Source organism: Entelurus aequoreus, linkage group LG06 (assembly GCF_033978785.1).
Source record: "Entelurus aequoreus isolate RoL-2023_Sb linkage group LG06, RoL_Eaeq_v1.1, whole genome shotgun sequence".
Lineage (NCBI taxonomy): Eukaryota > Metazoa > Chordata > Actinopteri > Syngnathiformes > Syngnathidae > Entelurus > Entelurus aequoreus.
In genome coordinates this window covers 83,512,839-83,642,838 of record NC_084736.1, presented here as the reverse complement: position 1 = coordinate 83,642,838, position 130,000 = coordinate 83,512,839, and the positions used below count along the sequence as shown (strand labels likewise).

Sequence of the window (130,000 nt, the reverse complement as noted above, 5' to 3'; positions counted from 1 at the left end):
TTAAGACACTGTTAAACAGCAAGTTATAAACAACCATTTACACAACCTGTACACATTTTTTTTTTCCTGAAAATGTTTTTTCAATTCAAATAACTTAAATAGGTATCTATGTAAAAGTGCAAATCCTTCTGCATGGGATGTATTTGCAAAGACGGTGAGAGCAGGATGCTTTGATGAGTTCACTGGCTATCATCACAAGCATGTTTCAACGCTAAGATAGTCGATCATACATAATGCTTTCCATGTACAGCATCCATATGTGTGTGCTATTACCAGGTTTGACATTGCAACCAAGCTGTGTTACTGAGCATACTCGAACACAGGGGTCACCAACGCGGTGTTCGCGGGCACCAGGTAGCCCGTAAGGACCAGATGAGTAGCCCGCTGGCCTGTTCTAAAAATAGCTCAAATAGCAGCACTTACCAGTGAGCTGCCTCTATTTTTTTAAAATTTTATTTATTTACTAGCAAGCTGGTCTCGCTTTGCTCGACATTTTTAATTGTAAGAGAGACAAAACTCAAATAGAATTTGAAAATCCAAGAAAATATTTGAAAGACTTGGTCTTCACTTGTTTAAATAAATTCATTATTTTTTTACTTTGCTTCTTATAACTTTCAGAAAGACAATTTTAGAGAAAAAATACAACCTTAAAATGATTTTAGGATTTTTAAACACATATACCTTTTTAGCTTTTAAATTCCTTCCTCTTCTTTCCTGACAATTTAAACCAATGTTCAAGTAAATTAATTTTTTATTGTAAAGAATAATAAATAAATTTTAATTTAATTCTTCATTTTAGCTTCTGTTTTTTCGACGAAGAATATTTGTGAAATATTTCTTCAAACTTATGATTAAAATTCAAAAAATATTATTCTGGCAAATCTAGAAAATCTGTAGAATCAAATTTAAATCTTATTTCAAAGTCTTTTGAATTTCTTTGAAAAAGTTTTGTTCTGGAAAATCTAGAAGAAATAATGATTTGTCTTTGTTAGAAATATAGCTTGGTCCAATTTGTTTTATATTCTAACAAAGTGCAGATTGGATTTTAACCTATTTAAAACATGTCATCAAAATTCTAAAATTAATCTTAATCAGGAAAAATTACTAATGATGTTCTATAAATTATTATTTTTTAATTTTTTCAAAAAGATTCGAATTAGCTAGTTTTTCTCTTCTTTTTTTCGGTTGAATTTTGAATTTTAAAGAGTCGAAATTGAAGATAAACTATGTTTTAAAATGTAATTGTCATTTTTTTGTGTTTCCTCCTCTTTTAAACCATTCAATTAAGTGTAAATATCATTAATTATTAATAATAACATAGAGTTAAAGGTAAATTGAGCAAATTGGCTATTTCTGGCAATTTATTGAAGTGTGTATCAAACTGGTAGCCCTCCGCATTAATCACTACCCAAGAAGTAGCTCTTGCTTTCAAAAAGGTTGGTGACCCCTGCTCTAACAGGACTATATTGTAATGCCATAACAAAAGTATCTCCGCCTTCCATACAGCACATGCAACAGAACCAAAAGCACTGAAAACTGTCAGCAGTGTTGTCCTTAAAATTCAGTCAATATTACAGAATGAGCTTTTTGATAGTGTTCACCTTGAATCCTCTGTACAGTACGAGCACAGATATGGCTGCATTCATAGTCCACATATTTAAAACAGTACGTGTAAATATATGAGAGGTTGGTCATTCTCCATAGTCTTTATGCGTGGTAAACTACCAATATACCGTATTTTTCGGACTATAAGTCGCAGTTTTTTTTTCATAGTTTGGCCGGGGGTGCGACTTATACTCGGAAAAATAGGGTAAGTCACCCACTCACCCTACTGGGCCTCACATGCTCGTGTGTTAGCATGCGGCTAAATGCACAAGGATGGGAGAGAGACGAGTAGAAGAGAATTATACAGCATATCTGCTCACAAAGCACTGGTCACCATGGAGTCCACCGGGGGGGAAACTGGAAAAATACCAATACGCCTCCTTATGCATGGTCTATACAAAGGACAAAATGATAGCATTTAGTTGTGGTGAGTGACTAGGACTTCTGTTCAGCGGCTGCAGCAGACTGGGCCACACTCTCTGGTTTTAAGATCTGGTATGTTATGATGTACTCTGGGTAGGCCTGAGGGAATCACAGAGGAAAAACATCAATTGGGATATTGTTCATTTTCTGTGCTTGTAATTAGGGATGTCCGATAATGGCTTTTTTGCCGATATTCCGATATTGTCCAACTCTTAATTACCGATACCAATATATACAGTCGTGGAATTAACACTGGAATTAAAATGATGCCTAATTTTGTTGTGATGCCCCGCTTTTTCCAAAATAAATCAACTCAAGTTATGGAAAAAAGTGCCAACATGGCACTGCCATATTTATTATTGAAGTCACAAAGTGCTTTTTTTTTTTTAAAAACATGCCTCAAAACAACAGCTACAAAAACAATTAAAGCTGCAAGCAGCGTTGGTTGGGCCCGCATATTTGGCTGGTGCTAGTCCTAAGTGTCCAAAAACTTTTGTCTACTGTGGTAGTCCTTAGTGTCCCAATACTTTTGTCCAGTGTTAGTCCTTAGTGTCCCAATACTTTTGTCCAGTGGTAGTCCTTAGTGTCCCAATACTTTTGTCCAGTGTTAGTCCTTACTGTCCCAATACTTTTGTCCAGTGTTAGTACTTAGTATCCCAATACTTTTGTCCAGTGTTAGTCCTTAGTGTCCCAATACTTTTGTCCAGTGTTAGTCCTTATTGTCCCAATACTTTTGTCCAGTGTTAGTCCTTAGTGTCCCAATACTTTTGTCCAGTGGTAGTCCTTAGTGTCCCAATACTTTTGTCCAGTGGTAGTCCTTAGCGTCCCAATACTTTTGTCCAGTGTTAGTCCTTAGTGCCCCAATACTTTTGTCCAGTGGTAGTCCTTACTGTCCCAATACTTTTGTCCAGTGGTAGTCCTTACTGTCCCAATACTTTTGTCCAGTGTTAGTCCTTAGTGTCCCAATACTTTTGTCCAGTGTTAGTCCATAGTGTCCCAATACTTTTGTCCAGTGGTAGTCCTTTAGTGTCCCAATACTTTTGTCCAGTGTTAGTCCTTAGTGTCCCAATACTTTTGTCCAGTGGTAGTCCTTAGTGTCCCAATACTTTTGTCCAGTGTTAGTCCTTAGAGTCCCAATACTTTTGTCCAGTGTTAGTCCTTAGTGTCCTATGAAATGTAGGTCTAAGTGAGACCTACATAGAGGTTTTTGTTTCATGTCTCTAAGACGTTCCTACCGGAAGTTACAACCAGTTTTCTCTGTGTTTTCCTCCGAGGAGCAGTTTTGTCTGTGTTTTATTCCTAGGGGGCGCTAGAGCGCAATTTTGAGGTTCGGTTTTTTTTATTAGATCGCAATTTCCACCAGTCCTGATGTGTGTGTAAAGTTTGGTGAGTTTTGAAGTATTTCAAGGGGGTCAAATTACAGCTCAAGGAGGCAAAAATGAGTGTTTTTATGAAACTTTTGTTTTGAAGGGGTGATTTCCAACTTCCTGTTGATTTTTGCTGAAAGATGTCAGTGTATGAAATCTAGGTCTAAGTCAGACCTACATAGAGGTTTTTGTTTCATGTCTCTCCGACCTTCCTAGTGGAAGTTACAGGCAGTTTTGTCTGTGTTTTTTCCTAGGGGGGCGCTAGAGCACAATTTTGAGTTTTGGGGCTAGGTTTTTTCGCAGGTCCTGATGTGTGTCAAATATGGTGAGTTTTGAAGCATGTTAAAGGGGTCAAATTACACCTCAAAGAGGCGGCGGAAGAATAAAGAATAATAATAATAATAATAATAATAATAAAACCTCACAATTTCAATAGGGTCCTTCTGTCCCATTGTAAAAGGACTCCCACAGGGATTCCTTTTACAATGGGCCATGCGGGCCCTAATGAAGGCACACAGCTTCAGTCCATAGTATACTAGAAACTGGGCTCAACCTGCTCTGTTCTTAACGTATTCGTATGAGTAACAAAAATGTGCAAATAAAAACAAAAAAGGCACAAAAATAAAAAATTGCTTCAGTCTAGACTAGTAGATAACCCAGCCATCCTTTTAAAGTGCATGAACATTAATAAAACTGCTTCAGTCTAGACTAGTAGATAACACAGCCATCCTTTAAAGTGCATGAACATTAATACAACTGCTTCAGTCTAGACTAGTAGATAACCCAGCCATCCTTTAAAGTGCATGAACATTAATACAACTGCTTCAGTCTAGACTAGTAGAAAACACAGCCATCCTTTAAAGTGCATGGGGAAAAAAGGCTCAAAACGTAAATAAAACAGCTTCACTCAGTCCAGACTATTAGTCTATTTGTGCAACAGATGAAGCTCAAAGAGTGGGCTAATTCTTTTTCTCCTTGTCATCCCGCGAGAGAGGTAGATTTTTCTGAATGAAAACAAGCATCTGCAAGGGATTCTGGGTATTTGTTCTGTTGTGTTTATGTTGTGTTACGGTGCGGATGTTCTTCCGAAATGTGTTTGTCATTCTTGTTTGGTGTGGGTTCACAGTGTGGCGCATATTTGTAACAGTGTTAAAGTTGTTTATACGGCCACCCTCAGTGTGACCTGTATGGCTGTTGACCAAGTATGCCTTGCATTAATTCGTGATGAGAACAGCCGGTAGATATGTGATTGGACCGGCACGTAAAGGAAATGCCTTTAAGGTTTATTGGCACTCTGTACCTCTCCCTACGTCCGTGTACACAGCGGCGTTTTAAAACGTCATACATTATACTTTTAGAAACCGATAATTTCCGATATTACATTTTAAAGCATTTATCGGCCGCCCGATATTATCGGACATCCCTACTTGTAATTTGTGAGTAGAAAATGTACCTGCTCTCCTCGGTAGATGACATACTCGGCGTAGGCCAAGCCGTTCACGCTGGGTCGCCCGATCACGGAGTGGTGTCCTGGCGGAGCGTGGGCCATCTTCATAGCGCTGAACTGTAAGAAGGACTTTCCCAGGGTCACCCTGCAAAACAACATCTGCCTGCAAATAACAAGAAAAGAGTTGGACGACAGAACCTTTCCATTGATATTTTTAAAGCGCTTCAAGAGTAGTCGAGCTCACCTGTGGCACAGGTAGCAGGACCGGTCTTTGTGTGTCGGACAGCCTGTGCCTCCGCCGATGCCATAGACGTACTGGTTGCTCTTGGAGGAGTTCTCCGCGAAGTAGATACCTGCCCCGAACATTCCTCCTATGTAGGCGTGACGCTCGTCAAAGCCCTTGTGTATGATGGCGTTGATGAATGGGGAACCTGAGGGTGGAAACATTACCAGCTGATACACAATAGATATTTAGATGACAACTCATTTCTTTGCGCTGTCCTCCAAATCTACACATCAGACATGGAATTGATTAGCTTGACTCTCGACTCAATTGACAAAATCTTTTGGACAGGGAAAAAAGGTTCTGGGGAGCCTGGCTGCCCTGATGGAACCATTGCTGCGGGGGTACGTGAGAGATTCCTGGGACAAATGGAGAATCATGTGCCTCCCAGTCCTTTCCATCGAGGACGTGGAAGACATCTACCTATTTGGAACCGTGATCGCGGGGCACCTGCTGATTGGGCTGGGCATTGCTCTGGTGTATTGTCAAATTCGTAAGACGATGGCAGCCACTCAAGGAGCCCAAAGGCTGTTCGTCGCAATGGAAGGAGTGGGCCGGGCTGTGGGATCACAGTCTGGGGCGATTTCTGAACTGAATTGCAAGATGGATCACATCATGGAGACGCTTGTTGAAAGGGAAAAATTGGATATGAGAGCCAACATGGACGAATAGAACAGACAAGCCATTGTAATGTCTGCTCGCGGAAAAACTAAAATCCTAATCTACGATTCCACTCCCTCGAATGGCCTTGACGCTGCAACAACAGGAGCAGGCTGTTCTGTAAACATACCCCGAGGACTCTCAAAGATGGACGCTTTTGACCTCCCTCCCTCCTCAACGACAGCTGGAAGTCGAACTTTGCTTGCATTGCATGCAGAACGGCCCCAGAACTATGGACACAACACCACTACACTCAAGACAATGGGCATATACACAAACACACACACCTCAGTCCTGTTCTTGTCTCCCTATAACGCAGGGGTGTCCAAAGTGCGGCCCGGGGGCCATTTGCGGCCTGCAGGTAATTTTTTAACGACCCCACGGCACATTTTAAAAATACGATTGAAAAAAATTAAAAACATAAAAAGTGTTATAAAAGAGCAAACAGGTGAAATGTAACAAGAAAATGTTGCAATGTTTACTCTAATAAAACAAAGCTGCCATGCAGGCTGTTTATTTCTTTAAAAAATAATAATGAATCAAAATCAATGTCATTATGAATTATTGACCTATTCAAGGCTCCAATTACGTCACATTAGATAATCCACTTTCAGATATTTTTTGGGGAAAATGTTGCATATTTGTGTTTGCCATATAAAAAACTGAGCTATTTTTTTTTAAAGAAGGGTCTCAAACGAACAAACAAAAAACATAAACAACAATAAAACTTATAATTGACGGATAGATCTGAAGTGGATCTCGAAATTATTGTGTTAAAAGTAAACAGTAAAAAAAATTATCATTTATTTTTTAACACTTTAATGAGTAGGACCCTTTTGGATCCCCAATAATTTTAGTGTGATTTGTTTTTAAGTGTCATTGCTTAAAAAATAATAATGAATTAAAATCAATGGTGTTAGGAGTTATTGACCTTTTTAAGGCTCCAATTATTATATAATCTCAAATATTCCACTTAAAAATTTTATTGGGTGAAAATATTGCATATTTTGTATTTTTTCCATTTAAAAAAATGGGTTTCCTTTGACAAAAAGAGCATACAACTTTAATCTTTAAAAACGTTATATTGACAGATAGACCTAATGTTGACTTGAATAATAATAAAAATAATAATACTGAATAATGACACATTTTTTATATTTTTTTGACCAAAACCCTGTGGGGTCCCCAGGATCAAGCCTGAGTGGAGGCCTAAATGTATATTTTTTATACATATATTGTATTGGTTTTTGAAATAAAAAATATCAAAATGGCCCCCGCTTGCTTTGATTTGTCAGTGTGCGGCCCTCAGTGGAAAAAGTTTGGACACCCCTGCTGTAACGTATGTCTGCTCTTAGTGGGACTGTGCCCGAAATGTAATTTCAGTTCTTACATGTCTTGCACATGTTAAGAATGGACAATAATAAAGCATCCTGAATTCTGATAAGGAAAGGATGGCGGACAGGCTATTTTTTAAAGGTTTCTTGTGAAACTCAAGGCCGGGCATGATTGCTGTATGAATCTGCAGCACACAAGTTCAACATACTTTGGATTGAATGTAAAAAAGCAAAGGACAAGAAGAGATTTTAAGGGCAAGTGTGCGTACCGTGAAACAGCATGCGCTCATTGTGGTGGTTATGGTTTTCATCTGCGATCTCCTTCTGCCTGTGCGTGTAACGTTCCCGCAACTTCTTGTTCACGATTTTTTGGATCTGCGAGTCAAAAAAATGACATTTAAAATGACCATGAATGATATCTTGCATTGAGCTCAATCAGTCCATAGTGGAGGTTCAACACAACTGTTGGTTGAAAGGTTTAAAACAGGGGTCAGCAACCTTTTTGAAACAAAGAGCTACTTCTTGGGTAGTGATTAATGCGAAGGGCTACCAGTTTGATACACACTTAAATAAAATGCCAGAAATAGCCAATTTGCTCAATTTACCTTTAACTCTATGTTATTATTAATAATGAATGATATTTACACTTAATTGAACAGTTTAAAAGAGGAGAAAACACGAAAAAAATTACAATTACATTTTGAAACATAGTTCATCTTCAATTTAACTCTTTAAAATTCAAAATTCAACCGAAAAAAAGAAGAGAAAAACTTAAAAAAAGAATTTATGGAACATCATGAGTAATTTTTCCTGATTAAGATTAATTTTAGAATTTTGATGACATGTTTTAAATAGGTTAAAATCCAGTCTACACTTTGTTAGAATATATAACAAATTGGACCACGCTATATTTCTAACAAAGACAAATCATTATTTCTTCTAGATTTTCCAGAACAAAAATTTTAAAATAAATTCAAAAGACTTTGAAATAAGATTTCAATTTGATTCTACAGATTTTCTAGATTTGCCAGAATAATTTTTTTGAATTTTAATCATAATAAGTTTGAGAAATATTTCACAAATACTCTTCGTCGAAAAAACAGAAGCTAAAATGAAGGATTAAATTAAAATGTATTTATTATTCTTTACAATTAAAAAAAAAAAAAATACTTGAACATTGATTTAAATTGTCAGGAAAGAAGAGGAAGGAATTTAAAAGGTAAAAAGGTATATGTGTTTAAAAATCCTAAAATCATTTTTAAGGTTGTATTTTTTCTCTAAAATTGTCTTTCTGAAAGTTATAAGAAGCAAAGTAAAAAAATTAATGAATTTATTTAAACAAGTGAAGACCAAGTCTTTAAAATATTTTCTTGGATTTTCAAATTCTATTTGAGTTTTGTCTCTCTTAGAATTAAAAATGTCGGGCAAAGCGAGACCAGCTTGCTAGTAAATAAATACATTTAAAAAATAGAGGCAGCTCACTGGTAAGTGCTGCTATTTGAGCTATTTTTAGAACAGGCCGGCGGGCTACTCATCTGGTCCTTACGGGCGACCTGGTGCTCGCGGGCACCGCGTTGGTGACCCCTGGTTTAAAAAATGATTCAGACCTTGATGATGTTGTATCTGCTGAAGACCCCGCCTGCATTGCCTCCATCTCTGTGCTCTCTGATGGTGCTCTGCATCTAGGAGACAGACACAAAGAATGAAAACATGTTTCAGTTGGTTTAAACAGCCAAACAGACCTATCTATCTATCTATCTATCTAATAAAGTGTATTTTCAATGTGTATTAGTGTAGCACACAGTGACTTACCTCCTCTTCCACAGACTGATACTCCTTGTCATCTGGAGCGAGGTCTATGAGGATGGTGCCCTGGTTGGCACAGTGGAATGTAAGGTATGGGTTGCCACCTGGGGAAAAACAACCAGAAAAAACATGGTAAATAGCTCAAGAAAAACATTTACAAACAACCTTTTTGAACCTGCCTTCTTACCTTGCTGGCCACCCAGCAGCCTCTCTACACCCTTGATAAGTTTGTGTCGGTGACCGTAGGCATTGATCCCGATTTCTTTCAGCTCCTCGTGGCCCATGTCAGCAAGGACATCCAAAGTTATCTATAATGAAATGAAGTGAAGACAGCTTCGTCTTTTGCTGAAACGATGACTTTTTGCCAGTTTAAAAAAGTTTGTTTAAACAATGCAGTGTTTCCCATAAACTGCCAAGATACCTGTGGCGGTGGGGGCGTGGCTATGGGCGTGGTCACCATGACATCATAGAGTAATTTGCATAATTTACTACAATGATTTGATTTTCTCTAAAAAGGCTCAAAAAATTTATACTTACTAATTAATAATAACAGTTTTGTTTTAAACGTCCATCCATCCATCCATTTTACAATATAATTACAACACTTTATGTACATATTTATATACAGATTTGAACAATAAGTAATTCACTGAAATATATTTATTAATTGTGGTTCTTACAAAAAGTATATCTTATAAAATATAAGAGCTAAAATGTCTCAAAGCTCTGCCCCTTTAATTAGAGCATACTAAATAATTTAACTTTAGCCGACTACTACAAGCATATTATTTACCAGCAACATAAAGTGAAACAGAGGCAGAGGTGTCCTGCCACAGTCAGTAACAAATAAACAGAAAACAGTAGTGGTGGTAGATAGACACAGAGCTTCATCAAACATCTGGGGCCGTACTTATCAAGCTTCTTAGAATTACTCCTAAGAAGTCTGCTAAGAGTTGACTTAAGAGTAAATAAATTCTTCGCTGAAAGCTGCACTTAAAAGTTAGTTATCAAGCGCCTTACTCACACTTTCAGCAAAGTGTAGGACTGAATCTTAAGTGTCACACTCAGAGCTGAATTACGACATTACTATGTGCCGTAAACAGAATTTTAGGTGACGTCATTTCTGTGTCCATAGAAATGACCAATTACGGAATGGAATCCGTTGTCTAAGAATAAAGAAATATCTTGGAAATATTTAAGTGGACAATGGGAGTGTATATTTTGACAATAAACTACAAAATAATACAAAACAAACTAGTCCCCGCCGGCACTCACGCTACCGCTCCCTCTCTTCTGTCGCCCACACACTCACTGACGTCACTCACCTCACGGCCACACACATACGCTACTGTCATAACATTTTCTTTCCAATTCATTAATCAGGCAACTAATTTGAAACTGGTGTGGGTGGCTCTATATATACTAGCCCACTGCAGCCACATGCAGAAATCAACATGGAATCGAAAAGTATTAAATCTGTGACAAAAATAATACCCGCTCTGTCTAAACGATACCGTTTGATCAGCTGCTCGTCATCAAACAAATCCAGAACATCGTTCCGCTCCCTGAATGTTCGCGCACGTCTCTCGCCTCAGTGCCATCCCCTGCTGGCAACTCCTAACCACTTAAGACACCTCTGAAGGTCTCTTAAATATTGTGGAGAGTAGGAGTGATTCTTAGACTTAAGAACGTTGATAAAAAGCTTTTATTCTTAAGTTTGAGAGTAGGACTAAATTTCGCAAATTCTCAGGACTTAAGTGTAAAATGGCACTCTAAGAAGCTTGATAAGTACGGCCCATGATCCACTGAACAAAGAGCTCCAAAAATCTTGAACTTTAGACTGCCATCAGTTTTACTCCCTCCACTTAACCATGTGTTTCCTACTGCCTGCAGACTTTGCACCCTTTGTTATATACACATGTTGTGTTTCTAATATAAATACATTTAATAAAGTCAAATACAAATAAGGCAACAAGAGAAGTATCCTACACTTCTCTTTTGTAAAGTAAATCTGAACAGCCGATATGGGCATCTACATCAACTATATGATTTGCCTGAGAAGCTAGAGGACAAAAAAAAAATAAAATAAAAATAAATATATATATATATATTTATTTGTGGCGGACGTAATTCTTTCGTGGCGGGCCGCCACAAATAAATGAATGTGTGGGAAACCCTGCAATGGGGAGTTAGAGTGTGTTGAATACAATCATTGGTGGTTATAGCAATCCACCCATCTATTTTCTATTCTTGTCATAATTAGGGTCATGGTTGAGCTGAAGCCTATCCCAGCTGAATCTGGGTGAGAGGCAGGTTACACCCTGGACTGGTCACCAGCCAATCGCATGGCATACAAAGACAAGCAACCATTCACACTCACACCAATTACTCTAACATGCATGTTTTCGAAATGTAAAAAGGTTGCCGTAGAAATACCACACAAGCACAGAGAGTACATCCAAACAGAAATGCCTAACCGGAGATTAGAAGCCTCAGTCTCCTCACTGTGAGGTCAGCATACTAAAGCCATTGTGTGATGTACATTACTCACCTGCTCTCTTTCAAAAATATCCCTTAAGTGCTCCAGACCAAGACTCTTCATGAACTGACTTATGTTCATGTCCAGCATTGTCACTGGTCAGGAAAAACATTCAAAATTAGTGTTTACAAAAAAACATTTGTGCATATTTGTGAATTTTGCCAACTAAAACTGAAGCTAATGTGTCAAAACTCATACATTCTCCTTCCTTGCGGTCAGTGCCCGTTGCTCCATCTGCTACTCCTGAGTTGCCAGCAGCAGCAGCAGCAGCAGCAGCACCGCTCGCCAGCTCAGTCAGAGGCCCGGCCAGGTTGTCTATGCTGCTGGCAGCTGATAAGCAGGACGGTGTGGAGGCCGGGGAGATGACAGAGGCGCTAACCACTGTGGCCTGTGGCTTGAAGCAGCTGGGAAGAGAGTCCGGGGGCATGGCGTCCATCAGGAGGGCTCTGATGTCATCAGCCTAAACGGGCAGCACCAGAAAGTATTGCAGGGGAGTCAAAACAGCATGACACATAGGAGCTTCATAGTAAAAGAGTGCGGGTACTAGACTGGCCTGCCTGTAGTCCAGACCTGTCTCCCATTGAAAATGTGTGGCGCATTATGAAGCCTAAAATAGCACAAGGGAGACCCCCGGACTGTTGAACAACTTAAGCTGTACATCAAGCAAGAATGGGAAAGAATTCCACCTGAGAAGCTTCAAAAATGTGTCTCCTCAGTTCCCAAACCTTTACTGAGTGTTGTTAAAGGCCTACTGAAATGATTTTTTAAAATTTAAACAGGAATAGCAGATCCATTCTATGTGTCATACTTGATCATTTCGCGATATTGCCATATTTTTGCTGAAAGGATTTAGTAGAGAAAATCGACGATAAAGTTCGCAACTTTTGCTCGCTGATAAAAAAAAGCCTTGCCTGTAGCGGAAGTAGCGTGACGTCACAGGAGCTAGTATTCCTCACAATTCCCCATTGTTTACAATGGAGCGAGAGAGAGATTCGGACCGAGAAAGTGACGATTACCCCATTAATTTGAGCGAGGATGAAAGATTCGTAGATGAGGAACGTTACAGTGAAGGACTTGAGAGGCAGTGATGGACGTATCTTTTTTCGCTCTGACCGTAACTTAGGTACAAGCTGGCTCATTGGATTCCACACTCTCTCCTTTTTCTATTGTAGATCACAGATTTGTATTTTAAACCACCTGGGATACTATATCCTCTTGAAAATGAGAGTCGAGCACGCGAAATGGACATTTAAAGTGACTTTTATCTCCAAGACAATACATCGGTGACACACTTAGCTACTGAGCTAACGTGCTAGCATCGTTCTCAAATGAAGATAGAAACAAAATAAATAAACCCCTGACTGGAAGGATAGACAGAAGAGCAACAATGCTATTAAACCATGTACATGTAACTACACGGTTAAAAATTCTCAGCCTGGTAAGGCTTAACAATGCTGTTGCTAACGACGCTAAGGCTAATTTAGCAACTTAGCAGCCGGAACTCACAGAACTATGATAAAACATTAGCGCTCCACCTATGCCAGCCAGCCCTCATCTTCCCATCAACACCCGTGCTCACCTGCGTTCCAGCGATCAACGGCGCGACGAAGGACTTCATCCGTGGGTTTGGCGGCAAGCATCGGCTAGGCGTCTGCTATCAGGGTAAGTAGTCCTTGTTGTGTTGCTGTAAGTATTGTACTTAGCCGCTAAGACACCGATCGATCCCACCTACAACGTTCTTCTTTGCAGCCTCCATTGTTCATTAAACAAATTGCAAAAGATTCACCAACACCGATGTCCAGAATACTGTGGAATTTTGTCGAAGAAAACAGAGCTTTGTGTATTGTGTCCAATAGGGCCCAAACACTTCCGTGCATTTTATGACGTCACGCGCATAAATCATATCCAAAGGAGATTTTCAACCGGAAGTGTGGCGGGAATTTTGAAATTGCACTTTATAAGTTAACCCGGCCGTATTGGCATGTGTTGCAATGTTAAGATTTCATCAGTGATATATAAACTATCAGACTGCGTGGTCGCTAGTAGTGGCTTTCAGTAGGCCTTTAAAAGGAAAGGCCATGTAATACAGTGGTGAACATGCCCTTTCCCAACTACTTTGGCACGTGTTGCAGCCATGAAATTCTAAGTTATTATTTGCAAAAAAAAAAAAAAAAGTTTATCAGTTTGAACATCAAATATCTTGTCTTTGTAGTGCATTCAACTGAATATGGGTTGAAAAGGATTTGCAAATCATTGTATTCCGTTTATATTTACATCTAACACCATTTCCCAACTCATATGGAAACGGGGTTTGCACATGTGGGAGAGTACCGTATTTCCTTGAATAGCCGCAGGGGCGTTAATTAATTTAAAACCTCCTGTCACTCCGGCGTTTACCGGAAGCCGGCGGGATGGCCGTGCATGCGCTAATTATTTTAAAACCTCTTCTCACTCCGGCGTTTACCAAAAGGAATCCGGTAAATTTAGGCGTGCGCTTTGAGTGTGATGTAAGCATACCATCATGAAAAGCACATTTAATAAAAAAAACGTTATTATGGTCTTACCTGTACTTATAAATGGAGTCCATTTGCAGCTCCTTCTGACCAAAAGCATCGATAACTTGTTTATAGAAGTCTTCATTATTTTCTTTCTTCCGTTTTAAAAGTCTCTCTGTCTCGATGGAGATATTCCTTTAATTATTACCTCCTGCTTCCATTGAAAGTCCAGTTTAGAAAACTGTTTTATTTTAGATACCGGTATGTAATCCTCCTTGTTAAACGCAGAGGAAAAAAAAAAAAAAATCTCTTGCTGCGTGTGTTCACTTCTTCTGCAGTACCGGAAGTCGCAAGAAGGATCACTAGCGCGGCAGCGCCCTCTACCACCAGGAGGCGGGAGTCATTTGATGACTCATACAGTATTTAACACACGCAGCTACGGTATATTAATAAAACATAGCTGCTTACTGTTCTTTTTAGCATACTGTACCGGTGTTCAATAGCTTGGACCTTAAAGCCTACTGAATAGCTCTTTATCTTTTTTCCTTTGTGCGATTGCAAACTACTGAAAGCAGCTTCCTCCATTTTGAAAATGAGGACAGTTAAGCGCCACTCGTGACGTAACGAATTCGACCCGGTGGAAGTTCTAGCCATATGCTAAATATTTTGCGAAACGAGTTTGACCCGGCGAAAATTATAGACATGCGATAATAAAATAATATTTTGCGAAACGAATTTGATCCGGCGTCAATAATGAACCGGCGATAAGGCCAAGCATGCGTTAATTATTTTGAGAAACGAGTTTGACCCGGCAGTAATTCTAGACGTGCGGATACTATATTCCCTGCGCCAATTCAAGGAAATACGGTAAGTGATATATGCTGTTACCGTGGCCAGGTCCAGGGCTGTCTGGCCCTCTTGGTTCTTCATTGTTGGATCAGCCCCATGAGCGAGCAGGAGGGCACAGAGCTGTGTGCGACCCTTCTGGGCTGCCTCGTGAAGGGGAGTGAAAGCCCATTTGTCTGTGGCATTCACACATGTATTGTACTTTATGAGCAGAGCTGCTATATCCACATGCTGTCAGAGAGGGGAAACAATACAAATAAGCAAATTCAGATTTTTAAAATGTACAAAATGATGCAAATATTTGAAGCTGTGCGTTTGAGATTTGGGAGTAGACACTCACGCCATAGGAGGCAGCATTGTGGAGAGGTATAAGGCCTCCCTTGTCCTGCGCGTTGACATCAGCCCCGTGCTCCAGCAGATACTCAGCCACTTCCAGATTGTTGTAACCAGCTGAAGAGAAAACAATCATCTTAATTTGGTTCACCCGCACTATAAACAGGTATTGAATATCCTGCTATAACAAAGATAATACTCAATTTTGATTGACACGGTCAGATGTGTAGTAGTTAAATGAGGCCACCAACATTTTTAATATATACTGTCTTTATAGAATGTCATTGGACACTTTTACCAACAGTTGTAGCTGTGGAGAAACATGCTATGAATATATTTTAATTTATGGAATATCAGCTAAGACGAACAGACAATTAATAGGTAGCATGTGGGAGTCAGCAGTCAAACATGACCCTTTCATATCATAGGACTTCCAGCTCAGGTGGCAGTAAAGTACATTTTTAAACAGGACAATGTGCAAAACAATTGGTTTTTGCCTCAGATATTTTTTAATTCTATTTTCATAGCTGTGTTTTTTATTCTATTTGATTGGTTATTTCATGTATTTTATTTGTAAACATGATGTACTCTGTGTGCTGGGCTGCTATAGCAGGGCTATTCAACTACATGATGATGAGGGCCGCAGTTTCAAGAGTCCAAGGGCCACTTCAAAATTTTGATTTTTAGTCAGAAAGTGCCTGTGCAGGTTATATTTATTTGAAACTGTGTTTACTTAATTGCAAAGTAAACACATCGGCTTTCACACTGCACTGTCAATAAATTCTTTATTCTGCCCTTGCTACTCATTTCCAGAAGTTTTGTTGAGAATTGATGTTGAGACTTGTTTGGAAATATTTTCCTTCCTCAGTTTTTTGTTGTTGCATTTCTTCCTTCATTTAAGACTGTAAATATAAACATAAAATAAACATTACAAAAGTAGAACGTCCATTGTGTATTTTACATAAAAATTGTCCATTGTATATTCTACATAAATTAAATAGAAGGTTTAGTGTTTATATTCACACAATAAACTACAAATGTTTAAACATATAGAAATTACATAACATTCACACACCAAACACTGCACACAATGTATGCGACTTATCACAAGAATTAAACCTAAGGTTTAGCGTCATCGCCCTTTATTGGTATATGTATTAAACGAGCTCTGGTTGCCCAGTTACTCTTAGACAAACAACACGAATACAAAAGACATCACAAATTCAGCAATTTCAACACAAAACAAACTACCGTATTTTTCGGACTATAAGTCACAGTTTTTTTCATAGTGCGACTTATACTCGGGAGCGACTTATGTGTGAAATGATTAACACATTAGCGTAAAATATCAAATAATATTATTGATGTCATTCACGTAAGAGACTAGACGTATAAGATTTCATGGGATTTAGCGATTAGGAGTGACAGATTGTTTGGTAAACGTATAGCATGTTCTATATGTTATAGTTATTTGAATGACTCTTACCATAATATGTTACGTTAACATACCAGTTGGTTATTTATGCCTCATATAACGTACACTTATTCAGCCTGTTGTTCACTATTCTTTAGACATTTTAAATTGCCTTTCAAATGTCTATTCTTGGTGTTGGATTTTATCAAATACATTTTCCCCAAAAATGCGACTTATACTCCAGTGCGACTTATATATGTTTTTTTCCTTCTTTATTATGCATTTTCGGCCGGTGCGACTTATACTCCGAAGCGACTTATACCCCGAAAAATACTTTTATGCACAATATCTACTTACAAATGTTTGACAAAGGTTTGTGATTAAGCTAACACGCTGGGATTTCTACCATTGTTGCTGCTTGTCTGGATCAACGTGTCCGACAGGAAGCAATGACTCAAGCACTTGCTTGGGGCCGAACATTCAAACTTTGTTGTCCCGTTGCTAAAAGTCAAGATTTTTGCAATTTATTTTGATTTTTTTTTCAGCGTTTAATAAGTACCAGTAGTCTTTTACTCACCCCACTGCTGCTTCATTGTGCTTTGCTGTTTCCCCCTGCTGGGTGGCGGGAGTATTGCAGACATGATCAACCCTAGTTTTAATGGTTTCATTAGGCCTATTTGGGCCATGTTCGGTGGGTCAAATGAAAAGCTTTGGCGGGCCGTATGTGGCCTGCGGACCATCAGCTGAATAGCTCTGTGCTACAGCTACTACAGTCTTGTATACTGAATACTGTGTTACTGCTATTGGAACCTTATTTCCCTGAGGGTATTTACCCAAAAGATCAATTAAGTTGTATCTAACTGAGATAGTGTGACAGCGGGTATACCTGCAAGGTGGAGTGGTGTGGAGTTGCGGCCTTGAGTGTCTCTGCAGTTGATGTTCTCTGGGGAGCAAAGTTTCTGGACGCGGGCCAGGCAACCTTTTTTGGCAGCATCCAGCAGGGCAGCATCACCCCTAAGCAGATCCTGGATGTCAGTGTCTCCATCTTTCACCATGTCCAGTGGCATGTTGCCGTCTCGGTTCTTCTTAGACGGATCCGCTCCATGCTGCATAGAGAAAGGTTATGTTAAAAAATACAACTTTTGCAAGAAATCGACAATCCCTTCTCCATAATTAACTGAAAGTCTCTCACTTTGAGCAGTAGCTTGCAAATCTCATATTTGCCCTTGGCTGCCGCTTCGTGAAGCGGGGTGAACTTCCACAGGTCGGCGACATTTACTGAGGCTCCATGCCTGACCAGCAACTCTGCAACCTCATAGTGGCCGTAGGAGCATGCGTTGTGCAGAGGAACCAGTCCGCTGGTGGTAGAAGAAACAAACATAAGCACTGATCGTGTATTGAAAATTTTTGAAGACAGTTGCAAAAAAACAAACACACCCCTTGTCCTTGGCATGTACATCAGCTCCGTGGTGAAGCAGGTATTCCACAACAGCCACTCGGTTGTAACCAGCAGCAAAGTGGAGTGGAGTTGAGTGGCGGCCCTCCAAATCGCGACAGTTTACATTTTGAGGGGTGCAGAGTTGCTGCAGCAGAGAGATAACAATGAATTGAATATTGTAATGAGCCTTGAAGGCCTACTGAAAGCCACTACTAGCGACCCCGCAGTCTGATACTTTATATATCAATGATGAAATCTTAACATTGCAACACATGCCAATACGGCCGGGTTAGATTAGTAAAGTGCAATTTTAAATTTCCCGCGAAATATCCTGCTGAAAATGACTCGGTATGATGACGTTTGCGCGTGACGTCACAGATTGTAGCGGACACTTTGGGACAGCATTGTGGCCGGCTATTAAGTCGTCTGTTCTCATCGCAAAATTCCACAGTATTCTGGACATCTGTGTTGGTGAATCTTTTACAATTTGTTTAATGAACAATGGAGATAGCAAAGAAGAAAGCTGTAGGTGGGAAGCGGTGTATTAGCGGCTGGCTGCAGCAACACAACCAGGAGGACTTTGACATGGATAGCAGACGCGCTATCCGACGCTAGCCGCCGACCGCATCAAACACGTAGCGGCTACGTTGTAGCCGGTGTTTCATTGTTTACATTCCCGAACGATGACAGTCAAGCTTTACCATTGGCCTGTGGAGAACTGGGACAACAGAGACTCTTACCAGGAGGACTTTGAGTTGGATACGCGCTACCGTGAGTACGCAGCTGCGGCTTCCAAACATTTGATCGCTTGCCCGTACGTGCGTGCCGCTATGTGCATGTCACGTACGTAACTTTGGGGAAATATATGTGCTGTATGAACTTTGGGGAAGTGAACGGTACTTTGGGCTGTGGGATTGAGTGTGTTGTGCGGGTGTTTGATTTGTATTGGCGGGTTATATGGACGGGAGGGGGGACGAGTTTGTTATGCAGGATTAATTTGTGGCATATTAAATATAAGCCTGGTTGTGTTGTGGCTAATAGAGTATATATATGTCTTGTGTTTATTTACTGTTTTAGTCATTCCCAGCTGAATATCAGGTCCCACCCGCCTCTCACAGCATCTTCCCTATCTGAATCGCTTCCACTGCCCTCTAGTCCTTCACTCTCACTTTCCTCATCCACGAATCTTTCATCCTCGCTCAAATTAATGGGGAAATCGTCGCTTTCTCGGTCCGAATCGCTCTCGCTGCTTGTGGCCATGATTGTAAACAATGTGCAGATGTGAGGAGCTCCACAACCTGTGACGTCACGCTACTTCCGCTACAGGCAAGGCTTTTTTATCTGCGACCAAAAGTTGCGAACTTTATCGTCGATGTTCTCTACTAAATCCTTTCAGCAAAAATATGTCAATATCGCAAAATGATCAAGTATGAAACATACAATGGATCTGCTATCCCCGTTTAAATAAGAACATCTCATTTCAGTAGGCCTTTAAGGGATATTTTAGGAGGGAAAATGTGAGTTCTAACAGACTTCCGTTCTATACTGAGTGTGAGGATGACAAACCTATTTGTTACATTTTTGCAGGAATAAAACAAAAGAGAAATAGGTGTACCAACTCACCTGCACGGTCTCAAGATCTCCTGCTTTGGCTGCTTCAAGAAATCTGTAGTCCACGTCAGAGTTACGTGTGGGAACATTATCTGAAAGAAAATCAATTAGCCGATTAAAATTCTGTTGTTTTTTTTAACTACATTTATGCAAAAGACCATTATCTTGACATGGAAGAATAAAAAGCCTGATCACCATTGAGAATCTGTTGAACAGCTTCGTTACCCATCTGTGCAGCAGTGAAACCCTGCAGGGACACGATGGACGGGTCGCCCCCGTAGCCTAGCAACAGCTTGCAGGTTTGAATGTGACCGGCCAGTGCAGCCCTGTGCAGAGCGGTCTGTCCGAGTGTGTCCACAGCATTTATCTGAGGTCAGAGGTGGTGAGGGGATGACAAACATGCTTCGTGTCTAAAACAAAATCTTTCAGAAAAAGATGCCGGGAGAGGGTTGACTCAAACCTTGGCTCCGTGTTTCTGTAGCACCTCCAGAATGTCATTGTGAGCTCTCTCTGCAGCAACGTGCAAAGGAGTCATAAAGCTACGACACACAAGAAGTAGGAAGTGTTTTAATGTTTGTCATATTAGCAGTTAAAAATAATCGAATCAAAATGTAAAATGTGTAGACCTACTCCTTGTTCTTCTCATTAATGTTGGCACCTTTACGCAGCAGCAATTCAGTTACTTGCTTCCTCTTCGGGTGTGGAGAAGCCACAGCACAATGCTGAAATGAAAACTAGGAATTAAGTTTGGCCATATGTCTTAAAAAGAGGGGTGTAACGGTACGTGTATTTGTATTGAACCGTTTCGGTACGGGGGTTTCGGTTCGGTTCGGAGGTGTACCGAACGAGTTTCCACACGAACATATTAAGTAGGCTTCTAAGCTAAAGTCTTAACAAGCTGCTCTGCTTCTTCTGCCTCTGTCTGTCAGTCCTCTACACAGCACCCAGCATTGTCCCACCCACACAACCATCTGATTGGTTACAAACAGAGCGGTAACAGCCAATCAGCAGTGCGTATTCAGAGCGCATGTAGTCAGTGCTTAGCGTTTAGCAGGTAAGCATCAGGCAGCGGAATCTCCCCAAATGATAATAAACACCTCCCAGTCAACTACTAGTAACATCACTATGAGCCCGTTGACCTTCTAGAAATATAAAAGGCAGCTCAGCTTGCTCGCAGTCCTGGCTTGAGGTGAAGGCTAATTAGCTTTTAGCGTAACGTTAGCTCATTTTGCGGTGTGTGTTACGGACAGCAAAGCCCTGTCTGTTATCTCACTTGACCTTTTTCTGTGTTGATTGAGCTGTACTGAAGCAGCAAAAAAGGACATTATGTTAAATGAAGAGTTTCTGTCTCTGATAGTTGATATAATAATGTAACTGCATCATTAAGCCTGCATGAACTACATGGTGTTCAGGGATGAATAGTCTCTCCTATTGTACTATTTTTTCAGCTATAGTTACATGAATCATTAGTAATGCAGCAGCCTAGTTTTGAATGGCAGGGTCCCTGCTATCACATGTTGATACAAATATAACATTTACATAATAAAAATCAACTACAGGCTTCCCAAATGCTGTAATAAATTAAGCATGATGAGTTGACTTGAAACTGTTTAATATTGCACTTTTTATATGTAGAAGAAAAGTTTTGTCATTTTATTTAATCTGAGCAACAACTTGAGGCAGAATTATTATAGTGTTCCCAATGTTAAAAGGATAAAGCCATTGTTTACAAATTTGGTAAATAAATAACCCAAAAATGTATATTTTGTTGTTTTCTTACTGTACCGAAAATGAACTGAACTGTGACCTCTAAACCGAGGTACGTACCGAACCGAATTTTTTGTGTACCGTTACACCCCTACTTAAAAAGCATACATGTCAGCACTAAATTGAGTGCCTTCTTAGGAACATTTTGGTAAAGTTTGATGCCATCATTTTAGCGTGTGTACGGTAAAAAAATAAGGCAAAAAACACTGTGGTTGTAGATATGGATCTGATTTGGTTCTGACCAGAGCTGTCTCATTGGTTTGAGGATGTTTGAAGCTGATGATTTCCAAAGCCAGCGTCTTCTTCACTTTGGCCATGTCTGCTTCCCGTGCTGCCTGCAGCAGTGAATGACCTTTGAACTCATCTACAAGGAGAGGGAAAGACAATGATAAGAGACCAACAACTACAAAAAACACTTTAAATGACAAACATGTACCGTATTTTTCGGACTATAAGTCGCAGTTTTTTTCATAGTTTGGCCGGCGGTGCGACTTATACTCAGGAGCGACTTATGTGTGAAATGATGAACACATTAGCGTAAAATATCAAATAATATTATTTATCTCATTCACGTAAGAGACTAGACGTATAAGATTTCATGGGATTTAGCGATTAGGAGTGACAGACTGTTTGGTAAACATATAGCATGTTCTATATCAGGGGTCACCAACGCGGTGCCCGCGGGCACCAGGTAGCCCGTAAGGACCAGATGAGTAGCCCGCTGGCCTGTTCTAAAAATAGCTCAAATAGCAGCACTTACCAGTGAGCTGCCTCTATTTTTTAAATTGTATTTATTTACTAGCAAGCTGGTCTCGCTTTGCCCGACATTTTTAATTCTAAGAGAGACAAAACTCAAATAGAATTTAAAAATTCAAGAAAATATTTTAAAGACTTGGTCTTCACTTGTTTAAATAAATTCATTATTTTTTTTTACTTTGCTTCTTATAACTTTCAGAAAGACAATTTTAGAGAAAAAAATACAACCTTAAAAATGATTTTAGGATTTTTAAACACATATACCTTTTTACCTTTTAAATTCCTTACTCTTCTTTCCTGACAATTTAAATCAATGTTAAAGTATTTTTTTTTTGTGTGTGTAAAGAATAATAAATACATTTTAATTTAATTCTTCATTTTAGCTTCTGTTTTTTCGACGAAGAATATTTGTGAAATATTTCTACAAACTTATTACGATTAAAACTCAAAAAAATTATCCTGGCAAATCTAGAAAGTCTGTAGAATCAAATTAAAATCTTATTTAAAAGTCTTTTGAATTTCTTTTAAAATTTTTGTTCTGGAAAATCTAGAAGAAATAATGATTTGTCTTTGTTAGAAATATAGCTTGGTCCAATTTGTTATATATTCTAACAAAGTGTAGATTGGATTTTAACCTATTTAAAACATGTCATCAAAATTCTAAAATTAATCTTAATCAGGAAAAATTACTAATGATGTTCCATAAATTCTTTTTTTTAAGTTTTTCTCTTCTTTTTTTTGTTTGAATTTTAAAGAGTCGAAATTGAAGATGAACTATGTTTCAAAATTTAATTGTCATTTTTTTCGTGTTTTCTCCTCTTTTAAACCGTTCAATTAAGTGTAAATATCATTAATTATTAATAACAACATAGAGTTAAAGGTAAATTGAGCAAATTGGCTATTTCTGGCCATTTATTTAAGTGTGTATCAAACTGGTAGCCCTTCGCATTAATCAGTACCCAAGAAGTACCTCTTGGTTTCAAAAAGGTTGGTGACCCCTGTTCTATATGTTATAGTTATTTCAATGACTCTTACCATAATATGTTACGTTAACATACCAGTTGGTTATTTATGCCTCATATAACGTACACTTATTCAGCCTGTTGTTCACTATTCTTTAGACATTTTAAATTGCCTTTCAAATGTCTATTCTTGCTGTTGGCTTTTATCAAATAAATTTCCCCCAAAAATGCGATTTATCCTCCAGTGCGACTTATATATGTTTTTTTCCTTCTTTATTATGCATTTTCGGCCGGTGCGCCTTATACTCCGGAGCGACTTATACTCCGAAAAATACGGTATTTGTGGTTTTGTGCTTAATAGGACTCACAGGTCAGTCTCTCCTTTAACTCTGGGGTGGGGGCCATGTCCACAGCACTCTTGCTGTGGCAGTTGAGCAGGGTGGGATCAGCACCGTGGCTCAGCAGCAAGGAGCAAACCTCCACACGGTTCTTGGATGCTGCCTCATGGAGAGGAGTGAACTGCCACAAGTCCATGGCGTTGACACAGGCGCCATGCTGAAGCAGGGAAAAGGTTGACTCAATAGAATCACACGAGCTAGTCTTTACACATTGAGATATTTTGAAGGCAGGTGCATCCATGAAATTAAATATACCTTAAGCAGAAGCTCAGTAACCTCAAAGTGACCGTAGGAACAAGCATTGTGTAGAGGAACCAGGCCGCTGAAGTAACAAGGTTAGGGGTTAAGCGCGCCTGGAATTATGAATACAGATGTTCAAGAAGGTCTGCATTGTAGCCCTCACCCCTTGTCCTTAGCGTGAACATCAGCTCCATGCTGAAGAAGGAGTTGTACAATGCGCACTCGGTTGTAGCCGGCAGCCAGGTGGAGAGGAGTTGACTGTAAGAGAGCACACCTTGTTAACGCACCTGCAGGAAAACATGGCTGGTTGGCTACTTGACTGTGTGCTGCCTTCGATGGCCAAAAGAGCAAGCAGCTGATTAGGGCCAGAGCCAATGAGATTGGGCTAGGTGAGCTCTGAGCTGCAGATGAATGGTGAACGGCGCAAAGTCAACATAGGAGTGGACAAAACAAACATCAAACCTAATCTGCTGTCAATATTTCGTCAGAAATGAGTGAGGACTAATCTCATTATTGATTTGTAATAACTGTCCTACATGAAGCTGAACAATTGGTAGTGAGCTGGCAAGAAAGAGCATACCTGTGTCAAATCCTAAAAATGGACTGATTGATGTTACGGTTGGGGAAGAGTGACTGCTTCCTGTCTGCTATGCAGAACCATGAATAAAAGCATCAATTACTTCACTACCTTCTCATTATATCCTATCTAAAGTTAAAGTACTTGATCACGCTATCAATTAACTAATTCTAGGGGTGTAGCGGTACGTGTATTTGTATTGAACCGTTTCGGTACGGGGGTTCCGGTTCGGTTCGGAGGTGTACCGAACGAGTTTCCACGCGGACATATTAAGTAGCGTAACGCACGTTGTGTAAACAATGCACACCGAGGCACAACACACGGCATGCTAGCAGCTAACGGGCTAGGATAGACTGACCATACGTCCTCTTTTGCGGAGCTGTCAGGGCGGACTTTCTTAAATGTCCTCAAATGTCCGGCATTTTGAGTTAGGGTTGCGTGTATTTTCAATGTACGTTCAGGGTTAAGAAGGGGTTGAAAACAAAACAAATTGTGCGCGCAGCAGCATTGGTGAGGGAGGGGCAGAGACAGTGAGAGAGAGAGAGTTATGATAAACGCGCATGCGTCGCCAGGCTCTGCTTTTTATCCATAGATTTATCACATTTAATTTTTTATTATCTATAGCAGGGGTGTCAAAAGTGTGCCCCGGAGGCCATTTGCGGCCCACAGCTAATGTTTTAAAGGCCCACGGCACATTCTAAAAATACTATTCAAGTAAACAAAAACATAACAAAAGTGAAATAAAAAAGCTTAAAGGTTAAATGTAATTTAGACTAATAAAATAAAGCTGTTTTTTTTACTTTCAAACTGTCATTGTTCAAAACATAATATTGAATCAAATTCAATGTTATTATGAATTATTGACCTATCCAAGGTTCCCATTACTTCACATCAAATATTACACTAAGAAAAATATTTTTGGTGGAAGATTTTGCAAATTTGGTAAATAAATAACCCAAAAATGTATATTTTGTTGTTTTCTTACTGTACCGAAAATGAACCGAACCGTGACCTCTAAACCGAGGTACGTACCGAACCGAAATTTTTGTGTAACGTTACACCCCTAGCTAATTCTAATCTGGATTTGATCAAATCCCCAGTGTAAAAGCATTTACATAAAGAACACCCATTATCAGCCAAGAAAATAAAATGTTAGTCAAAGCAAGTGAAATTGTCATTCTTTTTTAAATGTTGCAAAAATAAGTCATTTTAAATACACATTCCATGCAGGGATATTAAGGGGAAAAAAGAAAATCAAATCAAACTGCATCTCCTAGGTGACAGAGTCTGCTGTGCAATGGCATTGTTGAGTGCAGGATGGCAAGCAGTCAGAAATCATTGACAAGAAGGAAAGCATAGCACTCAAGAAAGTCATTCCTGCATACCGACCAACTTATCAGGGGATGGGGAATAACACACAAATTTCACCAGACATAATTGCTTGACAAAATGCAGAGAGGGGCGAGCCTTTGGTCATGCATGAGTAATCATCAGAAATCATGTCAATAAGACAAAATCAAAAGGTCAGATACTGTGTGAAAACTGACTGAATAAAAGTGTGGGTGAGTGTAAAAAAAAAAAAAAAAAAAAGAGAAGACAGACGCTTAAGAAAGCAGGCAGTGGAAAAACTGAGCTCCTCTCCAAATGTAAAAAGATGGGTTTTTTTAATCTTTGACACAAAGAAAAGTCACTCACATGCCACTCGCGCACACTAACCCGCACGCGCACACACACAGAGGAGCATCAGGGTGGCATACATGAGTGACCCACACACCCGTGATGTGCAATTAAACGAGTGACAGCCATCTTATTGGTCAAATAAAACAATGGATTAAAAAGGAAAAAAAAGATCACAACAGTGCATCAATCAAGTGGCTGTTATCAAGGTCAACTTACCAGCATTTTTTGAGATGTTGACTGATCGACAAATGTTGCCAGAGTCACACGGAAAACAAAACGAAAAAAAATAATTACAAAATGACAGCATCGGGTCACAGATAAATCTATTCTCCCCTCTAAAGTATGACTAAACACAACTTCAAGGCCTAGTCATAACCACTGATTAGTCAAAAAATTCGGGCTAAACAGCTTTAGGGTGAGAAAGTTCTCCACAGTTTTTAGCTTTAGTATTTTCAACGGTGCTTAAATCCCACAACAAACATAAATTGGAGAAAGACAAGGCAGAGTAAACAAAATAAAAATATGACAAGGCGTGAATGAAAGCAGCTTGTGATGATTATACAGTGTCGCTGCTCTCTTTCTTTGGCACCCATTTATTTTATAGCACAAAAAATTCACTATTTGTCACAGATAATTTGCACCTGCTGCAAGGAATAACACGTCTCTTAAGTTTTTAGTGGAAAAAGATGTGGATGCTGAAGAGGGACCCCCTGCCAAGTTGTAAATGTTCTATTTTGCAGTTGATCTTTTTTATTTATTTACATGAAACAGTGCGCTTTAATGAAAAAAATCTGCTCTACTAACAGATTATAGCATAGCTGCCCATTTCCACAGGTAGTCCCCCATACCAGTGTGGGTGGCACTTGGGAGAAAGGTGCTCCTGGATTCGTACCAGAAACCTTCAAGTTTCTGGACGACCGCTCGCTCATCTGAGCCACGACATGCTTGCTGTGCATTACCGTATTTTTCGGAGTATAAGTCGCACCGGCCGAAAAGGCATAATAAAGAAGGAAAAAAACATATATAAGTCGCACTGGAGTATTAGTCGCATTTTTGGGGGAAATGTATTTGATAAAAGCCAACACCAAGAATAGACATTTGAAAGGCAATTTAAAATGAAAGCTGCAAGCAGCGATGGACGGGACCGACTTTGAGGGCTCATCAAATCCAAACCGGAGCAGTAATTAAAACTCTTTCATCAACTTTTAATCAGAAGGGTTCAATCTCTCTCCTGTGCTAATTGGAAGCGGACACGACAAACGCGCTCAGAGGAGATAATGTTTGAAAAAAGGTGACTGTTTTTACTCAACTTTTGTTTTGAAGGGGGAATTGCAAACTTCCTGTTGATTTTTGCTGGGGGTTGTCAGTGTATGAAATCTAGGTCTAAGTGAGACCTACATAGAGGTTTTTGTTTCATGTCTCTACGACATTCCTACTGGGAGTTAGAGGCAGTTTTCTTCCTAGGGGGGGCTAGAGCGCAATTTTGAGTTTTGGGGTTAGGTTTTTTGATTAGATCGCAATTTTCGCCAGTCCTGATGTGTGTGTCCAATTTGGTGAGTTTTGAAGCATGTTAAGGGGGTCAAATTACAGCTCAAAGAGGCGGCGGTATAATAATAAAACGCTAGATATACAATAGGGTACTCTGTCCCAAAGGGACATCGGTCCCTAATAAATAAAGAATAGTGAACAACAGGCTAAATAAGTGTACGTTATATGAGGCATAAATAACCAACTGAGAACGTACCTGGTATGTTAACGTAACATATTATGGTAAGAGTCATTCAAATAACTATAACATATAGAACATGCTATACGTTTACCAAACAATCTGTCACTCCTAATCGCTAAATCCCATGAAATCTTATACGTCTAGTCTCTTACGCGAATGAGATCAATAATATTATTTGATATTTTACGCTAATGTGTTAATAATTTCACACATAAGTCGCTCCTGAGTATAAGTCGCACCCCCGGCCAAACTATCAAAAAAACTGCGATTTATAGTCCGAAAAATACGGTACTTTATCATCATTGTCATCTACCGTATTTTTCGGACTATAAATCGCAGTTTTTTTGATAGTTTGGCCGGGGTTGCGACTTATACTCAGGAGCGACTTATGTGTGAAATTATTAACACATTAGCGTAAAATATCAAATAATATTATTTAGCTCATTCACGTAAGAGACTAGACGTATTTATATTTCATGGGATTTAGCGATTAGGAGTGACAGATTGTTTGGTAAACGTATAGCATGTTCTATATGTTATAGTTATTTGAATGACTCTTACCATAATATGTTACGTTAACATACCAGTTGGTTATTTATGCCTCATATAACGTACACTTATTCAGCCCGTTCACTATTCTTTAGACATTTTAAACTGCCTTTCAAATGTCTATTCTTGCTGTTGGATTTTATCAAATACATTTCCCCAAAAAATGCGACTTATACTCCAGTGCGACTTATATATGTTTTTTCCCTTCTTTATTATGCATTTTCGGCCGGTGCGACTTATACTCCGAAAAATACGGTACTTCATCACTTACATACTTCATTGGTGTTGAACAATTGATTTATCATCGTCATCATAACTAATTAACATATTGTAACGACCTCCCTGTATTGTAATGTTGTGGTTTACAATTTAGATTCTTTTACACTCATGTAAATCAAGTTTGGTCTTCCACAAATATTTGGTGGATTAAAATGGGATTGTTTGTGTTCGTCAATCCAATTCAATCATAGCAGATAAACAGCGGCGTCTACATCCATCCATCCATTTTCTACCGCTTATTCCTTTCGGGGTCGCGGGACGGCGTCTACATAATCTTTCAAATCAGCGCAAGATGTCAGTCATGACATTAAAAGGTTAAGAAATATAAGATAATGTGGCACATTTCTACACAAACTAGAAAGTGACACATACACTGAGTTTTGCATGATGGCCAATCACACAAAGTAGTTGATGACTTTTAACCCTGCCCCAGGTACATCATGACCGTATGGGAAACACTGATTGTGGTGTTTGTGAACATCCATTGGCTTGAGTGTGATTGGTCTATAATGAGGAAGTGTCGCTGCTGGTGTAGAGAGCCACAGAAAAACGTGTGGAAACTTGCGCTCACAAGGTGGAACTGAGCATTGCTGTTGGCATGTTATGGTTGGCAATAAAAAACCATGCCTCTGTGCCTCTGCCTGGATGCTACAATATTTTTACTGGCGAGTGCCCATACTGGCTTTACTTTATTGTTAAACACGATGTTCCCTTGCCATGTCACAGTTCACTGTGGTATCAACTGTATCATAGATTTTAAAAGTACCATTGACTACATAAAGATTTGAGTAACCATTTTAACTTTTCCTGTTAAAATGACATTGGTCATAGGATGTATTACCGTATTTTTCGGACTATACGTCACTGTTTTTTTCATAGTTTGGCCGGGGGTGCGACTTATATACTCAGGAGCGACTTATGTGTGAAATGATTAACACATTAGCGTAAAATATCAAATAATATTATTTATCTCATTCACAAAAGAGACTAGATGTATAAGATTTCATGGGATTTAGCGATTAGGAGTGACAGATTGTTTGGTAAACGTATAGCATGTTCTATATGTTATAGTTATTTGAATGACTCTTACCATAATATGTTACGTTAACATACCAGTTGGTTATTTATGCCTCATATAACGTACACTTATTCAGCCTGTTGTTCACTATTCTTTAGACATTTTAAATTGCCTTTCAAATGTCTATTCTTGGTGTTGGCTTTTATCAAATACATTTCCCCAAAAAATGCGACTTATACTCCAGTGCGACTTATATATGTTTTTTTCCTTCTTTATTATGCATTTTCGGCCGGTGCGACTTATACTCCGGAGCGACTTATACTCCGAAAAATACGGTACATATATACTTAAATCATGTATATAAAACCCTAATGGAGGTGTTTGGATGTTTTAGAGCAGGCCTGGGCAATTATTTTGCCTCGGGGGCCACATTTAGAGAAAAAAATGTGCCTGGGGGCCGGTATATCTATTTTTAGGAACACTAATACAAAACCTCACAATAATAGATAGATAGTACCGTAATTTCCGGACTATAAGCCACTACTTTTTCCCCTCGTTCTGGTCCCTGCGGCTTATACAAGGGTGCGGCTTATATACAGCCTGTTCTTCTCCGACACCGACAAAGAGGATTTGGGTGGTTTTAGTACGCAGGAGGAAGACGATGACACAATGATTAAAGACTGACTTTTCATATACCGGTAGGCTGGTTATTTTGATAACGTACAGGCGAGCACTTTGTATTACTTTGCACCGTTGTATTATTTGTACTCTGCACGAATGCTGTTCGCCATGTCAAAGATGTGAAAGTTTGATTGAATGATTGAAAGATTTATTGTTAATAAATGGGACGCTTTGCGTTCCCAAACAGTCATCTCTGTCCCGACAATCCCCTCCGTGGTAGCAGGAACCCCTATATACTACGCTAATTACACATCAAAACCCTGCGGCTTATAGTCGGGTGCGGCTTATATATGGAGCAATCTGTATTTTACCCTAAATTTAGCTGGTGCGGCTTATAGTCAGGTGCGGCTTATAGTCCGGAAATTACGGTATGTTTTTTTCCTTCTTTATTATGCATTTTCGGCCGGTGCGACTTATACTCCGGAGCGACTTATACTCCGAAAAATACGGTACATATATACTTAAATAATGTATATAAAACTCTAATGGAGGTGTTTGGATGTTTTAGAGCAGGCCTGGGCAATTATTTTGCCCCGGGGGGCCACATTTAGAGAAAAAAATGTGCCTGGGGGCCGGTATATCTATTTTTAGGAACACTAATACAAAACCTCACAATAATGTCTGATTGAATGCTAAAAACATTATGGCAGACCGCCTTAAAAAAACATCCAGAGTGTACATGAAAATAAAGAATGTGGGATTTACAATATTAACTATGAACGATAAAACACCGAATATTGACAACATATGAACGTCACACCCCCTCTCTATAGACATATTTTACAATCAAGCGAAACAATGCAACAACAATGCAACAAACAAAGAAATTAGAACGCAAACCCCACCTACAATCTGATATATCACTAAGCTTTAGAACTTTGTTGTAAAAATCTGCAGTGAAAACATCACTGCGGATCATAATGGCAGCTACAGTTTACATCTTAAAGATCTAAAATAATTTTTGGGGAATGTCCGGCGGGCCGGATTGAAAAGCTTAACGGGCCGCATGTGGCCCCCGGGCCTTAATTTGCCCAGGTCTGTTTTAGAGCCTCTATAGGCAGAATTGAAAGGCTCCCATAGGCGCCATTGTAAGTGGACTTTTGATCGCATTTAATATTTAGAGTGCATTTAAAAAAAGCCATCAGTTGTCATGTCTTTCATGATTGTGAACGAGAAGCGAAATCCCCCCAAAAAAGTGCAGTTCCCCTTTAAGCCAAAATGCGTCCATTCTCCCTTTTCTACCTCCACACTTTCAGCTTGTAAGTACTCCGTGCTGCCTAATATAAGTGTCTGCTCGTTTTACCAGCAATGTCACCATGTGACAACGCCGCGCCATCATGTCTGGGGGAAAAAAATGTATCTGTATTTTTCAGAAGCAGTATAGTACTTTTTTTTATTAATTAGTACTGCGGTAATTTATTACTACAACCCTAGTTGACGTATGGGATGTTGAAATGACACGCTCCGAGAAGCATTCAACATCTTATAGCAGTTGTGAGTGTGAATACAGTCAATACAACAAGAGAAGAAGAAAGTCTAAACAGCTAAAATATCAGAAATTATGATGTGAGCAGATAGTATACAAGAGGTTGAAGAATCTCACACATTTTGAATAAATATAAAACTAACCTGTTTATGAACATACATTTTGACATACATATAACCCCTGCTGTGTCACAAGGCTTTTACCCCCTCCCCCCCAAACTCCCTGTACAGTATTAGTGTTGCAACCCCACATATCACATAGTATCAAGGGAGTCATGACATCTGTTTTCAGGCTTATTTGATATTAGATTTACCTTTCGGCCATCACTGGCATGGCAGTTGACATTTAATGGAGTCAGTAAAGCCATTAGTTTTTCTTCATTTCCACTCCTGCAATACGAAAAAAATACAATTTTAGTTTCATAATGTAAAGCTAATTGGCGATAATACATCATTTCATTTGTAGAGATCCATGCAGCATATGTGGGCCATTCCACCAAATCTGTACAAAGCCATTAGCATTCCCGAGAAATAAAATGTAGAAATGCACGATAATATTTACTGTAAACACCTGTAATGTTTGTCTGATCTTCCATCCATCCATTTTCTAGATTATGCTGAAAATTTTAATTTCCCCTCGGGGATTAATAAAGTATTTCGGATTCTGATTTGTACGGAGCCCCTAAAGGGACATGGGGGAAATTTTTGTTTTTAATAATTTAAAAAATTTTTTTTAGACATGTATCTTGTGCACACGAGAAACTTTTTATAAAGTTATAAAAAAATAAAATAATTTTTTTTGGTAATTTTCTCATGTCATAAAAAATAATTTTTTTTTTTTTTTTAGACATGTATCTCTTGCGCACGAGAAACTTAATAAAGTTATAAAAAAAAAAATAAAAAAAATTTTTTTTGGTAATTTTCTCATAACTTTTTATAAAGTTATAAAAAAAATATAACAATTCTTTTGTAACTTTTTATGAAGTTATACAAAAAATATAATTTTTTTGGGGTAATTTTCTCGTGCAAAAAAAAAGTATAATTTTTTTTATAACTTTATAAAAAGTTTCTCGTGCGCACGAGATACATGTCTAAAAAAATATATTTTTTTTAATTATAATTCCCCCCCCCCCCCATGTCCTTTTAGGGGCTCTGTAGATTTGTCTTATACTGTATATTCTTTTTGTGCTTAGTGTAAACATTCTATTTGTATAGATCTATGCCGCCTATGTGGGCCATTCCACCAAATCTGTACAAACCCATTTGCATTCCCGAGAAATAAAATGTACAAATGCACGATAATATTTACTGTAAACACCTGTAATGTTTCTGATCTTCCATCCATCCATTTTGTAGATTATGCTGAAAATTTTAATTTCCCTTCGGGGATTAATAAAGTATTTCTTTCTGATCTGTACGGAGCCCCTAAAGGGACATGGGGGGAATTTTATCTCGTGCGCACGAGAAACTTTTTATAAAGTTATAAAAAAAACACATTTTTTTTGTAATTTTCTCGTGCGCACGAGATACACGTCTAAAAAAATATTAAATTAAAAAAAAATTATACATTTTTTTATTTTATTTTTTATAACTAACTAAAGGGACATGGGGGATTTTTTTATTTTTATAATTTGTTTTATTTATTTATTTTTTTAGACATGTATCTCGTGCGCACAAGAAACTTTTTATAAAGTTATAAAAAATTTATAAAAATGTTTTTGTAACTTTTTCTAAGGTTATAAAAAATATATAATATTTTTTTTGTAATTTTCTCGTGCGCACGAGATACACGTCTAAAAAACAAAAACATTTTTTTTTTATTATAATTTTTTTCCCCCCCATGTCCCTTTAGGGGCTCCGCACTAAAAAAAATTTTTTATAATTTTTTTTTTTTTTTAGACATGTATCTTGTGCGCACAAGAAACTTTTTATAAAATTATAAAAAAAATATAAACATTTTTTTGTAACTTTTTATAAAGTTATAAAAAATATATAATATTTTTTTTGTAATTTTCTCGTGCGCACGAGATACATGTCTAAAAAACAAAAAAATTTTTTTTTAATTAGAATTTTTTTTCCCCATGTTCCTTTAGGGGCTCCGTACTAAAAAAATTTTTTAAATAATTTTTTTTAGACATGTATCTTGTGCGCACGAGAAACTTTTTATAAAGTTATAAAAAAAATGTGTATTTTTTTTGTAATTTTCTCGTGCAAAAAAAAAAATTTTTTGTATTTTTTTTATAACTTTATAAAACGTTTCTCGTGTGCACGAGATACAGGTCTAAAATTTTTTTTTTTTTTTTAAATTATATAAATGTGTTTCCCCCATGTCCCTTTATGGGCTCTGTAGATTTTTCTTATACTGCATATTCTTTTTGTGCTTAGTGTAAACATGCTATTAGCATTAAAGTCTGTGGTCATATTTCATGTATTTGCTCATTCTGGGCTAAAAACCCACTCTTACTGAAACGAGTCATCGGCTACAAAATATTGTACAAAAATATAACATAGACCTGACTTGCATACAAATATATTAAATGTTTTTGAGATGGGCCAATACACATTTAGAGTAGTTCACGAGGTATATTATCAAGATATACAGTTTATTTTGGAAGAATTACAACAAGCATTAATCTTAGTTCCCATGTGAGTTAGACAAGCTCTACTTTTCTCTGACAACATAACTGTTTAAACTACACAATAAATCACAAACAAAGAAGGGCTTCATGCTGCCGATTCTGATTAACAATGACTGAAATAGATAGATAGTACTTTATTGACTCCTTCAGGAAAATTAATATTCCAGCAGCAGAGTACAGAATAGAAATAGGCTGATACTGATCACATGTATTGATTGTACATTTAATAACAATTATAAATCAAAAAAATAAAACACAGGGCAGCAGTGTAACAATAACACCATATTTAAATATGTTCCCTATTCTCGTTTCTTATTACATAGTTGTTTAAGCAAAATGAAGTCAATAATACTGAAGTAACAAAAGTTACTAATCATTTACCTTTGGTTTTTGCCCTTAAAAAACATCCAAGAACGTATTGCCTGAATTTATAAATGATAGCAAAAATTACAAAAAGCAAATTGTGTAAAAATTTTAATTTTGACCTAACCACTCTGGTACTGATCATATACTGGTACCACTTTTGGTATCAACACTACTGATACATGGCTTGATCAGTCCTCCCCTTGTTTATGACTGCAATCGAGCACTGGTATATTATCCTCTCTCCAGTCTGTTAGTAATCTACTTGTTCATTTCCTGGTAATAGCTGCTTACTTTATGATGTAACGTGGTTCCGTCTAGACTTCTGTCAATGTTTACGGAGCATTTATTTCTTGTATTGTATTGCATGCCTTCTAGTCTGCTCCTGCTTGCTTACTCGTAAGAAATAAAATGTATCTGCTGCAATGGAGGTCATAATTGTGAAATTATTTTGCAGTGTGTATACGGATATACACCATTAGTTGATCGATACCTCATTCTTTGTGATGGGCAGTGGCCAAGCAGGTACTTTTTCCCGCCCTAGAAAAGACACTCACCTTGCTGCTTCCAGGAGCTCATCTTTCTTGTATTCACCTGTTTGGGATACAGTTACAGATTAGGTGAAGCCATGCAAATAATATTTGCTTAAACTGAAAGATGAAAAACATCTTCAACAACAAAAGAAAAAATACAATTTTCCGAGACGGAACCGCTGTGGATTTTAAAGGGGAGCTGCACTTTTTTTTTTAATGTCTATCATTCACAATCCCTGTACAAAACAAAAACACACGTTTTTCATTTTTATATGCTTTGTAATTTGTAATATACTGCCAGCACGAGGTGGCTAACAATGCAGCTTAATGGGAGTAACAAACTGTGCTCATAAAGGCCTCAAAACATCCAAAAAACACCAACAATACTCCATTTACATCTCGTGACCTGAATATTAATCAAGTATTAGCGATATGGTTATTATGAGCGCTAACAACGAGGAACTACTTCTAGCAGCAAGATGATCACAGAAAGGTAACTAGCTTATGCAGCTATTGAAATACTGAACCAGTGAGCTGCTGCATCGCCTCCAAGTTGGTAAAAGTTAATGCTAGATTATCAATTATGCCTCTCACCTGTATAGTAGAAGGTTGTAGCAATAAACCGAGAAGTTGGTCAACTTTGACATTAAATTTACACCCGAAAAAAGACATGAAAAGACTCTTATTTCATTACTTGTGTGAGAATTATGATTAATTCTTCATCTAAACGGGAAGATATGAACATCCAATTAGTCGGCATCCCAGTGAGAGCAGACATTGTACAGGAAGGGATTGTTTTACGTTCGTAGATTGTATTTCTTGTTTAGCACTTAACAAAAGTGCTACTTGCTGGACCTGCTTATCACTTAGCTTCTAACACTTTTAGCTCATCCTCTTTACATTCGGGCTCAAAAAGATCAGGTTTTGGATCATCATTTGTCCAAAAGTAGCAGTCGTCGTCTCTCATGAAGTCTGCCATGATTAGTCGTCGTCGTAGGAAAAAGTGAACATTGTGATGTATTTGAAATTAATACGCCGTTGTATGCTAAAAATTACCAACATATGTAAACCTTACATGTTATTATAAATGTGTGTGTTACATTACCTATATACTTACAGCATGTAACTATTTTGATAGTCGACAAGTCATCGACTATCTTAACGATAAGTCGACCAGTCGGATTATAAAGCGTTAGGGGTGTAACGGTACGTGTATTTGTATTGAACCGTTTCGGTACGGGGGTTCCGGTTCGGTTCGGAGGTGTACCGAACGAGTTTCCACACGGACATATTAAGTAGCGTAACGCACGTTGTGTAAACAATGCACACCGAGGCACAACACACGGCATGCTAGCAGCTAACGGGCTAGGATAGACTGACCATACGTCCTCTTTTCACCGGACATGTCCTCTTTTGCGGAGCTGTCAGGGCGGAGTTTCTTAAATGCCTCAAATGTCCGGCATTTTGAGTTAGGGTTGCGTGTATTTTCAATGTACGTTCAGGGTTAAGAAGGGGTTAAAAACAAAACAAACAGCAGCATTGGTGAGGGAGGGGCAGAGACAGAGAGAGAGAGAGAGTTATGATAAACGCGCATGCGTCGCCAGGCTCTGCTTTTTATCCATAGATTTATCACATTTAATTTTGTATTATCTATAGCAGGGGTGTCAAAAGTGTGCCCCGGAGGCCATTTGCGGCCCACAGCTAATGTTTTAAAGGCCCACGGCACATTCTAAAAATACTATTCAAATAAACAAAAACATAACAAAAGTGAAATAAAAAAGCTTAAAGGTGAAATGTCATTTAGAAAAAGTTGCAATGTTGACTAATAAAACAAAGCTGTTTTTTTTTCTTTCAAACTGTCATTGCTCAAAACATAATATTGAATCAAAATCAATGTTATTATGAATTATTGACCTATCCAAGGTTCCCATTACTTCGCATCAAATATTACACTAAGAAAAATATTTCTGTTGGAAGATTTTACAAATTTGGTAAATAAATAACCCAAAAATGTATACCGTATTTTCCGCACCATAAGCCGCCCCCGTGTTATTAGCCGCACCTTCAATGAATGGCATATTTCAAAACTTTGTTTACCTATTAGCCGCCCCGTGCTATTAGCCGCACCTACGCTGCGCTAAAGGGAATGTCAACAAAACAGTCAGATAGGTCAGTCAAATTTTAATAATATATTACAAACCAGCGTTCTAACAACTCTGTTCACTCCCAAAATGTAATGTGCAAATGTGCAATCACAAAAATAGTAACACTCAAAATAGTGCAGAGCAATAGCAACATCAATAACTCCACGTTGCTCATACGTTAGTGTCACACAACACACAAAATAAACATTTAAAGCTCACGTTCTGAAGTTATTACTCATCCACAAATCCCTCGAATTCTTCTTCTTCTTCGGTGTGCTTCACTTGTTTTTTGACACCATCTGTGATGTGGACGCGCATGCAGTCGTAGATCAACAGGGACGGAGCTGCGTGAAAAAAGTCACCCGGTCTCTTCGCTCATCTTTTCTTCATCCATCCATCCCTTCGAGTTAGCTTTTATGATGACGCCGGCTGGAAAGTTCTCTTTTGGCAAGGTCTTCCTTTTGAATATCACCGTGGGTGGAAGTTTCTGGCCGTTAGCATGGCAAGCTAACGGATATTCACTGTACGTGCTCCCGTCGTATCCACAGTGCGGTTCACAGGAATATCAAAAGTCAGTGGAACCTTGTACGCGTGTCTCTTAGTAGGAGCCATTTTGTGGTCTTTACAGAAACACACAAATGAAACGAAATATCCGCACGATTCTTCTTCTACGGGGGCGGGTGCTCACCTTGGCGGTTGCTTACAGTAGAAGAAGAAGCGCTTCCTCTTCTATGGGGGCGGTTGCTTACCGTAGAAGAAGAAGCGCTTCCTATTCTACGGGGAAAAAAGATGGCGGCTGTTTACCGTAGTTGCGAGACCTAAACTTTATGAAAATAAATAATATTAATCCATATATAAAGCGCACTGGGTTATTAGCCGCACTGTCAGCTTTTGAGAAAATTTGTGGTTTTTAGGTGCGGCTTATGGTGCGGAAAATACGGTATCTTGTTGTTTTCTTACTGTACCCAAAATGAACCGAACCGTGACCTCTAAACCGAGGTACGTACCGAACTTAAATTTGTGTGTACCGTTACACCCCTCGTACCAGACTATGTCAGGCGTACGTGCATGTGGGTGACTAACCTGTTAGTACAGCCTTAGCGGAAGGGTCAGCCAGATCCAGAGCTGACTTTCCATCAGTATTGCGTATGTTAGGATCAGCACCATGCTGGAGTAACACTGAGAAACCAAGAAACACATTTTCAAAGCTTTTGCAGTGGTTTGGTCGTGGCCCACACAGCACCTAACCGGTGCAATTTCAACAAATTACATGTAGAATAACTTTACCTATGCACACATCTATCTTTCCCTTGATGGCAGCCTCGTGTAGAGGAGTGTAGTTCCAGTTGTCTCTGGCATTGGGGTCTGCACCCTGACACAGGAGGAGGCCCACCACCTCTGCATGGCCAAAGGAGCAGGCATTGTGCAGGGGGATTAGACCTCCATCATCCCTGGCATGGACATTGGCCCCCGTCTGGAGGAGATGCTCCACTACATCTTTCCTTCCAAACCCTGAAATAACGACAAATGCAATTACTTATTTAACATTGATCATGATGTATTTAAAGAAAATGGATTCCAACGGACCAAAAATTGGATGAACAATGGATAGACTACAAAAAGTGAGAAGTTAGCCAGACGGCAGTTTTTTTTATTAAAACCAATTAGTTGTTTTTAAGTAGATGACAGTATAATTATAAACTATCTACAAACGTTAACATCTGCTCTAATAAAGCGTCAGGTTAGCATTTTAACAAGTCTTCACGTCGCGTCACATAGACCAGTATTTTTCAACCACTGTGCCGCGGCACACCGTGAGATACAGTCTGGTGTGCCGTGGGAGATTATGTAGTTTAACCTATTTGGGTTAAAAACATCTTTTGCAAACCAGTAATTATAATCCGCAAATAATGTGCCGTTGTTGAGTGTAGGTGCCGTCTAGAGCTCGGCAGAGTAACCGTGTAATACTCTTCCATATCAGTAGGTGGGACGATGGTTTGTCGTGATCACAATGTACAGGTAAAAAGGTGTCTAATGCTTAAACCAAAAATAAACAAAAGGCGAGTGCCGCTAAGAAAATACATTGAAACTTAGGGAAGGCTATGCAGAATGAAACTAAAACTGAACTGGCTGCAATGTAAAGAAAAACAGAATGCTGGACGACAGCAAAGACTTACAGCGTGCGGAGCAGCAGACGGCGTCCACAAAGTACATCCGTACATGACAATCAACAACAAAATAGGAGCGCAAGACAAGAACATGGGAAAACCGCAAAATAAGTCAGGGTGTGATGTGACAGGTGGTGACGGTACACCTACTTTGAGACAAGAGCTATAGTGATGCATGCTTGGTTATGCTTTAAAGTCATATCCAACAATTGCGACAACTTTTTACTCTCAATATCGGCTGCTGAGTTTCATTTTTTTATGTTTTCTGCTAGTGGTGTTCCTCAGGATTTTTTCAATAAAAAAAAAGGTGCCTTGGCTCCAAAAAGGTTGAAAAACACTGGCCTAGAAGAAGTGAGAAGTTAGCCAGTTTTTTCTTTAACGAACCAATTAGTTGTTTTTAAGTAGATGACGAATGCAGCTGAGATAGGCTCCAGCACCTCCCGCGACCCCGAACGGGACAAGCGGTAGAAAAACGGATGGATGGATGGACAGTATAATTACAAAACTAGCTACAAACGTTGTTGACATCCGCTCTAATAAAGCGTCAGGTTAGCATTTCAACAAGTCTTCACGTTGTGTCACATAGACCAGTGTTTTTCAAAACGGAACTAAAACTAAAACTGGCTGCAATGTAAAGAAAAACAGAATGCTGGACGACAGCAAAGACTTACAGCGTGCGGAGCAGCAGACGGCGTCCACAAAGTACATCCGTGCATGACAATCAACAACAAAATAGGAGCGCAAGACAAGAACACAGGAAAACCGCAAAATAAGTCAGGGTGTGATGTGACAGGTGGTGACAGTACACCTACTTTGAGACAAGAGGTATAGTGATGCATGCTTGGTTATGGTTTAGTCATATCCAACAATTGCGACAACAACTTTTTACTGTCAATATCGGCTGCTGAGTTTCATTTCGTTATGTTTTCTGTTAGTGGTGTTCCTCAGGATTTTTTCAATAAAAAAAATGTGCCTTGGTTCCAAAAAGGTTGAAAAACACTGGCCTAGAAGAACTGAGAAGTTAGCCAGCTTAGTTTTTTTTACGAAACAAACTTCTCACTTGTTCTAGTTTTGACTTATTTGCTGTTTTCCTGTGTGTAGTGTTTTACTTCTTGTCCTGCGCTCCTATTTTGGTGGCTTTTTCTCTTTTTTTGGTGTTTTCCTTTGAGCGATATTTCCCGCATCTACTTTGTTTTAGCAATCAAGAATATTTCAGTTGTTTTTATCCTTCTTTGTGGGGACATTGTTGATTGTCATGTCATGTTCGGATGTACATTGTGGACGCCGTCTTTGCTCCACAGTAAGTCTTTGCTGTCGTCCAGCATTCTGTTTTTGTTTACTTTGTAGCCAGTTCAGTTTTAGTTTTGTTCTGCATAGCCTTCCCTAAGCTTCAATGCCTTTTCTTAGGGGCACTCACCTTTTGTTTATTTTTGGTTTAAGCATTAGATACCTTTTGACCTGCACGCTGCCTCCAGCTGTTTCCGACATCTACAAAGCAATTAGCTACCTGCTGCCACCTACTGATATGGAAGAGTATTACATGGTTACTCTGCCCAGCTCTAGACAGCACCGACACTCAACAACAACACATCATTTGCTGACTATAATTACTGGTTGCAAAAAATATGTTTTACCCCAAATAGGTGAAATTAGATCATCTCCCACGGCACACCAGACTGTATCTCACGGTACACTAGTGTGCCGCAGCACAGTGGTTGAAAAACACTGACATAGACAAACGGTAGCACATAAACGTACAGCCAATTGGCCAACTAGATAACAGCTGATGAAGTGCTACCGCGTTAGCTTAGCTTCTCTTAGCTCGACATTACCCGCAGCGAAGTGGAGTAGTTAGGTCGACATTTCCTGCAGCGAAGTACAGAGGAGTGGACTAGTTAGGTGGACATTACCCGCAGCGAAGTGCAGAGGAGTGGACTAGTTAGCTCGACATTACCCGCAGCGAAGTGGACTAGTTAGGTCGACATTACCCGCAGCAACATGGACTAGTTAGGTGGACATTACCCGCAGCAAAGAGCAGAGGAGTAGACTAGTTAGGTGGACATTACCCGCAGCGAAGTGGACTAGTTAGGTGGACATTACCCGCAGCAAAGAGCAGAGGAGTAGACTAGTTAGGTGGACATTACCCGCAGCGAAGTGGACTAGTTAGATGGACATTACCTGCAGAGGAGTGGACTAGTAAGTGGACATTACCCGCAGCGAAGTGGACTAGTTAGGTGGACATTACCCGCAGCTAATTGCAGAGGAGTGGACTAGTTAGGTGGACATTACCCGCAGCAAAGTGCAGAGGAGTGGACTAGTTAGGTGGAAATTACCCGCAGAGGAGTGGACTAGTTAGGTGGATATTACCTGCAGCGAAGTGGACTAGTTAGGTGGACATTACTCGCAGCGAAGTGGACTAGTTAGGTGGACATTACCCGCAGCAAAGTGCAGAGGGGTGGACTAGTTAGGTGGACATTACCCGCAGCGAAGTGGACTAGTTAGGTGGACATTACCCGCAGAGGAGTGGAAGTGGACTAGTTAGGTGGACATTACCCGCAGAGTAGTGGAAGTGGACTAGTTAGGTGGACAATACCCGCAGCAAAGTGCAGAGGAGTGGACTAGTTAGGTGGACATTACCCGCAGAGGAGTGGAAGTGGACTAGTTAGGTGGACATTACCCGCAGCAAAGTGGACTAGTTAGGTGGACATTACCCGCAGCGAAGTGGACTAGTTAGGTGGACATTACCCGCAGCAAAGTGCAGAGGAGTGGACTAGTTAGGTGGACATTACCCGCAGAGGAGTGGAAGTGGACTAGTTAGGTGGACATTACCCGCAGAGGAGTGGAAGTGGACTAGTTAGGTGGAAATTACCCGCAAAGGAGTGGAAGTGGACTAGTTAGGTGGACATTACCCGCAGCAAAGTGGACTAGTTAGGTGGACATTACCCGCAGAGGAGTGGAAGTGGACTAGTTAGGTGGACATTACCCGCAGCAAAGTGCAGAGGAGTGGACTTGCGACCAGCCATGTCTTTGGCGTTCACGTTGACGGTGTCGACGAGCCTCTTCACTCTCGACACGTCCCCGTTGCGACAGGCCTCGAATAACTCCCTGAACGCGCCGCCGATTCCGCTTATTCCGTCGGCGGGGCTGGCGGCCCCGGAGCCGGGGCTGGAGACGTTGCTGCCCCCGGAGGTGGTGGTGCTGCTGGGGCTGGCGCTGGTGGCGAGGAGCGGGGCTGCGAGGTCCGGGGAGGCCGCAGAGCCTTCGATGCCGCCGTTGCATTCCCGCTCGGTGTGGAGCGGCGAGTTGGCCGAGGCCATCAGCGGGGCGGCCGAAGGAGCACCCGAAAGCGAGCTGCTCCTCGGCGGCGACTGTAAGCTATTTAGTTGTTGTTGCTGCTGCGCGGAGCGACGAGACACCGCCATTACAGCAGCTCACCAGCAACAATAAACGCTGCTCCGCGTTTCCGGTGAAAGTGGGGGTACTTCCGGTTAGCCTTGCAATGCCCGGATGAAGAATGTATTTACTGCTATATCACTAGTACCGAAGTACGTGATTTATAATATATATGATATATTTTCCAAAATACACAACTTTGGAATCGTTTAGTTTGATATTATACAGCCGAACAGCAGCATTTCTTTTAAAATAATTGTCGGTCAACACTACCATGAACTGATTAACGTGGACCCCGACTTAAACAAGTTGAAAAACGTATTCGGGTGTAACCATTTAGTGGTCAATTGTTACAATTATCAATTATTATTAAATAAAAATGATCAATTATTAAAACTTATTCGGGTGTTACCATTTAGTGGTCAATTATTAAAATTCTTAAATTAAAATTATTATCAATTATTAAAACGTATTCGAGTGTTACCATCTAGTGGTCAATTATTAAAATTATTATCAATTATTATTACAATTCTTAAATTGAAATTATCAATTATTAAAATGTATTCGGTGTTACCATTTAGTGGTCAATTATTACAACTATTAAAATTATTACAATTCTTAAATTAATCTTAAATTAAAATTATTATGAATTATTCAAACTTATTCGGGTGTTACAATTTTGTGGTCAATTATTAAAATGATTATCTATTATTAAAATTCTTAAATTAAAATTCTTAAAGTTATTATCAATTATTAAAACTTATTCGGGTGTTACCATTTAGTGGTCAATTATTACAATTATTATTGAAATTATTACAATTCTTAAATTATTCTTAAAATCTTAACTTAAAATGACTAATTATTAAAACTTATTCGGGTGTTACCATTTAGTGGACCCACGACTGCACGCCGAAGCACAGCACCAACCTCTTCGTCAAGTTTGCGGACGACACAACTGTGGTAGGTCTCATCCACAATAACGATGAGACCGGCTACAGAGACGAGGTGAGCCAACTGGCCACATGGTGCGGTGACAACAATCTCTCTCTCAATGTAGAGAAAACAAGGGAGATTGTTGTGGACTTCAGGAGAGCGCACACCCAGCACCCTCCTCTGACCATCAACGGTGCGGTGGTGGAGAGAGTGAGCAGCACCAAATACCTGGGTGTGCACATCACAGATGACCTCTCCTGGAAAACCAACACTGCATCACTGGCCAAGAGGGCTCAACAGCGCCTCTACTTCCTCCGCAAACTGCGAAGAGCAAAAGCCTCAGCCTCCATCATGCACTCCTTCTACCGGGGCGTCATCGAGAGCATCCTGACCAGCTGCATAACTGTGTGGTACGGAGGCTGCACGGCGTCCTGCCGCAGGACGCTGCAGCGCACAGTTAGGGCAGCTGAGAAGATCGTCGGTGCCCCCCTCCCCTCCCTCCAGGACATTTACAACACACGCCTGTCACGCAAAGCACTCCGCGTGGCAGGCGACATCACACACCCCTCACACGGCTTCTTCAGACTGCTGCCATCCGGCAGACGACTGAGAAGCCTCCGAGCTCGAAGCTGTAGGCTGAGAGACAGCTTCATCCATCAGGCTGTCAGGAAGCTGAACTCTCTCCCGGCCCCCCCCCCCTTCTCACTCTGCCCTGCAATCTGATCTGAACTGTGAACTGAGACACTACACCCCACCCCCCCCCCCCCACTCACCCACACACACACACACACACACACACACACACACACACACACACACCATCTATCACTTAGCCACTTTACTCCGGACTCAAAATGCTGCTAACTGTTTTAACTGTTTACATTGCACTTTGCACTCCCATCTAAATACTTGAATACTTACGTTGCAATACTGTATATACAATAGATAGATATTATAGATATTCTGGTAATATCTTCTTCCCCTGTATATTTTTCCCCCCCCTCATGCGACTGTTTAAATTGTTGTCTTTTTTATTCTTCTTTTACACTTTATATTTATAGACACCGTGGTTGTGAGAGGAACGTAATTTCGTCCACCTGTATGTCCTGTACAAACAGTTGTTTGACAATAAAGCTGACTTTGACTTTGACTTTGACTTATTAAAATTATTACATTAAAATTATTATCAATTATTACAACTTATTCAGGTGTTACAATTTAGTGGTCAATTATTAAAATTATCATCAAATATTATTAAAATTCTTATCAATTATTAAAACTTATTCAGGTGTTACCATTTAATGGTCAATTATTACTTATTATCAATTATTATTAAAATTCTTAAATTAAAATTATTATCAATTATTAAAACTTATTCGGGTGTTACCATTTAGTGGTCAATTATTAAAATTCTTAAATTATTAAAATTATGATCATTTATTAAAACTTAATCGGGTGTTACCATTTAGTGGTCAATTATTACAATTATTATCATTTATTATTAACATTCTTAAATTAAATTTTTTATCAATTATTAAAACTTATTCGGGTGTTACCATTTAGTGGTCAATTATTACAATTATTACAATTCTTAAATTACAATTATTATCAGTTATTAAAACTTATCCGGGTGTTACCATTTAGTGGTCAATTATTAAAATTATTATCAATTATTATTAACATTCTTAAATTAAAATGATCATCAATTATTAAAACTTATCCAGGTGTTACCATTTAGTGGTCAATTATTAAAATTATTATCAATTATTAACATTCTTAAATTAAAATTATTATCAATTATTAAAACTTATTCGGGTGTTACCATTTAGTGGTCAATTGTACGGAATATGTACTGTACTGTGCAATCTACTAATAAAAGTTTCAATGAATCAATTGTGGAGGAGCACAGGACATTTGACCGAGCCATGATGTTTATATGACATTCACGTAGTAGTTTCTTTACAGTCGCAGATTATTTAATTAAAAGTACAGTACAAAGTGCCAGGGGTGTCAAACTCATTTTAGATCACATGAAGGAAAATCTACCCCCAAGTGGGCCAGACTGGTAAAATCACAGCACGATAACTTTAAATGAAGACAGCTTCAGATTGTTTTCTTTTATTAAATATAGAACAAGCACATTTGGAAATTGTATAAATCAGGGGTGTCAAACGTACGGCCCAGGAGCAGGTTTTATCCGGCCCGTGGGATGAGTTTGCTAAGTATAAAAATTAACCGGAAATTTTAAAAGAAAGAAACTGCTGTTCTAAATGTGTCCACTAGATGTCGCAATCAGTCGAGGAAAAGGATCAAACTACATAAATAACATCCTGTAATTTGATTTTGATATAATTTTTGTATCTTGATAGATTGAAAATGAACACCAATGAGTTGGCTGATGAATTAATTAGCATGATAGCGGGCGTCAAACGTCAAATGGCACGAAAACATGTTCCAAGTTCCTGGACACAGTGGACAGTGAGTACATAAACATGGAAAGCGAGCTAAAGAAGACACTCCAAACTCTGCCTCTGCTCATCATTCAGCACTGAAGGTACACACACACTCTGTCAATTCTCTTATATACTCTTTCATTCTAGACTTCTACAGTGTTTGATTATCACATCACTCTAAATGTATAGACTATAAAGTTCACAAACATAAAGAGGGATGCTAGTGGGCCAGGCCAATCTTTCCTTATCTCTCAACTAAAACTGGGGAAATGCGTAGTTTTCTGGGCTTCAGACATGATTTTATTTCTGAATTCCTTGAGAGAAAAAACACCTGGTTAGGCTTTGTGTATGTAGTGTCTGCCTACCTTGGTTTACAGCTATGTTGTTATTATGCTGTTTGTTACTTATGTATGTTATGTTGCAGCTTTTTAAAATAGTTTTGTCAATTTGTTCTGGTCTGAAACAAATTGGCCCTTTGAAACATATCTTTGTGTGTTGTATGTAGAGCACCTTGCTTAGCAGAGTTCAGTGATGCAAATGCATGTCAAGTTGATCAACACATTGTATTATTCTCCAGTGCAATAACAGTTGTGGGAAGCAGATCAGAATCATATCCATATTTAAGTGTTACTTCTTTCTAAACTCCTATAGTCATATAAAGAATAGCTAGTATTCTTCCTTCTTTTGAGTCTCATAGTAAGGTGTCGGCCTTCTAGATTGGAATGTGTCAGAGTAGAGATAACTCGGAGTAGTCTAAACAAAGGGAGTGGGGGCGAGGGACAGAGGGAAGATCACGGGACTTCCGGGGGTTTGAGGGGAGACCGAGCTAGACCGGGCGAGGGAACGCTGGTGTGCTAGATTGGTCTCACGTTTGTCCTCTAAGCTTGGAGAATAAACCACAAAATACCAACTACTGCCTGTCTCGTCTCGATTACTGTAACGTATTATTTTCGGGCCTCCCTATGTCTAGCATTAAAAGATTACAGTTGGTACAAAATGCGGCTGCAAGGCTTTTGACAAAAACAAGAAAGTTTGATCATATTACACCTATACTGGCTCACTTGCACTGGCTTCCTGTGCACTTAAGATGCGACTTTAAGGTTTTACTACTTACGTATAAAATATTACACGGTTTAGCTCCAGCCTATCTCGCCGATTGTATTGTACCATATGTCCCGACAAGAAATCTGCGTTCAAAGAACTCCGGCTTATTAGTGATTCCCAGAGCCAAAAAAAAGTCTGCGGGCTATAGAGCGTTTTCTATTCGGGCTCCAGTACTCTGGAATGCCCTCCCGGTAACAGTTAGAGATGCTACCTCAGTAGAAGCATTTAAGTCCCATCTTAAAACTCATTTGTATAATCTAGCCTTTAAATAGACCCCCCCTTTTTTAGACCAGTTGATCTGCCGTTTCTTTTCTTCTCTCCTCTTCTCCCCTGTCCCTTGCGAGGGGGAGTTGCATAGGTCCGGTGGCCATGGATGAAGTGCTGGCTGTCCAGAGCCGGGACCCCGGGTGGACCACTAGCCTGTGCATCGGTTGGGGACATCTCTGCGCTGCTGACCCGTCTCCGCTCGGGATGGTTTCCTGTTGGCCCCGCTGTGGACTGGACTCCCGCTGATGTGTTGGATCCACTGTGGACTGGACTTTCACAATGTTATGTCAGACCCACTCGACATCCGTTGCTTTCGGTCTCCCCTAGAGGGGGGGGGGTTACCCACATATGCGGTCCTCTCCAAGGTTTCTCATAGTCATTCACCGACGTCCCACTGGGGTGAGTTTTTCCTTGCCCGTATGTGGGCTCTGTACCGAGGATGTCGTTGTGGCTTGTACAGCCCTTTGAGACACTTGTGATTTAGGGCTATATAAATAAACATTGATTGATTGATTGATGTTGATTGAATATAAACATCAGCTTATTGCCATAAAATGAATCTGGGAGAGACTAGCAATTTGAATTCCCCATTGGAGGAATGCTGGTCAACGCAACACAGTACTGAAACGAAGGCTAAAAGGCCATTAATGGGAGCCTTAAAAAAAGAAAAGTAACTAGTTATTTTTCACAGTAACGCATTACTTTTTGGTGTAAGTAACTGAGTTACTTTTGAAATAAAGTAACTAGTAACTAACTGGTTACTGGTTTCAGTAACTAACCCCCATTTGGTTTAGTATTCAGCAGTCAACAATAGACAAATTGATTTCTTTCAAGATTTTTAATTGAGCTTACTAGACATAGTATAACCAGAACACAATAGTATTTGGTTTAGTATTCCGTAGTCAACAACAGACTAATTGACATAGATTAGTTTCTTTCAACATTTTTTAATTGAGCTTACTAGACATAGTATAACCAGAACAACATAACACAATAGTATTTTGTTTACTATTCAACAGTCAACAATAGACATAGATTGGTTTCTTTCAACATTTTTAAATTGAGCTTACTATGTTCATAGTTAAAGAAAAAATAGCTTGTCAGCCAGCTGGATGGCTGGTTCAGAATGAAGGTACTGGCCTGAGAGGTAAGCCAGTCTGTGTGCGTATTTGCATGGTGCTGGAACACGGATAGTGCCCGGCCAGTTCCAGTACAAATGGCACATCTTGAAGGTCAGCCTGTTGCAGAACGAAAGTCGGTAAATAAAATATGCCTATGATTTAACATGCTGACAAAAAGTATGTCAGCTTTTGGTCGTTTATTTAACTGGATGTAAATTGCACCACCGGCTGCAAAAGCAGTAAAATAATGTAAGAGCGATTAGGTATGTGCATTTTAGGAAAAAAAAAAAAGATTAAGGAAGACAGAAGTGATACAATTAAAAGGAATATTATTTTGGAAATAGGCTGCATGGTGGCAGAGTGATTACAGGGCTGTACAGTGCGAGCATTTTACTTGCATTTGCATCTAAAAATAGGTTGTGCTAGTATTGAAAAAAAAAAAAAAAAGCACACGTGCAAATACAGATTTGAACCCTTTAACTAGCATTTTGCTCCTAAAATAAATCGAAATTTGATCAAACTAGAGTAACATTTTTGCCCATCTGTATAGCATGTTTGAAATAAACTTTAACCATAACCAAATGGACAAGTGGTTGATGTGGAAGTGTCACTGATCACTCTGTGCGCTGAGAGCTGTGTGTCCCCCTCCCTCCTGTGCCAGTTGGCAGGTTGGTTTTCCTGGCTAAAATCTTTGTGTATGCCCTCTAACAATGTTTATCTATAAAAAGACCATTGAAAAAAGTCAATTATTTTCATGTTGCTGCTGACATTTAAACATGTCTTCTAAAAGGGGGTTATAGCTCGGTTGGTAGAGTGACCGTGCCAGCAACTTGAGGGTTCCAGGTTCGATCCCCGCTTCCGCCATCCTAGTCACTGCCGTTGTGTCCTTGGGCAAGACACTTTTTCCACCCACACTGGTTTAAATGTAACTTAGATATTGGGTTTCACTATGTAAAAAAGCGCTTTGAGTCACTAGAGAAAAGCGCTATATAAATACAATTCACTTCACTAAACCAGGGTGCTTTATTTCACATTTTGTTCTCTTGTGTTTTTGGTAGCTAAAGAATTGGGCATAGCTAAATGTTTAAAAAAAAAAAGAAGATTGGAGACAATATTGGGCTTTTCTAATTTTATTTTCAAGGCTTTTTCTTTAATCTTAAAGGCCTACTGAAATGAATTTTTATTTATTTAAACGGGAATAGCAGATCCATTCTATGTGTCATACTTGATCATTTCGCGATATTGCCATATTTTTGCTGAAAGGATTTAGTAGAGAAAATCGACGATAAAGTTCGCCACTTTTGCTCGCTGATAAAAAAAGCCTTGCCTGTACCGGAAGTAGCGTGACGTCACAGGAGCTAGTATTCCTCACAATTCCCCGTTGTTTACAATGGAGCAAGAGATTCGGAGCGACAAAGCGACGATTACCCCATTAATTTGAGCGAGGATGAAAGATTCGTAGATGAGGAACGTTACAGTGAATGACTAGAGAGGCAGTGATGGACGTATCTTTTTTCGCTCTGACCGTAACTTAGGTACAAGCTGGCTCATTGGATTCCACACTCTCTCCTTCTTCTGTTGTGGATCACGGATTTGTATTTTAAACCACCTCGGATACTATATCCTCTTGAAAATGAAAGTCGAGCACGCGAAATGGAAATTTAAAGTGACTTTTATCTCCACGACAATACATCAGTGACACACTTAGCTACTGAGCTAACGTGATAGCATCGTTCTCAAATGAAGATAGAAACAAAAGAAATAAACCCCTGACTGGAAGGATAGACAGAAGATCAACAATACTATTAAACCATGTACATGTAACTACACGGTTAAAAATTCTCAGCCTGGTAAGGCTTAACAATGCTGTTGCTAACGACGCTAAGGCTAATTTAGCAACTTAGCAACCGGACCTCACAGAACTATGATAAAACATTAGCGCTCCACCTACGCCAGCCAGCCCTCATCTTCCCATCAACACCCGTGCTCACCTGCGTTCCAGCGATCGACGGCGCGACGAAGGACTTCATCCGTGGGTTTGGCGGCAAGCATCGGCTAGGCGTGGTAAGTAGTCCTTGTTGTGTTGCTGTAAGTATTGTACTTAGCCGCTAATACACCGATCGATCCCACCTACAACGTTCTTCTCTGCAGCCTCCATTGTTCATTAAACAAATTGCAAAAGATTCACCAACACAGATGTCCAGAATACTGTGGAATTTTGTCGAAGAAAACAAGAGGTTTTTGTATCGGGTCGATGGGGTCCAACCACTTCCGTGGATTTTGTGACGTCACGCGCATAAATCATATCCAAAGGAGTTTTTCAACCGGAAGTGTGGCAGGAATTTTAAAATGTCACTTTATAAGTTAACCCGGCCGTATTGGCATGTGTTTCAATGTTAAGATTTCATCATTGATGTATAAAACTATCAGACTGCGTGGTTGGTAGTAGTGGCTTTCAGTAGGCCTTTAAATCACCTTATACATTGGGATCCTGTTACGCAAAACCTACTTTTCTTACTAGTTGGTACCTATTTTTGTGTATTTGGGATCCCAATCAGTCCCGAAAATTTAAAATCTAGAAATAGTAGAGATATTTAGTTATGCCAAAGGATATTTCCATTTATGTGTTAGTTTATGGGCCAAACTATATCGGAATATGATTTTTGGTCCATATGTCTGAGCTCTACACTCGTGTTATTGACAGTTTAGGGATGTTCACTGTGTTTAATTGAGCATTACAGAAGGCCCTATGATGGCGTTGTGTTTATATCAGGCATGTGATTTGAACTTAATGAAAAAGACTGAAAATAAGCTGGGGGTGTTGGGGCCACAGGTCCCCAGCCAGGTCCAGGGTGGGGGGCCAACCCCACCCTGGACCACAAATGTGTATTTCACGTCTTCCATGTCGAGAGCAGTTAAGATTTGGGCTTACATGGTAAACAACTAAAATGAATGTTCTCTGATTGGCCTGTCCGTAATGTTTTGCCCTAATCTTAACCAATCGTGACTCATCATAGTAAACCAAACCAACCAATCATGGATTTTCTTATACGTAAACCAACCAATCATCATTGATTTTCCTGTATATTTTGTCCCCTGCCTGTGGAGTTGCTTCACTACGTAGCTTTGATTTTTAAGTTAATAATTTTTTATGGAAAACCGTAGTTTTTACCACTGGATTATCAAAAACAGTACTCATTACGGGAAAACCGTAGTTGTTGGCGGGTATGGCAAAGAGACGGACCAAGATTTTAACACATTGTAGGTTGGAAAAAACTAAGAAAAATGGAAAATATTTTTTTATATTTTTACAGATAAAAAAGGTGGATTTCCGAATATAGACGGAAAAATCACATGCCTGATGTATGTACCCTGCGATTGGCTGGCGACAATCCAGGGTTAACCTGCCTCTCGCCCAAAATCAGCTGGGATTGGCTTCAGTTTATCCCTAGCCCTAATGAGGATAAGCGGTATAGAAAATGCATGTATGGCATTTTAATCAAATATTGACGTACAAAATTACAAATATTTTTTTATATGGACATTCTCCCCCGTTTTCTGCACAGACATCAGCAACGTGTTTCAAACATGCGTCAAATATTTAGAATTAAATTACCGAATTTTTAGGACTATAAGTCGCTCCGGAGTATAAGTCGCACCAACTGAAAATGCATAATAAAGAAGGAAAAAAAACATAAGTCGCACTGGAGTATAAGTCGCATTTTTTGGGGAAATGTATTTGATAAAAGCCAACACCAAGAATAGACATTTGAAAGGCAATTTAAAATGTCTAAAGAATAGTGAACAACAGGCTGAATAAGTGTACGTTATATGAGGCATAAATAACCAACTGAGAACGTGCCTGGTATGTTAACGTAACATATTATGTTAAGAGTCATTCAAATAACTATAACATATAGAACATGCTATACGTTTACCAAACAATCTGTCACTCCTAATCACTAAACCCCATGAAATCTTATACGTCTAGTCCAGCGGTTCCTAACCTTGTTGGAGGTACCGAACCCCACCAGATTTATATGCGCATTCACCGAACCCTTCTTTAGTGAAAAATAAAATGTTTTTTTCCTTCAAATTCAAGACAAAGTTATATGTTTTTGGTAACACTTTAGTATGGGGAACATATTCTAAGTAACAAAGACTTAATTTAGAGTTATTTGGACACTAGGGGAACATATTCTAAGTAATAAAGACTTAATTTAGAGTTATTTGGTTAGGGTTAGGGTTATAATAAGGCCATGCCGAATAAGGCATTTATAAGTACTTAATAATGACTAGTTAAGAGCCAATATGTTACTAATTTGCATGTTAACAAGCAACTAATTAATGGTGAATATGTTCCCCATACTAAAGTGTTACCATGTCTTTTTACTGGTGCATAAAATGAAGCGTGCATGAACATCACCTTGTTCAAACAACAAAACCAACACAGTGCATAAACTCACAACAAATGACACACCTGCAAACCAGTCAGCTGTTGCCGTATCCGTAATACGCCGATAGGGAGAAGTTTGTATTTAAACGATGAGTCGGGTGTGTTTTGACCTCCCTGAGGCCGACTCACCGAAACCCTAGGGTTCCATCGAACCCAGGTTAAGAACCACTGGTCTAGTCTCTTGCGTGAATGAGCTAAATAATATTATTTGATATTTTACGGTAATGTGTTAATAATTTCACACATAAGTCGCTCCTGAGTATAAGTCACACCCCCAAACTATGAAAAAAACTGCGACTTATAGTCCGAAAAAAACGGTAGGTAAAATTTGAACAGATTTCAGATACCTTTGCAAATGGTCTGGCATGAGGTTTGCAGTGTTGTACAGAGTGATGTAGTGCGTAGGCAATCCACAACCTTGACGACTATGATGCGCCATCAGATAGAAGTCAACCCTGTGTGAGGAAAAGAAAACACAAATCTGAAACTTCATCAACAATTGCACTTAAGTTTGTCGTTGGAGCAGCTTCCACTGCCCACTGAGTATTGCGTGATGTGTACATTTTGCCACATTATTGTACATTTCATTTGTGACAACCCCCACTTGCTTGCTCAAAATCCTTGAGAAAACATTGTGCCATATGCAATGCAGATATAGACCCGGAGATAGCCTCAAAGTGTTATCATGATTAGACAAATGGCCGATGACTTATAAGAAATTAGTTGCCAAATCTCGCACGTACACTACAAAAAGTGAAATCTAAGTAAGATGAAATATCTCAAATAAGGGTGATATTTGCTTATTTTCTGTCTGATAAGATAATTCTTCTCACTAAGCAGATTTTATGTTATAGAGTGTTTTACTTGTTTTAAGTGTTTTGCTCCTAAATGATCTCAGTAAGATATTACAGCTTGTTGCTGAGATTTGATGAGCTATATTGAGTAAAACATGCTTGAAACTAGAATATCAACTGTTGCAAAGCTGTGTCATCAACACTCACAAGTATAAAATTACTTTTTTAAAGTCATCATTTCTTACTTCAACCATGGAAAAAAAAATCATGATGCCGAGCGCATATCATTATGTCAAGATAATGGCACTAGCATTTACTTCATTTGAGAATATTTTTCAACATATTGAGCAAAAAGGTCTTTTTTTTCCTACCAAGAAAAGTGCACTTGTTATTAGAGATGTCCGATAATATCGGCCGATACATGCGTTAAAATGTAATATCGGAAATTATCGGTATCGTTTTTTTTTATTATCGGTATCGTTTTTAAAAATTTTTTTTTATTAAATCAACATAAAAAACACAAGATACACTTACAATTAGTGCACCAACCCAAAAAACCTTCCTCCCCCCATTTACACTCATTCACACAAAAGGGTTGTTTCTTTCTGTTATTAATATTCTGCTTCCTACATTATATATCAATATATATCAATACAGTCTGCAAGGGATACAGTCCGTAAGCACACATGATTGTGCGTGCTGCTGCTCCACTAATAGTACTAACCTTTAACAGTTAATTTTACTAATTTTCATTCATTACTAGTTTCTATGTAACTGTTTTTATATTGTTGTACTTTCTTTTTTATTCAAGAAAATGTTTTTAATTTATTTATCTTATTTTACTAATTTTTTTAAAAAGTACCTTATCTTCACCATACCTGGTTGTCCAAATTAGGCATAATAATGTGTTAATTCCACGACTGCATATATCGGTTGATATCGGTATCGGTAATTAAAGAGTTGGAAAATATCGGAGTATCGGCAAAAAGCCATTATCGGACATCCCTACTTGTTATTAGTGAGAATATACTTATTTTAAGCTATTTTTGGGTTCATTGAGGTTAGCTAATTTTACTTGTTTTGGAAAGTCTTGACAAGCCAAATTTTCTTGTTCTATTGGCAGATAATTTTGCTTTTTTCAAATAAAATACACCTAATTTTTGTATTTTTTTCCCTTGTTTTTGAACACTGACTTTTTGCAGTGTAGAAGACATTTTGGTTGATGGCGGCAATGTTTTTCAACCAGTATTGCTTAAATTTTACAGCCATGGGCTCGTCACTCCATGTGTAACAATTTCTGTGGTGATTCTTGAAAGTTTCTAGTCAACCAGTCGACCTACTGGGTCAAACCTTTAAGACACTTTTTGTTTATTTTATTACCAGCGCCACTATGTGGTCAGAAAAAGAGTTAGAGTTAGAGTTTGAGTTTATTTCGAACATGCAAGCATACAACATGATACATCACAATTTCCAGTTTCTCTTTTCAACATGTTCGAAAAGGAGTAGGAAGAAGCAGAGCTTATTTAATCCTACCCCTTTTCTTTACATAACAGTTGCTGAAACTTTTTTATTCACTTCCTGTTCTCAATTTTTTCACAATAACTCCATAGGTAATCACAATAAAAATAAATAAATGAATATTAGTAAGAATTTAATAATAATAATTGGTGAAGTAAGTCATATTTCATATGATGAGATAAGTAAGATTACTTTAAGAATGAATGAATGGATGGATGAAATAAATTGAGAATGTTTGTCATGGTTCTTCTTCTTCTTTGTACTTTGTAAAAACTTTAAGTTTGAAGAGTTTCTTGAAGTGTATCATATTAGTACATTGTTTGATTGCTTTGCTTAATCCATTCCATCATTTAATTCCACATATTGATATACTGAAGGTCTTAAGTGTTGTACGTGCAAACAAATGTTTTAAATTACATTTTTCTCTAAGATTATATTTCTCCTCTTTTTTTGAGAAGAATTGTTGTATATTCTTGGCTAGCAGGTTATAGTTTGCTTTGTGCATAATTTTAGCTGTTTGCAAATTCACTATGTCGTGGAATTTCAGTATCTTTGATTCAATAAATAAAGGATTTGTATGTTCTCTATATCCAACATTATGTATTATTCTAACTGATCTTTTTTGTAACACTGTTAATGAATGAAGTGTACTTTTGTAATTATTTCCCCATATTTCTACACAGTAGCTCAGATATGGTAACACTAGTGAGCAGTAGAGAATATGAAGGGATTTTTGGTCTAGAACATGTTTTGCTTTATTCATTATTGACGTGTTTCTTGCAACTTTATGTTGTATATTTTTTACGTGAGATTTCCAGTTCAATTTATCATCAATCATTATACCTAGAAATTTGGTTTCATTTACTCTTTCAATTTCTATTCCGTCTATTTGTATTTGTGTTTGACTTTCTCTTCTACTGTTGCCAAATAGCATTATTTTAGTTTTCAACATATTGAGCAAAAAGGCAAAACAATGGGGGGTGTATGTTTGGCCAAATGTTCACCCATTTTAACAGGGGCATCCAGCGTTGACCGTGTAGTAGAATTTCTAACCTTTGAACTATATTTCGTGTCTATTAAGAATGTCTGCTCATTTCATTTCTCTTCTATTCTATACCATTGAATAGACCAGATGTAGGACAAAGTTGAATATGAAGTCGTGCCGACCAGTCTACAAAATGTTTTGATTGCCCTGGGCCCTATTCGGACTTTATCAGTGAATTCTCAGAGTTCGTTGCTGATCTAGTGACGCACGCCGACAATATAATCATAATGGGGGACTTTAATATCCATATGAATACCCCATCGGACCCTCAGTGCGTGGCGCTCCAAACCATAATTGATAGCTGTGGTCTTACACAAATAATACATGAACCCACGCATCGCAACGGTAATACAATAGATCTAGTGCTTGTCAGGGGTGTCACCACCTCCAAAGTTATGATACTTCCATATACTAAAGTAATGTCCGATCATTACCTTATAACATTTGAAGTTTTGACTCTTTGTCAACAAGCTAATAATAATAATAACTGCTATAGCGGCCGCAACATTAATGCTGCCACAACGATGACTCTTGCTGACCTACTGCCTTCGGTAATAGCACCATTCCCAAATTATGTCGGCTCTATTGATAAACTCACTAACAACTTTGACGATGCCTTGCGCGAAATTATTGATAGTATAGCACCGCTAAAGCAAAAAAGGGCCCCTAAAAGGCGCACCCCATGGTTTACAGAAGAAATTAGAGCTCATAAATTATCATGTAGAAAACTGGAACGCAAATGGCGCGCGACTAAACTTGAGGTTTTCCATCAAGCATGGAGTGATAGTTTAATAACTTATAAACGCATGCTTACCTTAGCTAAAGCTAAATACTACTCAAATCTCATCCGCCTCAACAAAAACGATCCTAAATTTCTGTTTAGTACAGTAGCATCGCTAACCCAACAAGGGACTCCTCCCAGTAGCTCCACCCACTCGGCAGATGATTTTATGAATTTCTTTAATAAGAAAATTGAACTCATTAGAAAGGAGATTAAAGACAACGCATCCCAGCTACAACTGGGCTCTATTAACACAAATACGACTGTATATACGACGGACACTGCCCTCCAAAATAGTCTCTCTATTTTTGATGAAATAACATTAGAGGAATTATTACAGCGTGTAAGTGGGATAAAACAAACAACATGTTTACTTGACCCACTTCCTGGGAAACTTATCAAGGAACTGTTTGTATTATTAGGTCCATCAGTGTTAAATATTATAAACTTATCACTTTCCTCCGGCACTGTTCCCCTAGCATTCAAAAAAGCGGTTATTCATCCTCTGCTCAAAAGACCTAACCTCGATCCTGACCTCATGGTAAACTACCGACCGGTCTCCCACCTTCCGTTTATTTCCAAAATTCTCGAAAAAACTGTTGCACAGCAGCTAAATGAACACTTAGTGACTAACAATCTCTGTGAACCTTTTCAATCCGGTTTCAGGGCAAATCACTCTACGGAGACAGCCCTCGCAAAAATGACTAATGATCTATTGCTAACGATGGATTCTGATGCGTCATCTATGTTGCTGCTTCTTGATCTTAGCGCCGCTTTCGATACCGTCGATCATAATATTTTATTAGAGCGTATCAAAACACGTATTGGTATGTCAGACTTAGCCTTGTCTTGGTTTAACTCTTATCTTACTGACAGGATGCAGTGCGTCTCCCATAACAATGTGACCTCGGACTATGTCAAGGTAACGTGCGGAGTTCCCCAGGGTTCGGTTCTTGGCCCTGCACTCTTTAGTATTTACATGCTGCCGCTGGGTGACATCATACGCAAGTACGGTGTTAGCTTTCACTGTTATGCTGATGACACTCAACTCTACATGCCCCTAAAGCTGACCAACACGCCGGACTGTAGTCAGCTGGAGGCGTGTCTTAATGAAATTAAACAATGGATGTCCGCTAACTTTTTGCAACTCAACGCTAAGAAAACGGAAATGCTGATTATCGGTCCTGCTAGACACCAACATCTATTTAATAATACCACCTTAACATTTGACAACCAAACAATTAAACAAGGAGACTCGGTAAAGAATCTGGGTATTATCTTCCACCCAACTCTCTCGTTTGAGTCACACATTAAGAGTGTTACTAAAACGGCCTTCTTTCATCTCCGTAATATCGCTAAAATTCGTTCCATCTTGTCCACTAGCGACGCTGAGATCATTATTCATGCGTTCGTTACGTCTCGTCTCGATTACTGTAACGTATTATTTTCGGGCCTCCCTATGTCTAGCATTAAAAGATTACAGTTGGTACAAAATGCGGCTGCAAGGCTTTTGACAAAAACAAGAAAGTTTGATCATATTACGCCTATACTGGCTCACTTGCACTGGCTTCCTGTGCACTTAAGATGCGACTTTAAGGTTTTACTACTTACGTATAAAATATTACACGGTTTAGCTCCAGCCTATCTCGCCGATTGTATTGTACCATATGTCCCGACAAGAAATCTGCGTTCAAAGAACTCCGGCTTATTAGTGATTCCCAGAGCCAAAAAAAAGTCTGCGGGCTATAGAGCGTTTTCTATTCGGGCTCCAGTACTCTGGAATGCCCTCCCGGTAACAGTTAGAGATGCTACCTCAGTAGAAGCATTTAAGTCCCATCTTAAAACTCATTTGTATAATCTAGCCTTTAAATAGACCCCCCCTTTTTTAGACCAGTTGATCTGCCGTTTCTTTTCTTCTCTCCTCTTCTCCCCTGTCCCTTGCGAGGGGGAGTTGCATAGGTCCGGTGGCCATGGATGAAGTGCTGGCTGTCCAGAGCCGGGACCCCGGGTGGACCACTAGCCTGTGCATCGGTTGGGGACATCTCTGCGCTGCTGACCCGTCTCCGCTCGGGATGGTTTCCTGTTGGCCCCGCTGTGGACTGGACTCCCGCTGATGTGTTGGATCCACTGTGGACTGGACTTTCACAATGTTATGTCAGACCCACTCGACATCCGTTGCTTTCGGTCTCCCCTAGAGGGGGGGGGGTTACCCACATATGCGGTCCTCTCCAAGGTTTCTCATAGTCATTCACCGACGTCCCACTGGGGTGAGTTTTTCCTTGCCCGTATGTGGGCTCTGTACCGAGGATGTCGTTGTGGCTTGTACAGCCCTTTGAGACACTTGTGATTTAGGGCTATATAAATAAACATTGATTGATTGATTGATAAGCATGACTAAGGGATTCAAGGAGGTTGCAAAACAAACATGTCGAAAACAACGGGACCTTGACGCATGAGGAAAACAGATAAAAATGGCCAGGAGACCAGGGGCCGTACTTATCAAGCTTCTTAGAATGACTCCTAAGAAGTCTGCTAAGAGTTGACTTAAGAGTACATAAATTCTTCACTGAAAGCTGCACTTAAAAGTTAATTATCAAGCGTCTTACTCACACTTTCAGCGAAGTGTAGGACTGAATCTTAAGTGTCACACTCAGAGCTGAATTACGACATTACTATGTGCCGTAAATGGAATTTTAGGTGACGTCATTTCTGTGTCCATAGAAATGACCAATCACGGAAGGGAATCCCTTGTCTAAGAATAAAGAAATATCTTGGAAATATTTAAGTGGACAATGGGAGTGTATATTTTGACAATAAACTACAAAATAATACAAAACAAACTAGTCCCCGCCGGCACTCACGCTACCGCTCCCTCTCTTCTCTCGCCCACACACTCACTGACGTCACTCACCTCACGGCCACACACATACGCTACTGTCATAACATTTTCTTTCCAATTCATTAATTAGGCAACTAATTTGAAACTGGTGTGGGTGGCTCTATATATACTAGCCCACTGCAGCCACATGCAGAAATCAACATGGAATCGAAAAGTATTAAATCTGTGACAAAAATAATACCAGCTCTGTCTAAACGATACCGTTTGATCAGCTGCTCGTCATCAAACAAATCCAGAACATCGTTCCGCTCCCTGAATGTTCGCGCACGTCTCTCGCCTCAGTGCCATCCCCTGCTGGCAACTCCTAACCACTTAAGACACCTCTGAAGGTCTCTTAAATATCGTGGAGAGTAGGAGTGATTCTTAGACTTAAGAACGTTGATAAAAAGCTTTTATTCTTAAGTTTGAGAGTAGGACTAAATTTCGCAAATTCTCAGGACTTAAGTGTAAAATGGCACTCTAAGAAGCTTGATAAGTACGGCCCCAGGACTCTATGAGATTGCTTGATTCGTGTGACCTCCGGAGGACGGGTTTTGTTTGTCTGCAAGGACAGCTCAATCCGACTTGCACTTTTGACTAAGGGTAAATAAACTTTTTGTACTAAACTCACTTTCGTTGCTGTATAAGCTTCGGACAATCCACTACAACCGCACAGTCATGACTTTGAAAAAGACAAATTACTGACCATTCCTTCCGAGTGAGCGTGTGATCCAAAACAGTTCCAGGCGAAGGTATGCCAAAGGTGTTATCAACCCATGAATATAGGGTAGTGTTGATTCGCTTTTGAACAACAATGAAGACAAGCTTTGGTTCATAGCTGGGGAATCTCTCAAAGCATTTGATTAGCTGTGGGATTTCAAATTGCTCAACCGTCTTGAGCTGTCCATCAGACACGCCATCCCGATACACTACAATCCTTTCCGGCAGGTTGTGGTTCACCTGAACAGGCAGATAGACGGAAAATACAAATAGTAAGTTTTCTTGCATAACACACTGGTCTTAAAATATATTACATGCATTTGTACTCTCCAGATAATTTACCATCATTACACAACATTTCTAGTAATTGGTAAATTTACAAAAAAGCAGCTTGCTATTTTTTAAATGCCTGGCTGGCGATTGACTGACACACCATCCGTGATCGACCGGTAGCTCGAGATCGACGTAATGGGCACCCCAGGTTTACAGTATATGTGCCTGCGATTGGCCGTGCTAATTTGAGTTAGCTTGTCTATGAGTTAGTCCATTGTACGTTAGCATTAAGCTGACGGCATTAGAGCTCAACCTTCATCCTGCATAATTGTATTGCTTTGTTCAGGTAATTCCAAATTATATTATTAATCTAACTTAAATTCTACATGTATATGTCGGACACTCCAGCCCAATACACTACAATCCTTTCCGGCAAGTGTGAGGCTCATAATGTGGGGGATCAATTAAGGGGGAACAACATACCTTTCTTGGCACAAAATACAGCCACATTCTGCATTTGCTTGTTCAACATAACGAACCATAGCATGCACGTCATTACTTACAAGTAGCTACAAAAATCTGATTCCTACCTCATGGTACTTGTGCAGTGCAGCCAATAAGCAAACAGTGAAGCCGTTGATGAGTTCATCATTGGGTGCCTGAAAAGTTACTCTGGAGTACCAGCGAGTCAGTGCACTATCCAAACAAAAAAGGGATAAGACTTTCAAGAGACTTACATAAACAATACAGATCATACAGAAGGAATACAAACTCTGGAACAAAAAAACTGAACAAAGGTGAAAATGATTTACTTGTTGATGCTCGCAACAAATCCCATGACAGATTGGTGAGCCTTGCTGGTGTCATGATGGACGTCAACTCCCACCACCATCAGGTTTTTCTTTTGAAAGTGAAATGCAAATATTTTATTACATACAGTAGGGATAAAAAAAATAATTGGAGAAAACACAATTTTGTAATTGCAGAATATGTCGGGTGAGTGGCAACACTAAATCTGCCCTAGTGTGCGAGTGTGAATGTTTTGTATCTGTGTTGGCCCTGCAATGAGATGGCATCATGTCCAGGGTGTACCCCGCCTTCCACCCGAATGCAGCTGGGATAGGCTCCAGCACCCCGCAACCCCGAGAGGGACAAGTGGTAGAAAATGGATGGATGGATAGATGATCACACGGCGGTCGTGTCACACAAGGGATGGAATAACAGCACGGTCATGTTGACCAAAGAAACTCGAAGGAGATAATTCCGTTCTACAAACGACTAGCGTTCAGTGAGGAACTTTTTACGAGCGCTCCCCTGCATCACAAAAGAGAAGTCTGTGCTCTGGAGGGAAAGTTCAAGTGTCTGTAACAGCAACAGAAAAAGGAGGACAATAAAACAAACAGACACTAATTTATTCAATGTAAGGCAGATGGTGGTTCTGATAATACAGAATATCTGTAAACATGGTATTGTTTTTCATACAAACCACTGGAATTTAGTTGTTTGTTTTTCAAACAATATTACTTATCATAAAGTTTGTTTTACTTTTTAAAAAGGAACGTTACATGATAAAATTGTGCTGTTTGGGAAAGCCAAGCACAGATTAAACTGATTAGAATTCATTTTAATGGACGAGGCTGCTTTGAGACACGAGTATTCCAAATTACGAGCTTTGTCATGGAACACAATGTTCTTCTAGGTTGAGGTAGCACTGTATTTAGAACAGTATTTTGTTTATTCTCTTTCATTACCTGTTGTGCGCTTTTAATTGGTTGCATCACATTACTGTTTTGGTTGTTAGCTCGGGATCAATCCATTAAAACTTGTTTATATAGCCCTTAATCATTAATGTCTCAAAGGGCTACACAAACCACAACAACCTCCTCGGCTTTGGTTGCACATCCCGGCAAGAAAAACCTCAATTTAATGGGAACTATAAGAAACCTTGGAATGGACTGCAGAAGCAATGGATGCCGAGTGGGATAATATTTATTACCACTGAACGCTAGATTGCTTATTCTTTTCCATTTCCTAAAACAACACGATACTCCAAATAGGTTCATTAGGTCTTCAAATAATTATGCAATTTGTTATTCTTATGACCTGTGTGTTTATTTCCGTACCTGACTGTTTCGGCTACAACTGTTGCAGCCAAATACAGGCCTGGCTAGGGATGATGTTTGATAAGAAATTATCGAGTTCGAGCCTATTATCGAATCCTCTTATCGAGCCGATTCCTTATCGATTCTCTTATCGAGTCCAGATAGGTTGTTGTATATGGAAAAAAACACAATATTTGGTTTAACAAAAGCTCACTTTTATTATATAAGAAAAAAATAAAATCTAATAAATAAATAAATATTGACTGTTACCCCCCTAAAAAAATAAAATAAAATAAATAAATATTGACTATTGTTACCCAAAGTATATTAAGTGGGATTTTTCAGAAAAACAAATATATACAGTAACACAAAAACAACCTGTCTCTGTGATCACTATAGGCGTATATAAATAATAATATAGTGTTAAATAAAATCAGTCCCTTGGGCACAAAACGGAAAATAATACAGCTCTCCAAAAAGTGCACTTCTGCTGCTATTGGAACATAACTGTTTGTTATGATGCTTTGACATTTTTGCACTTTATTTCTTTATTGAAAAAAAATTCTATGAAGAGAAAAGTTGTTTGCAAATGTGGTTACAATGCTAAAAAATGAAAAGTTAAAGGTAAAAAAAAGAAATACACTTCATTGAGTTAAAATCTTTCTTTATAGGGGGAAAGATGTGATGTTATGAGCTAGGGAAAATAACAACTACACTACCCAGCATGCAACGGAAGTGACGAGCATGCGCGGTAGCCCTGAAAAGTGTTGTTGCATGTCGCCACCCGGCAGCTGAGAATGAGGTTATGAGCACGCTGTGAAAGTAAACGTCAAGAACTCAGCCAACACGCCTCGTCTGCATTATTTATAATTAGACAGACAACACTTATACAGTGTGATTTTGTTTTGTTTACAAAGAAAGAAAAACAAAAGTTAAAAAAGGGAGATCATGTCATATATGTTGTATATATACAGTATGTATGTGCTGCGGTTGCTTTAAGAACGTTGCGACAGCTGCCGTAAAGGAGGTGAGTTGCTAGCCCGGTTGCTATGTTTCCGGTTGGTCATAAAAGTGTTGGTCATGTGCAGAAAATGACCAGTTTTGCTAGATATAATTTTTTTTACTAATGTTTTGGTGATGTGTTTATGGCCGACAAAGAGTTTTGCTCGGTAAAGCGATGGATGGAATTCATGTCCCCAAAGCGTCTCGACAGACGTTACAATATTTCAACAATGATGACAAAAACTGTTTTGTCTGTCGTGTCCGTGTGTCGAAAATTGTTATGCGCTTACTTTTTTATTTGATTTTGTGCGTGGCATAGATTTGCCGTGCGCAGAGGACGCTCGAGCAGTGCGCAATTGCACATGCGCGCACCTTAGAGGGAACGTTGGTTACCGCCAATGTTGAAATGATCAATTTTCATAGGTATGGAAGTGGTAGCAGGTAGCATCTTTTTTTTCACAAAGCACTTCTGCCATGACCCGCCCCCGCCAAATTTTTAATTGGTTGACGTGTGTGTGGGACGATTGCTGATATACGTCTAGTCCAGGGGTCGGCAACCCGCGGCTCCGGAGCCGCATGCGGCTCTTTGACCACTCTGATGCGGCTCAGCTGCATACTTGCCGACCCCCCGATTTTCCCAGGAGACTTATGGATCTCAGTGCCTCCCCTAGATAACTCCCAGGGCAAATATAATCCTATTTTCACTCTAATTACTAAATTAAGGGCGTGCCCCAATTGCACTGCAGTAATTGTTCTCTATAGCATTTACAAACAGCGTGCCAGCCCAGCCACATGTTGTATGTAGCTTTTACTTGCACACGTAGGAGACAGCAAAGCATACTTAGTCATCAGCCACACAGCTTACACTGACGGTAGCCGTATAAAACAACTTTAACACTGTTACGTTACAAATATGCGCCACACTGTGAACCCACACCAAAAAAGAATGAAAAACACATTTCTGGAGAACATCCCACCGTAACACAACACAACCAATACCCAGAATCCCATGCAGTCCTAACTCTTCCGGTCTAGATTATACACCCCCGCTACCACCAAACCCCCCCACACATCAAACCCCCCCTCTCCGTGCGTCGGTTGAGTGGAAGAGTTAGTGCTGCATGGGATTCTGGGTATTTGTTGTGTTGTGTTTATGTTGTGTTACAGTGCAGATGTTCTCCAGAAATGTGTTTGTCATTCTTTTTTGGTGTGGGTTCAAAGTGTGGTGCATATTTGTAACGTAACAGTGCTAAAGTTGTTTTATATGGCTACCATCAGTGTAAGCTGTGTGGCTGCTGAGCTAGTACGCCTTGCTGTCACTTACGTGAGCAAGCTGAAGCTGCATTTTACATGTGGTCGAGCAGGTACACTGTTTGGCAGGCTGTAGAAGGCGCCAAAAGCAGTGTCATCACGCCCTGATATTCGGGAGTCTCCCGGAAACAATGAGAGGGTTGGCAAGTATGACGCTATCAAGCGACATTCATTCAAAACTCGCGGGCCGCATTAACATCAAATTTCCATATTAAAGTGCGTGTGTCTGAGACCCCTGGTCAACATATCACAAAGCAATTTAAGCTTTGTATGCGGTGTTTATCATTTTAAATTTTGTGGCTCCCATTATTTTCTTTAATTTGTGGAACTTGCCAAAATGGCTCTTTGAGTGGTAAAGGTTGCCGACCCCTGGTCTAGTCTCTTACGTGAATGAGATAAATAATATTATTTGATATTTTACGATAATGTGTTAATACTTTCACACATAAGTCGCTCCAGAGTATAAGTCGCACCCTCGGCCAAACTATGAAAAAAACTGCGACTTATAATCCGAAAAATACGGTAATACTTCATTGATCTTACACAGCCATTTACTTGCATTCCAGGGTAACTTTAAACCAAATATTGGCAGAATGGGACACTTGCACAGTCATAACAAATGATGCGCATGTGTTGATCAAGCCAAAAATGTTGATGTGCTTAATTAAATAGTTACTGCTATTAACACGCTATGTCAACCCGACATCAAACACAAGGTATATCAACTAATTTCAGTTTTCCAGCCTAGGTATATGAAGTGGTGCTGGTACAAAGCATGCGACTCACCAAGGGGACATTAACAGTCCAAAGTTCTCCTCCTAATTTGCTGTTTATCTGCAGGAGAATCTTTTGAGCGACACTTCTCAACTTCTGTTGTTGCGAAATTGTCCGGATATTGATGGCCTAGACAGAGAACAGTACTAATTAGTAAAAATAAAAAAAAACCTAAAACATGTAAAAAATATATAAACATCAACCGGCATGTCAAAGTGAAATGGCAGCACAACTATGACACACCCCATGAAATGTAATGAATTTAACTTAATGACTCATGTGGCCTAAGATATACACGTTCTTGCAGCCTGACAGACACGTTTATGAACATCTTCAGGCAGATGATCCGGGATGACTGTACAATACGTCAATTCCCACCTGTACATACACAGTTGGGGAAATAGGCATTTGATCCCCTACTTATTTAAAACAACGTTTAAGTATGGTACAATGCTGCACAACAAGCAGGGCAACGGCCAACATATTTTAACGCATAAACCACTGGACCTTGAAAGTTGATCATCAATCAATCAATGAATGTTTTTTATATAGCCCTAAATCACAAGTGTCTCAAAGGGCTGCACAAGCCACAACGACATCCTCGTCTCATACGTGGACATTTCTTTTCCTGGGAAATTCATTACAGAAAAAAACACATTATGAGCCTCACACACCGGTACATGAAGCACAAATAAAGTTATATATAGTTAAGGGCTGGTGTATTGGATTTGGGACAGGTACCAAAAGTCATTTCCATAATGGCACTGGTGCAGACATTAACAGTAATAAATAAACCAAAAAAGAAATAGCCAGGTGCTTGAAAGTGATATCAAGAAACACCTTGTTAGTAGGCACACAGTATTTTAAACTTGATTGCTTAATTTAACATGCCAAGCACTGCAGTGCTTGTTACAACACAGCACTTTTTTTTTAACGGCCACAAACCCTGGAATTATCAGCATTAACATTACAAGACGAGCAAATATTTTGTTTTGCACATTTTTCATGTTCAATATTGTTGCTGGTTTTGCTGTGATGATTAAGACATTTGTTTTTACTTGATTTCATGTTTTTAATATTATCATTTTATTTTTAAGATTGAGTTATGTATATTTGTAATTGTAAATTTGTAAATGTCACAACATTCTGTTAAAAAAAAAAAAAAAATCTCAAGTACGTGTATGTTTTCTATTTTTAAAGTACCGTATTTTTCGGACTATAAGTCACAGTTTTTTTCATAGTTTGGCCGGGGGTGCGACTTATACTCAGGAGCGACTTATGTCTGAAATGATTAACACATTAGTGTAAAATATCCAATAATATTATTGATCTCATTCACGTAAGAGACTAGACGTATAAGATTTCATGGGATTTAGCGATTAGGAGTGACAGATTGTTTGGTAAACGTATAGCATGTTCTATATGTTATAGTTATTTGAATGACTCTTACCATAATATGTTACGTTAACATACCAGTTGGTTATTTATGCCTCATATAACGTACACTTATTCAGCCTGTTGTTCACTACTCTTTAGACATTTTAAATTGCCTTTCAAATGTCTATTCTTGCTGTTGGCTTTTATCAAATACATTTCCCCAAAAAATGCGACTTATACTCCAGTGCGACTTATGTTTTTTTTCCCTTCTTTATTATGCATTTTCGGCCGGTGCGACTTATACTCCGGAGCGACTTATACGGTAATTTAATTCTAAATATTTGACGCATGTTTGAAACAAGTTGCTGATGTCTGTACATACACTATTCAAAAGTTTGGGGTCACCCAAACAATTTAGTGGAATAGCCTTCATTTCTAAGAACAAGAATAGACTGTCGAGTTTCAGATGAAAGTTCTCTTTTTCTGGCCATTTTGAGCGTTTAATTGACCCCACAAATGTGATGCTCCAGAAACTCAATCTGCTCAAAGGAAGGTCAGTTTTGTAGCTTCTGTAACGAGCTAAAGTGTTTTCAGATGTGTGAACATGATTGCACAAGAGTTTTCTAATCATCAATTAGCCTTCTGAGCCAATGAGCAAACACATTGTACCATTAGAACACTGGAGTGATAGTTTCTGGAAATGGGCCTCTATACACCTATGTAGATATTGCACCAAAAACCCGACATTTTCAGCTAGAATAGTCATTTACCACATTAGCAATGTATAGAGTGTATTTCTTTAAAGTTAAGACTAGTTTAAAGTTATCTTCATTGAAAAGTACAGTGCTTTTCCTTCAAAAATAAGGACATTTCAATGTGACCCCAAACTTTTGAACGGTAGTGTATATATGTTTTTTTCCTTCTTTATAATGCATTTTCGGCCGGTGCGACTTATACTCCGGAGCGACTTATACTCCGAAAAATACGGTATCCGTTTTTGGCAATGTTTAAGCACAGACACTCGGGCACGTGACTACAGCAATCTCGATTGTTCGTCCGCTCACATTGCCATCTGATTTGAAGCAAAGAAATATTCCCACAATGGAACATTTGGCTTTGTAAACATATTCAGGGTCTCTGCAGGTTTCAAGAAGTCAAATTCAAGACTTAGTATAGATAGTAGGGATGATGTTTGATAAGAAATTATCGAGTTCGAGCCCATTATTGAATCCTCTTATCGAACCGATTCCTTATCGATTCTCTTATCGAATCCAGATACGTTGTTGTATATGGAAAAAAACACAATATTTGGTTTAACAAAAGCTCACTTTTATTTTATAAGAAAAAAATCAAATCAAATAAATAAATAAATAGTGACTGTTACACCTTAAAAAATAAATAAATAAAAAATATTGACTGTTGTTACCCAAAGTATACTAAGTGGGATTTTTCAGAAAAACAAATATATACAGTAACACAAAAACAACCTGTCTCTGTGATCACTATAGGTGAATAGCCATGCCTTGAGGCGTTTTTTCCGGTCCATTATTTTTGCTGCTTGTTTGACATCACAGGAAATGACGTAGCTCAGTCATTAGACTGAGCTACGTCATTTCCTGTAATGTCCCACAGGGCATTTCTTGTGGGACGAGATTCGTTCCAGGGATTCGAATAAAGAACCAACTATTTTTCTTTACTATAATGGCCTCGATAACGGGAACCGGTCCTCAAAAAGGGATTCCAGTCCATGGAATCGGTTATTTTCTTATCGAACGGTTCTTTTCTTATCGAACAACCGGGAGAACCGGTTTCGAACATCATCCCTAATAGATAGTACCTGTATATGAAATTTAAATCACTGCTCTTCCACATTGGAAAACAAAATGGTTTAACTTAATTGCTTGGATTTTATGGACGCCACCACTGGCTCACGTCACAGCCATTAAATATACACGGTGGGCAAGATAGCTCTGTTCTCAATGGGTACTAGGTGCTATTTAGCCATTTTTTTTAAAAGAAAAAATGTCCTATGCTCAGTGATAACCCGCTCGCCAAAGCAAACCCCTTATATAGGACCCATGACAAGCATGTGGAGTTGAATGTGCCCAATAAACTTGCTGTGGGAAGAGAACTGTTTGCCCTATTTTTTGTGGAGAACCAGCTAAGTGATTTCCACCAAACATGTATTAATTGGGAATAAGGGCTTTCTCCGTATCGAGGAAACTATATGTCCCATTTTAATATTGTTGCTTCACATTTTGTCTGTTACCTGTGATGGTATGGGATTTTGAACACAGCAAAGCTTCTTGATGGCACTGTAGAGATCAGTTCTGTTCCCTACCAGGATGCACACTACAAGCTGCAAATTAGGCTGTTAAAAACAAAAAAGACAGGTTGAGTAAAAATTAGGATCGTAAGAAGTTTTTTCAACATGGCAAAAAATCATAACATTTTTGCCAATCTGCAATAGTCAAAACAATTCATTCCAAGAGTGATTTTTTTGTATTCCATAAAAATGTTCACAAAAAACATTTTCCAACATTTCACGAGATTAAAGTAACAGTTAGATGCTGTTACTCAAGCGAGCAGCTCAGAGACATAAGACTTTAAACATTTTCATACTGTTTTCATATACAACTCTTGGCAGAAAATATGGAATCACCAATCATGGATGATGTTCATTTTTGTTTAATATAAAAATGCAGATAGCAGACATGAGAAAAAACTATAAATGGCAATTTTCTGGGCAGCACGTGGAAGAGGGGTTAGTGCGTCTGCCTCAAAATACGAAGGTCCTGAGTAGTCGTGAGTTCAATCCCAGCCTCGGGGTCTTTCTGTGTGGAGTTTGCATGTCCTCCCCGTGACTGTGTGGGTTCCCTCCAGGTACTGCGGCTTCCTCCCACCTCCAAAGACATGCACCTGGGGATAGGTTGATTGGCAACACTAAAATGGTCCCTAGTGTGTGAATGTGAGTGTGGATGTTGTCCGTCTGTCTGTGTTGGCCCTGCGATGAGGTGGCGACTTGTCCAGGGTGTACCCCGACTTCCGCCCGATTGTAGCTGGGATGGGCTCCAGTGCCCCCCGCGACCCCGAAGGGAATAAGCGGTAGAAAATGGATGGATGGATGGATGGAACTTTCTGGCTTAAATTTTAAACGAGATAAAGAAAAAAATATGGTAGTAACAGTTTTTTATTTTTAGATTAAGTAGAGTAAAAAAATGGAATCACTCAATTCTGGGGAATAAGTTATGGAATCAGGAAAAAAAACTAAAAAAATAACTACACTACAACACCACTGCTACTTTGTTTCACCACTTCTGACTTTTATAACAGCTTGATGTCTCTGAAGCATGGACTTACGAGCAACAAACAGTACTTTTCTGATTGCTGTTGTCGGATCAGCTTTACAGGTTGGAGTCTTGTAATGGACAATTCTCTTCAAATTACACCACAGATTTTCAAATGGATTGAGATCCGGACTATTTGCAGGCTACAACTTTGACCTTATGTATCTTTCCGCAAGAAAAGTTTTTACAGTTTTTTTCTATGGCAAGATACATTATCATCTCGAAAAATTATGTACCGTATTTTTCGGAGTATAAGTCGCACCGGCCGAAAATGCATAATAAACAACGGAAAAAACATATATAAGTCGCACTGGAGTATAAGTCGCATTTTTTGGAGAAATGTATTTGATAAAAATATGGTAGTACCGTATTTTTTCGACTATACACTACCGTTCAAAAGTTTGGGGTCACCCAAACAATTTAGTGGAATAGCCTTCATTTCTAAGAACAAGAATAGACTGTCGAGTTTCAGATGAAAGTTCTCTTTTTCTGGCCATTTTGAGTGTTTAATTGACCCCACAAATGTGATGCTCCAGAAACTCAATCTGCTCAAAGGAAGGTCAGTTTTGTAGCTTCTGTAACGAGCTAAAGTGTTTTCAGATGTGTGAACATGATTGCACAAGGCTTTTGTAATCATCAATTAGCCTTCTGAGCCAATGAGCAAACACATTGTACCATTAGAACACTGGAGTGATAGTTGCTGGAAATGGGCCTCTATACACCTATGTAGATATTGCACCAAAAACCAGACATTTGCAGCTAGAATAGTCATTTACCACATTAGCAATGTATAGAGTGTATTTCTTTCAAGTTAAGACTAGTTTAAAGTTATCTTCATTGAAAAGTACAGTGCTTTTCCTTCAAAAATAAGGACATTTACATGTGACCCCAAACTTTTGAACGGTAGTGTAAGTCGCAGTTTTTTGTGCGACTTATACTCAGGAGCGACTTATGTGTGAAATGATTAACACATTAGCGTAAAAAATCAAATAATATTATTGATCTCATTGACGTAAGAGACTAGACGTATAAGATTTCATGGGATTTAGCGATTAGGAGTGACAGATTGTTTGGTAAACGTATAGCATGTTCTATATGTTATAGTTATTTGAATGACTCTTACCATAATATGTTACGTTAACATACCAGTTGGTTATTTATGCCTCATATAACGTACACTTATTCAGCCTGTTGTTCACTATTCTTTATTTATTTGAAATTGCCTGTCAAACGTCTATTCTTGGTGTTGGTTTTTATCAAATACATTTCCCCAAAAAATGTGAGTTATACTCCAGTGCGACTTATATATGTTTTTTTCCTTCTTTAAAATGAATTTGCGGCCGGTGCGACTTATACTCCGGAGCGACTTATAGTCCGAAAAATACGGTAGTTCAGAACTAACAGTGTTCGGATTGTTATCATCCAAATATACAAGAAGCAAAATGGACAGCCGTCAATGCTGTGGCTTTGAAAGCAAACGGTAAATGCAAAGAAAACATGTACAGGGTTGCAATATTTATTGTAATTTCTGGACTATAAACTGATTTTTCCCCCATGCTTTGAGCCCTGTGCTTTATCAACGCTGCGACTGATTTATGGATTTTTCCAGTTTCACATGCCGCCAATAAATTCAGCCCCGTCACATCAAAAAAATTAAATTCAAATCAAAACAGATTATGGGGGACCAATTAAATTGTTCACAAATCAAAATGCACTTACACAAAACTCGGACTTTGACGGTATTTTGGTATTCAAAATAAAACTTGGTATCATTGATACTGTTTAGGCAAATTTTAACAATATACTAATCGTATTGCTAATCATAATTTTGGTCTTAATAATTGTTCAAATAAATAGTAAAGCTATTTTATTGGTTGTTGTAGCAATTGTAAAACTAACTCAAAAGCAATACGCCATCGGTTAGGAAATACTTTTAAAACTGGTATAGCATTGAGAGGAATTGTTTTTACAATCCTGTTACTTACTAATTCCTTGAAGTGTCTTACCTCACTACTGAGCTGGGAGTGGATGCTTTTGACATAGGTTTCTGTACGATCATCCCTCAGCTCCACACACATTGGACGATCCACTCGCACCCCAAGAGGTCCACCCACCTTGTTGAAGGTCAAAATCAACTCTTCAGCCTGTTCCGCACAGCGACGAGGGTAGAAGATGGCCCACATTTTCAGCGGTATCTTAAAAAGAATGATTCATCAATGAGGAAAAAAAATCAATACAAAAAAAAAAAAAAGAAATAAACAAATGACAACTATTAACCTATGGTTGTGGAATAGTGACTTCCATGTTGAACTCATGAAGTCTGACATAGAAACAAAGGTACATACAGGCCCCTCAAGACACACAGGGTTTCCCCTTAAAGTAATTGAATGTGGCGTGTTGCCACCGCTTTTTCATTACCGCCACACCTTGAAAATACGTTGGTTTTTTTACTTGAAAACAAATGAAATAAGTTAATCATTAATAATGTTCTTCAACAAAATAAATAATCAATAAAAACTCTACAGTGACACTATTTAAAAAAATTTGATGGACGATATATTATTGCCGATAAATTATATCGTTTTGCGTGTGAACACACACAAACACAAAGAGACAGGCACCATTGCGGAGGTATAAAGAAACGCAAACCACACATAGAGACTGACATGCACCAATGCGGAGGTATCATAAGATTAAAAATACAATCTATTAAATAGCATTTTATTAATTCTTTAAAGATATACCGTAATTTCCGGACTATAAGCCGCTACTTTTTCCCCTCGTTCTGGTCCCTGCGGCTTATACAAGGGTGCGGCTTATATACGGCCTGTTCTTCTCCGATACCGACGAAGAGGATTTGGGTGGTTTTAGTACGCAGGAGGAAGACGATGACACAATGATTAAAGACAGACTTTTCAAATACCGGTAGGCTGGTTATTTTGATAACGTACAGGCGAGCACTTTGTATTACTTTGCACCGTTGTATTATTTGTACTCTGCACGAATGCTGTTCGCCATGTCAAAGATGTGAAAGTTTGATTGAATGATTGAAAGATTTATTGTTAATAAATGGGAGGCTTTGCGTTCCCAAACAGTCATCTCTGTCCCGACAATCCCCTCCGTGGTAGCAGGAACCCCTATATACTACGCTAATTACACATCAAAACCCTGCGGCTTATAGTCGGGTGCGGCTTATATATGGAGCAATCTGTATTTTCCCCTAAATTTAGCTGGTGCGGCTTATAGTCAGGTGCGGCTTATAGTCCGGAAATTACGGTAATTCTACACAGAGTCTACTAGAGTGGTAAAACTGCTTAGTTAATCAATAGTCAATATACCAGTATGCAGCTTTTTAAACATTACACAATGCTTTTCTTTTTGAGGAAGTTAGATTTTGTGTTTTGTTGTTTGTTTTCATTGCTGCTATTTTACCAGTTTTTTTCAAAAACATAAACAAGGTAAACATTTTTTTTTTTTTTTTTTTAAGCACTTTACCTACCGTATTTCCTTGAATAGCCGCAGGGGCGCTAATTAATTTAAAACCTTCTGTCACTCCGGCGTTTACCGGAAGCCTGCGGGATGGCCGTGCATGCGCTAATTATTTTAAAACCTCTTCTCACTCCGGCGTTTACCAAAAGGAATGCGCTTTGAGTGTGATGTAAGCATACCATCATGAAAAGCACATTTAATTTAAAAAAACGTTATTATGGTCTTACCTGTACTTATAAGTGGAGTCCATTTGCAGCTCCTTCTGACCAAAAGCATCGATAACTTGTTTATAGAAGTTTTCCTTATTTTCTTTCTTCCGTTTTAAAAGTCTCTCTGTCTCGATGGAGATATTCCTTTAATTATTACCTCCTGCTTCCATTGAAAGTCCAGTTTAGAAAACTGTTTTTATTTTAGATACCGGTATGTAATCCTCCTTGTTAAAAGTTCAGGCAGAGGCTGCGTGTGTTCACTTCTTCTGCAGTACCGGAAGTCGCAAGAAGGATCACTAGCGCGGCAGCGCCCTCTACCACCAGGAGGCGGGAGTCATTTCATGACTCATACTGTATTTGACACGCAGCTACGGTATATTAATAAAACATAGCTGCTTACTGTTCTTTTCAGCATACTGTACCGGTATTCAATAGCTTGGACCTTAAAGCCTACTGAATAGCTCTTTATCTTTTTTCCTTTGTGCGATTGCAAACTACTGAAAGCAGCTTCCTCCATTTTGAAAATGAGGACAGGTAAAGCGTCACTCGTGACGTAACGAATTTGACCCGGTGGAAGTTCTAGCCATATGCTAAATATTTTGCGAAACGAGTTTGACCCGGCGAAAATTATAGACATGCGATAATAAAATTAATATTTTGCGAAACGAATTTGATCCGGCGTCAATAATGAACCGGCGATAAGGCCAAGCATGCGTTAATTATTTTGAGAAACGAGTTTGACCCGGCAGTAATTCCAGACGTGCGAATACTATATTCCCTGCGCCAATTCAAGGAAATACGGTATCTTTTCATTTAAATTTACATTTTATTAGTCATGTTAATTTTTGTAACAGCTGAATGAGCAGCACAGTTACAGTATAAATAAATATTTATGAAAGAATTCACCGTAGTCATCTTTGTCGTTTGTAAGCACATGCTTAAAATAACTTAAGCTGCATTTAGAAGTTGTTGGAAAAATTAGAGCCATTAAATGTGTACGTTTTATTATCTGATTATTTGACTAATCGTTACGATAATCGTTGACTATCAAAATAATCCTTAGTTGCAGCCCTACTTGGCAGTTTCCCTTTTTTATTGAGACACAAATTATTTATGTATTTAATATTTGTATGCTTACTATGCTATATTATTTATTTGTTCACTGTTCTGTTACAGAGAACAAGGAAATTGGATAAAATTGCTATGGGATGAAAAGGGGTTGGATTAAATAGGCTCTGCTTCTTCCTACTCCTTTTCGGACGTGCTGTAATGAAACAACTGGAATTGTGTGATGCATTACATTGTATCGAATGCATGTTCGAAATAAACTGAAACGGAACTGAACTGAACAATAATGCGGTGCCTGTTACTTACAGAGCTGATGGAGGCTAGCCTGACGACGTCTCTGGACCAAGACCCATCAGCACCAGTGGTAAATGATGAAGTCTGAACACAGATTGTTTCAAGGGGAAGAGTTCTACCTTTCACCTAAAACAGAAAACCAACTAATTGAATTCAACTTAAACAAGCTGGCCTTGACTGTTTGCTATGTGTATTAGTGCAGAATAAGATGAAATATGGCCTTACCAGAAGAATTTGTGGGACAAATTCCAAGCCCCATTGGGTGACTTCCTTCAGACTGTCAGGGTTGGTGCTCATGTTCTTCAGAAGTTGCTTTATCGATTGAGTGTGCTGCTCACCATTTACATTGATGTGCATGGTCAGGTCCTAAAATATACACACGCCAATAAAACATTAAGAAATGAAGTCACAAATTGATGGACAATGTTATGTGGGCATAGTTGGACATTATGTCAAAAAGCCTCTTCCCCCCTCTGCCGAGCCAACATCCTTCTCGCTCATGCCCTCGCGCTTGCTCAATGTCAGTTAAATAAATACTAAAATATAATAATAATAATAATAATAATAATACCTGGGATTTATATAGCGCTTTTCTAAGTACCCAAAGTCGCTTTACATGTTAAAAACCCATCATTCGTTCACACCTGGTGGTGGTAAGCTACTTTCGTAGCCACAGCTGCCCTGGGGTAGACTGACGGAAGCGTGGCTGCCAATTTGCGCCTACGGCCCCTCCGACCACCACCTATCATTCATTCATCATTCATTCACCGGTGTGAGCGGCACCGGGGGCAAGGGTGAAGTGTCCTGCCCAAGGACACAACGGCATGGTAAGAGGCGGGGAGCGAACCTGCAACCCTCAGGTTTCTGACACGGGCGCTCTACCCACTACGCCATGCCGCCCCATACTTTTTACTTCTGTGTTTGTCCACGACATCTGGGCCATCATGATACTGGATTAGCAGCTGAACTTCGAAAGAAAAAGGATGCAACATTATGACTTGGTTTGAGGAAACTTCATGGAAAAGATACGATAAAGTATTATTTTCCCGTAGCCTTGGCATGTGCATGGTTACATCGGTGTGCAACATGCAATGACATTATGCTGTAAAAGCAGTTTTTAAAAAAAAGCGGAGTCTGGAGTCTATCAACCGGAGAGAATGCAGGTTTATCTACCGTATTTTTCGGAGTATAAGTCGCTCCGGAGTATAAGTCGCACTGGCCGAAAATGCATAATAAAGAAGGGAAAAAACATATATAAGTCGCACTGGAGCAGGGGTCACCAACGCGGTGCCCGCGGGCACCAGGTAGCCCGTAAGGACCAGATGAGTAGCCCGCTGGCCTGTTCTAAAAATAGCTCAAATAGCAGCACTTACCAGTGAGCTGACTCTAGTTTTTAAATTTTATTTATTTACGCTTTGCCCGACATTTTTAATTCTAAGAGAGACAAAACTCAAATAGAATTTGAAAATCCAAGAAAATATTTTAAAGACTTGGTCTTCACTTGTTTGAATAAATTCATAATTTTTTTTACTTTGCTTCTTATAACTTTCAGAAAGACAATTTTAGAGAAAAAATACAATCTTAAAAATTATTTTAGGATTTTTAAACACATATACCTTTTTACCTTTTAAATTCCTTCCTCTTCTTTCCTGACAATTTAAATCAATGTTCAAGTAAATTTATTTTTATTGTAAATAATAAATACATTTTAATTTCATTCTTCATTTTAGCTTCTGTTTTTTCGACGAAGAATATTTGTAAAATATTTCTTCAAACTTATTATGATTCAAATTAAAAAAAAATATTTTGGCAAATCTAGAAAATCTGTAGAATCAAATTTAAATCTTATTTCAAAGTCTTTTGAATTTCTTTTAAAATTTTTGTTCTGGAAAATCTAGAAGAAATAATGATTTGTCTTTGTTAGAAATAGCTTGATCCAATTGTTATATATTCTAACAAAGTGCAGATTGGATTTTAACCTATTTAAAACATGTCATCAAAATTCAAAAATTAATCAGGAAAAATTACTTATGATGTTCCATAAATTATTTTTTTAATTTTTTCAAAAAGATTCGAATTAGCTAGTTTTTCTCTTCTTTTTTTCTGTTGAATTTTAAAGAGTCGAAATTGAAGATAAACTATGTTTCAAAATGTAATTGTCATTTTTTTCGTGTTTTTTATTCTTTTAAACCGTTCAATTAAGTGTAAATATAATTAATTATTAATAATAACATAGAGTTAAAGGTAAAATGAGCAAATTGGCTATTTCTGGCAATTTATTTAAGTGTGTATCAAACTGGTAGCCCTTTGCATTAATCAGTACCCAAGAAGTAGCTCTTGGTTCCAAAAAGGTTGGTGACCCCTGCACTGGAGTATCAGTCGCATTTTTGGGGGAAATGTATTTGATAAAACCCAACAGCAAAAATAGACATTTGAAAGGCAATTTAAAATGTCTAAAGAATAGTGAACAACAGGCTGTATAAGTGTACGTTATATGAGGCATAAATAAGCAACTGGTATGTTAACGTAACATATTATGGTAAGAGTCATTCAAATAACTATAACATATAGAACATGCTATACGTTTACCAAACAATCTGTCACTCCTAATCGCTAAATCCCATGAAATCTTATACGTCTAGTCTCTTACGTGAATGACATCAATAATATTATTTGACATTTTACGGTAATGTATTAACAATTTCACACATAAGTCGCTCCTGAGTATAAGTCGCACCCCCGGCCAAACTACGAAAAAAACGGCGACTTATAGTCCGAAAAATACGGTAATATTGTGACCGGGTGAATCTATATGCTGTTTAAGAAGTTTATTTTCGATCGTGTCTGGAAAAAATAGCGATGAAGTTTGTCTTCAAGATATGTATATTTAACAATGTACCGTAATTTCCGGACTATAAGCCGCACCAGACTATAAGCCGGACCAGCTAAATTTAGGGGAAAATACAGATTGCTCCATATATAAGCCGCACCCGACTATAAGCCGCAGGGTTTTGATGTGTAATTAGCGTAGTATATAGGGGTTCCTGCTACCACGGAGGGGATTGTCGGGACAGAGATGACTGTTTGGGAACGCAAAGCGTCCCATTTATTAACAATAAATCTTTCAATCATTCAATCAAACTTTCACATCTTTGACATGGCGAACAGCATTCGTGCAGAGTACAAATAATACAACGGTGCAAAGTAATACAAAGTGCTCGCCTGTACGTTATCAAAATAACCAGCCTACCGGTATATGGAAAGTCAGTCTTTAATCATTGTGTCATCGTCTTCCTCCTGCGTACTAAAACCACCCAAATCCTCTTTGTCGGTGTCGGAGAAGAACAGGCCGTAAATAAGCCGCACCCTTGTATAAGCCGCAGGGACCAGAACGAGGGGAAAAAGTAGCGGCTTATAGTCCGGAAATTACGGTACACTTTTAAAAGACAAACTGAACATTTTGGAGATGGTGGTTTCGTTTGCAATCTGGGAACAACTCCACACAGCAACAGCTTGCAGACATACATAAAAAAAACTACAACAAAAACCCCCCACCAAAAGAAAACCGGGTTATAAATGTGACTGCATTTGAAATATGAAAGCATATGCAATAAATATTATCTAGACCACAAGGAAGTATTTTAAATGTAGTTCAGAATCATCATGGGTCCCCTTTAAAGATGTATTAGAATTGTAGCGAGCACAAAACATAACATTTGAGGAAAAAGCCTCACAGGGTTTACTTTCACTTTGGATGCCAAAAACAACTGTTGCGACTTGTTGCTAATAGCACATAAACTAAAAGAAATGTGATGTATAAAAATACAATGTATGAATAAAAATTGTATACATACAAAATATTTGTGTTGCAGCAATTGAATTAGAATGTGTTCATTCTTAAAGAACAAACTGATCAAATTTACCTTCATCACTCTGAAATCTTTCCTCATATTCTCTGGGATCCCTGTCATGTAGGAAAGCTCTGGGACTATGAGGATCTCTCCAGTAATGACTTGCTGCAATTAATAACTGTTGTTAAATTATTACATCTGACAAGATAACAGCAATATTAAAAGGTGCCATATGTAAGGATTTCATCATTAAATGGCCCTCATATGTAAAGGCATTAATACATCATTTTCTTTTCGAATACCTTTATAACTGATAACGGTAGTTCAGTCGGGATATTCTTATTTTAAAATTAGATTTACAGCCCCAAAATATTGTTTTCATTTTGATGCCCGTCCTCTACCGTTTGACCAATGAAAAAGTCTGTGAGTGTGTCACATCCAGGTTGCCAGTTACGCACCGCCCTCTTCGTTGAGCTACTGCCACTGGGAAAGTTACTAAACATGTCAGACCTTAGTATATTTAAAAGGCTGCGTTACGATTCTCAATTTATTCATGACAAAGCCGGGAACAAAACGAGGATGCCTTTTAAAGATGGAGACGATTGAAGGTGGAGAAGATTTTTTCATCTGACATGAAACTTGCTAATTTCCTCCTTGATTACGTTTTCTTATTACTTGTAATAAATGAAATTGACTTTTCGTATGTAAACTATATTGTCCAATACAGTCTACTATCTAGTCTAATAAAGCTAGTATGTTCGTGCAACGAATGCTTAGCATGCTAACCCGGTCAAAGACACATCAATTTAAGTGGACCCCGACTTAAACAAGTTGAAAAACTTATTCGGGTGTTACCATTTAGTGGTCAATTGTACGGAATATGTACTTCACTGTGCAACCTACTAATAAAAGTCTCAATCAATCAATCAAAGGCTAACGGGGGAAATTTATGCCTGTTAGCCTTTATGTCGATGTGTATTCCAACTGACAGGGAAAAGTATATTTTGGACAAATAAAGCCTATGTGGATATGGGTAGTGTCGTACCTATTTCGTTCTCATTAAGCAGATATGCTGAGGAAATGCGTTCCAAACATTAGCACGGCTAATTGCGGTTTCTGGTACTGTATGTGCATCAGGCACAACATAATGCATTACATGTCATGATTTTCTACTTTGTGTATTGACATGGTAGTAGGCTATATGATTTATGCGTAACGTGGGTTGGCTCATAAAATGTCACTCTGCACTGAAAGATGAATGCAGTGCGTCAGGCTGGATGCAACATGGAGTTATGCTGAACGAAATGTGGCGGTAATTTTACTGTTGGTCTTGACTTGCCATCAAAGTAGACCTATGCGATATATAATTATATATTATTTCAGTGTTTCCCACACATTCATTTATTTGTGGCGGCCCGCCACGAAAGAATTACGTCCGCCACAAATAAAAAAAATAAATAAATTTTTTTTTAAATTTTATTTTATTTTTTTTGTCCTGTCCAGCTTCTCAGGCAAATCATATAGTTGATGTAGATGCCCATATAGGCTGTTCACATTTACTTTACAAAAGAGAAGTGTAGGATACTTCTCTTGTTGCCTTATTTGTATTTGACCACTACTGTTTTCTGTTTATTTGTTACTGACTGTGGCATGACACCTCTGCCTCTGTTTCACTTTATGTTGCTGGTAAATAATATGGTTGTAGTAGTAGGCTAAAGTTAAATGATTTAGTATGCACTAATTAAAGGGGCAGAGCTTTAAGAGACATTTTAGCTTTTATATTTTATAAGATATATTTTTTGTAAGAACCACAATTAATAAATATATTTCAGTGAATAACTTATTGTTCAAATCTGTATATAAATATGTACATAAAGTGTTGTAATTATATTGTAAAATGGATGGATGGACGTTTAAAACAAAACTGTTATTAATTAGTAAGTATACATTTTTTGAGCCTTTTTTAGAGGAAATCATATCATTGTAGTAAATTATGCAAATTACTCGATGATGTCATGGTGACCACACCCATAGCCACGCCCCCACCACCACAGGTATCTTGGCAGTTTATGGGAAACACTATTTATAATTATTTCGATTCTGTGCGGTCAAACTAGACATTTTATCAGGGTAATGCCAACAGTCTGTCCCGACTGCAGACGAAAATATTGCTGCGTAACTTTACAAATACATTTGGCTAATGGACATCAGTAAAATGTGGCATAATTACTTAGTAAACCATCTTGCAAGTAGCATGAACAAGAGAAACCTACAGCGTAGGACTCGTTGATTGCCATTTGAAATTCCTTGGAGTAGGATTCGGATTCGTATCTGGCAACCTCGGGCATGGAGAGTGGGAGGGGACTACAGAATTTTGACCATAATTGCAGTACCATTTCTGGCTACATTACTACATATGGCACCTTTAATCTTCTGCTTGAAATACACATGTTTTACAGATGTTTTTCTTTCTTTTAAAAAAGTACATGATAAAAGGAAAGGCAATCCATAAGAGTATGATATTCCATATTGTGAAGAGTGTGTTGTACCACAGCAAATAGACAGAAAAATAACCTTTCCGCCTGGTTTAGACCGCTCCTTTGGATGATGCATGAGAAGAGGTTGGTCCATCTCTTTGATAGTAATCCCATAGTTCTTGCTGTGGTTCATTCACAAAATATATTACTTCAAAGTTAAAAACAGCAAATCTAATTTAAAAAAAAGTATTGAGAATAATATTTAACACATTTTTAGAAACCTCTACAACATAAATGTTTTCTGCTCAATGTTGACCACTTCAAAGAAAGTACCTGTAGTAGTCCACAAATGAAGTTTTTGTGCCATTCATCAGGGTGAAGGTGTCTTTGGGCGACTTGTCCCACTCGATGGCATCAATGCGATAGGTGCGGTTGTTGTATCGGGTGATGATGATGCTACCAACGAGTTCCTTGCTACATTCATCTCTGAATTTCTCTTTGCTTTGTTGGTATAGAATGTTCCTGGGAAAAAGAAAGTCTCCAAAGTGTATCAGATAAAAAATGTGTGTATGCATGTGACTTTGTAAACACTCAATGAATATAGGCTACACTGATAATTAGTTAATCCCTAAAACCTATTTTGCACTTGATATACTTTTTTTGTCCCTGTTCAGCTATTCAGATTTGATTTGTATACATTCCAAGAATTGGTTAAGATTTATTGCATAGTGTGTTATTAAAGGCCTACTGAAAGCCACTACTACCGACCACGCAGTCTGATAGTTTATATATCAATGATGAAATCTTAACATTGCAACACATGCCAATACGGCCGGGTTAACTTATAAAGTGACATTTAAAATTTCCCGGGAAATATCCGGCTGAAACGTCGCGGTATGATGACGTATGCGCGTGACGTAGTCAGTTAAACGGAAGTTATGGTACCCCGTAGAATCCTATACAAAAAGCTATGTTTTCATTTCATAATTCCACAGTATTATGGACATCTTTTGCAATTTGTTTAATGAACAATGAAGGCTGCAAAGAAGACAGTTGTAGGTGGGATCAGTGTATTAGCAGCGGACTACAGCAACACAACCAGGAGGACTTTGTTAGAGAGCAGACGCGCTAGCCGCCGACCTCACCTTGACTTCCTCCGTCTCCGGGCCGCCAAACGCATCGGGTGAAGTCCTTCGTCCTTCTGCCGATCGCTGGAACGCAGGTGAGCACGGGTGTTGATGAGCAGATGAGGGCTGGCTGGCGTAGGTGGAGAGCTAATGTTTTTAGCATAGCTCTGTGCGGTCCGGTTGCTAAGTAGGCTTCAATGGCGTCGTTAGCACAGCATTGTTAACCTTCGCCAGCCTGGAAAGCATTAACCGTGTATTTACATGTCCACGGTTTAATAGTATTGTTGATTTTCTATCTATCATTCCAGTCAAGGGTTTATTTTTTTGTTTCTATATGCAGTTAAAGCACGATGCTATCCCGTTACCTCGTAGCTAAAGCGTTTCGCCGACGTATTGTCGTGGAGATAAAAGGCACTGAATGTCCATTTCGCGTTCTCTACTCTCATTTTCAAGAGGATATAGTATCCCAGGTGGCTTAAAATACAAATCTGTGATGCACAATAGAAAAAGGAGAGAGTGTGGAATCCAATGAGCCAGCTTGTACCTAAGTTACGGTCAGAGCGAAAAAAAATATGTATTTCACTGCATTCTAGTCCGTCACTCTAACGTTCCTCGTCCACGAATCTTTCATCCTCGCTCAAATTAATGGGGTAATGGTCCGAATAGCTCTAGCTGCGTTGAAAACAATAGGAAAATATGAGGGAGTGAACAACTGACAACGTCACGCTACTTCCGGTAGGGGCAAGGTTTTTTTTATCAGAGACCAAAAGTTGCGAACTTTATCGACGTTGTTCTATACTAAATCCTTTCAGCAAAAATATGACAATATCGCAAAATGATCAAGTATGACACATAGAATGGATCTGCTATTCCCGTTTAAATAAAAAAAATTCATTTCAGTAGGCCTTTAAGTCTTTAAAGAGATAAAACTGTTCCCATTGATGATATCTTCCAAGGCATCTGACTCTCTTATCATGCAATGTTGGAAATTTCAATGTTTTTTTGTTAAGCAGAAAATCAGGATTGTCAGGAAGAGAGCAAGGACACAATTATTTTCAAAAATCCCCACCAAGCTGTTAAGGTAGTGCATATAGTAATACTTTTAAAGTAAGAATTTGCATAGTAAAGGGCAAGTTAGAAATTGGGATCTCCTATCTAACCATAAATGACCTAATATGTTGGCATTGATCCATTTTAATATGTAAGATGTACTTAAACAATACCTGTTTAAAAATTGGTGGCCAAAGTATGATTTGATAGACTTCAGATGATGAAACAATACTACTTGACTTGTTAGTTTTTATGTCATAAGTATACATTTATTTTAATAAACAAATCGTTTGACTCACATTCTAAATTTTTTGTTAATTGCTTGGTGCTATTAATGCAGTTTTAACTTACATGACATTCAGCACAGAGTCATTGCGCAAGACTTTGTGAGACACATCCACACACAGATGCAGGCCCCCGTCTGTTTGTTTGATACTTGTTGAATAGCCTGGCCACACCTGCAGGCTACATAAAGATGGACTCAGAATAATACATTTAATTTGAACAGTACTCCCCGATGACAGATCAACATGCTACTGACCGATGTTTTCCAAGAAGTACAGCACTTTCTGGATCATAATGATTCCTCCCTACTAGCTTCAGTCCAAGTATTTTCATGACCCTTGTGAGAAAAACAACAACAAATAAATGTACCTGTAAATATATATATTTCACAAAAGTCAGAATGCAAAAGCTTACTTACCTCCTGAGTACAACATTGTAGAGAGGAATGCATAGATCAGAGTTGGGTGGCAAAATCTTTGTCATCTGAATTGTTATTTGGATTTCTTCATTGTCAGTTCGTCTGACACTCTTGAGAACCACCTCCTGTGCATTAACCAAATGGTACGTTTAAATACATTATCATAGATTTTCTAACAGAACATGAAAAAACAAAACAACACTATCTGGAACCTGTGTCAGTCATTTTAAAGGCTACAATGTGATTTTTAAGAGAATAAATACATTCAAAATACAAACAAAATTAAGATTGCAGAAAAATAGAAAACATAAAAAGATCGTTGGACTTGATCTGACCAATCTAAGTCTATGTGCACAAACTGATGAAGCCTACTCGGATGAGCGGTAAAACGTCTTCCAAGACAAACCAAGCAGTCCAGTTGCGAATGATTGAACGCCCTGAGATGACAACAGCCTGGATGAATGAGAAGCTTCATAGGTACAGAAAAAGATAAATTATTGCTAATTGCGATTTCACAACACTAATATTTTTTCAGAGTGGACAGGTAGAGTGGTTGGTTATGTGTTCTTCTCTAGTACACGCCAACAAATATCCACTGGGCTAAAGGATGGATCCCATGTTAAGTAATCTATGCGTAAAATGTACATTTTGTGCTCACCCAGGAAACCTCCATATTTTTGAGCCTTTGTAATACTTGCACTTTAAGGTCATTTGTCATTTTCACATACCAAAAAAAAAAGGTCAAAGTTAACACGATTATAACGAATTAACTATAATTTCCTATAACTGTACAATTTTTTTTGACGCACGATTAACATGCGTTCAAGTCTGGCGTGCCAACATGTGCCAAATTTAAGTTTTTTTATCAAGACCAGCTCGCAGGACGAAAAAGAAGCTCCAGTGAACATTATTAGGCTTAAAGGCCTACTGAAAGCCACTACTAGCGACCACGCAGTCTGATAGTTTATATATCAATGATGAAATCTTAACATTGCAACACATGCCAATACGGCCGGGTTAACTTATAAAGTGACATTTTAAATTTCCCGCTAAACTTCCGGTTCGAAACGCCTCTGAGGGTTGACGTATGCGCGTGACGTCAATCATTGAAACGGAAGTATTCGGACACCATTGAAGCCAATACGAAATAGCTCTGTTTTCATCTCATTATTCCACAGTATTCTGGACATCTGTGTTGGTGAATCTGTTGCAATTTGTTCATTGCATTATGGAGAAAGAAGCTGAGCAAGCAAAGAAGAAAGTTGTCGGTGCGAAGTGTCTATTTTGCGAGGGAAGTCAGCAACAACACGTACACAGCCGGCGCTTCTTTGTTTACATTCCCGAAAGATGCAGTCAAGATGGAAGAACTCGGACAACAGAGACTCTTACCAGGAGGACTTTGATTTGGATACACAGTTGCGATAACGTGAGTACACAGCTGCGCTTCCAAACATTTGATCGCTTGCTATAACTAGCTCGAGCTAGTAGCTAGGAGCTAACATTAGGATTAATTTGTGGCATATTAAATATAAGCCTGGTTGTGTTGTGGCTAATAGAGTATATATATGTCTTGTGTTTATTTATTGTTGTAGTCATTCCCAGCTGAATATCAGGTCCCACCCACGGCTTCCAAACATTTGATTGCTTGCCAGTACGTGCGTGTCATGTACGTAACTTTGATTAAATATATAAGCTTTATGAACCTTTGGTTAGGTGAACGGTTGTTTGGGCTGAGTGAGTGTGTGTGTTGTGCAGGTGTTTGAATTGTATTGGCGGGTTATATATACGGGATCCCGTCCATATTACCCGCTCGAGCTATAACTAGCTCGAGCTAGTAGCTAGGAGCTAGGAACTAGCATAACAAACACCTAGGTGTTTTTATGCGGGATTAATTTGTGGCATATTAAATATAAGCCTGGTTGTGTTGTAGCTAATAGAGTATATATATGTCTTGTGTTTATTTACTGTTGTAGTCATTCCCAGCTGAATATCAGGTCCCACCCGCGCGCTTCCAAACATTTGATTGCTTGCCAGTACGTGCGTGTCATGTGAGTGTGTGTGTTGTGCAGGTGTTTGAATTGTATTGGCGGGTTATATATACAGGATCCCGTCCATATTACCCGCTCGAGCTATAACTAGCTCAAGCTAGTAGCTAGGAGCTAGCATAACAAACACCCAGGTGTTTTTATGCGGGATTAATTTGTGGCATATTAAATATAAGCCTGGTTGTGTTGTGGCTAATAGAGTATATATATGTCTTGTGTTTATTTACTGTTGTAGTCATTTCCAGCTGAATATCAGGTCACCCCCGGCTCTCACAGCATCTTCCACTCCCCACTAGTCCTTCACTTGCACTTTCCTCATTTAAAAATATTTCATCCTCGCTCAAATTAATGGGGAAATTGTCGCTTTCTCGGTCCGAATCTCTCTCACTTCATGCGGCCATCATTGTAAACAATAGGGAACTTTGCGTATATGTTCAATTGACTACGTCACGCTACTTCCGGTAGGGGCAAGCCTTTTTTTTTTATCAGATACCAAAAGTTGCGATCTTTATCGTCGTTGTTCTGTACTAAATCCTTTCAGCAAAAATATGGCAATATCGCGAAATGATCAAGTATGACACATAGAATAGATCTGCTATCCCCGTTTAAATAAAAAAAATTAATTTCAGTAGGCCTTTAACATCATGAAGAATGAGAGTGCACTGAGAAAAAATTAAACTGACTTGAATTGAAGCTTTGTGATTAGGGGTTATACTGTATGTGCTGAACTTCTTAAAACTTGAGATGTGTTACTTTCACTGTTGCAGCAAGAAATAGGAATGGTTCCCAGCTTATAGGCCCACACTGGTGTAAAGCTGATCACATCCTCTATACATTTTGTAATGGAAACAATCTTAATTGTTTCAGTCAAAATATTCAACCCATAAAATGTGCTGGAGCAATACAGATAATTATTTGTATTTCATTTCTAAGATTTGGATATGTTGGAAATGTGCACTTAAACTCTTATAAATTTAGATAAATATATAACAAGGACACCACAGGCTACTACGTTACGATTGTTGTTTTAAAGAACCCACAGTTTCCGCACTTTTCAGGCACACCGGATTATAAGGCGTACCAGTCAATGGTCTATTTTCAAACTTTTTTTATATATAAAGGTGCACCAATGAATGGTCTATTTTCAAATTTTTTTCATATATAAGGCGCACCGCACCGTATTATAAGGCGCATTAAGCGAAACAAAACAGTCAGATAAGTCAGTCAGTCAAACTTAAACGCGTTCACAACATAAAAAAAACAGTTCGCTTTTTCACAATAACTCAAAATGGTTCAGTTGTAAACACGTCAAATTCTTGAAGTTCATTCTTTGTCCTCAAATTCTTCATCTTCAGTGTCCGAGTTTAACAATTAAGCGATTATGGCATCCAGCGTGTCCGGATCCCTCTTGTCATTGTCAGTGCTGTTACCTGCCAATTCAGTGATGATTCCGGGCTTTGGGAAAGCTCGAACCACAGTTGACTGATACTTTAGCCCAGGCATCCACAATACATTGGCATATAGCTCAACTTGGATTGCCCTGTTGACACCAGTGTTTCCCACACATTCATTTATTTGTGGCGGCCCGCCACGAAAGAATTAAGACCGCCACAAATAAAAAAAATATATTTAAAAATTTTTTTTGTCCTGTCCAGCTTCTCAGGCAAATCATATAGTTGATGTAGATGCCCATATCGGCTGTTCAGATTTACTTTACAAAAGAGAAGTGTAGGATCAAGATTTTTGGAGCTCTTTGTTCAGTGGATCAGATGTTTGATGAAGCTTTGTGTCTATCTACCACCACTACTGTTTTCTGTTTATTTGTTACTGACTGTGGCAGGACACCTCTGCCTCTGTTTCACTTTATGTTGCTGGTAAATAATATGGTTGTAGTAGTAGGCTAAAGTTAAATTATTTAGTATGCACTAATTAAAGGGGCAGAGCTTTAAGAGACATTTTGGCTTTTATATTTTTATAAGATATATTTTTTGTAAGAACCACAATATATTTCAGTGAATAACTTATTGTTCAAATCTGTATATAAATATGTACATAAAGTGTTGTAATTATATTGTAAAATGGATGGATGGATGGACGTTTCAAACAAAACTGTTATTAATTAGTAAGTATACATTTTTTGAGCCTTTTTAGAGAAAATCATATCATTGTAGTAAATTATGAAAATTACTCGATGATGTCATAGCCACGCCCCCACCGCCACAGGTATCTTGTCAGTTTATGGGAAACACTGGACACCAATATCTAGCATCATATCCACCCGGAATGATGGCATGCTCCGAATTAGTTTGCTTCACTTGGCCATCTCTTGATGTAAATTTCTTTCAGCCACTCACTCATCTTTTTTTTTCTCCCTTCCAGCCCTTCAGATCAACTTTGATGAGGACACCGACTGGAAACATTTCTTTTGGCAAAGTCTTCCTCTTGAAAATGACCATGAGTGGACGTTTCTGGCCATAAGCCTGGCAACTGAGAAGTACAGTAAAAGGATGACTTCTCGTTCCCCGTGGTGCGTATAAACACCGTTCTGGTCCCCGTTTTCTCCACAGTGCGGTTCACGGAGATATCAAGTTGAGGGGGAACCTCGTCCATTTTGGTGATGTCCTCTGGCCGGATGTTCTTTTCAGTGATCTTGTTTTTGCAGTATGCACGGAAAGTGGCCAACTTTTCTTTGTAATCTTTTGGCAGTTGCTGCAAGACGGTAGTTTATGTGCGGATGGACAGATTACATCTCTTCATAAAATAAAAGCACCAAGAAGGACCGCCTCGAAAGTGATTAATATTCACGTCCTGTGCTAGCGCTGTTGCCTTCATTCAAATAGACGCTCCTACCTACCGCTCTCTGTTCAATTTTGACCTCCAACTGTGGCCATGTCGCTTTGTTCCCTCAGAAACTGTGTGGTCTTCTTTACTTTGCGCAGTTCATCTTCTTGCTTCCTCCACTTCCGTAACATTGATTCATTAATGTTGAATTCTCTCGTAACTGCTCTATTCCCATTTTAAGCATCGCCTTAACGATAAATTTCAACTAGTTAGTAAATCTTCCGTTTTAACTTCATTACTGCTGTTATTGTGGCTGGTCATGAAATAGAGCTGGCGGTTAAAAGCTGACGTCACGCTAGTAGTAATGTCGCAACAACGCAGTCTTTTACATCTGTGTTTAGTGGCTACTCCAACTTTTTCATAAATTGTACGTGTATAAAAATATAAGGCCACTTGTGTAAAAATGTTTATATAATACTTACATCCTTGAGTTTCAGAGGAAGGTAGAGCATTGAGCCATCAAATGCCATGACAGCTCCAATGGTCGATTGGTGATCTTTCATCATGCCAAAACGCATCGACATGGATTCAATATTTGGTCTGTTTTTTTGGAAAAGACACATTTTTACTCACATTTTATTAGATGCAATCATATATTCAGTACATATCATTAGTGTCCTATAACAACCATGTAGTTCTTTTTTAACTTTTTTCTTCCATGTACAAATAGAGGATGTATAATCCATTTGATGGACACGTCCGACAGCTAATGGAGATACTAAAAAACTAACTATATGTTCATGAGTCATTAACAATACAGTGTTGACAAAATAACCCTTAAAGGCCTACTGAAAGCCACTACTAGCGACCACGCAGTCTGATAGTTGATATATCAATGATGAAATCGTAACATTGCAACACATGCCAATACGGCCGGGTTAACTTATAAAGTGACATTTAAAACTTCCCGGGAAATATCCGGCTGAAACGTCGCGGTATGATGACGTATGCGCGTGACGAAGTCAGAGTAACGTGAAGTTATGGTACCCGTAGAATCCTATACAAAAAGCTGTTTTCATTTCATAATTCCACAGTATTCTGGACATCTTTTGCAATTTGTTTAATGAACAATGAAGGCTGCAAAGAAGACAGTTGTAGGTGGGATCGGTGTATTAGCAGCGGACTACAGCAACACAACCAGGAGGACTTTGTTGGAGCGCTAGCCGCGCTAGCCGCCGACCTCACCTTGACTTCCTACGTCTCCGGGCCGCCAAACGCATCGGGTGAAGTCCTTCGTCCTTCTGCCGATCGCTGGAACGCAGGTGAGCATGGGTGTTGATGAGTAGATGAGGGCTGGCTGGCGTAGGTGGAGAGCTAATGTTTTTAGCATAGCTCTGTGAGGTCCCGTTGCTAAGTTAGCTTCAATGGCGTCGTTAGCACAACATTGTTAACCTTCGCCAGCCTGGAAAGCATTAACCGTGTATTTACATGTCCACGGTTTAATAGTATTGTTGATCTTCTGTCTATCCTTCCAGTCAGGGGTTTATTTTTTTGTTTCTATATGCAGTTAAAGCACGATGCTATCACGTTAGCTCGTAGCTAAAGCATTTCGCCGATGTATTGTCGTGGAGATAAAAGGCACTGAATGTCCATTTGGCGTTCTCGACTCTCATTTTCAAGAGGATATAGTATCCCAGGTGGTTTAAAATACAAATCCGTGATCCACAATAAAAAAAGGAGAGTGTGGAATCCAATGAGCCAGCTTGTACCTAAGTTACGGTCAGAGCGAAAAAAGATACGTCCATCACTGTCTCTCAAGTCCTTCACTGTAACGTTCCTCATCTACGAATCTTTCATCCTCGCTCAAATTAATGGGGTAATCATCACTTTCTCGGTCCGAATCTCTCTTGCTCCATTGTAAACAACGGGGAATTGTGAGGAATACTAGCTCCTGTGGCGTCACGCTACTTCCGGTACAGGCTAGGCTTTTTTTTCAGCGAGCAAAAGTTGCAAACTTTATCGTCGATTTTCTCTACTAAATCCTTTCAGCAAAAATATGGCAATATCGCGAAATGATCAAGTATGACACATAGAATGGATCTGCTATTCCCGTTTAAATTAAAAAAAATCATTTCAGTAGGCCTTTAAATGGATTCACAGAGTTGTCATAGGGCAGCAAAAATATAAACAGTAAAACATAGAACATATTCTAATATTAAGAGTAAACAAACAACATTTTTAGTAATTTTTTAATGTATGCTAAAGTATAAAAATATGTCCATATAAAGAATAACTCCACAGTAAATGAAACTTACGTAAATTTCACATGGTACTGATAGACAGCTTTGTTCTTGCAGTGAATGGAAATGTAATTGGAGCCAATCGTTACAGGATTTCCTTTGGATCCGGCCTTGTTGAGCGGTGTACTAACCGAGAAAATATACACACAGCAACATCATTTTGATATTACCAGCAAGGGAGGAGGTTTTAGAAACATTTTCTAAATTAGCATTCTAGGTAAACCATAACATTACCAACCAGATTGCCCATCCCATTACATTCAACAGTCTTAAAAATATGACACACACAGTGAGCGGTAGGCCATTTTTTAAGTGAAAATTCTCACAACCGCTGGACTGTCTAAACCAGGGGTCACCAACACGGTGCCCGCGGGCACCAGGTAGCCCGTAAGGACCAGATGAGTAGCCCGCTGGCCTGTTCTAAAAATAGCTCAAACAGCAGCACTTACCAGTGAGCTGCCTCTATTTTTTGAATTGTATTTATTTACCAGCAAGCTGGTCTCGCTTTGCCCGACATTTTTAATTCTAAAAGAGACAAAACTCAAATAGAATTTGAAAATCCAAGAAAATATTTTAAAGACTTGGTCTTCACTTGTTTAAATAAATTCATTATTTTTTTTTACTTTGCTTCTTATAACTTTCAGAAAGACAATTTTAGAGAAAAAATACAACCTTAAAATTGATTTTAGGATTTTTAAACACATATACCTTTTAAATTCCTTCCTCTTCTTTCCTGACAATTTAAATCAATGTTCAAGTAAATTTATTTTTTTTATTGTAAAGAATAATAAATACATTTTCATTTAATTCTTCATTTTAGCTTCTGTTTTTTCGACAAAGAATATTTGTGAAATATTTCTTCAAACTTATGATTAAAATTCAAAAAAATTATTCTGGCAAATCTAGAAAATCTGTAGAATCAAATTTAAATCTTATTTCAAATTCTTTTGAATTTCTTTTAAAATTTTTGTTCTGGAAAATCTAGAAGAAATAATGATTCGTCTTTGTTAGAAATATAGCTTGGTCCAATTTGTTATATATTCTAACAAAGTGTAGATTGGATTTTAACCTATTTAAAACATGTCATCAAAATTCTAAAATTAATCTTAATGAGGAAAAATTACTAATGATGTTCCATAAATTATTTTTTAAATTTTTTCAAAAAGATTCGAATTAGCTAGTTTTTCTCTTCTTTTTTTCGGTTGAATTTTGAATTTTAAAGAGTCGAAATTGAAGATAAACTATGTTTCAAAATTTAGTTGTCATTTTTTCGTGTTTTCTCCTCTTTTAAACCTTTCAATTAAGTGTAAATATAATTAATTATTAATAATAACATAGTTAAAGATAAAAAGCACTTTCTATGTAGAAATGTTTTGTTAAGAAACCATTCTGAGCCTTATCTTATTTAGTTTTTATTTTATATATGTTGACACATTAACCCTAGCAATGGACCCTGTGTGTGTGTATGTATGTTATGCCATTGTTTACAAGTTTGGTAAATAAATAACCCAAAAATGTATATTGTTGTTTTCTTACTGTACCGAAAATGAACCGAACCGTGACCTCTAAACCGAGGTATGTACCGAACCGAAATTTTTGTGTACCATTACACCTTTAAGTGATATAGTACATGTTCAATGAAGTGTATATTGTCTTTAATATCAGTACACATTAACAAGGAGGATGCTATATCATGTTTATTTTAGTTGTTTGGTCCCTTTTTGTGTCTCAGCAGCATATTTATGTTTAAACATAGTCCTCTTATAGTGTTTAAAGACATGCATCTGAATGGCCTGACAGCAGCGCACTCGGCAAAAGTAAGGTGAGAAAGTTAAGGGAAAGTATTTCACGTTAATTATTGTATTTCTTGTTCAAGCCTGTGTAAACTACCCTAGTTTTGATATTACCACAGAATACAACATCCAACTTTACGCCGTGTGCCGGTATATTTCTCCAGAGACTCAAAGCACTTTACTTAATGAAACTTTTATCAACATCTAACTACATTTAAACCAGTGTGGGTGGCACCGGTAGCAGGTGGGTAAAGTGTCTTGCCCAAGAATACAACCGCAGTGACTAGGATGGCGGAAGCGGGGATCGAACCTGGAACCCTCAAGTTAACGGCACGGCTGCTCTACTAACCGAGCCACGCTGAAATGAAATAAATGAACTTAAACTAATATAGTGGTGACTTGATTTACAAGTACCCCAACTTATGAGTGTTTCGAGATATGAGCTGATTGTTATGCTTTAAGTTGCAAGCCTCCCCATTGCTGACTGGCCTGGCGATTGTTAGAATGAACCGAGAACAACCGGTCCTACTCGCCAGCTTGTAGTTAAAAGATTGACATAACTGTGTTTTCCAACAACATACAACAAAGAACGTAAGGGTGAAGGAGAATGCTGAGAAGAGGATGATATTCATTTAAACACGACTGACTGAGAAGCCAACTTGGGGGAGGCAGTTCAAGTGTAGTTAGTCTCTCCTTACTAAAGCAGGAGTCATAACGCAGAAGGTAGTTTACTTTTAATCATGAAAATATGGAGAAGCTCCTCATGGTGTGTTTGACACAAAAGAAGCGCCAAGGGGACGCCACAGAAGTCCGTTTTGTAAGACAAATGCCGTACATTATTATATAATGACTTCAGAAAACTACTGTAGTTGTTTGTAGTGTATTCTATTGTATTGATTTCAAACAATATTACTCATGTAAAAGTTTATTTTTCTATTTAAAAGGGCATGTAAGATGTTGAAAGTGTGGTGTTTTGAGGAGAGAAGCTCCAAATAAATTGATTTCAATTCATTTCAATGGGCGACGCTGATTTGAGAAAAGAGTGTTTTGGGTTATGAGCTCGATCAAGAAACCAATTATGCGCACGAATTGGCGATAGACTGCTAAAAATAAACGATTAAATAATGCAGTATTATGCTGGTAAATGTAAAAGGGAACAACTAAACAGACAAAAAATAAAATTCTTACTGGACTGTCTCCATTTCCATTGCTTTCTTTTCTGCTACAATGGGGTCTTGTATCTCTTCAACAGTGGAAGCTAGGGACACAATTCCTCAATCAAAAAAGCATTTAAAAAATATCTCTTTCCATTCAAATAAAACCACTAAATTACCCTGGTCATGTCTTTATATGGGTAAATGCAAGACCGCCCGCCCCCCAAAAACAAAACAAAACCCGGCAGAATTATTTCCTGCACTGTAAGCCTATTACCCCTGATTTCCACTGGATGCATAACAGCTGCCACAGAAAGTATCCGCCAATCCCCACTGCAGTTCTGGGGCCGTACTTATCAAGCTTCTTAGAATTACTCCTAAGAAGTCTGCTAAGAGTTGACTTAAGAGTAAATAAATTCTTCGCTGAAAGCTGCACTTAAAAGTTAGTTATCAAGCGTCTTACTCACACTTTCAGCGAAGTGTAGGACTGAATCTTAAGTGTCACACTCAGAGCTGAATTACGACATTACTATGTGCCGTAAACGGAATTTTAGGTGACGTCATTTCTGTGTCCATAGAAATGACCAATCACGGAAGGGAATCCGTTGTCTAAGAATAAAGAAATATCTTGGAAATATTTAAGTGGACAATGGGAGTGTATATTTTGACAATAAACTACAAAATAATACAAAACAAACTAGTCCCCGCCGGCACTCACGCTACCGCTCCCTCTCTTCTCTCGCCCACACACTCACTGACGTCACTCACCTCACAGCCACACACATACGCTACTGTCATAACATTTTCTTTCCAATTCATTAATTAGGCAACTAATTTGAAACTGGTGTGGGTGGCTCTATATATACTAGCCCACTGCAGACACATGCAGAAATCAACAAGGAATCGAAAAGTATTAAATCTGTGACAAAAATAATATCCGCTCTGTCTAAACGATACCGTTTGATCAGCTGCTCGTCATCAAAAAAAACAAAACATTGTTCCGTTCCCTGAACGTTCGCGCACGTCTCTCTCGCCTCAGTGCCATCCCCTGCTGGCAACTCCTAACCACTTAAGACACCTCTGAAGGTCTCTTAAATATCGTGGAGAGTAGAAGTGATTCTTAGACTTAAGAACGTTGATAAAAAGCTTTTATTCTTAAGTTTGAGAGTAGGACTAAATTTCGCAAATTCTCAGGACTTAAGTGTAAAATGGCACTCTAAGAAGCTTGATAAGTACGGCCCCTGGTGCGCATTGTTGCCATGCAGCAAAGTAGCACAGATATTTTACGAGCTCTCATTAGTCCAGGAGTAAACATGTGATAAGGGCAGTTGTAGGAAAGCAAACCACAAACACTTTATTCTGTCCTTCCGGAGGACCAAAAGCAAATAAACTTGGTCCTGCCAAGTTGTGTGGAACGTCTCCAGCTTTGCAGTCTAACAATACCCACAGTATGTGACTTGACTCTAATACTTTTTTATATTTGTAGCAAGCAACAACACAACAGTAACATCATCCCTGGCGAGCAAACACACCTTATTCAACTCCTGCTAACCACTCTTTTGCTTCCCCGCCCCGTATCAGCTGGTATTGACACAAGATCCCAAATAGCTGTCCAGGATATTCCTGTAATATGATTACTGTATTTTTCGGATTATAAATCGCAGTTTTTTTCAGTTTGGCTGAGGTTGCGATTTATACTCTGGAGCGACTTGTGTGAAATGATTAACACATTACCGTAAAATATCAAATAATATTATTTATCTCATTCACGTAAGAGACTAGGCGTATACCGTATTTCCTTGAATAGCCGCAGGGGCGTTAATTAATTTAAAACCTCCTGTCACTCCGGCGTTTACCGGAAGCCGGCGGGATGGCCGTGCATGCGGTAATTATTTTAAAACCTCTTCTCACTCCGGCGTTTACCAAAAGGAATGCGGTAAATTTAGGTGTGCGCTTTGAGTGTGATGTAAGCATACCATCATGAAAAGCAGATTTAATAAAAAAAAACGTTATTATGGTTTTACCTGTACTTATAAATGGAGTCCATTTGCAGCTCCTTCTGACCAAAAGCATCAATAACTTGGTTATAGAAGTCTTCATTATTTTCTTTCTTCAGTTTTAAAAGTCTCTCTGTCTCGATGGAGACATTCCTTTAATTATTACCTTCTGCTTCAATTGAAAGTCCTGTTTAGAAAACTGTTTTATTTATATCCTCCATGTTAAAAGTAAAAGTTCAGGCGAGAGAAAAAAATAAATAAAAATCTCTTGCTGCGTGTTGTCACTTCTTCTGCAGTACCGGAAGTCGCAAGAAGGATCACTAGCGCGGCAGCGCCCTCTACCACCAGGAGGTTTAATGACTCATACAGTATTTGACACACGCAGCTACGGTATATTAATAAAACATAGCTGCTTACTGTTCTTTTTAGCATACTGTACCGGTATTCAACAGCTTGGACCTTAAATCCTACTGAATAGCTCTTTATCTTTTTTCCTTTGTGCGATTGCAAACTACTGAAAGCAGCTTCCTCCATTTTGAAAATGAGGACAGGTAAAGCGTCACTCGTGACGTAACGAATTTGACCCGGCAGATGTTCTAGCCATATGCTAAATATTTTGCGAAACGAGTTTGACCCGGCGAAAATTATAGACATGCGATAATAAAATTAATATTTTGCGAAACGAATTTGATCCGGCGTTATTAATGAACCGGCGATAAGGCCAAGCATGCGTTAATTATTTTGAGAAACGAGTTTGACCCGGCAGTAATTCTAGACGTGCGAATACTATATTCCCTGCGCCAATTCAAGGAAATACGGTATCAGCAATCGTCACACACACACACGTCAACCCAAAAAAATTTGGCGTGGGCGGGTCACGGCAGAAATGCTTTGTGAAAAAAAGATGCTACCTGCTACTACTTCCGTACCTATGAAAATGTATCATTTCAACATTGGCAGTGACTTATAAAAACTGAGAAGGGCTGAACAAACCGGGAGAATGCGCCATGCAACTTTTCTGGATGTCATTGGATGGATCGACAAAGCATGGGCTTCAGTGACAACCGAAACCGTCCTTTCCGGATTCAGAAAGGCTGGAATAATTGGAACTGCAACTGACGACGACTGACGTAAGCGACATACCGATAGAAGAGGAAGGGGCGCATTGTCTACCTTTGGAGTTGGCAAAGTTGTTTTGAAGTGACACCGAGGAAGAAGATTTCATGGGATTTAGCGATTAGGAGTGACAGATTGTTTGGTAAACGTATAGCATGTTCTATATGTTATAGTTATTTGAATGACTCTTACCATAATATGTTACGTTAACATACCAGGCACGTTCTCAGTTGGTTATTTATGCCTCATATAACGTACACTTATTCAGCCTGTTGTTCACTATTCTTTATTTATTTTAAATTGCCTTTCAAATGTCTATTCTTGCTGTTGGATTTTATCAAATAAATTACTCCAAAAAATGCAATTTATACTCTAGTGCGACCTATATACCGTAATTTCCGGACTATAAGCCGCTACTTTTTCCCCTCGTTCTGGTCCCTGCGGCTTATACAAGGGTGCGGCTTATTTACGGCCTGTTCTTCTCCGACACCGACGAAGAGGATTTGGGTGGTTTTAGTACGCAGGAGGAAGACGATGACACAATGATTAAAGACTGACTTTTCATATACCGGTAGGCTGGTTATTTTGATAACGTACAGGCGAGCACTTTGTATTACTTTGCAGCGTTGTATTATTTGTACTCTGCACGAATGCTGTTCGCCATGTCAAAGATGTGAAAGTTTGATTGAAAGATTTATTGTTAATAAATGGGACGCTTTGCGTTCCCAAACAGTCATCTCTGTCCCGACAATCCCCTCCGTGGTAGCAGGAACCCCTATATACTACGCTAATTACACATCAAAACCCTGCGGCTTATAGTCGGGTGCGGCTTATATATGGAGCAATCTGTATTTTCCCCTAAATTTAGCTGGTGCGGCTTATAGTCCGGAAATTACGGTATATGTTTTTTTCCTTCTTTATTATGCATTTTCGGCCAGTGCGATTTATACTCCGGAGCGATTTATAATCCGAAAAATACGGTAATTGGTTTTGAACATGCTGAATCAGCATGTCATCCGTTTGTGTCAACGAGGTCAAATTACATCTGAAGACCTTTAAGAAGTTGACTTCAGGTCCGTCCTCATCCATTAGGACGTTTCAAATTGTAAATATGATCTGCCTTCAACACAGAGTATTTTATTTTGAAAGTAAAAGGGAAAATTTATTTGGTGTTTGTGCATGACTTACTGTCCAACACAAGCAGATTTTAGCCAGATTTATCCGCCATGTTGGGGCGACGAGCCAAAGTACCGTATTTTTCGGAGTAGAAGCCACACCGGCCGAAAATGCATAATAAAGAAGGAAAAAAACATAAGTCGCACTGGAGTATAAGTCGCATTTTTTGGGGAAATTTATTTGATAAAATCCAACACCAAGAATAGACATTTGAAAGGCAATTTAAAATAAATAAAGAATAGTGAACAACAGGCTGAATAAGTGTACGTTATATGAGGCATAAATAACCAACTGGTATGTTAACGTAACATATTATGGTAAGAGTCATTCAAATAACTATAACATATAGAACATGCTATACGTTTACCAAACAATCTGTCACTCCTAATCGCTAAATCCCATGAAATCTTATACGTCTAGTCTCTTACGTGAATGAGATCAATAATATTATTTGATATTTTACGCTAATGTGTTAATCATTTCACACATAAGTCGCTCCTGAGTATAAGTCGCACCCCCGGCCAAACTATGGAAAAAACTGCGACTTATAGTCCGAAAAATACGGTAGAAGCTTTGCATATATCTAGCTCAGCGATACGGTATTTTACAGGCATGGCGCTGCCGTGCACAGAAGGGCCGTTAGCAGTAGAAACTGACACACTGACTAAAATGGAAACGGAAAGAGTCCGCCACCATTCTGCATCCAATGGAAATCCGGTGTTAGTCTGATCTATGATATAACATGTTATTCTTCTCATAATCTCCCTCAATTAGCACAAATAAAGACAAGACAATATGTGACTGATATGTGCACACGCTTTTAGACAGATTACCTGTGTCAGCAATCTGAGAGTGAGCATATACGGCAGGTTCAGAGGTACGAGAACCGATATCGAGAGGTAACGGTGGAGGAAATAAAGGAGATCCTCGTGCCATTCCGGGAGTGGGCATGGCTGCTCTTCCAAGCCCCGCCATCATTTTGGGGAAATCTTGGCCAAGAAAGCTGTAAAAGATGCCATGCCAGGCGTGGGGGAAAATTTGTATTAGTACATTAGTTTTGAATAAATCCGTAAGAATGACAGTTGACAAATAGTCCTTTCATGTGTTCATTTTGTTTTTTCCATACGCACAAAAGAAAGAATCAGAAAGAACAAAAACATCACTTGATTTTATTAGCCACACTTACTCACGTGATGTTATGGTTATGTTTAAATATTTTTCTGGGCTGGGTCATTATTTTAGAATCACACTCAAACATAAAAGACGAATGTGAATATGGATGTCTGTCGTTAATTTGTATGTAGGAGAAAGGACAGTGAAATGGTCCTACCTGCGCCCTCTGCCCATGACTCCTTGTATGAGGCCACTGATCTGTGGCCCACTGGAAGCCACACCTGCAGCACTTGGCTTCTTTAACTCTTCCTTTTCACCAGCTGCTCCTCTTCCTGCAACAATTAACATAAATTTTACACAGTTACCATAAAACAGCAACAAGGCTAGACACTGTATAGGTCAGGGGTCGGCAACCCGCGGCTCCGGAGCCGCATGCGGTTCTTTGACCACTCTGATGCGGCTCAGCTGCGTACAAGCCGACCCTCCCGATTTTCCCAGCATACTTGCCAACGCCCCCGATTTTCCCAGGAGACTTACGGATCTCAGTGCCTCTACTAGAAATCTCCCAGGGCTAAAATTTCTACAAGTTTTACCCTGGTTTCTAAATCAAAGGCGTGCCCTAATGGTACTACACTAATTGACCTCTAGAGCCTGTACAAATAACGTGCCAGCCCAGCCACATGATGTATGTAGCTTTTACTCATGCACGGAGGAGACAGCAACGCATACTTGTTCAACAGCCACACAGCTTACACTGACGGTAGCCGTATAAACAACTTTAACACTATTACGTTACAAATATGCGCCACACTGTGAACCCACACCAAAAAAGAATGACAAACACATTTCTGGAGAACATCTGCACTGTAACACAACATAAACACAACACAACAAATACCCAGAATCCCATGCAGCCCTAACTCTTCCGCTACCACCAAACCCCCCCACACATCAACCCCTCCGCCCCCCCTCCGTGCGTCAGTTGAGCGGAAGAGTTAGGGCTGCATGGGATTCTGGGTATTTGTTGTGTTACAGTGTGAATGTTCTCCAGAAATGTGTTTGTCATTCTTTTTTGGTGTGGGTTCACAGTGTGGCGCATATTTGTAACGTAACAGTGTTCAAGTTGTTTTATACGGTCACCGTCAGTGTAAGCTGTGTGGCTGTTGAACAAGTATGCCTTGCTGTCACTTACGTGTGCAAGTAGGATCTGCATTCTACATGTGGCCGAGCAGGTACACTTTTGGAGCAGACTGTAGAGGGCGCTAAAAGTAATGCCATCACGCCCTTTAATCCAGGGGTCTCCCGGAAAGATTGAGAGGGTTGGCAAGAATGACGCTGTCAAGCGCCATTCATTCAAAACTCGCGGCCCGCAATAACATTACATTTTTATGTTAAGGTGCGGGCCTGGGGTGTGTGTCTGAGACCCCTGATTAACATAGCACAAAGCAAATTAAGCTTTGGATGCAGTGTTTTTTCATTTTAAATTTACAAAAAATTTTTGTGGCTCCCATTGTTATCTTTAATTTGTGAAGCTTGTCAAAATGGCTCTTTGAGTGGTAAAGGTTGCCGACCCCTGGTATAGGTAAGGTGATGTTTTAATACCTGTCGATGACAAAGCATTACAAAGCATTTTTGTGGAGACAAATGAGTGACAAGTCCACAGGTTGGACAGTATTGGGAACAAGTCTTTACCTGATTAGTTTTGCAACATTACGTCACTGAAAATTTCATTGAGGTATTGTTTCTTTAAGTGCAAAATAACAGTGAATATGAAAGCTATTTATTTGGGAGTCTTATTTTTTAATTAACAGCAATTTTATTGTGAAGACCAGTTGGTTTTTCTAGCGCACTTGACACCGCTCTGTTAGGGAGATAAAGACAGTGTTTCCCACACATTCATTTATTTGTGGCGGCCCGCCACAAAAGAATTACGTCCGCCACAAATTAAATAAATAAATAAATGTAAAAAAAAAATATATATATATATATATATATATATATTTTTGTCCTCTCCAGCTTCTCAGGCAAATCATATAGTTGATGTCCATGCCCATATCGGCTGTTCAGATTTACTTTACAAAAGAGAAGTGTAGGATACTTCTCTTGTTGCCTTATTTGTATTTGACTTTATTAAATGTATTTCTATTAGAAACACAACATGTGTATATAACAAAGGGTGCAAAGTCTGCAGGCAGTAGGAAACACATGGTTAAGTGTAGGGAGTAAAACTGATGGCAGTCTAAAGTTCAAGATTTTTGGAGCTCTTTGTTCAGTGGATCAGATGTTTGATGAAGCTCTGTGTCTATCTACCACCACTACTGTTTTCTGTTTATTTGTTACTGACTGTGGCAGGACACCTCTGCCTCTGTTTCACTTTATGTTGCTGGTTAATAATATGGTTGTAGTAGTAGGCTAAAGTTAAATTATTTAGTATGCACTAATTAAAGGGGCAGAGCTTTGAGACATTTTAGCTTTTATATTTTTTGTAAGAACCACAATTAATAAATATATTTCAGTGAATAACTTATTGTTCAAATCTGTATATAAATATGTACATAAAGTGTTGTAATTATATTGTAAAATGGATGGATGGATGGACGTTTAAAACAAAACTGTTATTATTAATGAGTAAGTATAAATTTTTTGAGCCTTTTTAGAGAAAATCAAATCATTGTAGTAAATTATGCAAATTACTCAATGATGTCATGGTGGCCACGCCCATAGCCACGCCCCCACCGCCACAGGTATTTTGGCAGTTTATGGGAAACACTGAAAGATGTTCCCAAAACTACCTCTTGAGTACGGCTGCTGTCGTTTTCTTTAGCTGCGATCTTATTTTTCCCAACCATCGGTCAGCAGAAAGAGAATGTGAAGGACATTAAAGGCCTACTGAAACCCACTACTACCGACCACGCAGTCTGATAGTTTATATATCAATGATGAAATCTTAACATTATAACACATGCCAATACGGCCGGGTTAACTTATAAAGTGACATTTTAAATTTGCCGCTAAACTTCCGGTTCGAAACGCCTCTGCGGATGACGTATGCGCGTGACGTAGCCCGGCGAACACGGGTATGCCTTCCACATTGAAGCCGATACGAAAACGCTCTGTTTTCATTTCATAATTCCACAGTATTCTGGACATCTGTGTTCGTGAATCTGTTTCAATCATGTTCATTGCATTATGGAGAAGGAAGCCAAGCAAGCAAAGAAGAAAGTTGTCGGTGCGAAATGGACGTATTTTTCGAACGTAGTCAGCCACAACAGTACACAGCCGGCGCTTCTTTGTTTACATTCCCGAAAGATGCAGTCAAGATGGAAGAACTCGGATAACAGAGACTCTAACCAGGAGGACTTTTGATTTGGATACACAGACGCCTGTAGAGAACTGGGACAACACAGACTCTTACCAGGATTACTTTGATTTGGATGACAAAGACGCAGACGTGCTACTGTGAGTATGCAGCTTTGGCTTTTTTTTGCGTATGTACGTAACTTTTTTAAAATATATAAGCTTTATGAACCTTGGGTTAGGTGAACGGTCTTTTGGGCTGAGTGATTGTGTGTGTTGATCATGTGTTTGAATTGTATTGGCGTGTTCTATGGAGCTAGGAGCTAGCAGAGGAGCTAGGAGCTAGCATAACACGTACCGTACCGGACGTGCGCGTCACGTACGTAACTTTTTAAAAATATATAAGCTTTATGAACCTTGGGTTAGGTGAACGGTCTTTTGGGCTGAGTGATTGTGTGTGTTGATCAGGTGTTTGAATTGTATTGGCGTGTTCTATGGAGCTAGGAGCTAGCAGAGGAGCTAGGAGCTAGCATAACAAACACGCAGGTGTTATTATGCAGGATTAATTTGTGGCATATTAAATATAAGCCTGGTTGTGTTGTGGCTAATAGAGTATATATATGTCTTGTGTTTATTTACTGTTGTAGTCATTCCCAGCTGAATATCAGGTACCGTGAGTATGCAGCCTTGGCTGCTAAACATTCGATAACTTGACCGTATGTGCGCGTCACGTACGTAACTTTTTAAAAATATATAAGCTTTATGAACCTTGGGTTAGGTAAACTGTCTTTTGGGCTGAGTGATTGTGTGTGTTGATCAGGTGTTTGAATTGTATTGGCGTGTTCTATGGAGCTAGGAGCTAGCAGAGGAGCTAGGAGCTAGCATAACAAACACGCAGGTGTTTTTATGCAGGATTAATTTGTGGCATATTAAATATAAGCCTGGTTGTGTTGTGGCTAATAGAGTATATATATGTCTTGTGTTTATTTACTGTTGTAGTCATTCCCAGCTGAATATCAGGTCACCCTCGGCTCTCACAGCATCTTCCCTATCTGAATAGCTTCAACTCCCCACTAGTCCTTCACTTGCACTTTACTCATCCACAAATCTTTCATCCTCGCTCAAATTAATGGGGAAATTGTCGCTTTCTCGGTCCGAATCTCTCTCACTTCATGCGGCCATCATTGTAAACAATAGGGAACTTTGCGTATATGTTCAACTGACTACGTCACGCTACTTCCGGTAGGTGCAAGCCTTTTTTTTATCAGATACCAAAAGTTGCAATCTTTATCGTCGTTGTTCTATACTAAATCCTTTCAGCAAAAATATGGCAATATCGCGAAATGATCAAGTATGACACATAGAATAGATCTGCTATCCCCGTTTAAATAAAAAAAATTCATTTCAGTAGGCCTTTAAAAGGCTGTACGCTTAGCTTTTCCACTAATTGCACCGATGCTACTAAATGAAAAAAATGTATGTGCAGAGTTAGGTTGCGATTTGGAGTGACAATTAGGCAAGTATAAGAGAAAGGAGCCATAGACAGTTGTACCTAGCCAGGAGAAACCCATCTGGTTTGACTGAACGTTGCATTATCTCATTCCATTAGTAAAAAATATTATAAATAGTTTTTCCATGAAATTCCCACTGTCCTTTCTTGGTTTATTCACCTAACAAAAACGTTGCACACTAAAATACTTGAAACAAGTGCATCAATATAGAACACCATGGAGTAATTGCCATAGCTACTTGATTTTATTCCTGATAAGGGCTCAGGCTGTGTGGAAGTACTGTATTTTTCGGATTATAAGTCGCAGTTTTTTTCATAGTTTGGCCGGGGGTGCGATTTATACTCCGGAGCGACTTATGTGTGATATTATTAACACATTACCGTAAAACATCAAATAATATTATTTATCTCATTCACGTAAGAGACAAAGCAAATGTCAGCAATCGTCACACACACGTCAACCAATAATAATTTGGCGGGGGCGGGTCATGGCAGAAGTGCATTGTGGGTCACGGGATGCTAACTGCTACTACGTCCGTAGCTATTAAAATGGATCATTTCAACATTGGCGGTAACTTATAAAAACTGAGAAGGGCTGAACAAAAATGGCACCGAAAAGAACATCATATACTGCAGGTTACAAGCTGGACGTAGTGAAATATAGGGATGATACTCGAAACCGGTTTTCCCGGTTGTTTGATTAGAAAAGAACCGAGTCCTCGGACTCGAATCCCTTTTTGAGAACCGGTACCCGTTATCGAGACCACTATAGTAAAGGAAAAGAGTTGATTCTTTATTCGAATCCCGTCCCGACCAGAAATGCTCCGTGGGACATCACAAGAAATGACGTCATGTAGCTCAGTCATTAGGCGCAGATAGCGAAAGCAGGAAAACAATGGACGGGAAAAAGCGCTCCAAGGTGTAATAAAGTTCAAAACAAAAGCTATAATCCATGGAATAACTTTACTGAGAGATTTTAGCAGGGTAAAACACATGACCAGCACTTTTACGACCAACCGGAAACATAGCAACCAGGCTAGCAACGCACCTCCTTTACGGCAGCTGTCGCAACGTTCTTAAAACAACCGCAGCACATACATATATATACAACATATCTCCCTTTTTTTAACTTTTGTTTTTCTTTCCTTGTAAACAAAACAAAATCACACTGTACATGTGTTGTCTGTCTAATTATAAATAATGCAGACGAGGCGTGTTGGCTGAGTTCTTGACGTTTACTTAACACTTTTCGGGGCTACCGCGCATGCTCGTAACTCCCGTTGCATGCTGGGTAGTGTAGTTGTTATATTCTCTAGCTCATAACATTTTCCCCCCTATAAAGAAATAATGTTAACTCAATAAAGTGTATTTCTTTTTTTAGCTTTAACTTTTCATTTTTTTAGCATTGTAACCACATTTGCAAAGAACTTTTCTCTTCATAGAATTTTCTTTCAATAGAGAAATAAAGTGCAAAAATGTCAAAGCATCATAACAAACAGTTATGTTCCAATAGCAGCAGAAGTGCACTTTTTGGAGAGCTGTATTATTTTCAGTTTTGTGCCCAAGGGACTGATTTAATTTAAAACTATATTATTATTTATACACCTATAGTGATCACAGAGACAGGTTGTTTTTGTGTTACTGTATATATTTGTTTCTCTGAAAAATCCCACTTAATATACTTTGGGTAACAACAGTCAATATTTATTTATTTTATTTTATTTTTTTAGGTGGGTAACAGTCAATATTTATTTATTTATTAGATTTTATTTTTTTTATTATATAATAAAAGTGAGCTTTTCGTTAAACCAAATATTGTGTGTTTTTTTCCATATACAACAACCTATCTGGACTCGATAAGAGAATCGATAAGGAATCGGTTCGATAATAGGATTCGATAATAGGCTCGAACTCGATAATTCCTTATCAAACATCATCCCTAGTGAAATATGCAGCAGAAAGAAAAGGACCAGCGCATACCAGGAGGGACAACGAGGAAAAAGATTTCATGGGATTTAGCGATCAGGAGTGACAGATTGTTTGGTAAACGTATAGCATGTTCTATATATTATAGTTATTTGAATGACTCTTACCATAATGTTACGTTAACATACCAGTTGGTTATTTATGCCTCATATAACGTACACTTATTCAGCCTGTTGTTCACTATTCTTTAGACATTTTAAATTGCCTTTCAAATGTCTATTCTTGGGGTTGGATTTTATCAAATAAATGTCCCCCAAAAATGCGACTTATACTCGAGTGCGACGTACATATGTTTTTTTCCTTCTTTATTATGCATTTTCGGCCGGGGCGACTTATACTCCGAAAAATACGGTATATACAAGTAGCATTAGCCCTCAGTGCAGAGGGGCTCGCTGAATTTCATGTTGCAGACAAAATGATTTTTCCGCAGATTTAACATTGGTTAGATGACTAAATCTGAAGGTAAAGTTACAATTGTTGGCACGTTTTAAAAAATAACTTTTCACACACACAAGAAAATATGACAGATGTTGCTCTCCCCGGGTCTTGTACACACACCTATGGGTAATGTTCCTCTTCCCAATGAGGCCATTGAGGGTTCTAAGCCAATTCCTCTTATCATGGACACCAGCGTAGATCCTTGACCATGTGTAGGGAAATCGACCTGCAAATAATGTAAATATTACTTTTCAAAATGTAAACTTACACCAAACAAATACATCCAGGCTCCCATTACCTCTTTTCTGGTCAGGTCTTCTTGTGTAAGGGCTTGCTCCATCATTGCATGAGTGGGTGTTTCTGCACAAATTGGCTCTCTACTTGGAAGGATTGTGCTTCTTGATGCTCCTACTGTTGGTTCTGTTGCAGAAGAGAGCCACCCTCTTGCTCGACCAAGCCCTCCATCATCAGACTGCAGCCCTCTCGCCCGGCCAGCAGAGGGGATACCTAGTCTTTGACTTTGTGAGTTATCAGCAGGAGTGATAAAACCTCTGGTTCGTCCTACACCGGTTTCTATGCCGCGTCCCCGCCTGGGAAGGCCTGACATTGGTGGCCTGTAGGGATCCATTTTGTAAACTCGAGATATATGTTACCTGCAATTGGGAAAAATTATTGAATTAGAATAATTTTTATAAGTCTCTACACCTGAAAATAAGAGTCATATCACTTTAAAGGCCTACTGAAACCCACTACTACCGACCACGCAGTCTGATAGTTTATATATCAATGATGAAATCTTAACATTATAACACATGCCAATACGGCCGGGTTAACTTATAAAGTGACATTTTAAATTTGCCGCTAAACTTCCGGTTCGAAACGCCTCTGAGGATGACGTATGCGCGTGACGTAGCCCGACGAACACGGGTATGCCTTCCACATTGAAGCCAATATGAAAAAGCTCTGTTTTCATTTCATAATTCCACAGTATTCTGGACATCTGTGTTCGTGAATCTGTTTCAATCATGTTCATTGCATTATGGAGAAGGAAGCCAAGCAAGCAAAGAAGAAAGTTGTCGGTGCGAAATGGACGTATTTTTCGAACGTAGTCAGCCACAACAGTACACAGCCGGCGCTTCTTTGTTTACATTCCCGAAAGATGCAGTCAAGATGGAAGAACTCGGATAACAGAGACTCTAACCAGGAGGACTTTTGATTTGGATACACAGACGCCTGTAGAGAACTGGGACAACACAGACTCTTACCAGGATTACTTTGATTTGGATGACAAAGACGCAGACGTGCTACTGTGAGTATGCAGCTTTGGCTTTTTTTTGCGTATGTACGTAACTTTTTTAAAATATATAAGCTTTATGAACCTTGGGTTAGGTGAACGGTCTTTTGGGCTGAGTGATTGTGTGTGTTGATCATGTGTTTGAATTGTATTGGCGTGTTCTATGGAGCTAGGAGCTAGCAGAGGAGCTAGGAGCTAGCATAACACGTACCGTACCGTAAGTGCGCGTCACGTACGTAACTTTTTAAAAATATATAAGCTTTATGAACCTTGGGTTAGGTGAACGGTCTTTTGGGCTGAGTGATTGTGTGTGTTGATCGGGTGTTTGAATTGTATTGGCGTGTTCTATGGAGCTAGGAGCTAGCAGAGGAGCTAGGAGCTAGCATAACAAACACGCAGGTGTTATTATGCAGGATTAATTTGTGGCATATTAAATATAAGCCTGGTTGTGTTGTGGCTAATAGAGTATATATATGTCTTGTGTTTATTTACTGTTGTAGTCATTCCCAGCTGAATATCAGGTACCGTGAGTATGCAGCCTTGGCTGCTAAACATTCGATAACTTGACCGTATGTGCGCGTCACGTACGTAACTTTTTAAAAATATATAAGCTTTATGAACCTTGGGTTAGGTAAACGGTCTTTTGGGCTGAGTGATTGTGTGTGTTGATCAGGTGTTTGAATTGTATTGGCGTGTTCTATGGAGCTAGGAGCTAGCAGAGGAGCTAGGAGCTAGCATAACAAACACGCAGGTGTTTTTATGCAGGATTAATTTGTGGCATATTAAATATAAGCCTGGTTGTGTTGTGGCTAATAGAGTATATATATGTCTTGTGTTTATTTACTGTTGTAGTCATTCCCAGCTGAATATCAGGTCACCCCCGGCTCTCACAGCATCTTCCCTATCTGAATAGCTTCAACTCCCCACTAGTCCTTCACTTGCACTTTACTCATCCACAAATCTTTCATCCTCGCTCAAATTAATGGGGAAATTGTCGCTTTCTCGGTCCGAATCTCTCTCACTTCATGCGGCCATCATTGTAAACAATAGGGAACTTTGCGTATATGTTCAACTGACTACGTCACGCTACTTCCGGTAGGTGCAAGCCTTTTTTTTATCAGATACCAAAAGTTGCAATCTTTATCGTCGTTGTTCTATACTAAATCCTTTCAGCAAAAATATGGCAATATCGCGAAATGATCAAGTATGACACATAGAATAGATCTGCTATCCCCGTTTAAATAAAAAAAATTCATTTCAGTAGGCCTTTAAAAACCATTATAAGCCGTCCAACCAGTTCTAAATTAAGTGTACATACAGTGTTTCCCACACATTCATTTATTTGTTGCGGCCCGCCATGAAAGAACTAAGGCCGCCACAAATAGATTTTTATTTTATTTATTTATTTTTTTGTCCAGCTTCTCAGGCAAATCATATAGTTGATGTAGATGCCCATATCGGCTGTTCAGATTTACTTTACAAAAGAGAAGTGTAGGATCAAGATTTTTGGAGCTCTTTGTTCAGTGGATCAGATGTTTGATGAAGCTCTGTGTCTATCTACCACCACTACTGTTTTCTGTTTATTTGTTACTGACTGTGGCAGGACACCTCTGCCTCTGTTTCACTTTATGTTGCTGGTAAATAATATGGTTGTAGTAGTAGGCCAAAGTTAAATTATTTAGTATGCACTAATTAAAGGGGCAGAGCTTTAAGAGACATTTTAGCTTTTATATTTTTATAAGATATATTTTTTGTAAGAACCACGATTAATAAATATATTTCAGTGAATAACTTATTGTTCAGATCTGTATATAAATATGTACAAAAAGTGTTGTAATTATATTGTAAAATGGATGGATGGATGGATGGATGGACGTTTAAAACAAAACTGTTATTAATTAGTAAGTATACATTTTTTGAGCCTTTTTAGAGAAAATCATATCATTGTAGTCAATTATCCAAATTACTCGATTATGTCATGGTGACCACGCCCATAGCCACGCCCCCACCGCCTATAGGTATCTTGTCAGTTTATGGGAAACACTGTACAATGCTGCAGCTAAATTATGGATTTTTTCCGTGTTCACATCAGTCTAATGTAAATTGCCAAACGGGTCACGGTGGCCCAAATAAATTGTTCGGATTAACGCAAAAAAAGGTAGCATATTTAAATGTACAGTAATATGCTGTAAAGAACACCGTAAAATGTATTGTCATTTTTATTCATTTGATGGGTAGTTTGCTGTAAAATCTTAAGTCATGGGAACTAAATGCAATGTCTGAAAGGGGTACAAATGATTACCAAAGCAGGACCTCCACCCAGACAAACAATACAAGTACACAGTTCATGAAAAACAATATTTGTTGTTATTGTCATTGTAAGTGGACCTAAACATTTATATTAGAAATGGAAATGACTGCTGTCATTTCATTATAATTATAAGAGAATGTTGTCTGTCTATCTGTGTTGGCCTTGCGATGAGGTGGGGACTTGTCCAGGGTGTACCCCGCCTTCCGCCCGAAAGCAGATGAGATAGGCTCCAGCGACCCCGAAAGCAGGCATGTGATTTGACCACAATGAAAAAGACTGAAAAAATTTCCGGGGGTCTGGGGGACGAAGGTGCCCTGGTGGGGGGAAGCTCCTGGTTTTTCACCGATTTAACATGCTAAAATTAACAAAGACAGCACCATTTGAAGAAAATATTTTAGTGTTTAAAGACACGAAAACATCATTAATAGAACATACATAACCCAATTATAATAATGAATCACTGTATATGGTTCAGTCCCAACAGTATTTAGTCACTAATATTTACATCTTGTGTTCATTTCACATCCACATTGATCAGTGATATTATCTACAGTTTATTTACAGTATTACCACATTACTTCAGTTCACTTCACACATTAGCTTTCTCGGAGAGACCTAACATGAGCCTTCCTTGCACATTTCTGAGCAGCCTGCATTTTCCTTTTGGTCTCTGCTTTTGTAGCTTCTTTTTTGGATTTTTGGATAAATATAACAAAATACCAAATGTAAGCATTTCATTCTTTTTCGCCAAAATAGGATATCAATTTATGAAAATAATTAAACGTGTTTAGTATTGTTTACTCATATTTGAAAAGAGGAAATAATAATAATGTGAGGACACTGACATATTGCATGAAACAAGTGTGAAAATATTTACTTCAAGATTGTTACACCACTGACAATAGTTTCAAGAGACTACATAAGAACTTAATATTACAAAATAGAATTATATGCAAATTTATTTCAAATAAATTGTTTACTGGATTCAATAATGCGACTCTTTGAATTTCTGTAATTTCATAATATATTTTCACGTGGCTTTTTATTTTTAGAAAAACCCATTTATATTTCGCCAAGCAATAATTGGTTAATATTTAAAACAAACATGCGTATTTGGCAAGCAAATATTTTTTAGCTTACTTCATTATTAACAACCCTGTCTGCAACTGAAGTGGGTTGTGGGTGGATCTTTCCTCTCCATGTCACTTTCGGTTGACATCCAAAAGTACGAGCTAGTGAAAAGTTTGTTTTCCTCGCTTGAAGTTGTTTCATATGTTTTTTGCGTTTCGCGTGTACTTCCAAAGCCTTGAAACCTCGTGATCCATAGTCAATATTATCATGACACCACGTGCACAAAACCTTTCCGGGACGATCGATTTTCCGAATAAAATCACCGAACAAAGTCGTAACTTCCTTCTTCCCAACAGTATCAGTGATTTCCCTTTCCATCCAGTCCCATCCAAACTTATTTTTGACATGTTCATCAATTTCTTTTACTCGTAAAGCGTCCTTTCTCTCGAGAACCGACATCGTTTACATATGGAAAATGGCGGTATGATGACGTTATTAACGTCATCATTCATAACAGATGTCCTGATTGGTCACAAGGAACATATCGACCAATCAACTACGGCGTAATGTAAACTACGTCTCGAATCTTGATTTAGGGTCGAAAAAAACCCGGAAAAACGGAAGATAATTTCCCCCCCCCCCCCCCCCCCCCCGAGATTAAAAAAGACGGAATTCCGACTTTAGACGGAAAAATCACATGCCTGGAAAGGGACAAGCGGTAGAAAAAGGATGGATGGATGGAGATTGAACTTGTTATTTGGTCAGGTTTGGGACAGGTGTGCTGCTGGTGTAGCCACAGTGTGCATGTCTGATGTTGCTCACATAGATATAGTATTTTATTGATTCCTTCAGGAAAATTAAAAAGGCATAAGGCCACATGGGCTCCACTGAATGCTCAGGAAGTTTTGGCGTTTTCTCACACACATGAAAAATTAGAGGGAACATTGGCCGATATGGGTTAAACTATGGAATTCTCTTTATAATGAGATAAAAGATTGTAAAAATATATTCCAATTGAAAAAAATATATAAAGACAGAACAATAAAATCATATGGACAGCCATAAGTGTTTACATTTTGCTTTATATTTATTAATTTACTTGTTTTTTGCCTGGTTTTGTATCATCCCGTGAGGTGTATATTACTTCTTTTGTTTTTTTGTTCGGTTTGTACTTCATGAAGTTTTGCACTTGTGTTTTTTTGTTTTGTTTTGTTTTGGTTATATTTGGATGTAATTGTTGGTTCACATATCATTAAGTAAGACTATGTATTATGTGAAGGGGGCAGGAAAATATAAGATTTTTCTTCATCCTGCTCCTTCTCAGGCATTGGTGTGTAACGGTGTAACTGAATAATTGTGTTATAATTGTCTATCAAAGATGCACATCAATGAAGGAGATAAATAAAAATGAAATGAAATGAAATATCGATATATGTAAAAAACAAAAAACCAAAAAAAAACGTCCGGCAATAAAAATATATACAAATGCATTTCTTTCTATCAACATAGAAAGGAGGAATACATTTAGTAAGAAAATAATTACTTTGACGCAAATTGTTTTCAGGTGTTCGCGGGTTTCGAGTTTGACACATGACGTCATCATGTATTTGTGACCATTTGGCCTGTCTTTGACTTTTTGTTCAGGAAAAAAGTCTCCACAGGACAAATGACGCCTCAATAACATGTATTTGGATAGCATTTGCTTCAGTGCTTTATTAAAAATTAATCTGAGCCTAATAGGGTTGCCGAAGTAAATGTAACTAGTTAAGAAAAAAAGAATAGAAGTACAGCTACAACGAGCTAGCATCCTGCTAACAGCATGGTGATGTAGCAACATGACATGGCGGAAAAAGGTCGGAAGGCGCCTTGTTTTCAAGACCTCTTTATTTTGGAGTTAAACTTCGGAAACGCAAAATGGCTCAAATCTCCCGCGTACAGTTTTAATGAGGCCAAGTACACCGGAAACTACTTAATTATTACATTGGCGGGCTTTAACGTTAGCTGACAACCACGCCTAATTTAACTATTGTACATTTCATACACATTATCTCCATTAATAGTAAGTACACACATTTAGAAGTACTCACGTTTGGATGCTCGAGAAAGACTCCAGAAGTTTAGGAAATTAATAATAAGGAGCTAAATTTCACCCAACCGCCAACTTCAACTCAATGATGATACCAGTCTCCTGTATCGCTATTGGACAATCAACAGACAACGCAATGATGATACCTGTCTCCTGTATCGCTATTGGACAATCAACAGATAACGCGTCCTTCTTCTTCTTCTTCTTCTTCTTCTTTTGTTTAATGGCGGTTGGCAAGCAACCTTCTGGTGCGCATTAACGCCACCTAATGAAATGGAGTGTGGACCGAGGTGGATCCCCATAGACATGTTATAAGTAGACGCAGCATTGGCTGCTGTGACGCGAGAAATTGGGCCGCCATCTTGAAGTGGTGACGAGGAGCCGGCGAGCAGCCTCAACTGACAGTTGACAGGTAGGAAACAAAGATGGTGTTCAGCGTTTTCCTGCTCAAATGAGCAGAGTTGAGAAGTATATATTCAATATATATATATATATATATATATATATATATATATATATATATATATATATATATATATATATATATATATATATATATATATATATATATATATATATGTATATATATATATATATATATATATATATATATGTATATATATATATATATATATATATATATATATATATATATATATATATATATATATATTGTAGAGATGTTACGATATTATCGACCGATAAATGCTTTAAAATGTAATATCAGAAATTATCTGTATCGTTTTTTTATTATCGGTATCGTTTTTTAAATTTTTTATTTTTTTTTTAAAATTATTAAATCAACATAAAAACCACAAGATACACTTACAATTAGTGCACCAACCCATTATATATCAATATATATCAATACAGTCTGCAAGGGATACAGTCCGTAAGCACACATGATTGTGCGTGCTGCTGCTCCACTAATAGTACTAACCTTTAACACTTAATTTGACTCATTTTCATTAATTACTAGTTTCTATGTAACTGTTTTTATATTGTTTTACTTTCTTTTTTATTCAAGAAAATGTTTTTAATTTATTTATCTTATTTTATTTTACAATTTAAAAAAAAAAAAGGACCTTATCTTCACCATACCTGGTTGTCCAAATTAGGCATAATAATGTGTTAATTCCACGACTGTATATATCGGTTGATATCGATATCGGTATCGGTAATTAAGAGTTGGACAATATCGGATATCGGCAAAAAAGCCATTATCGGACATCCCTAGTATATAGTTCTCTGAAAACCTATGTTTTTTTTGATTGATTGAAACTTGTATTAGCAGATAGCACAGTACAGTACATATTCCGTACAATTGACCACTAAATGGTAACACCCCAATAAGTTTTTCAAATTTTAAAATCACAAAGTAATCTTTTGGGGGAGGATGACGCCCCCTACAGGGGTTTGCTTTACAAACTTTCAGCCCCACCTAAAACAAAATTCACCAGCCGCCCCTGATTATGATGCATTCTCATTTTAGGCAAAGTATAAGACAATACTTTCTTAACAGTATAATTATAAGCAGGAATAAGTCTTCAAGTAACAATATTCAAATACTGACATTGTTGGGTTAGACACATTTGGTTTTATTCTGAATCCAGTGAAACAGATTGGTGGTTTACAGTATCACACACACACATGTACACTCTCTCTCTCTCACACACACACACACACACACACACACACACACACACACACACACACACACACACACACACACACACACACACACACACACACACACACACACACACACACACGCACACACACACACACACACACACACACACACATGTCCACTCTCACATTCCACACACACACACACAAGATTGACATCCTCTATAGCAGGGGTCACCAACGTGGTGCCCGCAGGCACCAGGTAGCCCGTAAGGACCAGATGAGTAGCCCGCTGGCCTGTTCTAAAAATAGCTCAAATAGCAGCACTTACCAGTGAGCTGCCTCTATTTTTAAAATGTTATTTATTTACTAGCAAGCTGGTCTCACTTTGCCTGACATTTTTAATTCTAAGAGAGACAAAACTCAAATAGAATTTGAAAATCCAAGAAAATATTTGAAAGACTTGGTCTTCACTTGTTTAAATAAATTCATTAATTTTTTTACTTTGCTTCTTATAACTTTCAGAAAGACAATTTTAGAGAAAAAATACAACCCTAAAAATGATTTTAGGATTTTTAAACACATATACCTTTTTACCTTTTAAATTCCTTCCTCTTCTTTCCTGACAATTTAAATCAATGTTCAAGTAAATTTATTTTTTATATTGTAAAGAATAATAAATACATTTTAATTTAATTCTTCATTTTAGCTTCTGTTTTTTCGACAAAGAATATTTGTGAAATATTTCTTCAAACTTATTATGATTAAAATTCAAAAAAATTATTCTGGCAAATCTAGAAAATCTGTAGAATCAAATTTAAATCTTATTTCAAAGTCTTTTGAATTTCTTTTAACATTTTTGTTCTGGAAAATCTAGAAGAAATAATGATTTGTCTTTGTTAGAAATATAGCTTGGTCCAATTTGTTATATATTCTAACAAAGTGCAGATTGGATTTTAACCTATTTAAAACATGTCATCAAAATTCAAAAATTAATCTTAATCAGGAAAAATTACTAATGATGTTCCATAAATTATTTTTTTAATTTTTTCAAAAAGATTCGAATTAGCTAGTTTTTCTCTTTTTATTTTCGGTTGAATTTTGAATTTTAAAGAGTCGAAATTGAAGATAAACTATGTTTCAAAATTTAATTGTCATTTTTTTCGTGTTTTCTCCTCTTTTAAACCGTTCAATTAAGTGTAAATATAATTAATTATTAATAATAACATAGAGTTAAAGGTAAATTGAGCAAATTGGCTATTTCTGGCTATTTATTTAAGTGTGCATCAAACTGGTAGCCCTTCGCATGAATCACTACCCAAGAAGTAGCTCTTGGTTTCAAAAAGGTTGGTGACCCCTGATCTATAGCATAACAGCCATCAACCGCCATGTTCAATTTAAGTTTAAAAAAAAAAATCCTTTGAAGGGTATATACCATTAATACTTTTTAAATTGTATTTCTTTAATTTTGGGAAGAATTGGGTCCGTAATATATCTTGTCCTTGTTTTCCTTAGCTCAACTTTTGTAAACTCCTTCAGGATATATTGTCTATGAACTTTGTCCCCGAAAATATTCTCCCACTAAAAGTGCCCTCATATATTTGTTGGAACATTTGTCATCACATAAATGAACATCTTCAATGTGAAGGTTTCTCAGACAACATGATGATGATGAAGAGAGGAAGCCCTTCCTCTTCCCTACAAAGACATACAAGAAGACATTTATAGGACTATCAACATTATTGATGTTGTTAATACAAATTAAACAAACACATAAGTTATAATATATGATTGACATTGAAATAACTGGTGTACTGTTACACCATACACACGCTGGCTTTGGATGTGCTGCCACCTACTGGCGCTTTGAAGTAACTGCAACCTTTTTCCTTTTCATTAATTTTTTAGTTATCTCCTTCATTGGTGTGCATTTTTGATCACTAGACAATTAAAGTTGAGCAACTAAACACATATTTACACACCCATGCTTGAGAAGGAACAGGATGAAGAACATCTTCTATTTCCTGCCCCCTTCAACATAATAAGTAGTCTTACTTCATGGATAGTCCAGATCAGGGCCGGCCCGTGGCATAGGCCGTATAGGCAAATGCTAAGGGCGCCGTCCATCAGGGGGCGCCACGACAGTGCCACGAATGTTGGAGGGGAAAAAAAAAAAAAGTTGGTACTATTATTTCTAAATACATAAAATAATCCCACGTTAATTAAAATGCAAAGTAAAGCCTATTTAATAGAAATATTATTTGTTACAACATTACGCCCCCCCCTCCCCCGGCAGGGTGCGCCCCCTCCCTCTCCGTATCATGACTCTTTTTGGACGTCACCACATCAAAAAATCAACACAAGATGTCAAAACGGCCCAAAACTGCCAGGTGCCCAGGGAAGAAAAAAGAGAAAAGAAGAGGAGAAACGAGAAAAAGACAGAGGTAGCAGGTAGGTAACGTTAGCCTACATGAAATTATTTGTCTGTTACAGAATGTGATAGTAACCTGGCTTTTTAGCATTAAGCTAATGTTACATGATTCGGCAATTGCTAATCAATAAATAGCTAGTTCTGTTTTAACGTTGGGTTAATATTGTGGAAAGGGGCTAAATTGTTATGGAAAATAATAATGTAACGTTAGGTAATTACAGTACTTTCTGGTGTAATTTGTAAGTCATTCTAGTTAATGCAATATTAAAAAGCACAAATAGAGAACTCTGTAGGATCCCCTTTTTTTGTAATATAGTTGTTAAAGTCATACTGGTTTGATATCTTGTTTTGTGCAGTGCCTTATTTATATTGTATTTTTAATGTATTTTATGCAACTTGTTGACACGTTTTATTTTGTGTTTATGTATGTAAAAAATATTGTATTTCATATATTCATTTTTTATTTTTTGTATTAATTTATTTATCCATATTTTTTTAAATCCTGTTAACTATTCTGATTGTTAATTTGCTTTCTTTAAGTTAAAAAAAAGGTCAAAGACAAAGCTATTCGGTTTCTTGTGAGTATATACACTTCACCGCCGATGTGGGGGGGGCGCCACCTAAAATCTTGCCTAGGGCGCCAGATTGGTTAGGGCCGGGCCTGGTCCAGATTCACAAGCATACAAACCAAACAAATACATCCAAATATCATGAAAACAAACAAAAAAAACCCAACAAGTGCAACATTTCATGAAGTACAAACCGAACAAAAAAAGTAATATACACTTCACGGGATGATACAAAACAAATACAAGACCAGACAAAATATAAGTAAAATAATAAATATAAAGCAAAATGTAGACACTTACGGCTGTCCATATGATATTATTGTTCTGTCTTTATATATTTTTTTCAATCGGAATATATTTCTACAATCTTTTATCTCACACTGATGTTTGAAATGACCTTTTCTTCTGTGCTCTTCATTCTCAGAAGTGATGACAAAACATGTTTTTGTAAATTTGCTGGCAATGTTTTACCAGCAAACCTCACTTGATGTACAGTAGAAAAAACAACAAAACAATTAGATGTTCGATGCACTTAGAAAAATTAAAATAACATTTTTGGGTGTAATAATAGATAAAAAAAATGAAGTGGAAATCTCATGTAAAAAATATACAACATAAAGTAGCAAGAAACACGTCAATAATGAATAAAGGACCAAAAATCACTTCATATTCTCTACTGCTCACTAGTGTTACATATCTGAGTTATTGTGTAGAAGTATGGGAAATAACTACAAATGTGCGCTTTGTTCACTAACTGTGTTACAAGAAAAGATCTATTAGAATAAAATGTAATGTTGGATTTAGAGAATATACAAACCCTTTATTTATTAAACCACAATTATTGAAATTCAACGATTTGGTGCATTTGCAAACAGCTAAAATGATGCAAAAACCAAAAATTGTGTAGAAAGCTAGCCAAGAATGTACAACAATTCTTCTCAACAAAAGAGGAGAAATATAACCTTAGAGCAAAATCTAATTTAAAACATGTGTATGCACGTACAACACTTACAACCTTTAGTATATCTGTATGTGGAATTAAATGATGGAACAAAATAAGTAAAGAAATCCAACAAAGCAGCAATATGATTCACTTTAAGAGACTGTTCAAACTACAAGTGTTCACAAAGTACACAGAACAAGAATTATGATGAACATCTTGAACCCTTGTTTTGTTTTTTATTGAGACAAAGATTGTTTATGTATTTAGTATTTATTTGCTTGCTATGGTACATTATTTATTTGTTCTCTGTTCTGTTACAGAGAACAAGGAAATTGTATAAAATTGCTATGGTATGAAAAGGGATAGGATTAAATAAGCTCTGCTTCTTCCTACTCCTTTTCGGGCGTGCTGTAATGAAACAACTGGAAGTGTGTGACGCATGACATTAAATCTTATGCATGTTCCACATAAACTGAAACTGAACTGAACTCACAATAATATACACACGTTACGGACCACATAACACACAAACATACGCAGGAAAACACGCTCACAGACATTATATTGGAAATAAAAACAAGTCCATCCATCCATCTTCTTCCGGTCGGGTCGCGGGGGCAGCAGCCTAAGCAGGGAAGCCCAGACTTTCCTCTCTGCACCCACTTCGTCCAGCTCTTCCCGGGGGATCCCGAGGCGTTCCCATGCCAGCCGGGAGACATAGTCTTCCCAACGTGTCCTGGGTCTTCCCCGTGGCCTCCTACCGGTCGGACGTACCCTAAACACCTCCCTAGGGAGGCGTTCAGGTGGCATCCTGACCAGATGCCCGAACCACCTGACTGATGATAACAACCAAACCTAACCCCCCCCACCCTCCCTCCACACCCCGGATTGTAAATAATGTAAATAATTCAATGTGATTATCTTGTGAGATGACTGTATTATGATGATAGTATATATCTGATAGTATATATCTGTATCACGGTAGGTTGGAGTTCAAATCCCAGCCGAGTCATACCAAAGACTATAAAAATGGGACCCATAACCTCCCTGCTTGGCACTCAGCAACAAAGGGTTGGAGTTGGGGGTTAAATCACCAAAAATGATTCCCGGGCGTGGCGCCGCTGCTGCCCACTGCTCCCCAAGGGGATGGGACAAAAGCAGAGGACAAATTTCGCCACATCTAGTGTGTGTGTGAGACAATCATTGGTACTTTAATCTTTAATCTTTAATGAATCAATTTAAGTGGACCCCGACTTAATCAAGTTGAAAAACTTATTCGGGTGTTACCATTTAGTGGTCAATTGTACGGAATATGTACTTCACTGTGCAACATACTAATAAAAGTCTCAATCAATCAATCAATCAATCATTCAAACCTCATCTGGCTCCTCTCCATGTGGAGGAGCAGCGGTTTTACTTTGAGTTCCTCCCGGATGACAGATCTTCTCACCCTATCTCTAAGGGAGAGAGCCGCCACTCAGGAAACTAATTTGGGCCGCTTGTACCCGTGATCTTGTCCTTTCGGTCATGACCCAAAGCTCATGACCATAGGTGAGGATGGGAATGTAGATCGACCGGTAAATTGAGAGCTTTGCCTTCCGGCTCAGCTCCTTCTTCACCACAACGGATCGACACAGCGTCCGCATTACTGAAGACGCAGCACCGATCCGCCTGTCGATCTCACCATCCACTCTTCCCTCACTCGTGAACAAGACTCCGAGGTACTTGAACTCCTCCACTTGGGTCTCCTCCCAAACCCGGAGATGGCACTGCACCCTTTTCCGGGCGAGAACCATGGACTCGGATTCGGAGGTGCTGATTCTCATCCCAGTCGCTTCACACTCGGCTGCGAACTGATCCAGTGAGAGCTGAAGATCCTGGCCAGATGAAGCCATCAGGACCACATCGTCTGCAAAAAGCAGAGACCTAATCCTGCAGCCACCAAACCGGATCCCCTCAACGCCCTGACTGCGCCTAGAAATTCTGTCCATAAAAGTTATGAACAGAATCTGTGACAAAGGGCAGCCTTGGCGGAGTCCAACCCTCACTGGAAACGTGTCTGACTTACTGCCATAAAAACAAGTCATCATCAATAATTGACTAAACGTGTTTTTTACTAACTGACACAAAAATACGATGCATTTTTTAATGGTGCAAAGTCCAACACGTTGATGATGTTCCTTTTTTGGCATATCAACCAGTATTTTGGCACAGACTTGCAGCAATGACAGAAGATACACCGACTCCATCCTTGGTCCGTGAAGGTAAAGTCCTTTAGTCTGAGTATTGTAATTATTCAAAGCCCTTTCATTGCAAGATCCTCCAAAGCACTGACATGCACAATGGTTGGCTGCTTAAGCACTGCCAGTCTTTTCACTGTGCAAATCCAACCCATCTTCCCTTACGAACACATATTAGTAATAGCCCTGGTGTAAATGTATAACATTCTCTTGACAGCAGGGGAAAGTGGCATTCATTTGATGTGACACTCATTACAGATCTGCCCGTCAGACTGCACAGTAGATAATTAGGAGTCAGCAAGCCGATGATGTGGTGGCCTGCATTCTTAGGTGGAGGACAAGCAGTAGGGGATTGTGGGAAAAAACTTTGCTCGGAGCCAAGAGGGAAAACGACTGTTTCTGCCTGGATAATAATGATGATGCAAGCAGTCAAATTCCCGACGAGCATTTCCATATGGCCTTAATGTCCCCTGGCTTTAGCATGTGTCATCAGTTGAGTGCTAATCATATTTACAACCGCAGGCATGTAGATACACAAATATGTAGGCTTTATGTCACGTTTGAGCCTTGCTTGCAGAGTGACCCCGATGACGCAGAGAAAGGCAGGCTGTCGGAATAATTATGTGTAATTTATCACACAACTCATAAGCTTAAAGGCCGTTGCTATAATTATTATCAATTGTGCTGAAGTTGTACTTTTCTTGGATTGCGAGTCGTCTCGTATCAGTGTTTGTGTCTGACTGCCAAGGGCGAACATCGAGTACCTTGACGCAGACAAAGCAGAGACAGGGCGATATCACGAGTGTCAGCACATTGCCATTTCTAAATAATCATACATTGTGTCTAACTGGGGCTGCTGAAATTACTCCCCTTCCTTCAGAAGCAGCCTCAGTGATGTAACCAGGGACCTCCCGAATAAATAGAGAAGCACGTGGGCTGTGCCTTAGAGCGTAGGTTGGAACTGTAACATCTGCGATCCTCTCCAAGGTTTCTCATAGTCATTCACATTGACATCCCTCTGGGTTGTGAGTTTTTCCTTGCCCTTATGTGGGCTCTGAACAGAGGATGTCGTTGTGGCTTGTGCAGCCCTTTGAGACACTTGTGATTTAGGGCTATATAAGTAAACATTGATGATTGATTGAAGTGTACAGCCCAATACGTCTCTCCTCATGAGTAAAATGTAACTCTGTCTCTGCAAGATGCCTTGCTTCTTGCCTGTTTAATAGATGTCATCTATTGGCATAATGAAGATAAAACTACAATTAAATGCCACAAGAACAAACAATTACAGCACACCAAGCAACAGTCTACAAAGTCAAATAATCTAGCGCCTGTGTGCAGAACAGGCTGGCATTAAAAAGTAAGCAACAAGTAACAGGTATGTTTAGAGCAGAGACAAGTGAGGAAGGCAGCACTCAGGACAGATGTGCAGTGACAGGAAATAGAAACCAAAATAAGAGCGCTAAAATGAAAAAGACACACAACACAGCAAGTTGATAACAAAACCAAAATATGACATGACATGAAGCCACCCCAATATAACGGATACCAGACGTTCTAAGCCAGTCCTTAACATAAACAAACATGTCCAAAACCAAGAAGGGGCAATGGCGAAGGGTCCTCACCCTATCTCTAAGGGAGAGCCCCGCCACCTGACGGAGGAAAATCATTTCGGCCGCTTGTACCTGTGATCCCGTTCTTTCGGTCATAACCCAAAGCTCATGACCATAGGTGAGGATGGGAACGTAGATCGACCGGTAAATTGAAAGCTTTGCCTTGCGGCTCAACTGCTTCTATACCAAAATGGATCGATACAGCGTCCACATTACTGAAGACGCCGCACCGATCCGCCTGTCGATCTTCCAATCCACTCTTCCCTCACTCGTGAACAAGAGTCCAAGGCACTTGAACTCCTCCAATTGGGGTGAGATCTCTTACCCAACGGGTCTGACTTACTGCCGGCAATGCGGACCAAGGTCTGACATCGATCACACAGGGAACGGACCGCCACAATCAGACAGTCCAATACCCCACAATCTCTGAGCACTCCCCACAGGATTTCCCAAGGGACACGGTCGAATGCCTTCTCCAAGTCCACAAAGCACATGTAGACTGGTTGGGCAAACTCCCATGCACCCTTAAGGATCTTGCCGAGAGTATAGAGCTGGTCCACAGTTCCACGACCCGGACGAAAACCACACTGCTCCTCCTGGATCCTAGATTCAACCATCCGCCGTAGCCTCCTCTCCAGTACACCTGAATAGACCTTACCAGGAAGGCTGAGAAGTGTGATCCCACGATAGTTGGATCAAACCCTCCGGTTCCCCTTCTTAAAGAGAGGAGCCACCATCCCGGTCTGCCAATCCAGAGGTACCACCACCGATGTCCACGCGGTGTTGCAGAGTCTTATCAACCAATCAATCAATCAATCAATGTTTATTTATATAGCCCTAAATCACAAGTGTCTCAAAGGGCTGTACAAGCCACAACGACATCCTCGGTACAGAGCCCACATACGGGCAAGGAAAAACTCACCCCAGTGGGACGTCGGTGAATGACTATGAGAAACCTTGGAGAGGACCGCATATGTGGGTAACCCCCCCCCCCCTCTAAGGGGAGACCGAAAGCAACGGATGTCGAGTGGGTCTGACATAACATTGTGAAAGTCCAGTCCACAGTGGATCCAACACATCAGCGGGAGTCCAGTCCACAGCGGGGCCAACAGGAAACCATCCCGAGCGGAGACGGGTCAGCAGCGCAGAGATGTCCCCAACCGATGCACAGGCTAGTGGTCCACCCGGGGTCCCGACTCTGGACAGCCAGCACTTCATCCATGGCCACCGGACCTATGCAACTCCCCCTCGCAAGGGACAGGGGAGAAGAGGAGAGAAGAAAAGAAACGGCAGATCAACTGGTCTAAAAAAGGGGGGGTCTATTTAAAGGCTAGATTATACAAATGAGTTTTAAGATGGGACTTAAATGCTTCTACTGAGGTAGCATCTCTAACTGTTACCGGGAGGGCATTCCAGAGTACTGGAGCCCGAATAGAAAACGCTCTATAGCCCGCAGACTTTTTTTTGGCTCTGGGAATCACTAATAAGCCGGAGTTCTTTGAACGCAGATTTCTTGTCGGGACATATGGTACAATACAATCGGCGAGATAGGCTGGAGCTAAACCGTGTAGTATTTTATACGTAAGTAGTAAAACCTTAAAATCGCATCTTAAGTGCACAGGAAGCCAGTGCAAGTGAGCCAGTATAGGCGTAATATGATCAAACTTTCTTGACCAAGACAGCCCCACAGCATCCAGAGCCATAAGGAACTCTGGGCGGATCTCATCCTCCCCCGGGGCTTTGCCACCGAGGAACCTCAGCCCCAGGAATAGGAGAGCCCACCACAGATTACCCAGGCACTGCTTCCTCACAGGAAGATGTGTAGCTGGGATTGAGGAGGTCTTCGAAGTATTCCCTCCACCAATGCACAACATCCTCAGTCGAGGTCAGCAGCACACCATCCTCACCATACAAGGGTTGACAGTACACTGTTCCCTCCTTCTGAGAAGGCAGATGGTTGTCCAGAATCGCTTCGAAGCTTTCGGGAAGTCGTTTTCCAATGGCTTCACGGAACTCCTACCTAATCCCAGTTTTTTAAACGTGAAAAAATTGAGAAATTTAAAATTTGAACTCACAATTTGTGGCACCCATTCATAAGCCGGTGGTACCGCTCATAGTCGGCTAATTGGAGTGGAAGTGGCGGGCATTTCCCTGTTTCATCGCCGGGACCTTGTCTCGCAAGATGTAGTTTCTCTTTAAATATCCTTCTTGAAAATGGCTTTGCAAATATATATCTGCCGCCTAGTCAACGTTTTGTTCTCCTTCTTTGTGGGTTAAAAAAGTGACTATTGGTGATATGGTGCAACACTTCCTGCTTCAGTTAGTTGCAACTTGTAATTGGATACTCACTTTAGAGTGACAAGTGAGTATCTAATCACAGTTTCGTTAACATCAGGCTACCTAGATAGGCTACTGTCAACAACTTGTGATCTGATTGGCTATCACAACTGTCTATCAACTGCATGTGTTCTCAAATTCATCCGCTAACGGTATGGGGTGTGGCTCTGCTGATCTGCACAGCACCACCGCGGCTCAAACCAGTGAGTATCCAATCACAGGACGTGTAAATGTCACGTTCAACGTGAGGCCAACTAGAAGGCCTTACTGACAACAAGTCTTGATTTTATTGGCTATCACAATTATCTATCAACTGTATGTGCCTGTTCACTTAGAGTGCACACACATTGTTGATTCTGAAGGCCCCGGGCAGATTTGGTACAGCATGGCAACATAAAGTAGCTGAATTCGGATTGGATACAAACTAAAAGTAAAAACAACAGCACTGGAAGGAGCATAATATGACATGAAGACAATATGAATACTTTTACATATTTAGGGAAATTAAATTAAAAATTAATTTGATCTTTAATTATGATGATGATGATTTCTGGTTATGTTAGGCCAGCAGTGAAGGTCTTGCTGGCCCTGACGGCACACCACTGATATGTAAATATTTATGTATATATATATATATATATATACAGCTCGGCCTCCGAGTCAAAAAGTTTGGGGACCCCTGACTCAACCCCTCTCCAAATGTCTGTGCACGTGCCTGCTAACAGTAAGACAACTTATTATTCAGTAATAAAGAATACATTTTCTCATCAATCCATAAGGGTAAAGTTAACTTAATATTATTTTACTTTTCATCCATTGAATGAACTTATTTTTGTAAAGGTATGTGGAAATGAATGTGCATTGAATGTGCACAAGGTGAGCTGGAAAGAAGTAAAGCGACGTGCAAACACAGCAGCAACATTTGTCAGCTGTTGTGACAAGAAAAGGACATCTAGCATGTGAGTATTCCTGCACTATTTCTACTATCTTTACTTTCATGTATACATATATGCATCTATATTGAGAGGTATTGCACAATTCTCTAGTTTATTAAGTTTTAAATGAAGTTTGATACATGTTTAATTGTTTTGATTGTGTTGTAATGCTGGCTTTGGCAATGTAAACATGTGATACCCATGTCTATATAGCCCCTTTGAATTGAACTGAATTGAATTGAATTGAGAGAAAGAGAGAAAGAGAGACAGAGGGACAGAGGGACAGAGGGACAGAGAGAGAAAGAGAGAGAGAGAGAGAAACTGAGAGAGAGAGAGAAACAGAGAGAGAGAGGGAGAGAGAGAGAGACAGAGGGAGAGAAACAGAGAGAGAGAGAGAAACAGAGAGAGAGAGGGAGAGAGAGAGAGACAGAGGGAGAGAAACAGAGAGAGAGAGCGGGAGGGAGGGAGAGGGACAGAGAGAGAGAGAGAGAAACAGAGAGCGAGAGAGAAAGAGAGAGAGAGAGACAGAGAAAGAGAGAGTGAGAGAGAGAGGGAGAAAGACAGAGAAAGAGAGAGAGACAGAGAAAGATCTGGCATCCCCCTAGTAGACACAGAAGCCAAATGCCTACTGTTTGCAGACGATCTGGTGCTGCTGTCTCCAACAAAAGAAGGTCTACAACAGCACCTTGATCTTCTACACACATTTCCAAGACCTGGGCATTGACAGTCAACCTAACCAAGACAAAAGTTATGATATTCCAAAAAAGACCCAGCCTCCATCACCACAAACACAAATTCCTCCTAGATACAACTGCCCTAGAATACACAAAAAACTATACCTATCTCGGCCTAAACATCAGTGCCACAGGGAATTTCAACCAAGCTGTGAACGACCTGAGAGATAAGGCAAGAAGGGCTTTCTACGCTATCAAAAGGAACATCAAACTAGACATTCCTATTCAAATCTGGCTCAAAATATTAGACTCCGTCATAGAACCCATTTCCCTGTACGGCTGCGAGGTCTGGGGCCCTCTTGCTAACCAAGATTTTGCAAAATGGGACAAACACCAAATCGAGACTCTGCATGCAGAATTTTGCAAATCCATTCTCCGCACCCAACGGAAAACACCAAATAATGCATGCAGAGCAGAATTAGGAAGATACCCACTAATAATCAAGATCCAAAAGAGAGCAGTCAAATTTTATAACCACTTAAAAGAAAGTGACCCAGACACGCTCCATAACAAAGCCCTCACCTACAGAGAGACCCTAGAGAGATGCCCGCTCAGCCAGCTGGTTCAGGGACTCTGCTCACAAACACAAGCAAAACCACCAGACAGAAACCACACTGGACTAAACCAAATTATAAGAAAACAAAAAGAAAACTATCTGACACATTGGAAAGAATCAACCCAAAACCAGAGCAAATTGGAATGCTATTTGGCCCTACACAGAGAATACACATTGGCAGAATACCTGAGCACTGTGACCGATCCAAAACTAAGGAGATCCTTGACTATGTACAGACTCAGTGAGCACAGCCTAGCCATCGAGAAAGGCCGCCATAGGCAGACCTGGCTCCCAAGAGAAGACAGACTGTGCAACCAATGCACACAGGGTGCGGTAGAAACTGAACTGCACTTCCTAACAACCTGCCCACTGTACCAAGACATCAGAGACATATACTTCCCACAAATGGCAAATACCCAAAGAGAGTTTGAAAACATGACAATTAACGACAAACTCCCATACCTACTGGGGGAAGTAAAGCAATGTGCAAACACAGCAGCAAGATTCGTGAGCCGTTGCGACAAGAAAAGGACATCCAATGGAATACAACCACCATAAAGACTATTCCTGCACTATTTGTACTATACGGACATCTGTACATAGATCTACCCACAAACAGAGCATATACGTTCAAATACACTTGAAAACTGCTGCTATTTTTAAGCCATCTTTACTTGAATGTATACATATATGCATCTTTATTTAAACGTTTTGCACAACTCTATAGTTTATCTTATTTTATTACTATAATGTTATATTTTAATTAGTCTTAACATTTTTAAAGTTGCAATGTGACACAGCTCTGTTCACACAGCTCTTTAGAGTATAGTAGACCTATATTTTAATTGTACATAGTTTTAATTTCAATTTCAATAGGTGCTTAAGTTTGATACATTTTAATTGTTTTGATCCTTACTTGAATGTATACATATGCATCTTTATTTAAATGTTTTGCACAACTCTATAGTTTACCTTATTTTATTACTTTTTATTATTATAATCTTATATTTTAAATTAGTCTTAACATTTTTTAAAGCTGTAATGTGACACAGCTCTGTT

The 130,000-nt window shown here is 38.9% G+C and overlaps 2 protein-coding genes across 6 annotated transcripts in view; both read right to left on the bottom strand.

The window, feature by feature from the left end:
• Positions 1–43,050, bottom strand: part of LOC133652665 (poly [ADP-ribose] polymerase tankyrase-1-like) — a 43,158-nt gene extending 108 nt beyond the window's left edge. Inside the window, exons 1-28 of one of the 2 annotated variants that reach the window (XM_062051661.1) lie at positions 42,553–43,050; positions 38,689–38,913; positions 38,485–38,580; positions 35,282–35,318; positions 32,037–32,112; positions 26,198–26,218; positions 23,888–23,982; positions 23,740–23,806; positions 23,455–23,641; positions 21,611–21,732; positions 20,232–20,323; positions 20,062–20,140; positions 19,797–19,968; positions 19,614–19,693; positions 17,990–18,135; positions 17,745–17,910; positions 17,439–17,658; positions 15,146–15,255; positions 14,848–15,036; positions 11,663–11,924; positions 11,477–11,559; positions 9,113–9,233; positions 8,932–9,029; positions 8,727–8,801; positions 7,389–7,494; positions 5,087–5,273; positions 4,849–5,005; positions 1–2,127 (exon numbers count right to left, since the gene is read on the bottom strand). The exon at positions 1–2,127 is cut by the window's left edge and continues 108 nt beyond it. In XM_062051661.1, the coding sequence (XP_061907645.1) occupies positions 2,041–2,127; positions 4,849–5,005; positions 5,087–5,273; positions 7,389–7,494; positions 8,727–8,801; positions 8,932–9,029; positions 9,113–9,233; positions 11,477–11,559; positions 11,663–11,924; positions 14,848–15,036; positions 15,146–15,255; positions 17,439–17,658; positions 17,745–17,910; positions 17,990–18,135; positions 19,614–19,693; positions 19,797–19,968; positions 20,062–20,140; positions 20,232–20,323; positions 21,611–21,732; positions 23,455–23,641; positions 23,740–23,806; positions 23,888–23,982; positions 26,198–26,218; positions 32,037–32,112; positions 35,282–35,318; positions 38,485–38,580; positions 38,689–38,913; positions 42,553–42,991 (3,795 nt within the window). In that variant the 5' untranslated portion in view covers positions 42,992–43,050 and the 3' untranslated portion in view covers positions 1–2,040. The remainder of the gene's footprint in view (positions 2,128–4,848; positions 5,006–5,086; positions 5,274–7,388; positions 7,495–8,726; positions 8,802–8,931; positions 9,030–9,112; positions 9,234–11,476; positions 11,560–11,662; positions 11,925–14,847; positions 15,037–15,145; positions 15,256–17,438; positions 17,659–17,744; positions 17,911–17,989; positions 18,136–19,613; positions 19,694–19,796; positions 19,969–20,061; positions 20,141–20,231; positions 20,324–21,610; positions 21,733–23,454; positions 23,642–23,739; positions 23,807–23,887; positions 23,983–26,197; positions 26,219–32,036; positions 32,113–35,281; positions 35,319–38,484; positions 38,581–38,688; positions 38,914–42,552) is intronic. The other variant, XM_062051662.1, reaches the window with a different exon arrangement.
• Positions 43,051–48,568: 5,518 nt separating this feature from the next.
• On the bottom strand, positions 48,569–115,233 carry piwil2 (piwi-like RNA-mediated gene silencing 2). Of its 4 annotated transcripts, none has more exons than XM_062051658.1 (24): positions 115,101–115,233; positions 108,491–108,845; positions 108,313–108,418; positions 101,179–101,293; positions 100,682–100,851; positions 95,594–95,663; positions 92,628–92,738; positions 90,795–90,912; positions 85,487–85,611; positions 85,325–85,405; positions 85,135–85,248; positions 82,940–83,128; positions 82,704–82,788; positions 80,202–80,294; positions 76,504–76,644; positions 76,291–76,404; positions 73,225–73,413; positions 70,141–70,242; positions 66,507–66,623; positions 62,118–62,206; positions 61,896–62,001; positions 61,019–61,272; positions 53,644–53,751; positions 48,569–48,957 (listed from the first exon to the last, which is right to left on the bottom strand). In XM_062051658.1, the coding sequence occupies exons 2-24, from the start codon at positions 108,818–108,820 to the stop codon at positions 48,801–48,803; spliced, it is 3,084 nt and encodes a 1,027-aa protein (XP_061907642.1). In that variant the 5' UTR covers positions 108,821–108,845; positions 115,101–115,233; the 3' UTR covers positions 48,569–48,800. The 4 variants fall into 4 exon arrangements, with proteins under 4 accessions (XP_061907642.1, XP_061907643.1, XP_061907641.1 ...); XM_062051657.1 differs by lacking the exon at positions 115,101–115,233 and adding an exon at positions 114,956–115,094 and having other exon boundaries at positions 48,570–48,957; XM_062051659.1 differs by lacking the exons at positions 66,507–66,623; positions 115,101–115,233 and adding an exon at positions 114,956–115,094.
• Between the last annotated feature and the right edge of the window lie 14,767 nt (positions 115,234–130,000).

Coding starts and splice junctions, on each gene's coding strand:
- piwil2 (XM_062051658.1), bottom strand. CDS start 108,820: ATGGATCCCTACAGGCCACCAATGTCAGGCCTTCCCAGGCGGGGACGC. Junction 61,273..61,895: donor CACTGCACAAGTACCATGAG/GTAGGAATCAGA, acceptor CTGCCTGTTCAG/GTGAACCACAACCTGCCGGA. Junction 48,958..53,643: donor ATGCCAGACCATTTGCAAAG/GTATCTGAAATC, acceptor GTTCTGCAACAG/GCTGACCTTCAAGATGTGCC.